The sequence below is a fragment of the Amblyomma mixtum genome, chromosome 7 (genome assembly GCF_055824585.1).
Source record: "Amblyomma mixtum isolate Tamu chromosome 7, ASM5582458v1, whole genome shotgun sequence".
In the NCBI taxonomy this organism is placed as follows: domain Eukaryota; kingdom Metazoa; phylum Arthropoda; class Arachnida; order Ixodida; family Ixodidae; genus Amblyomma; species Amblyomma mixtum.
Window position 1 is genome coordinate 64,326,736 of NC_143018.1, and position 111,662 is coordinate 64,438,397.

General features: G+C 47.4%; 1 pseudogene across 1 annotated transcript; it reads left to right on the forward strand.

Annotated features, from left to right (window-relative positions):
* Positions 1–3,533: 3,533 nt before the first annotated feature.
* Positions 3,534–110,733, forward strand: LOC149336304 (complement C3-like; annotated as a pseudogene). The gene is made up of 33 exons (XR_016284511.1): positions 3,534–3,723; positions 4,819–5,019; positions 10,811–10,887; positions 12,782–12,925; positions 15,353–15,395; positions 24,962–25,046; positions 25,960–26,062; positions 27,489–27,725; positions 31,240–31,419; positions 40,784–40,909; positions 42,980–43,174; positions 43,700–43,849; positions 46,631–46,760; positions 47,722–47,775; positions 51,365–51,512; positions 53,466–53,691; positions 56,287–56,496; positions 59,513–59,612; positions 62,427–62,528; positions 64,390–64,491; positions 71,005–71,193; positions 72,579–72,654; positions 81,751–81,907; positions 87,638–87,724; positions 89,892–90,060; positions 90,783–90,949; positions 94,852–94,858; positions 99,337–99,474; positions 99,590–99,679; positions 100,798–100,924; positions 102,538–102,621; positions 103,313–103,457; positions 110,604–110,733. The product of XR_016284511.1 is annotated as a complement C3-like (transcript).
* The last annotated feature ends 929 nt before the right edge of the window (positions 110,734–111,662 follow it).

Below are 111,662 nucleotides of genomic sequence, written 5' to 3' on the forward strand. Positions count from 1 at the left end.
AGGTTACACCCCCCCCCCCCCCCCTCAATCTCTATATAAAATAAAAGTGCATTGTTAGGTCAAATTGGGTCACTCAAGCTCCGCATTAAGGGTATGACATTAGAGCGTTAGTGGTTTAATGCCCACATATGCGGAATTGGCCACTCTCTACGTTACATCGAAAGATCCTTGGCAGCCCTCATACCACTCCTGGCACTGCAATGACACTGCGGTGACAGGTGCTGCCACCGGTGGGCAGGCCTTGCGAGGCACAGCTAGGTTGCTCTTCCGGAGCAACCTCTTGTGAGCAATCATTAATTTAACTGACACTTGACACGGTGGGCAGGTTGTGATAACGTCACGAGGTCACGTGACCTAGATGGCCCACCTAGTTTTTTTCTGTGGAAATTTTTTGTGCATATATTTTTATCCTTGCCAACGATGCCGACGCTGGCTTTTCTGCGACACGAGACTCTTTACGGTATAGCGTTAATATGTTTAGAAAAACGGAATCAATATTTATGTGCTGTATACTTTGAATATACAAGGACAAGTTGACCGAGGATGAAGATGACGATTTACACTCTATGTAGTGTTGTACACCAATTAGAGCGCAGAGAGCGTGAAGATGCAGCGACGGCCGCGTGGTCTGATGCAATGAATCTGCTCTATTTGCGCCGGCGTTGGGTGGTGCACAGTTCGGCGGTATGGCATGGAAAAGTTGGAAAGTTTTTTTTCCACTTGGGGGTAATTTGGGCAGAGAACTTAGATATGTTCCAGAAAGATGGCGGCAGTTGGCTGAGTGCAGGGGACGGGAGAGTATTCTAGTACATATAGACGGGAGGAATGGGACAGGCTTTTTCCCCTTCAGTGAACGTAGTAAAGCTGACGATGACTATGAATGCATAACTTTATGCATAAGCAAAAACTAAGTTGGATTTCGCAAGCGACCATATTTGAAGCATTCAATTCTTACTGCTAACGTGTGGTACATGATGCTTATTGTTTGCCTCCAAACTTACTAGCGCAACGCGCGACAGAACTTTCGTTCGCCGTTAGAATGAGCAACTGCGACAGCGAACGAAATTGTAAACTCGGACGGGAAAAGGTAAGGCAGCACATTTCGCGCAGACCACCTGTCTTGTACCCAGATGGCACTTCACCAGCTGTCGCGGACGCGCTGTCAAAAACGCCGTTCGAGCGCTCTTGGCAAGCAAGCGCGCGTATCTATCTACTCCGTTACTGAAAATGACGCCTTGCTACCTCTTATAATTAAGTCTCATATGCTCCTCAGCATTGCGTTCTACCATTTTCTCGCTGTCGCCATCGATCGTCTTGTTGTCTTTATTCCTCACGACATTCACAGCAGCACAATAAATAAGGTCCTTGCTCCGCTGAATTCATGCTGATGTAGAAAAGCACTGCTGGACCTACAGCATGTAAACATTTTGCTTAAGTATTTTTACATTTCATTCTACTGACCAGCCTCTTTATGTTTCTATTTGTCTAAAGCTGCTCTCATAAGAAACATAATATTCGCTCCTTGTTTTTGTATCGAGTTCTATTTGCTCTGTATATTTGTATTCATTCTTCTCCCTTCCAAAGTGTCCGAGAAAAAATGCTTCAGTTGTTCTTCGGGTACTGTAGATAAAAGTTGATAAACTCATTGCATAATTAATTGTTTTCATTGTACAAGATGGCCACCCATTTACGCAGTTTCCCTTCGAGTACGCGCCGTATTCTTGAAGTCTAAAGTGCACTCGGAGCTCTCACTCATTGACTAATCTGCAACGTCGCGGCAATGACCAGAACCATTTGGTTCAGAAAAGATGCTGCAAGAGAGTTTCGGTTTACGCTCGGATTCGGCGGCGAGATAAACTCCCCTCGGGTGATGAACTCAAGCGCGAGCTACAAGAGATAAACCGAGAGTGTGCGACAGCGATCACTCGGTTCGCAAGGGGGCTTTCAGAGACGCGGCGGAAGGCTGCACGAACGCCGTTGATGCAATTGCCGCTCTGGAACGAAAGCGGCGAATTTCGTTCTTGGGGACGATGAAGCCCAGTGCAATTCGCAGGCGGGGTGTGTTTCAAGATTTGTCAAACCTCGTCTGCGTGTTCTGCCTGCTCGCAAGCCTAGCGTGAGTATGGTTCGCATGCGCTATACAATCGTGTACACGCGCAGCGCAAGCGACGGCGCAGCTTGCGCCCGGTACTCAAGGGCCGGCGTCAGAAGGGCTCTCGCACGTCTGATTGGTTGCTGAATTTTGGTCATTCCGGATGCAATGTGATCTGACTTCGGCGTTCGTAATCGATTACAAGCCGGTCCTTTGGGAAAACATATGTTTTTGAAGCCCGTCGTTAAAAGGCACCATTTTTTTTTAGAATTTAGTGGTATTCGAGCATTCAAATCTAGATAAGCTGTAGGTAGAAAGCATGCCAAGTTTTTTTTTTTTTTCACTATCATTTAAAATAGTGACGTAATCAACGATTGAATTTTGCGCTTCTCTTCAAAGCACCGCAGGAGTGCGGGGAAGTTCAGTGTGTCGTCACGGAAGGTATGATTTTGAATTACCGCTGCCTTCAGTCACACCGTGCCGTGCCTCGTTGAATGCTGCAAAACAACGTTCGGCGGGCTTTGCCTTCGGTGGCGTTCGTTTTTTTTTTCCTTCAAAGCAGGCGTGTATACGTTGGAAATGTACCGATACCTTCGATGACGTCATCATGCGCCCCCCCACTCAGTGCGCGCTGCGGGGAAGCTTGAAGGCCGTCGCGATTTTAATCGCTGATTACGTCACCATTTCAGATGCTAGTCCAAAAGGACTTCTCATTCTTTACCTCAAAGTTTCACGTATTCGACCCTTTTAAGCCTGTCGATTCCTAGAACCTATGCAGTTGCCCCTCGTAAAGTTCTGGCTCAGGCCATCTGCATAGCGCCTACAAGGCGGCATCTTCTTGTGAGAATATAGAGTGTGCAGACAAAGGACGATGAGGAGTTCTTGTATGTTCAGAGCGAATATATTTAACAGTGCAGATATTTGTAGAACCATTGATACCAGCTGGACTGTCTTCTCCATGATAATGAAGGTTGAACAGATTTGCTTGAGTGCATCATCCATTGTAGTGAAACAAAAATAGAGTGAAGAGACATTCGACTACGCAAGGCATGTCCTAGACTGGCATAGAACCTAAAATGAGAAGACAATCGGTGCATTTGACCAGTGTTTTTGTTTAGCGAATGAGGCACATATCCTTTAGAAGAGCTTCATGCAGATTACGACAACTGTTCACGTGCCTAGCTGCATCTTAACAGCGTTCAGGCACTGAACTTTTTAGAATATTTCTTTTGAACAAAAAATGTCACCACGAAGGGCAGCGTATTTCGGATCAAGATAGAATTTTGTACTTTTGCTGGGAATTACTGAAGCTTTGTCAAAACGTTCTTATCACGAGGCTTAGCGTCACAGTGGTTTTAGAGTATGTTGAACACCAAACCAATCCAGCAAATATTTCATAACCTTCAGTATACGACAAAGTGAAGTATTGCTATATTCCCTAATGAACCGGTGTCTATTCCATTGCAGTGATGGATGCATCGTAACCGCGCCGAGCCTTGTCCGACTCGGCACCCAAGAAACTATCCTCGTCATAAACAGAGGAGGGGAACCGAAGAATGTTACTCTGCAGGCGACGGATCATCCTGCTGAGGCTCGCCTGCTCTTCAAAGAGTTATTCGTCCTGGCGGCCGGTAAGCGTGTGTCGATTTGTGCACCACAGTTTCACCGGATCTATACGACCTTTAATATATATACACAGGGAAAGAGAGAGACTCAACTGGGCAGGTGAGAAGGCTTCTCACCTGCCCAGTTGAGTCTCTCTCCGTCCCTACATATATATATACAGACAGACAGACAGACAGAGACAGACAGACAGACAGAGACAGACAGAGACAGACAGAGACAGACAGACAGAGACAGACAGACAGACAGAGACAGACAGACAGACAGACAGACAGACAGACAGACAGACAGACAGACAGACAGACAGACAGACAGACAGACAGACAGACAGACAGACAGAGACAGACAGACAGACAGAGACAGACAGACAGACAGACAGAGACAGACAGACAGACAGACACAGACAGACAGACAGACAGAGACAGACAGAGACAGACAGAGACAGACAGAGACAGACAGACAGACAGACAGACAGACAGACAGACAGACAGACAGACAGACAGACAGACAGACAGACAGACAGACAGACAGACAGACAGACAGACAGACAGACAGACAGACAGACAGACATCAGCTAAATGCAGGGAACGGCCACTATAAGTGCTGGCGTAATAAAAAACAGACTAAATCAGCACAAGAGCCCTGACATCACGGCAGACGACTACCCCAAGAAGTAAAGCTTGAAAATCCCCATGTGCTCCTACAGGCCGTTGAAGCTGGCCAAAGCACCAGTGACAATCACAGTAGACGATGATATATGAGCAGCGATGACAGTAATCCTATGCTTTTAGCACCGACCTGCCAGGACTTGTAACCCATACCTCAAGCGATAAGATTTTTCAGACACCGGTGTGCACTAGTAGGTAGCGTTTATAATCGGTAGAGTCAAGTTTTAGTAATTGAATGAGCGCATGCTTGACTTAAAGCGCCGCTCGGTGCAATGGATTAACCCCATGATCACTTCTTCTATTTCATTTTTCTTCGTTTCTGCTACTACTCGTAGACCTGCCCAGCGTAGAGAGTGTTTTACACCTTTTACTACGTCAAACTTCTCCATTCTTATTCCATTCAAGAGTATCTTACCCTTGCCACTGCACCAACAGGTGGGGATAAGCTCGTGCACATGAGACTTGACGAAAGCAAGTTCTCCGCTGTAGACTTCCAGGCAAACCGTTCCAAGTACGTTTCCCTGAGAGTTCAATGCGATGGAGGGTTTGATAAGAAGGCGGTTCTTCTCCTGAGCCCACGATCCGGCTACTTGTTTCTCCAGACGGACAAGCCCATATACAGGCCAAAGGAAACAGGTACGTAAGTGTCTTCTTAAAGCACCGCATGGTTCTCTGAATAATTTTATCCATTTTTTACTGCATTAGCAGTATAGCCTTCTTTTGCCGAAAAGCCGTGGTCTGTGTGCCTGTGTGTCTGTGTGAAGCCTCCACCATCCAAAAGCATCCTCCTAAAAAACTGACCTCTCATACACGAATCTCCGTCCCACCACCCGTTTTACAGTAGTTGCACCCTACACAAAAAATTCCCCCTTCCTCTAAGAGCCTCCTCCTGTGTATGTGTGTGTGTGTGTGTGTACGTGTGCGTGCGTGCGAGGCCTTTAATCTCTGGAAACACCCTTAGGTTGGTGCATATCCGTGCAACCACCGGCGTATCTACCCAAAGCCCACACCTACATCTTAACCACCTACCATTCGAGCGACCTCAGAACTGCAGTACATAAAGCTTGTAATGGCCGTCAGATCTAAACATGGTGAGTTCTAAAACGCATAGCACCGATATTTCGACGCACGTTAACGAGGCCTTGATGTTCAGAATTCTCACCGAGTGGCGGACCTCTGGGTGGACAGCGTTTCTTTGACACGTATTACTTGATTCTGCATTAATCTTTTAATTAAATATGGTAGCATAAAAGTAGGTGACAGTGAGCAACGAATTAAAGAAACAGATAAATTTAAATCAGTTACTAAAAGTAGAAAGGAGGTCATATAGAAAACTTTTATACTTCCAGTCTGTATTTTACATATCTGTGATTATTACAATGAGAAACAATACCACTGCAGCTATTGAAGTTAGTGCTGGGAGCAAAAGGAATTAGCCGCGTATAGAGTTACAAAGTCGAAGCTACAGTACACACCGAGGTTGAGTTAAGCTAACTTGTCCGCCGTTGTTTTAAACAGTCGTTGTCTCCTTTTACCTCGACACAGTCGCCTTTGAGAAGCGCATTTTTCTGCGTTTGACCCGGCTGCTGAGTTGGGTCCTGTAAGGGATCGGTAGCGTTCGCGGGGGTCATTGGAACGCGGCTGGGGGCACTCAAAGCGGAGCGTCTCCTTTCTTGGAACGCGGCCGCTCGCGAACGCGCCGGGAAGTACGGGTGTCCACACGACCCGCGGTACCGATTCGCGCACGTACTGGCACGAATGTATATTTGTGTTTATTTTTATTTGACACGACCGTGCGTTTGGGTTTGTGGAAAGGGCGTTTTGCCCTACGGAAGCTGGAGGGCTGGCCAGGCTCTCGATAAACCAATCATGTGAACATCGTAACATGATTGGAAGCCACCAAATGTGGGCCGGGCCTTTAGGTCTTTAAAACCGGGCCCCGGAGCTGGAAGCGGGGTTGGCGGCAAGGATGCAAGGACGTGCAAGGATGCACGGCAGTAGTCCAGCGACGCGGGACTGCATACGGTCCAGAAAAGCAGCGCGTCAATAACTTGACGGTCACCGGAGGCGGACCAGCGGCGTGGGACAGCTCATCGCAGCGTCCGGGGAAAGTGGCGGTGGACTCCGACGCCAAGGAGCTGGCAATGCGGATCGACGCATCGAAACCGTGAGTTTCCTTGGTCGCATTGTTCACGTCCCTGTGTTCGAGCCGGTAGGACAGCTGAGGGGTACGGAAGGCGGTATGGAAAGCTATCCATGCCGGCCCTCACTCGATGTGAGGTACCAAGTGGAATTAGCGAAGGCGTGCTTAGCGTACTTTCAGGCTGAAGTTGCGAAAGTGAATGGAGGAAAGGCGCCGCTGTGCGAGGAAAAACCTCAGTACGTTAAGTGCGTCTTGGAGGTATTAGAAGCAAGGCGCCAGCAGTGGGGAGACCTGTGATATCTTCCACATGGTGTGGGCATGTCCTCAAAATCCCCACCTCCCCCCTTCCCCTACCCCTTCCAGAGAGGCATGGGAGACTGCCCTTCTCAACTGCTCCTCGCTTGAGTCCCAAAGGGCTCTGGTGAAACGGGCTAGAGACGGGGCATTGTCATGCGGTGTCCCGGACTAGGGACGCCGACCATGTAGCGTGGCCACTGTGGCTCCCAAACTCTATCTCACTAATTAAAAGTTTTCACCACCACCACCAGCAGCAGCTAGAGCTCGAGCTGGCTAAGCTGAAAGAGACTAGGAGAGCTAGTGAACTAGCGAGGGACAACTGCTCCGAGTCGCGAAAGGAGAGGCCACCTGTGCTGGAAGGTAAAGCCTTATGCTTGTCATGCACAGGTCACGAAAACAGCAGTGATGACGCTGAAAGCAATCAGCCGGTATGCGGGAACGCATCTTCGTTAGGAAAGGCCGCAAATGTTTCAGGAAGTGAGAACGAGATTCCTGAAGGGCGCGGAAATATCACAGCTTTTCCGCCACCGCGGGCGGCTAGCAAGGAAAGGGAGCAGCCCGAGTCAGATCATCTGGGGGCGATCGAGACCAAACTGTGCGACAACAAACAGGGCAACGATCAATCTGCAGAGATTAGCTCTACCCCAGATAAGACCAGGGACGAGGGCGCGAGTTCAGGAATAAAAACTCCGTCTCAGGCAAACTGCGAAAAAGAGCAGTTGGTTCAGCGTGAAACGACCAGCGACGATGGACGTCAGATCGGCGAGCTAGCGACAGCAGGAAACCTAGCGTTGCCGCAACCGCACACTCAGTCGGCCATAGGGCATGAAGTGCCCCGTAGCGTTTCTGGTGGCAAGAACCCTTCATCCAAGGCAAAGAGCGGAGGTGGGCCTGCTGGGCCGACCGGGCAGAGCGCCGCAGAGTTGTGGAACACACCCGATGTGTGTCCGGCCAGGTCATTTGAGTACCCGGAAATGAGTGGCGACTTGCCGCAAGGCAAGCTCGGGTCAAGCGACGGCGAGTCAGCTCGTGCAGCAGACGATGCCACGAAGCCGGCCAGCGTCTATCAAGCAGGGAGCGGCGATTTAAATGTTTGCCAGTGCAGGAACGGTGCAAATAGCTCCAAACGCTCCAAAGTACCAGGGGACAGGCGCATAGCCTTCACAGTGAATGTCGGCGCGTGGAACAGTACGTTCCGTGCTGCAGTACGCCAAATTATGCTCAGCAAGACCGGCCGCACTGTTACAGCTGAACTAGGCAAGAGATATGTTCCTTACGCAGCACGCGGTCCGTACGGGCGCGCCGACGAGAGCGTGCCCTTAGGGGCGTCGCATGGTCAAAGATTTGGACCTATAGAGGATAATGACGTGTTTGATCCTGGAGGGCACCAGCTGTTGAGTTCTTGCCCCGCTGTGGCACCAGCCTAATGAGCCGAGTGGCAGTAAGGCGTTAATTGTGTTGAGACGCGTAGTGGCTCGAACGCACACAAGGACGCTCGGTGCGACTAAGGAGGCTCACGTGGCCACTTACGGACGTCGTGCGAGTGCTACTGAACGCTCAAGTTGCGAGTGTCTGTGTGTGTGTGTGTGTGCTCGTTCGCGAGCAGGACGAGGGTGTCTACTCGGAGGTGGTGAACTGGGTGCAACCCACCAATTTGGACGCCGTGTTCCGTGCCACCGTGTGTATTTGTGGAATTTGCTTATGTTGTGTGTGCATTTTGCATTTTGCTTTTGGTTGTTGGTGCCAGCGCTGGTGTAGCTGCGGTATGTCACCCACAGGGTGGGTTTGTGACCCGTACCGATCCCTTTGTTATAATTCTAAAAGTGGCATTTGAGCCCTTTGTAGAATCTTGGGAAGGGCGTGTAAGGGATCGGTAGCGTTCGCGGGGGTCATTGGAACGCGGCTGGGGGCACTCAAAGCGGAGCGTCTCCTTTCTTGGAACGCGGCCGCTCGCGAACGCGCCGGGAAGTATGGGTGTCCACCCGACCCGCGGTACCGATTCGCGCACGTACTGGCACGAATGTATATTTGTGTTTGTTTTTATTTGACACCACCGTGCGTTTGGGTTTGTGGAAAGGGCGTTTTGCCCTACGGAAGCTGGAGGGCTGGCCAGGCTCTCGATAAACCAATCATGTGAACATCGTAACATGATTGGAAGCCACCAAATGTGGGCCGGGCCTTTAGGTCTTTAAAACCGGGCCCCGGAGCTGGAAGCGGGGTTCTGCGCTAAGGTGAGATGCTACGCATCTTCGGCCACGCTGAGTAGGGGCCTCCCCTAGTGTTAGCCAGTTCCACCTCTTTGTTGTTTGGTTTGTCCGTTTTGCTGCTTAATGTCTAGTGCCTCAACTTGATGTAATGTAAATACGTGTACATAAATCTTCAAGTATTCGCCTCACCCCTGCATCGTCACTCATCTTGAGACCGTCACTGACGGAGCACCCCTGGTGCAGAGATCGAGCTTCAGTCTTCCAGTTGGAATAAACCGTCTCTGGCGGGGCACCTCTGGTTTAAAGAAGAAGAAGAACCTGTGATCTTTACTGGTCCCGTGGAGAGCAACAAATCCGTTGTGACGGCGATGACCATCAGTACACTAACTTGACATTTGTTCTCAAAGGCCACTGCTAAAATGTAGTGGAATGAAGAAGATGATACTGCACCGACGCCAACGACGACGAAGCGCTAGCGCCGTAGAAGGCTCATGCTGGAGAACTGCCGCTTGTGTGCCGGTCCCTCGCCTCGCTGCTTCCTAGTCTTCTTGCGCCAGGGTCTTCGTCGCCGGTGCTTCAACGTGCCAATAAACCGCTCTACATTTGGTGGAGGTTGCTGCGTTCACATTTCCCCATCACCGTGGACCTTCGCAGTCGCACCATCCCGATGTCCAAGGCCGGTCAGCCGCCGGTCCGGCCGGCCGGATAGTAGTAAGGCTTTGCAAAAGGCCATGCCCGCGAAGGCACTTCTACAGTGAAAGCTGTTATAGCTTCGGCTTAGCTATGTCGCCACGCACTCTACAGTGAAATCTACATCGTAGGCGAACCTGAGACCTTAATTGCTCAGTGAATTAATTTAGTTTACCTTAATTTTTGGAGTCAACTTAATTTACTTCAATTCAGTTTCACCTGCCACAGTGGGCAGAAGGCAATGTGGAGACCGGGAAATTCCTCTTTTCCTATTTAGAGGGGAAGAAGACAGGGAAACTGCGAGAGAGAAGAGAGTGAGGCGGTAGGAGGCAAAGGGTGGCCTAGCGGCTTGGGAGGCTATGGCGAGAACGGAGGAAAGCGCAAAAGGTAAGTGGTTGCCACGGGAAGACCCCAAAGGGTGGCTACCGGGGAAGGTGGAATGAGCGACTTGAGAGTGGCTCCACGGCATAATGCAGCCACTAAGCCTAGCTCTACAAATCTGTTTGCCTCCGAGTTTCATCCCGGGTTATCTGTGACAGATCTGTTACTGCGCCTATCTGCGTGCAGTATAGGTTATGGGAAATATCGACCTTTCTCAACATTGTCTCACCGTGAGAGTTACGAGAGGGGCTTAGTGAAACCATAACACTAAGTATAAAAGCACATGCGACAGGAAATTTTGAGAGGGCCCTGCCCTTTCTGCATATAATACGGGTCTAATGTGGAGCTTGAAAAGCAGTTTCTTTTTATTGCTTTCGTGCAAGTGCTAATCAGGGCCATGTAATTTTTATTGACTAGAAAGCAATGCATAATTGTGCGCGGCTCATTCCACACGAATACAATGTGTTTTGAATTTGTTTTTGGCGTAAAACAAGCATAACTCTTTGTATGCGATTGCTCTCGTCTTGTGCCATTGTGGTTTTACATAACTTCAGTGCTGTGAGGTGGGCCAGAGAAGAAAAACCCTGTAGTCTATTAGACAAGAAAATTTTTCTGTTTAAAATATTGTTAATTTTACTCTATTTTATTAGATGTTAATAAATTACTAGCAAATACTTCCAGCCTCAAGATTCCCTGCCTGTCTTTTCAGTACATATCCGTGTTCTGGCCGTTGATGAAGCGCTGCTCCCTTCAAATGCCAGCATTCTTCTCGAGATTAAGCTACCAGTAAGCATTTTGTATTTGTTTCACCGCTTCTGAAGGAGTTCGTCAAAACGTTTCTTTTTAGCAGCCTGAACTGTCGTCGCTATGACACCCTGCTGTAAAGTAAAATAAGGTCGGTGTTAAAATATCCAGCTGCGGCATTGCCTCCACACAAAATATTTGGGTGGAGGCAATGTTCATAAAAAAAAGAAAGAGAGAAAAGGAAAGAGGAAAAATATCCAGAAAAAGAGAAAAATTGTTTCGAACACTTTAAATTCATTGCTCTTGATACGCGGTATTTTCGTTTCCAAAGAAACACGGGTGAGGTTGGTGGTACTAGCCTCAGAGCGCTTCCGGTATCAATGGCGGTGCGTATGAAAAGGTTTGGGCTCGTGCAGACGACGCGTCAGCTTTCGATGCTTTTTTTCTTTTTCTCTGGGGTGGCTGCTTGCTCGAAAAACACGCCCTCTTCAAACAGGGAGTGTTCGGGGGCTAAATCACACTATTGCCAGAACAAAAAGCATTAGACAAAGCCGTGTATGTCATTAGTGTAGGTCTTGTACAATAGCAATGGTAACAAAAAAAAAATGTATGCCGTTGCCCACTTATATGTTGGAAGTAAAAGATACTTCACGTAAAGAGAACTGAGAGGTGAAAAAAAAGGTTAAGGTGGTCCTTTGGTACCTGTAATCTGAACAAAAACTTTCCATGATACTTTGCACTACTGCATGTATGCACACAGGGTTTTATTTAGAAAATAAGAAAGCGTCGACAGGAGATAAGATGGGCATCACTGTCGTAGTGATATTTTTGTCCGGAAAGGGCTTTACCCCTCTGGGAAACTGGTTGGAATTTCGGAACTTGCGAACTTGGAGCGGGCTTTCTGAACTGCCTGCGCATGGGAACTCTATTCTGTTTTAGCGAATGGCATGGCACAAGCGCCAGTCTTCACACAGCTCCAGGGGCAGCCAGAGTTTCGGGTGACTGCAGCGTTTGATGCAGCAAATCTTCACGGAATTCCGTTAAACAGAGAAAAAGGCTTCAGAGCAAACGCCTTTTATAGCATCCTTTTGAAGCCGTTAAAGAGTCTGATTGAGAATTTTCTGATCTTAAACGGTGTAAACATTGGAATATTGATTTTATTTAAAGAACAATTTAGTGTTCAAGAAAAAAAAAGAACTTCTGTTTTTTCCGTCCACCACGATCTATGGACACCGCGGTATTACTATTCCGGCAATGTAGGCAGGCAGACATCTTGATTACGTTACGGGGCCTTTTTTTCTGGTTTTCTTCACTTTTTCATCCCAGCGAAATTTTTATAAATCTGAGCGAGTATGCTTTGTGTGCAGAAAGCCGCTTTTTGTACGAAGCAATTTGCTTTATGCAAAGGGCTGAAAATACCAGGTAGCTACTCAATACAGTCAGAATGATATTTGAGTAAATTGCAGTAATTTAAACTTATTTAGTAGATTGTGATTCAGGGCTTTTGTAAAGTTTAAGATATATTGAACTGTGGCCTCTTAGCGCGTAATGCGGCTGATTACTTTATCTTTCGAAAATCAGTGATAATAACCTTTCGAGTAATGAAAAGCTATCTATAAAAGCTTAATTTCCCCTTAATTCAACCAAGTGTAAGAAATGCTAATCTTTGACTACGAAAGCACAAAACTGAAAAGGTGGATTTTTTTATCCGGTCGTATGACGTAAGCGTCTCATCTTAAATGCGCAGATCGTAGTGCAGACCACAATAAAGAAGCACCACTTTCTGTAGTATTATTTGACATCCTACCTTTAGTAAAAAAAAAAAAAAACGAAGGAAATAACGCCTGATCCCTGTAAATCTTGATTTCCGACACAGTTAAGCTATAAGATGTCATGTGTTTACTGTTGTAATAATCTTTCTTCCAAAATTGCTCAGAATCCGCAAGGCATCGTATCTCAAGCACAGAACCTATGGTCATCATCGGAACATCGCAGCTCTGGCATATTCAGCCACAACTATGACCTATCAAAATATGCAATGTTTGGTGAATGGACAATCACGGTCACTTACGGACAACACGTGAGTGTTTTATTCAAGTAAACACTGCGCTTCGACTAATTAGCAGTTAGAACTGCAATAACTTGGAGTGGTTATTTACTTATTCAATTCTGCAGGCCTTTATGGCCCAAGCAGGAGGGGCATACAAATGACATCAGTGTACAGAACGAAGGTAGCAAATAATAATTTCAAAACACTTGTTATTTGGGCAATAGAATATGGGCAAAACAAGCACTAAACGAAATGCAAACCGAGCTCTTCAATTGGGAAAGTCAAACATAAACCAACAGAAGTAAGCCAGTTACTGAAATATCCAAAATTGAAATGTCAAACATGCAGCAAGGCAAAAACACAATCAGTTTGGGCAACCAAAAAGCAGACAAGAAAAACATTTAAGAGCAGTTCAAGGTTTCAGTTGAATCAATGCTGGTTAGAAGAGGCAGAGGTAAGTTGTTACAATCTGTTATCGTGCGAGGAAAAAAAGAATATTTAAAAACATTAGTTTTGGTGCTGTATGGCGTTAGAGAGTCATCGTGTCGATGTCGTGTTCGGCGTGCCGTAAGTAGTGTTATGTACGGATCAGGAGCAGGAGCAAGAAGGTTATTTTTAAGAAGAAACAAATTTTAAGCGCTGAATTTTTCTTCTCAGTTCCACTGTCGTTATTCCATGTTTCATTAGTGCTGTCGGGGAATCAGTTGTACGGTACTTAGAAAAAATAAACCTGACTGCCTTACGCTGGATTCTTTCGAGTGCGTCAATGTTAGTTTTGGTATAAGGGTCCCATACTACGCATGCATATTCAAGTTTTGGTCTTATTAATGATGTATATGCTAAAAGTTCACTTTCGGCGTGGGCGTGCTTCAATTTATGACGGAGAAGGCAGTTTCCGAAAGGCTGTGTCACATACGTTAGTAATGTGAGTGTTCCAGTTTAGGCTATTTGTTAGTGTGACGCCAAGATATTTATACTCGCTCACTTAGGTTAATGGTTCTGTCCCGAGGGCGTAGGGAAAAGAAAGGTTAAGTTTCTTGGTTATTTTCATATACACTGTTTTGTCAGCGTTCAATTGCATATCCCAAAAGTGACACCAGGAAAGAATATTTTGAAGATTATCATTAAGAGTTATCTGGTCATCCTCGCTTGACACTTCTGAACAGCATACAGTCGTCTGCAAACAATCGTATTTGGATGGGTTCGGTAATAACGCTCACAATGTCATTACTATATATTAAAAACCACAACGGTGCTAGCACACTGCCCTGAGGGACGCCGGAAGTAACTGAAAGTTCATGGGAGTAGTAAGTACCAATATTAACAAACTGTCTACGATCAGTGGCCTATGCAGCAACCCAGTTAATAATGAAAGGAGGAAGGTTAATCATTTTAAGCTTTTCAATAAGCTTAGAGTGTGAAACAAGGTCAAAGGCTTTCCTGAAGTCTAAAAAAATAACATCCACCTGGCCAGATTTGTCTATAATTCTAGCAAGGGAATGGATTACAGCTGTTAATTGTATCATTGTAGAAAAAATGCCGCCGCGGTGGCTCAGTGGCTATGGTGCTCGGCTGCTGGCCCGAAAGACGCGGGTTCGAACCCGGCCGCGGCGGTTGAATTTCTTTGGAGGAGAAATTGGAGGCCCGTGTACTGTGCGATGTCAGTACACGTTAAAGAACCCCAGGTGGTCGAAATTTCCGGAGCCCTCCACTACGGCGTCTCTCATAGCCTCAGTCGCTTTGGGACGTTAAACCCCATAAACCAACCAACCATTGTAGAAAATCTTTTACGAAAACCATGCTGCGCAGGTGAAAGCATATTGTTATCCTCCAGAAAATCTCTGATGAAGTTGGCTATGACGTGTTCAAGAGTCTTACAACAAGATGATGTTATTGAAATTGGTCGGTAGTTAGTAATCATTGTGGGGTCTCCCTTCTTCTGCACTGGCACTACACGTGCCGTTCGCCAGTCAGGAGGAAAGGCTGCAGTGGACAGTGACGCACAGAAAATTATTACCAGAAAGCGTGACAGCATTTCTGCGTATCGGCGCAGAAAAACATTCGGTATGTTATCCGGTCCTGGGGTAGATTTTGTTTTTAGATTAAGGAGCACGGAAAGCACACCTTGGGCGGATAAAAATTCAGGAGATACATTTGATAAAGGTGAAAGGGGAAGTGCAAGCTGTTCTGAGTTAATAAACACATTGTGGAACAATGCAATAAAGTGTTCGGCGATACTTCACTTTTCGACAACGGGAATGCCATCTTTTATTATTTGATCCACTGCTTTTATAAGTGTACTGTGCGAAGTTGTTGCATGCTGTCGTTAAGATTTATTTCTCCTTTTAGTGACGAATGTGTTTTCGTTACCAGCTATTATTACTCATGCCTCTAACTTTTACTAAACTGGACCTAATTTTTACTGTTTCTTAGATGTATTGTTATTTCTCGTTGCAGAAAAGCCATAAAACCGAGGTTTCATTTGACGTCAAAGATTACGGTGAGTAAAGTTTTCTGCAATCAATTTATTCATAATAGACATCGTATACCGTGCAGTTTCATAAGTTGAAATAATATAACTTGAACCTACCTCAGGAGAAATTCCTGCGTCACTGCTGCATCACAATGTCAGGAGAAAATTACATTCAGTTCAGTCCAGTCTACAACCAGGAACAAAGTTCATTCATAGGTGCTCGTCAAAGCCGTTAAGTGACAGTAGATATCACCAATAATCTACATCACCAATAATTTGACCGGGTTGATGAACTAAGGCCTAAATGTGTTATAGAGAGAGAAAAAACATAACCCAAAATCAAATTTTTAAGGGTACTTCTGAAGACTGAAGTTATCAAAGCACAAGTGTTAGTATCAACGTAGGAATAATTAAAACTTTTGCTTTTAAAATTATGCCCCATCCTACTACTTCAAAGAGGGTCGAACTTTAATTTGTTTTCTAGCACAGCAACATAGAACAAGCAAATATTTTAAGCCTAATTTCAAAAGTGCGACAAGACTACAAAGCTTCTTAGATTTAGGGTAGCATAGCGCTAATAAAAACTATTTTCGGTAATTATTTAGTTTTCAGATCGCAAAAGCGCCTCATGGCCTACCAATAGCCTAGTTTTGATATGTAGGGAAGGGAGGAAGGTGGGAGTTAAAGAGAAAAGAGTTATATAGGTGCTTTAGTGGAGGGCTCCAGAATAAATTCTACCACCTGGGCATCTTCACATGCACAACACACAGGCACCTCTTGCGTTTCACCTCCATTGAAACACGGCCGCCGCGACGGGTTCGAACTCGGGTACTCCGGCTCACTAGTCGAGCCCGCTAACCAAGCGGGCATAATCAAGGCCGCTAGGGCGCTTTACGAATCAGAATCAGAATCAGTTTATTGGAATAAAAAAGAACATACGAGGTGGACAAATATATACAGCAGGAGGTCCCGTAGTCAATGACTGTACTGGGACCTTCTTGAGACCTCCTTGAAACCTCCCGGTTCTCCTGGGACCTCCTGTTTGTGGGGTTTCCTGAAGGAGGTTGAGGATGAATTTCGTTCCCTTACATTCCGTTTTGCATTACAATATTTTCTCGCTCTCTCTATAAGGCAGATTACGAATGAAATGATAGTCTATGCCCTCTGTTGATAGTCTATGTCCTCTGTGCCCGTGTATCGGCTCCTTACCTTGGGCTTATGGACTCTAGTTTGTTGAACTTGGTTCAGCGGATGTATGTTCCCTCTTCTGCAAAGCCGCCTTTTTTTTAATACTACAAATCGACTCTGCCCACCAAGGCCTGGCTTTGCGCCAACGGAACTTTTGTGCCATGGTTGGTGAACTGCCACCTCTGTGACCAACCGGGGGCGATCGACCATTGCTTTATGTGGTGACGTGATGCAGTGTTTTTCCCTGGACATGCCTAACGGACACTTGCAAAGGACATTGAGGTCTCACGTTACCCTATAAGGTTCCTGCCTGTATTGAAAGACTCTGGGATTCCTTGCTCCTGTTAGGAATGATTGGATATTTTAACTTGTGGAAGGGATGCATGATGGGCCTCCATGCAGCATGGCTTTTTTCAGCTAAAAAAATGGCTGAGGCTTAGCTAAGGTTAAGCCTAGTCATATGCGAAGCATATTGATGGCTAGGCTTTGTAATACATGGCTTTCCTTGGTTCACGTTCATCCCGCTCTTCATCGGTCTCTGTGGCACGCTGAAGCTTTCGCTTCTCGTTCAAATCAGCCCTGCTTCTAGGCGGCATCCCAACACCTGGCCGCCTCGTAAGTGCCCGGAGATGTTGTTGTTGTTGTTGTGACTGAGAGAAGGATGAAAAGGAAATTGCACGGGCCTGCTACTGGCTCGAGCCAAGCCACCACCGCTGCCAACGTGCAGATAGAGGAGAGGTAAGAGATCAGAGGAAAGAGAAAAAGGCAAGAAAAGACGCGCGTCGCAGCAACAACTGCGTCCGGCGGAGCGGACGCTGCTGAAAAAATCAGATAAGCGGCCGAAGCCGCGCTCGCCGAAGCGAGATCAGATACTCCTTTTCTGCCCGCAGAGCGAGGCAAGCTCAGCTTTATACCGCTGCTGTAGCGTCACGTGGTCAGCTGCAGCGCCTCTGATGTGGAGCCTCCACCGCCGCGGCCGACCGCGCGAGCCGGCAGCCCATCTCTCCTCTGCTTTGACGTCATGTTGTCACGTGGTCAGCCGCCGCGCCTCTGATGTGGAGCCTCCACCGCCGCGGCCGACCGCGCGAGCCGGCAGCCCATCTCTCCTCTGCTGTGACGTCATGTTGTCACGTGGTGTCACGTGGTCACGCTAAAGGTCAATGGTAGCTCCACCGCCGCGCTCGACGGGCTGTAGTGTAGCTCTAGTAATATGCTTCGCATAATATCTGCTCAGAGAACAGTGTGCCTTGGTGCGGGAAGTCTATGCCGCGCAGGGTCACCCTACTCAATGGTCGCCGTTTCTTGATGCATGCATATCACTCTCGGAATTTCGATGTGCGGGCGGAGTACGGTATACTAAGGCAGGAGAAAGTGTGTCGGCATCACGGAATTCTACTCGTGTATGCAAGGCATATGACAGGTCAGCGAGATTGATTTCCATGTGATGTAGAAAATATCCTCGCGGTTTAGCATTGCTGAGCCCAGAATTTTGAGCGAAAGCAGGTATTTGCAGGTGGAGACCAACGCCACGTACACTCGCCGTGAAAAGTAAATGCAAGGCGACTTTGTCAAAAAAATTTAATTACTTTAAATGTTTAGCATAATTATCCATGTTTGTTGGTTCGCAGTGCAATTCGCAACAATCACAATTAGGCTACACGTGTGTACTCAAGGATGTATGAATTAAGGGGGGAAATGATTAAAGTTTTTCGTTAATATTGCCTACCATTTACTCCTGACGTCACCGCTACATGAAAGCGAGATTGTGGTGTTCACTGACCCAAGGATCCAGTTGTGCGTCTTTCCTTTAGTCAAAAGCCGCCGCGGTGGCTCAGTGGTTATGGTGCTCGCCTGCTGACCCGAAAGACGCGGGTTCGATCCCGGCTGAGGCGGTTGAATTTCTTTGGAGGAGAAATTCCAGAGGCCCGTGTTCTGTGCGATGTCAGTGCACGTTAAAGAACCCCAGGTGGTCGAAATTTCCGGAGTTCCCCACAACGGCGTCTCTCATAGCCTTAGTCGCTTTGGGACGTTAAACCTCATAAAACCAAAACCAAACCAAAATGAATGGAATCTACAAGTTGTCGTGATGCGGTCCACTTGTTTTGAGTGGTTTTGTTTTTGAGGAAAGGAAATGACGCAGTAACTGTCCCATCTTGGTGGACACCCGAACTGTTCCGTATGGCAATTATAAAGGAGGCAGTTAAAGAGGAAAGGAAAAAAGAGTTAATTCAAAATTGAAAATTGGCTCTTGAGTAAAGGAAATTGGCGCAGTATGTGTCACATCTTGGTGGGTGCCTGAACCATGTCTTAAAGGCAATGGAAAAGGAACGAATGAGAGAAGTTATCTCGCATGGCTGCCCCACCTCAATCACTCCTCTACTTGAAGGTGAAATTGCGGCACCGGTGACCTTGACTTGACTAGGGCACTGAAGCTTTCGCTTGAAACAAAAAAAAAGAGTTTCTTGAAGCCACAGAAGCAGTGTGTCCGCCTCACGATAGAGGAAGAGATGTTCGTTTCCACGACTTCATCAAGAGAGAGAGAGAAAACTTTATTTACAAAGGAATTCGGGGCACGCCCCAGGGTCAACGCACGACCCCACTGCACTCAAGTGTTTATGTTCCTGCGGTCCATAACACTGGCAGCACGGCCGGTGGCGATGGTCTGCACGGCCGGGTCCTCCGAACGCAGCAGGGTCTCCCAGTCCTCCCAGGTCTTGAGGTTCTCTAGGTCCCGCGGGGGAGGGTCCGCCGAGCAGAGGGAAAGGATGTGGAGGGAAGAAGCGAAGGGTACTGGGCATAGGGCGCAAGCAGGAGTGGGGAAGGAGGGATGATAGTGGGTTAGGGTAAGGGGCGAGGGGAGAGTATGTGTTTGTAATCTGCGCCAGAGTGTTGCGTGTCTGTTATCTAGGGAGGGGTGGGACGGGGTGTAGAGCTGGCGAGAGGCTCTGTATGCCTGGGTCAGCTCACTGAATGAGTGCATGCGATCCTTCTTGAATCCCCGATCCCAGGCCACCTGAGCCCGGTTTAAAGAACCTCGGGCTAAAAGGTTGGCAGCCTCGTTTCCGGGATTCCCGGAGTGCGCAGGCACCCATATCAGCTCCACTTGGCGGGGCGGGGGTGCACCGGGCGAGTCCAGTATGCCAAAAGCAAGGACATGAACTCGGCCTCGAGCAAAATTTAGAATCGCAGTTTTAGAGTCAGTTAAAATATAACGGGCTTCCGTGCGGGTTATAGCAAGTGAAATGGCGGCTTCCCCTGCAACCTCTGGCGACGTGTCTGGAGGGAGAGGTAGTGTGAGGAGCGTGGATGAAGAGGAGTCCACCGCAGCTGCTGTCGCTTCATCACCCGTGCAGGCAGCGTCCACCCATACGGCGTCCGGCTGGGGGCCGTACGCTCGATGGAGTGCCTTCGCACGGGCTCTGCGGCGCTGCTCATGGTGGGACGGGTGCATATTCCTCGGGAGCGGCCTGATGAGGAGCTCCTGGTGAAGGGGTCGTGGGATGGCGAGGAGGGTTGGGTCGTTGGCCGGTATTATTATTCCGAGGCAGTCCAGGATATACCGACCTGTGGAAGTTTTTGTGAGCCTGATGTATTGGGCCTGTCGGTGGGCCTCCACCAGTTCCCCGATCGTGTTGTGGAGGCCCAGGCCTAGTAATCTGTCTGTGGGTGTGTTGAGGGGAAGATGAAGTGCTACCTTGAATGCCTTGCGAATCAAAGCATCCAAAGCGTTTATGTCATGTTTGGATAGTTGTAAGTATGGGGTAGTGTACAGTACAGGGCTGAGGTCAAAGGCATGAATGAGGCGACATAGGTCGCGCTCCTTCATGCCTCTATGATGTCCCGAAACCCTGCGGATGAGGTGCGATATCGCGCCTGCAACCTGCTTGAGTTTCTTGAGGGTAGTGGTGTTTTTGCCATCGTTCTGGATGTGCAGGCCCAATACACGGAGGTTGCCAACCTCAGGTGCCGGGTAACCATTCAATTCAATGGCAATGAGGGAGCGGGGACAGCGGCGGTTCTTAGGCCGGATGAGGAGCAGTTCGGTCTTCTCTGGGGAGCAAGACAGTCCGATGGTCCGTGCGTAATTTTGGGTGAGGGTGGCTGCTTCCTGTAAGGTGTTCTCTATGTCACCGTCACTGCCGTGGGTGGTCCACAGGGTGATATCGTCGGCATAAAGAGTGTGCTTGAGGTGGGGAATAGTTGCCAATTTCCGGGCGAGGGGTACGAGGGTTATGTTAAAGAGAAAGGGGGAAAGGACGGACCCTTGTGGGGTGCCGATACTCTGAAGTGTGTAGGAGGGGGAAGACAGAGGGACGAAGTGTATCTCAGCCGTGCGGTCAGTCAGGAATGCTTGAATGTAGGCATACGTGCGCACACCTACATTCAATGGGGATAGAGCAGTCATGATCACCTGATGTTCAATGCGATCAAAAGCTTTGGAGAGATCCAAAGCTAAGACTGCCTTGGTGTGACCTGGAAGAAGCGGGTCAAAAAGGTCGTGTGTGAGTTGCAGCATGGCATGCTGTGCGGATAGATGAGGGCGGAATCCCACCATGCTATGCGGGTAGAGATTGTTGTCCGCCATGTGACTTGTGAGTCTCGCTAAACAACATGCTCGAGGAGCTTCCCGAGGCATGAGGTTAGCGAAATCGGGCGAAGGTTTTGAATGGTGAGTGGTTTGTTGGGTTTTGGTATAAATATTACCTTCGCGTGGCGCCAGGACTGCGGGAGGTTACCCTCCCTCCAGCACTGGTTGAAGTATTTCGTAATGTGGGTGATCGATCGGTCATCCAGATTACGGAGCATGGAGTTTGTGATTTGGTCTGCACCAGGTGCGGAGTTGGCGCGGAGAATTAGGAGGGCCGCTCTGACTTCCGTCTCCGTGATGTCGGTGTCGAGTGTGGGATTTGGTTGTCCTGTGCAGTGGGGTAGAGGTGTGGGGCCGCCTGGAGATGTGTACATGGTTTGAAGTGTGTCTAAAAGGGTGTCGGGATCGTCAATATGTTCATGTGTGAGGCGTTTCACGTGGTGCTGTGCTGCTGATTTGGTGCGTGTGGGGTCAATGAGGTGTCGGAGGAGTTGCCATGCACGTTTGCTGGACAGGTTTCCGGCGATGCCGTCACATAACTGTCCCCAGTTGGATCGACAGAGCTCCTCAGAGTGCTGTTGGATTTGTGTCTGCAGCGCGGCCAGCCGCTTTTTAAGCGTTCTGTTGTGTTTGTTGCCTTTCCAGCGTTCCAGGATGCTGTGATAAGCCTCCCAGAGGTGGGCTAGGCGTGTGTCAAGGGTCGGTGTTTCGGTTGTAGTTTCAATGTGTCGCGTGTTGTGGTGAACGTCATGCTTGAGTGATTGCACCCATGCATCGATGTCTGCGATGGGAGTGTCTGGGAGGGCGGTGCGTGCAGCGCGAAAGGCATCCCAGTTAAAGAGTTCGTGTGTCATATTTGCGTGACGGGGTGGTTTGTATGGGACAGTGATTTGTATAATGTAATGATCACTGCCCAGTGTATGTTGTGTTCTGTTCCAGGTAACGCCGCGGATACAGCGGCTCAGCGTCAGGTCCGGACTGGTGTCCATGCTGACACTGTTGCCGATCCGCGTAGGCGTCTGAAACGTGTTGTGCACAGTGAGTTGGAGGTTCTGCAGGAGCAGCCAGAGCCTGCGACCTCGATGTGTCGTGGTTGTGTATCCCCAGTCAGCATGCTGACTGTTGAAGTCCCCACCGATGAGTAGGGGATGTTTCCCTGCTAGATGGTGTAGCTTTCGCAGAAGTAATTCTAGCGGGGCCATCGGCAGGGACGGGGGGTGGTATATGTTTGCTATAAATATAGAAGGAAGTGAATGTGTGTGATGTATAATTTCCGTGATCACGCAGGGCGTCTCAGACGTAATGTGATGAGTTTTGTAGGTGAGGCTGCGGTGGATGAGTGTGGACGCCCTGGGTGTGTTAGTGGTATCCGAGTGTGTAGATGTGTAGCTGGGGAGGGTTGCTCGGTGTGCAGTCTCCTGGAGAAGAAGTATGTGGGGCGTGGGTGTGATGGTGGGAAGGAGAAGTTGCAGAGGTGCGCGCTTTGCCCGGAAGCCGCGGCAGTTCCAAGTTATAATGGGGAGATAATTAGTGTTCCCCCCCGCCATATTGGATGGTGGGGGGATTGAGGAGGGTAGTAAGACGGGTGTCAATTGGTATGTGTGGCTCAGGAAAGGTGTTTTGTGCTTGCGGAGGTAGGATGGGGGGAGTGGAGGAGGTTTGAAGTTGGGTGAAGCGATGCGTAAGATTATGTTCCAAGAGCTCCATCATCTTGGTAAGCATAGCGTCCATGCGCTGCTCAAGTTTTTCGGTGAGGGTGGGGGCAAGGTGATTGAATCTGGCCTCGAGGCGGGCGTCTAGCTCTTTTAGTTTATGGTCAAATTTTGCTTCGAGTGCTGCTAATTTAGCGTCTATTTCTGGGGGCACGGGAGGGGGTGTGGCGTCTGTGGTGCGCTGTTTCCTTCCAGTAGGGGTGCTGGAAGTGTCTGTGGATGATGGGGTCGAATTAATGACAGGGGGTGCGGGTTGAGGGGGCATGGAGGGGGCGGGGGTGCTTAGGAGAGAGGAAAGGCGGCTTACCTCGTCACGCAAGGCCTTGAGTTCCTGGTCTCTCGGGTCTGCCTGGGAGGACTGGGGTGGTGGGGGTTGACGGGTGGTTTTGCCGGAAACACGGTCTGCCCAGGTGAGACGCGTGGCGTTCTTGCTGCCATTCTGCCGACTTGTAGAAGGCGACCGGGAAGCCGTCGAGCTGCGTCTGCTGGCTGTACCTGGTTGATCGCAGCGGGAAAGCCGCGATGTATCCGGAGGAGAGAGAGCGTTCTTCGGGGACGCTAGTTTGCGGCCCCGTCCCTTGCAGTTCCCGGTGCCGGTCATATGACGGCCTCCGCAGAGAATGCAGCTGGGGGTGCATAAGGGCACATCTTCCTTTGGGTGGGACTGCCCACAGCGGGGGCACTTATGGGATCTCGGGTGGACACACACGTCTGCCCGGTGACCAGGGACGCGGCAGTTAGTGCAGGCGTCTATATGCCCTCGATAGGGTGTGCACCTGTGGAGGGCTCCTCCATAAAGAACGGCGCGTGGGACAGGTCCAGCTCGCAAAGTGATTAGGATGGAACGCGTGGAGTCCATTCGGCGGGCGTCGGGCGTCCACGATGAGGGCGTCTGGGTTGCCGGTGATCAGGTCTTGGAGGAGCTCTGTCGGGGTCTCATTCCAATAAGCATTGGAGATGACTCCGCGTACCGCTCCATCCGGCGGGGCTATGTAAGCTGCGACGGCGAAGTCCTTGCCTTGGTTTTTGATGCTGGTTACGCTAACCAGGGCAAGTGCGTCAGCTTTTATGGGCGTGCTTACGGTGCACGTATTGTTTGCGGGGTGTACCCTGATATGGGTACGCGTTGGTTCGTGTAGCTGGGACGCCGCTTGAAGGATGGCTTCCCGTAGTTGTCGGGGTGGAAGCAGGTCCAGCTGCAGCCCGCCTCGTGATCTGAACACGACCTTGTAGTCTGCAGCAGGAAGCGGCGGCTGCTGCCGCGAACGCTGCGCAGCTGTGCGCGTTGCTTGTAGGTGCGCTGACTTGTCAAGGCGCGCAGACTTGGGGGCACCGGTAGCAGAGGCTGCGGCCTCCTGGCTTCGGGATGGTGAAAGGACGTCCTTGGGGCGGGCAGGCACACTAAGAATGTGCGTCCAGTCCCTTGGGTCGTAGTCGTGGGGGTTAAGAACCTCTCCCTGCACCTGCACCTCCATGATGGTGTTGGTGGCGGAAGCGTCTGACGCAGTAGGCCTAGCTCCCAGCGGAGCGAGGCCTAGCTCAGGCGAAGAGGTCACAAAGAAAGGGCCGTGGGTGCCCGAAAAATGGCTTAGTCGGGCCAAAAATTGATGGCGTGCGGCACTCACATTCGTAGATCAGTGGATGGTGAAATTTGGGCCGATGATGCTGGCGATTGGCGAATTCCGCTGTCTTTGTGCGGAGCCGATGTGGGGTGCGTCTGTACTGCTCGGACCCCTAGCGGCCAATCCTCATCAACCACTTTTTCTTTTAAGCGAAATAGCGGGGCTATGGCGTTACGACCCTATCTACCAATCAGGACTTTTCTGTACCAACGGCGGCAACACACGGATTTTCCTACGAACGGCACTGTTAAATTTGTCGCGTTAAAATAGAGTGCATATAATTTCAGTACTATAATAACATTGAATGTTTCGGTCAGTTCTCGGTGTTTAAAATGGCCATTGTCCTCTAAAGTTCAATAACTACTTCTCCTGAAGGTCATAAAACTGCAGGAGCCCACTACAGACAACAGTTGTCTTCTTGCATACATGAGTGTGTGCTCCTAACGCATGTTTTTTTTTTTGTTCCAATTCATCCGTGCGCAGTGTTGCCAACGTTCGACGTTCGCATCGGTGTACCCAAAGTACTCCTACCCACTGACAAAAGCTCTCTGCTGGTGGTGGACGCCAGGTAACGCTTCGAGTCAGTCGTCTAGTTGAGTTTTGAACTTATATGCGCAAGCTTTGAAGCTTTCTGTTGTTTTGGGGAAACCTTGGCTTTCTCTTTGCAGTTGTATGCGACTGCACTTGAATCGATATTATTTGTAACTGTTCTTACCTTTTGACAATGATGTCTGATGTTCCACCCGAGAGCGAATTCACATAAAACAGTTATCATACGCTGAGAGCCGGTATAATAATCAAGACAGAGCATCAGCTTGCCCAGCTTAGAAACCTTAGCCCTTATATAGGGTCAAAACTTGAGCAGCTTTGCTAATCTGAGCTTCCGCGAACACCCGTTTTGATATGAGGAAACATAATCAAGGCTTTGATGGTCCGCGCTCAAAGATTCTGAGATGCTTAGACGCTCTTCAGGCTTTCGCGTTTGGGTGATACACAGTAAGTGGACGACTGTGCAGGCCATTCAACGCGGAGATTACTAGACTTTTTGCGTTAAAATCACGGCAGAATAAATAAAAAATAGATTTACATGCGTTGCGCTTTCACCAGGGGCAACATAACGTCTGATAAATTCCAAACACAACGCTTCAGTAATTGTTTACATGCGGTTAACAGCTGCTTAGCACGCCGCCGTTTTCCAACTGGCTACGTTGCCCGTTTAAAATTTTGTTCTATCGCCGCCTTAGCTAGCGGGCTGCAGCTAGCAACCACGGTAAGTTCGATTATGGCCGCTATTACTCGTTGCCCATTTGAATTCAGTGGGTTAATGCGCAGCCTTTCCTTGGAGTTTTCTTATTAACTCTGTGGTCGACGGAGCCGCCGTCTGCCAAACGTGTGCTAACGTATATATGCTTTTTGCTCAACTCTTCCTGTTGAGCAAGTAGCTTAACATTTGTAAAGTTATTTCTTTGTTATCATTACAGATATGTGTACGGCAAGCCGGTGAAAGGTACAGCAATCGTAAGGGTGTACGTGCGCAACGAAGCGAACCACGACGTTCAATTTGGCCCCAAGCACACTCACACGGTACGTGCAGTGACCAGCAGTTTCCACACAAACAAAACATTCAAAGTTCTCTCTGGCCTGAAGTGCTAACTTACAGCTCGAATAATGCACTTCAGCAAAAGATGTTGCCGGGCTAGTTGTCTAGATACTTGTAATGTCATGAAAGGTTATGCGCAAAAAAAGACGACACGAAGACACTGGAGTGCATATTGCTACCGCGCAAAACGACGCGGAACGTAGAGAGGAAAGCACAGGATTCTGCGTCGTTTTGCGCGGTTGCAATATGCACTCCATTGTCAACCACCAACTAGCCCGCCTTCACTTGTTACTTGTGACACGAATACAGAGGACACGACAGGACGAGCGCAAGTCCTGTCGTGTCTTCTTTCTTCGTGTCTTCTTTTTTTGCGCATAACCTTTCAGCATTACAGGTCTCAAAAGATGCCTACGTAACTTCGAGGAGACATAGAAAACGCATATAAGCGGCCGCTTTACCAGTCCTAAGGCGGATTATAAACTCACTCCTGCATCCTGGACAACGCAAGAGAAACAATTAGGAAACTAAATAGCCAGGAAAAAAGACACAACAAGGCGTTAACATAGTTGTTGATACATTAAAAAACAAAAAAAAAGCAACAAACAAGACAATTCTGTCTTCGTTCTCTCATTCCTGTGTGAGAAAAAATATTGCAACGAACAGGAATTTCCATCGAAGCCACCACATATACTCCTTGTGCATGCGTCCCTATCGGTTCGCGTTTCTTGCCTGATGTTCACTTGATTCCTTGCTACTACACTGAATGCCCTATAAGGGGCAATTGAAGAATGAGACGTGGAAGCCATGTGTTAACGCAAAAAAGGATGTCTGATAACGTTCCTTCTAAAGTGGATGAACAAACAGACATAGCCATGCTGCACAGCAAGTCGTTCTAGTTTTCAGCTGCATGGAGAAAATGAAATGAACCTGAAAATTCACTATATAAAAAAGTCCAGAAAAACATAAAAACGTTGGGCGTCCTTCCTATGGAGAACCATGATCATAGATATCATAGCGGCAGTATGCGTGCTGTCGACAAGTTTGCTGTCGCAAATATATATATGGCGGCGTGATGTGCTGAAGACGTGAGCGGAGTTCGAAATTTGTTCGCATGAAATAACGTCATCATCTCGTGACCATCATTAGCCACATCATCGTCAGATTTGAGGCTGACAAGTTTCACAACCATTTGCCATCCACTGGTCCCATTGTAGAGTCACTTATTAAATGTTATGCTACACAGTACACACTTTACACATCTCCGCGTGTCCTTAGACATACATTTACCTCTTTACAGAATGTGGTGCCAGCACACGTAATAGTATAACTCGAGTTAATTCATGTGAATGGCTCTTACATTTTTCTCAGTGCTCAGGGCTAGCTGTAACCCCTAAATGCCTTTGCATGCAGCTAAGAGACGGAAAGGTGTACTGGAACCTCCCCGTGTCGGAGCTGAAAAACGGGAGCCGCTGGCAGGACTGGGTCATCGGCAACAGACTTTCAGTGCGAGCTTCGGTTGTCGAGGAAGCAACGGCCAAGCAAGAAGCCGCAGTCGACAACTCGGCGGTATTCAGCGACTCCTTCTACAGCGTCAGTTTGGAGCACACTCGCCGAGACTACAAACCTGGCACCCGAGTCGTGGTCGTGGTAAGAACTTATGGATCCAGAGGGGTTTATTTCGTCAACTTATCGCGTGGCGTCGAAGGAGGTGTAAAAGGAAAAAGTCCCGGCCAGCAGTCACAGTATGCATGGACACTACATTATTAGCCTGCAATAATTTCTGTGTTTCCAAGTAGTGCTCATAAGTGCGTTTTTTATTTTTGTGGTCATCATTACTTAGAACCGAATATGTGCTTCAGTGACGTTAGAGCGCCCAGTTATACGGCTTTGCAGCAGACGCCTTGGTGGTGGTGGTAAAACTTTATTTCCCACAGTAGGGGTCCTGAAGGACACTGTGCCTATTCATGATCCCCTGTACCTATTCATGATGCGCCGAAACATCCGGATCGCGTTTGCAATCTTGATCGCCTTGAGGTGCATACTTTCAAGGCGAAAGCCTTTAATGCCTCATACTGTCCTTAGCAGCCGTGTCGGCAGCCGTGTCGGCAGCCGTGTCGACAGCCATGTCAGCAGCCGTGTCCGCAGATGTGTCCGCGTTTTGACGGGTGTCCACCGAGATAGACAGTTACCGTGTAATTTCCTTTCCTCAAATACAATTTTCAGTTCCTTAATTATGGCCCCTCTTTCGCTTTCTTCTTTCACTCCCACTTCCTCCCTTCCTGTACGAGTGTCCACCGAGATGACAAAGAATTACTGCTCCATTTGCTTTCCTCAAAAAGCGTTGGGTTCAAAGGGCAAGGCGTCGCGCCGAACGGGTGGTGGCGTTCGGTGGACTGCCTGGCAGCGCTACAACACGCTGTCGCGTTCCACTCCTAAAGGCGAAGCTTAAGCGTCATTAATTAGCAGATAATTAGTATTTAGTCATTAATAAGTAATAACCCACTAATTAGTAATTTGTCATTACTTCGTCCTCAATTATGTGTAACGTCATCCAGTGGGGACGTCACCAAAGTGGTGCGGAAAACGCTTTCGCCTCTACGCACTTTAGACAGTCGAAGTGCCCACTGAATTTTTTATCAAAGTTGTATAGTTGGCATCGGCAATAGTTCTTTTGTACTCAGTTAAATGCAGTTTATCCACACGTAATGTCAGGCACCACAGGTACCTTTAAGACATGAACGGCGATCCCAAGTTCTTAGGGCGATATGTGCGTAGTATGAGTGCGTCGCATGTAGCAACCAATTAAGAATACGTTTCTTATCGTGACAGTAGTAGTAGTAGTAGTACAAAACTTTACTCCGCAAAATGGGACGGGGTTTACGGGTGGGGGTCTTCAGCAGCAGGTGGTGTTCCTAGCTACAGGATCCCATTGGTTCCTGCTGCCTCCTCAGCCCGCTCCACCAGCGCAAGCTGATCTTGCGGGTCGGAGCTGGAGGTGGTGGTGGTGAAAAACATTTATAATGCAATAAATATTTACAGAGAGGTGATTGGGGTAGGCCCTATTGGCCCTTTTTCCTAACAATACTAGGTGGAGCCCCTATTCCGGGGCCCCATTGGCAAGCAACGCCGCCCGCGTCCGGTGAACCAAGGCCTTTTGGGTCTTTAGGTCCTGACAGCCGAGCAGGGCCGCCTCCCAGTCCTCTCTGGTGGGGTTGGGGTTGGGGGGGATAGATGGGTTTGACTGACACGCCCAAACCATGTGGAAGGTGTCAGCCACTTCCCCACAGAACTGGCACGCGCCATCAAAGGATGTATTGAAATGTTTAAGCACCGCCGGGCACAGTACAGTGTTAGTAAGAATTTTGATGAGGAGGCGCTCGTCAGCGCGATCCAGACCCTTACAAGGGGCCGGGTAGCGCCGGTGCTCCTCCTTGTAGTAATCGGTGATTTGTTTGAATGTAATGGCCAGATTGTCTGATTGGGAGTACCCTTCCAAGGACAGGGAGATAGCCCGGGAGAGAGTGCGCGGGCGGCCTGATCGGCCTGTTCGTTTCCCTGGAGTCCCTGGTGACCGGGGGCCCAAATCAGTTTGCGTGGAGTTGGATCTTCAGATCGACAGCTATATTCCAGTATGCGCCAGGCAAGCGGGGGAGCCCAGCCCAACTCGTAGTTCCGACAGGCCCCTCGCGAGTCGGTGATGATGTGTTTCGACTTGGGAGTAGTGAGAGCAAGAGCAATGGCAATCTCCTCCGCGTGTGTTGCGCTGTAGGCTTTGCTGGACAGAAGCTCCTCCCACTGCTCGACTGACGGGTTTGTAACTTTGCGCTCTCTCGGGCTCGCCCGACAGCCCCATGTGGAGTGATAGAGGGTGGCTATCTCTCCGCGCCACACACAACAGTGTCTGGTGCGATCTGTATTATGCAGGCGTTCATCGTGTATATGTGGTGGTTTCCTGAACTTGGCTATTATAATAGTAATTCTGCTTCTTCTACAGGTTGTTGTACTGGAAGGGACTACACGTGGAATCAGTCATCCCCACCATTTTATAAGACTGGTTTATCCTCTTGTGGACACTAAGCTTGAATTCACATCGGTTATTTCGAGTTCTATTGGCACTGTGCTGAAAGGTGGAATGTTCCTCAGTCACCGCTTTGAATATGGGTATGCAAAAATGCTGAGTAAATGCAACTTCGAGGATTAGGCACCTGAGCGCGAAAAACTGAGTCTTCTTCTATGTCCGGGCAGTCTTACCGACAGCTTTGATTTCGAGAATTAGCATATTGCAAAAAGAAACAATTCGGGCACCAGAAACTTTATTTTTGTGAGTAAACTCTTTGTCATACCAATCTTGTAATAATCGAGCAGCTGTTACTTTAACGAGTACTTAAATTCATTGATGGTTATACTATTTGAATTATAGTGTTGTTTCTGGATGCTCTCAATATTTAGTTGCAAATGCGCTTTTGGGTGTGTCTTCCATAAATTAGACTGCTGCTGTTCATGAACGCAACAACAACAAAAGAAAACCGATCATCATCGACTTCTCTACAGAGTTCCCCAAACTGTTCTGAATTGCTCCTGTCGGGAATATTCAAAAGAAATTCACGCAATGAATAATGGCTATGCCAGAGCCCAGGCGAGTACCTAATGGGGCGTCGACATTTCGATGACTCTAATATTGTACAAATGGGTCAAGGTCACCTGTGTCAGTAAATCTGGTATCCATCCCATAGATCGGTAATTATGCTGTCCGGCAGCCATCCCATCTCAGACACTGCAACATTGCGTCACCCATATACCCAGACGCCTGCAGCTCATGTGGTAACAGTTATTCCTGTCATAGTACGTAAGTTGAGTGTTACCTAGTGGCAAAAGACAGCGGCTTGCTCTTAGGCCATCTTAACTGTTTTCTGACGTCTGCAACTTTCGGCGTTGCTATTCGACAAACAACATTCTTTTAGCACAAAAAATTCTTTGAAATATTGCGAACATTGTTTTCAGAAGCACTATGTGGGTCTGAAGTAAATAAATTCTCTTTCTTCACAATCAATTCAGAGGCGAGTTGAACCAGCAGTTTTCCCAGAAATTAGCTAGAAATAATGCGGACAGGAAACGAGGAAGAAGTTTGCGCCTGAATTTAATTACTATGCTGCTCATGCAGGCCGACATCCGCCAAGCAGACGGACACCCAGCGAGCCACGTGGAGACCCGTATCACGGCGACCACTGACGACGGCAGCAATGTTACGTTCCCACTTTCAGAAAGGGCGAAATCAAATCAAGATGGGAAAGCCTTCTTTGCACTCAGGGCCCAAAAATCTGCACAAAGAATAAATGTCAAGGTAAGTAACATTCTATTACGAAATATTTTTAATTAATAACTATGGTTATATTAAGTTATCTTCATCAACCCGTTGTACATTGCAGCAGGGTTGTCGCCCAGCCTAATGTTCCCCTCCCCTCTAAAAAAAATTCATAACTTACTGATAGAAAAAAGAAGTGTTTGGCGGCGATGTGAATAGTAACTGGTGGCAAATTCTTCCGACCCCGAGAACTTGGAGCAAAATAAGAAGTACAAAAAACGTAGCTTCTGGTAGAAATTTTCTTGGTACTCGAATTAGGGTCCTGCAGATTCGGTATCTTGACCAGCGGCGGAGTATATATTTCGCTGTTTATGCCGGTTCGAGTGTAGTAAGCGTTGTGGAAAATCATGAATTTAAGATTTTATGCCATGGTCACCCAGCTCTCTGCATTTTACTTTTGCTTGCTCTGTGTCATGCCAAGTTTTCAGCTAAATTTTTTCGAACGAAGTTGACTGCCCTTACTTTAACTTTTCATTTGCTAATGAGATGTATATGTGCATCCTAATATAATCAATTAATAAATTGTTTACCGTAATAGCGGGGAGAAAGGTAACTGCCCCACCGCCCTATACGTTCCGATCCGTACGGCACTTGATGCGGGCACCATCTGACGATGCACACCTGGTGACGATGCACACCTCTGCACTGATAGAAGGACCAGGTACTTTTGTCCGCTATGGTACGTCTCATTAATGCACCTGTTAAATTCTGCCATAAGGATCGCAAACCTGATTGTATTTTCTGTCTATGTAATTAACATGCCATTCTATTTACGTTAGCGATATGATTATTTACGCCTCTAAAACTTATTACCGGGCTTTTTTGCAAAACCGATGTGAACAGAGTTATCTATACTACTGACATTTCCCAACATGCACACAGGTCTGAGATGACGTCAAGCCCGCATACAAGGATTGGCAATCACACATGATACTGATAACTTTACAAACAACAGAATCATCGACAAACATACTCAATAAAGGTTGCCTGACAGCCGATATATTGTCACGAATATTACGCGCCGCACAGTTGGGGACAGAAAACACTTCCAGACTGCCGAGCGGTCACAAGCAAGATGGCAAAGCACTTCGTTTCCCACTTCTGAGCTGTATCACTGCTCCCTCCTCTGCAGCGTCGCCGCGATGCGGTCCACTTTCACAGAGGAAAAACGGTTAGACGCGCAAGGTTGAACACAGGTATCACTACACAGAACCGGCGGCACTCAGCCTCAAGTACAATCAGCACGACGGTCGTGGTACGGCTTCAAACAAACGACGTGCACAACATCCGGATGCAGTGGTCTGCGCGATGGGCGGGCTTCATACGTCATGTCGCTAATGCGGCGGAGAACACGGTAAGGTCCGAAGTATCGGCGTAGTAATTTTTTAGACAACCCACGGCGATGAACCGGTTTCCAAACCCACACACGGTCGCCTGGCTCTTACGTAACAAATCGCCGTCCGAGATTGTAGCGGTCAGCGTCGACGTGCTGTTGACGGTGTATTCGCTGCCTGGCCAGTTGACGTGCTTCTTCAGCCCGCTGAACGAAATCGGCGACTTCAAGATCAGGTTCTCGGTCGCACTGAGGGTCCACGAGCAACATGGCATCCAAAGAAGTAATAACTGGACGACCGAAGACAAGCTGGAAGGGCGTTAGCCGCGTTGTCTCCTGCAAGGCGGTATTGTAAGTGAATGTTCCGTATGGGAGAACTTGGTCCCACTTTTTATGCTCCACATCGACATATATGGAGAGCATGTCGGCTAGGGTTCTGTTAAGGCGTTCCACCAAGCCATTCGTCTGGAGGTGATACGCTGTAGCACGCCTATGGTTGGTGTGGGAGGACTGCCTGAGTCAAGCGGGACGTGAAATCAGTTCCACGGTCAGTAATAATAACCGCAGGGGTGCCATGACGCAGCACGATGTTGTGTACAAAGAACGTGGCTACTTCGACAGCAGTTCCGTTTGCAAGTGCCGTTTTCGCAGCGTACCGCGTCAAATAATGCGTCGCGACAGCAATCCAACGATTTCCAGTGGATGACTTCGGGAAAGGGCCGAGTAGGCCCATTCCTACTTGTTGGAAAGGCGTCTTCAGAGGCGCTATGGGGGTGAAGAAATCCGGCGGGTTTGAAGGGAGGAGGCTTACGGCGTTGACAGTCGCGACAGGTTTGGACGTATGTCCGCACTGATGGAAGTAATCTGGGCCAGTAGTACCTCTGCCGAATCCTTGCTAATGTACGACTGACTCCCAGGTGGCCGGCAGATGGTTCGTCGTGGCAAGCGCTCAACATATCAGGTCGCAGCTGTGACGGGACTACGAGCAGAAATGTTACAGTGTTGCTTTTAAAGCTGCGCTTGTAGAGGACGCCGTTTTTCAGAATGAAATATTGGAGCCCACGAAGGAAAACACGAGCGACACGGGCACCATCGCAGCCTTCCAGGTACGCCTTGAGCGGCGCGAACTCTGAGTCCTCCCTTTAAAGCTTCCCCATATCGGTTATGCTAACAGCACCAAGGAAAGAGAAGTCTTCAGTGATTTCCGGGGAAGATAGGTCCACTGGCGCGCGTGATAAACAATCCGCATCTTGGTGCTTCCGCCCCGACTTGTACACGACCGTTACGTCGTACTCCTGTAAACGGAGGCTCCACCTCACCAGCCACCCAGATGGATCTTTTAGGCTGGCCAGCCAGCATAACGAGTGGTGATCACTGACAACGCGAAAGGGTCTTCCGTAGAGGTATGGGCGGAACTTACTGATGGCCCAGACTACTGCAAAGCATTCTTTCTCAGTAGTTGAATAGTTGCATTCCGAGCTCGAAAGTGTACGGCTTGCGTAAGCGATGACTCGTTCGGCGCCGTCCTGCCACTGTACCAGGACCGCCCCAAGGCCGGCGTTGCTAGAGTCGGTGTGTGTGTCGGTTGCTGCGGCGTCATCGAAATGGGCGAGTATCGGTGGACGTTTTAGGCGGCGGCGGAGCTCCACGAAAGCATCTTCTTAGTCGCGTCCCCACAAGAAGGGTGTGTCGTCTCTGGTCAACGCTATTAAGGGTTCAGTTATTGGAAAAATCTTGGACGAATTGCCGATAGTAAGAGCATAGCCCCAAAAAACGTCGAAGAGTCTTTTTGTCGGTGGGGCGTGGGAAACTGGAGACAGCAGCGGTCTTGTGGGCACCTGGGAGCATACCGCGTGCACTGATGACATGCCCGAGAAAGCGAAGCTCTTCAAACCCGTAATAGCATTTCTCAGGCTTGATCGTAAGTTGCGCACATTGGAGCGCCCACGGCACTGTGCGCAGCCGCTCCAAGTGTTGTTCGAAGGTGGGTGAGAAAATGGCGACATCGTCCAGGTATACAAGGCATGTCTGCCACTTGAGCCCAGATAAGACAGTGTCCATGATGCGTTGGAACGTGGCCGGCGCTGAGCAAAGTCCCAACGGGAGCACCTTAAATCCGTATAGACCATCACGCGACACAAAAGCAGTTTTCTCGCGGTCTCGCTCGTCCACCTCTATCTGCCAGTAGCCGCTTTTGGGATCTAAGGAAGAAAAGAACCTGGCATCACGTAGTCTGTCGAGTGCATCATCAATCCCGCGGAGCGGGTGAATGTCCTTGTTGATCACGTTGTTCAGTTTACGGTAATCGATACAAAATCTCAAGGTGTTGTCTTTCTGTTTGACGAGGACCACCGATGACGCCCATGGGCTTGTCGACTTGCCTTTTAATGGCTTCGCGTTCCGTCGAGGAAACGCGGTATGGGCGCTGGCATAGAAGTGGTGTGGTCTCGTCGGTGATGATGCAGTGCTTTGGGACAGGCGTACGACCGACTCTAGAGCTTGTGGCAAAACAATCCGCGAATTCGGTTAGAAGCGCCGAGAGAAGTCTTCTGCTCAGGCGCCAAGTCCAGACTGATTCTGACGGACGGAAGGGCAGGGCATGGCGAGGCCAGGTCTTGAGGGCTTGTCTCCAGGGCACACACTTGAGGCAACACGGCGAGGTCATGCAGGAAGGCGACAGCCGTGCTCTTGGCGAAGTGCTGCAAATCGTTGACAAAATTTGTAAGGAGCACACTAGCACAACCGCCTTGTAGTTGGACGAGCCCGCGAGCGACGGCTACTGCCTTCTAGAAAAGCAGGGGTACGTGGAGCGATACCCTCGTAGACGTGGAACAAATCATTCCTCACGAGAACTAGCATAGTGGACCAGGGTGGCAGCATAACGTCGTCGTCAACAAGTCGCAGAGCATTGAAGGTGAATTGTCTGTGTCAGTGCGCGTCACGGCCCGTTTCGTCGAGAACGTGACCCGTGCTTCGTGCAGGTCAATGACAGTAATGTTTGTCTGCAGAAAGTCGAGACCGAGGATCAAGTCCCTCGAACACTCACCGAGGACTACAAATTCGACGACGTACACAAAACCACGGATATTGACTGGAGCTGTGCACCTGCGGGCGGGGTAATCACGTGGCTCCCAGCAGTGCAAATGCTAGGCCCCGACCACCCCGTCAAAACTTTCTTCAGTTCTAGGGCAAGAGCAAGGCACATGACAGAATAATTGGCACCAGTATCCAGCAAAGCGGTCCCTCAACTCCATTCATGCGGTCGTTCTTCGTTCTGTGGGAACGGGTCTTCCGGCGCGAAACCACGCAGGCCCACGCGGTGATATGGGCAAGCCCTATAGAGGTAAACCGCCTTGCCACAGTGATAGCAGAGTGGCCAACGAACCGGGGCACGACACACTTCACTCTTTCGCGGTCGCTGGTAGGCTGGCGGAGCGTGGCCACGATGGGAGCTCGGTGAGAGCACTGCTGGAGTCGCGGCAGTGACGTCGTACCCAGAGGCCTGGCGTAGCACGGACGCATACGTGGGCCTTGCATCATGCTGGCGAGGAACCTCGGAAATTTAGTGCTGCTGTGCTGCCAGGCGCACCTCGTCCCGGACGACTTCCCTCAGTGGTGTGAAAGATGGCGTCTCGCACGGCATCCGGATGGCCTGCAGTTCCTCTCTGACGACAGATCGGACCAGCTCGCGTACAATTGTCACGTCGATACCGGGAGGCGTAGAGGTGGGATTAGGCCCAAAGGTGTTGACGTGTCGCGATTGTACTCGCGGGCTCGTTTTTCCTGCATCTTCTCCACAGTGGCCGCCTCGGTGAGGAACTCTGCCACAGTGCGCGGTGCGCTGCACACGAGTCGTGCGAAGAGCTCTTGCTTGACTCCCCGCATGAGGTGGCGAAGCTTCTTGTCTTCCGTCTTGTTGGGATCCGCGCGTTTAAAAAGGCGGGTCATGTCCTCGTAGTACATGAGTACACTCTCGTCGTGGCGCTGGTTGCGCAAGTGCAACGCAGCTTCTGCTCGCTGTCGACGGTCTGCATTCGGGAAAGTGGCTATGAGGTTGCGGCAGAAGGCTTCCCAGGATGTAAACGAAGCTTCATGGTTTTCGAACCATGTCCGAGCCTACTCTTCAAGTGCGAAATAGACATTGTGGAGCTTATGGTCGTCGCTCTAGCCGTGTAAACGGGCAACACGCTCGAAGATCTCGAGCCAATCCTTGGCGTCCTCGAATACGTCGCCATGAAACGGCGGGGGTGTCCGTGGCTGGTGACAGAGGATGTGCGCCGGGAGCCTGGTCTCAGTTGCCATGGCCACTGGTGCCTCCGAAGACCGAGGTTGCGTCGCCCTGGTTGCATCCGGAAGGAGTCCGAATTGACGCTCCACGGAGGCGGCGGCCGCGGCGCTGGTGAACTGTGGTGAGATCCGTATTGGCCGGTACCCTACGCGGGTCTGGAAGCGTGCCCGGCTTCTCCTCCAGATTTGTCACGAATATTCTGCGCTGCGCAGTTGGGGACAGAGAACTGTTCCAGACTGCCGAGTGGTCGTTGTTGTTGTTGTTAGCCTTCGAAAAGATGGTGTATAGCCACACTTTGGGATCGGCCACAAGCAGGATGGCGAAGCACTTCTTTCTTTTTGCTTTCTCCACTTCTGAGCTGTATCAATATCATTTATGTATAACAGAAACAGAAGACCAGACAGTTAGCCTTCACGTAGCTGGAGCGTATTGCTAAGTATAACCGTACAGAGCTACAGCCTGTCTCCGCAAACATGAATGAAAGGTGGGGTGGCGAGAGCTGCAGTGAGAAAGACGCCAACCGAGCCTTTAGTTTGTCAGAAGAGGCCGATAACAACAACAACACTAGCGCGTCCTACCGTGAAGTAGGCGTAGTGGACAACTCCGTGCACTGAAGTTTATGGGGACTAGAGGGAGCCACCAGAGCTGAGCAACAGTTCTGAGTCTGTTCCCCATGACCACTCTTTCTCAGTGGAAAAATGTGCACGTTTGGGGTTAAGCTTTGATGAGCGCGAGAGCCGAAAGCGGACAGCGTAGTTTGGTGTGTGCAAAAAAGAGCACTTGGGACGCCACTAAAGCGTCTAATGAGTGAACTGGACGAATGGCTGCTGAAAATGACGTGGTAAGAAGCGCGGCGAGTACGGCGAGGCGCGCGAAGAGAAGAGCACAGGGAAATGGAGTATGCATAGTGTTCCCGGCAGGCGGTACGAATGGAAGAAGACTGTCTGTCGGAAGGACAGTCAAAAAGACGGTTCGGTGGACCACGCAGTAGAAAAAACAGCGACAGCAGCAAATAAAGCTGTCTCTGGGATGATCTGTCGTAAGAAAGCGATGGTAGTTGCTACTTTTCTACGTTTTTTTCGCGTTGTTTAAAAATTGCAGTTTTTTTCTTATGGTTAGCTGTTCTTGCAGCAGTAAGTTGATGATGGACACTTGGCGGGTTTTCAGACGTTCTCCCTGGTCCATAGTGTATTCAACGATGCCACTGAAAACAGGAGGCGGTTATAAAGAGTAAGAGAGCACGGAAAATACCAAACGCTCTACGGGTGTCCAGCTTTCAGCGCTCGGTGCCCTCTCAGAACAGATGAAGCCAGTCGCAATTAGCTCTGAGTCTTCCACCACAACGTGCGTGATCCCTCATTACAAATATTACCTGTGGTTCAACGCGGCTGAACTAAGTAAGACGAGCGAAAGCTCTTTTAAGGTAACCACACCGAGGTTATCACACGCCACATTGTCTTATGCAGCGAACAGCGCTCCACGTGATTTCCGAAAGTTGCGAGAGTGCCGCCGGCTCCGCATACGCTGCTGTGGCGAGGCGCAGCGAGTCACGTGATAAGATAGTTGCGAGGCGAGCGGGTTCCGTCGGCTCAATGCGCGCAGCTGTGGCGAGGCGCGGCGAGTCACGTGGCATGACGTCATAGCCAAGGCCCGCTCATCCTGGCTTGAAGGTCAAATTTCATAGCCACATGACCTTCAGCTTTGTACGGGAGTAGAAGAGCTTTCGCTCTAATAATGACTGTCAGCATCAGTCCGCCTACGCTCACTGCAGAAGAAGGGACTGTACTATCGATGCTCTAAGCCGCTGCGATGGCGGAGTGGTTATGGAGCTGGGCTAATGGCCCGAAAGACGCAGGTTCGATCCCGGCCGCGGCGGTCGAATTTCGATGGAGGCGAAATTCTAGAGGCCCGTGTACTGTGCGATGTCAGTGCACGTTAAAGAAAAGAACCCCAGGTGGTCGAAATTTCCGGAGCTCTTCACTACGGCGTCCCTCATAGTCTGAGTCGCTTTGGACGTTAAACCCCCCTAAATCCATAATCCCAAACACGATGCTCTATGAACCCAGTCTGACGTCACCTGCGGGCACACTACCGTTGCAGACAACCTAAGCTCGTGTATACAGATACTGTCGGCGGGTCCTCATACCCAAAGCTATAACTAAGGACTTGGAATTTAGCCATCTATTGTCAATGCATACAAACTTGAACCAAAACTGCTTTAGATTGCGAACAATCAGGGCATCAAAGCACCACATCGTCCGAAACTATCGCACCCCGCCCCGCTCCAAGAAAAGCAGGTAGTCGCTGTCTCTGGGGTGGAACTTTTGACGTCACCAAAATTGAAAACTCCTGCCATATATTCACTTCAGGTGCAACGCACGAATTTCTACGTGTGACCGGAATACTGTTCAATCTTTGTGCACAGGCCGCACGGTGCAAAAATGCATGGGCACTATAAAAATTGGCAGAGGCTTAGCTTAAGCCCGGTAAGTTGCGAAAGCAATAACCCTGGCTGCGCCTGGTTTTTCTGGCGGTGTGTCTTGGTAGTGCTCTTAGTAAAGCTTATGTTTATCAAAGTTTTGCCCATTTGTTTTACATGGCATTATACTCACCACACGAGGGCCCCCACGTGCTGGGAGATTTATGCGTACCTCGGTCGCCAAAACTAGCGGCTGACGCTAACGGATAATTGTCTAGATGCTCCGATCTACGCGGCCAAAGCGGGCGGCCGAGGTTGCGGATAACCGCTGGATGGATGGATGAATAGGAGCGCCCCCTTTGAAACGGGGTAGTGGCAATTGCCACCAGGCTCAGCTTTTCTTTCGTTATTTTTTGTTTTTTTTTGTATTTGTTCAGGATTTTTTGTTTTATTTATGTTTTTGTTTTGTTTTTATTTTTATTTTTATTTGTTTGTGTTTTTATTTATTTTTTTATTCGCGGCACCGGTGCGGCGTGGTTACGCTGGGACGACCGCGACGTGACGAGTTGGGGCTCTGTCTCTCTCCGTCTGGCGTGACGTCACAGCGGAGGTCATGCTAAAGGTCAAACGTGGTGACACCGCCGGGACGACGCTGAAGGGCTCAAACTGCGAGCAGTATTGCTTTCGCAGTAAAAATGAGAGAAAATGGGGAAAACCTTGCTTGGAAACACTTCGAGCCGTGTGTGCAAATATGAACTCAAGGAATATTTTTGAAGATGGACGCTTCCGCCAGTAGCTCTGGTACTTCTCCGGTCAGTTCGCGTTTCATGTCCCTTTTTTTTTTAGGGGAAGGGGAGGTTTAGTGCATTGAAATTCGGAGATATGCTCATTTGTTTAATAGCGCGTCCTTATAGCATAAGTTAGTCAAAAAAACATTAACCAGCACCCTGAAAACAATGTTGAGTCATTGTATGAGGAGAGGAGGTCTCCAGAAATCTTGAATAATTAAGCGCCTATAAAATGTGATTTTTTCTTTGTACAACCCTGACATTCTTCGCAGTTAAACACGAAAATTCAAAGATTGCTTCGGACATCAATTTGCGCTTGAAGGGGAGAGGCTCAAAAGCCGCACTGAGCATAGGACCATCTACTTTGACGTCATCAACTCGCACTGGCTAAATGTGGCATGATATTGGAAATAAGGCAACATATTAACGCAAAAATGTACCCCAATTTACGAGCCCTCGAGGGCTCGTCAAGCGTGTTGCACTTGTGATCATCAGGCGTGTCTTTCTTCCTCCAGGTCTCTACCATCAAGCGGGACCAGCACGAGTCGGAGGTTCATGCCTCGACGGTTCTGGAGAGATATGAGTCGCCGGTTGACGCCTTCGTCGTCATTGACCAGGACATCTCGCAAAAAGCTTACCACGTGAGTGGAAGCTGCTTTCCTCAAAGAGGCACTGAAGACAACTTATAAAATTCTTGTTCTGCATAAAACTTGGTTGCTTGACATTTTGTAGCAACGTTGGTGTATTTTCTGCGGCAAAACACGCATTTATTACTGAGAAAATATGATTTAAAAAGATTTTTCCCGGCCCGGCGAGGGCTCCGTGATCAAGTTTCCCGCTATTAACAGTCACGAAATCAAGACCGCTGAGGACTTCATGATAACTGTTTTGAAGTGATCAGCTGTGTACCCTAGCCTTGCGATTTAGCGAGAGAATCGCTCTTCACGTCATCGCAGTTGGCACATGAAAACGGTCGCCAACGATACAGCGAATTATTTAAACCCGATTTCCCATGAAAAATGTGCGTTAAACGGTGCTGTTTCTCAGCTGGAAGATTAAATGTATTCGTTGCATAAGCAAATTTAATCTCACCTCTCGTTTCCCTACGCCTTCGGCAAACTACCGAGGTAATATGGCTTTGCACCTATCCGATTCTGTCGTGAATACTTTTTTCAAGAAAACTGAGCCTCAAAACGGCACGGATGTTACACTTGCATGCAAAACCGAAACCACGCGACCAACAGGACCCGGTGTGCTGTAGCTTTAAGTTTGCAGTTGAGCCTTCGTTTGACGATGGCAGTTGGTATTTTATTAAATCGTTGCTCTTATCAACACGTTCACTATGCTTTCAACTGTTTTTGACGTGACCTGACTGATGATAAAGGTTGTGGTGGTGGTGGTGGTGGTGACGGGTACAGGACAATTTCTAGAGCACAAAAGAAATGCCTACAGCTAAATGCGGCGCTCCCGCGTTCATCATCGTTATCATCACCCGTCTGACTACCCGCAGTGCAGGGGAAAAGCCTCTCCCATATCCCTCAAATGAGCTAGTACCGCGCCAGCCGAGGTCCCCCTAACCCCGCATTAATCTCCGGTGTTCATCTCCCGTCATTTGAGATTTGATACAGAGGGCCTGGAAAGCCGGCTTTCTCGAGAATGCCTCAATTTGCTTGCCTGGTCAGTTTCTCGGTGTAGGCTAATGTTTTGCTCGCCGCGGCGTGCAATAAACATCGCTGTCATTTGTTTTATCTTGTGAATGGCGAAAAGAGGCAAACTTCTGTTGTGGAGACACTGAGAATTCCAAGTTCAGCTCAGGAACATTGCATGATAAGTTAACCAATGCTTAAGCCAACTTAAGCTAACTTGGACTACCTTGGCGCCATGTGTACTTTACTGAAGACCAACTTGCGTCTTTTCTTTTTTATGGGAATACACGCAGGAAGACGACCAGTTCGACAAGAACATTGTGGTGTCCCCCAACGACATCGACACGGTTTATTACCAGGTAGGTTGTTAAGGGCTGTAACTAAATGTGAATTATCTACTCTTTATATTAGTCGTCGCATAGCCACACTGTCGCTGTACCACAAGTTCTATTACTCATCACTTAATCGTGCCCCTTACATCATGCCAGCACCGTACATTTCTCACCGCACCAGCTACAAGCTCAAAGTTTTTCGTCCGCATGCCCGAACTGTTACTTTTCAGCCTCCTTCTTCCCACGTGCAGCTAACGATTGTAACGGCCTTCTTCAACCTATTGTCCACGTGTCGACTGCAATTTGCTGAAAGTATAAAATAAAACCGTTATTAATATGAATACAAGTCGCATTGTCATTTTCCTTTTCTGCTGATTCCACCCCTTAAGTAATACTCCCCCCCAAACTTACATCCCCCTCCTCCCACGAGAAGTATTTAAGGAAATAAAGTGAAAATGAAATTAAAATCGCCATTTTCAAAAATTTGAGATAAGGGTCGTAGGGAAACCTGGGAGACATTGCTGTGCAGCTCGGGTCCTGAGCTCCAGCTCCTGCTCATCACACTGGCTGAACAGCGAAGAAACGCACAATGAAACGGAATGTCACATTACACTAGCCAAGGAGTTTACGAAAGCTTCAATGTGATTTCTGTGCCATCGATTACATTTCCAGTGGGAATTGTAACACGGTCACCATGTCGGGGCCACTCTGGTAACAATGACCTTCTGCACAGGTTATGAGCCGTGGCAAGATTCTAGCCTACGGCACAGCGCAGAGGACAACGAGCTCAATCCGTCATATATCCTTCCTGGTGACGGAGGAGATGGCACCAAAGTTCCGGCTGCTTGTCTTCGCCTTCCACCAGGGTCACGTGGTGGCCGACTCTCAAGACTACAGTATGGAAGAGCAGTGCTCTTCCGAATCAAACGTGCGTGATTTTTTGTCGTCCAGGTGCCATGAGTTTGCCTTGCGGTGCTTTTGGTTGTCTTATCGAAATTAAGCCTTAGGGAGTAAAACCCAGCTTCTTGTGGAGTTTTGCTCCATGAAGTGATTTCTGTAATCACCAGGATATTGAAACGTTGGCCTAGAGGTTAAGAAATGCGCCTCGCAATCTTAAGGTGCCGAGTGCAAGCCGTAGCACCACAGGATACCTACTTGTTTCGCGATAGGTACAAGATTTTCCTCGGCCTAGTTTCTCGGCTCTGCTTAACTGAAATGCTTGTGGAAAAGCTTTTTAGCCATTCCCCCCTTTAACGAAGCGTCTGTCCTCGAGTGATCGAAATGCGTCTTGAGCGGTAAAGCCCACTGTGGCCTTTCTCATTCGGGTAATAAAAATTCCGGTATTCGGGTAATAAAAATATTTGAAATAGTTTCTATTTTCACAATTGTTTTCATGGGCTCTAAACTGTGCTTTGAATGAGTATTTGTTTACGGCGACGTGTCGTTACTCCAGATAACGGTGGACACCGACCTGAACGGAAAGGAACCCGGCGTTCAGGGGAAGATTGTTATCAAGGGAAAGCCCAAAACAGCGGTGGGCCTTCTTGCCGTGGACAAAGCCGTCTATCTCCTCAGCGACGCTGGTCTGCTCACGAGGGACAAGGCAAGTGTGAAAATATTACCGAAGAAAAGAGTATTGAATCGATTCTAAACCCTCACCTCCTCCAGCACCGGACTGAAGAACTAAACTGTATAGCTATTCATTCCCCTCCCTACAGAGTAGCACTTTTTCATCGCCATTAGCAGCAACATCAGACAAACTACATCCTGTGCAGGTTAAGGGCGCCTCTCCCATAATTTTTCCCTGTGCAAGCTGTGGGCACCTTACCCCCGCAAACTTCCCAATCTCATCTTCCCACCTGACCTCTTTCCACTCCCTGCTATGCTTTCTCTTGGAATCCACTCCACTACCATAAATTACCGCTGGTTATATTGCCATCGCATTACATGCCCTGCCCATGCCCATTTCTTCTTGACTTCAAGAAGGAAAAAATTGTCTTGCGTTCACTCCATGACCCATTTTGCTCTCTTCCGGTCTCTTAACGTTACGCCTGTAGAGTCCGGGCAAAGAGGCGATAAGACGCTGTACCAAGTGATATATTCCAGGCTTTTCCCAGACCAGCGTTCTTTAACCTTTTTCGGCCAGCCAAAGATTGGATGGTGGATGCGAAGCTTTAACTAAGCTCACCTGCGTGTCGTTTATTTATTTATTCAAGTACTTCACAGGGTCCACACTTGCAACATTATGTCAGGAGAGGGGTTACAGTATTTTGCAGACAAAAGATGGCACCGATTGGGGAAGTACAAAAGTAAACATCATTAAACACATTGGACTGCTAGCATTTATTAAAAGGTACATGAAAGAGAAACGTATTATACTGACACACACAGACAAAAAACAGTAAACAAATAACGGCACTGCATGGATCAAACTTACACATTGTGAACACATTTTACGTACTATATCATGGATGCATGAAGGTGGCTAATTATTTTTTTTTAATATTATTGGGTCACTTATCGTAGCAATACACTGCAGAAGACTATTCCAGCACTTGATACCACGTGGCAACATAGAAGAATTAAATGCAAGTGTTCGGTCGAATAGACGTTGGAAGCTTAGATTATTATGTAGGCAAAGTGAAGTGCGTATTGGGCATGTATGTGGCAGTGTTGACAGTTCTATATTACTTTCTGCATTAAGAAACGAAGTGCGATATCCCTATATGTCTGTAAACGTGTCGGCTTTACTGCTACACAGTGCCCCTCTTTTGTAAAGGAGCAGGCTGGTGCCGGCAAGATCGACAGGACCGTCTCGGTTCCTCGCCAAAAACTTGCTTTAGGCAGGCGGTGGAAATGGTGTCGGAAAGGCCATCTATCTCATCAGCAAAAACTTGTACCGTGTGGGAGCACATGGAAAGGGGTGTAGTTGGTCCGCTAGAGAGGTTTTCGGACCGAATAAAGACGAATAAACAAGTGGGTGCAAAATGTCAGACCGGGCGGAACGCGGGAAGGTGGCGGTACTACTGCTGAGGGTGAGTGCGCTAGAGGGCAGCTAACTCCCTTTTTACTCCTATATAGGTATATCCGTGTTTAGAGTGTATTCATTTTGCGTTTCGTTAAGTTTGCACTGTTTTCCGCCATTAGACAGTTTTAGTTTTACTTACGTAGAACCTTCACGTACGTAAATGCGAGCATTCTATGTAGCGTACTCTCGTGTCGCTTCGTATAGTTTTAGCTACACCTGCGGGATGCAAACTGTGTAGATCTGCCATAGAACCTAAAAAAATGGCTGAGGCTTAACTTGGTTAAGCCTGGAGAATGCGAAGCATCATCGTGTCGCGTAATTTGGAGGCGCGCAACCACAGCGACGGCGCGAGGTGGGCCCCCGTTTCTCCACTGTCGTGACGTCATCAAGTCACGTGGTGTGACGTCGGTGTCGTGACGTCATCGTGTCACGTGGTGTGACGTCGTGTCACGTGATTTGGAGGCGCACAACCACAGCGACGGCGTGAGGTGGGCCCCCGTTTCTCCACTGTCGTGACGTCATCGTGTCACGTGGAGTGACGTCATGTATCACGTGATTTGGAGGCGCATAACCACGGTGAAGGGCTGAAGTGGTAGCTAAATTAGTATGCTTCGCATAAAATGCGCTAGCATGTTATGCCGTGCCATCTAGTACAGATTAACAAAACTATTTTTGTTTAGTCGAGCTACATGGAGCCGAGCCACGCCGAGCCACAGTGTGGCTGTAGAAGCAAAGGCGCGCTGGTGTCCAATTCATGTTGACGTGTGTGTATGGAGTCATAACGTGCTCCATTTTGCTTTTCCTGCTGCCTTTGCCAAGGGTGTTGCGATATCTCGCGAGGTTTCGAGCCCCACGTGGCCTCGCGAGACCCTCGGCGCACTTGGTCTTCGTTGCCATGACGACCACAAACGCTTCCTCGTCAGGCTTAGGAGCTATCTGGAAAACAAAAGCTAGTTCTCACCTAAACATTCATGCGAGAGCAATAATGGGCCAACTGAAGGCAAATACAACAGTTTACAGCACGATACCACGTCGAGGGATTAGCGGTGAAACTGTATTCACTCTGAAGCGAGCGGGCAGGGCGCCGCCATCTTGCCAACGCCACGTACGTACGCAAGCAATGTGAAGACCACAGCGCAAAGATCCGAATCTCACGTATGTCCGTGAGACCAACGCAGACGCTTCACGTTCTGTGCATGCACACTGGTGACTTGTAAGCGCTCTACTTACGTGAAGCTTCTATGTACGTGAAACTAAAACTGTCTATTATGATTCGGCACCGACAAGCCCAAACTTCTCCATTTTTAAAGAGTGAAATATAAGAAGTTGGGGGGCTCACACAATTGTGTCCCGCAGCTTTTCAGGAAACTTCGCTCACATGACCTCAGCTGCGGTCCTGGTGGAGGCATCACTTCGGACGAGGTCTTCGCCGACACAGGTGTCGTGCTCATCTCTGCCGAAAATGGGAACGATGTCACCATGACAGGTAAGTCGGGAAAAGAAACCTTCGTATCAAACGAGCGATTCCCACTCTCACTTCACGGTATGCTGTTGCTTTTCGACGTGGTGTTGCCATAGGTTGCCGCCAGGCCCATCGTCACAGTATTTCATGTGGTTCTGTTACCGTGTGTTTGGCACATGACAGCGTCAGTTCCTTATGCGCCAATAGAACCGAATGTAATGGCTGACTTAGCCTACATTTCATGCTGTTCTATGCTGTTGCTTACTGTCCTAGCTTAGGCTGTGACTTCAGAGTCTCTGCTTTCTGCCGGCACAAGAGTAAAATAGACGGCAAGCTCTCCTTTTCCAGGAAAGGCAGGGTTCGCAGAATATTTATCTTAGGAACTTATGCTGCGTTCATTAACGTCTTCGTTTCCTGGTCTTAAAAATGGTATTTGGTGCCTTCGAAAGTGGAGTACAGTTCCGTGGACCCGTGAAAAACAAATCGGTGCGTAGTAAATGTGACAGGCGAGCCTTGTTGCTTTCATCTTTGTAGGTTTCTCTGGCACAATGCTGCTGTGTCTAAGAGGTCAGAAATTAGTGGGACTTTGGGTCGAAGAAATGTGCTTACTAGCTAAGCTAAGCTCTTTCACCGGTACTAGTATAAAATAAATGTTTTGCTCAGTGTGCTGAAAATTCACAGCGAAAGTTTTAGGGCCGATGATGTTCTTAACTATAAGTTATAAACACCCATGCCAACTGAAAGTAGAGAATATTTCAGAAAACTCGTCAGCGTCCAGCTAGCTTGAGTGCTGCTGTTGAAAAAAATACAAGAACAGTCCTCTACTTTTTAACTTTCTCACAAATGTTTCCACACACGCAGTTCGTTCGTAGTATTTTAAGCGCGGTATTGTAAACCCCGTTGAACATAATTATGGCACCGCGGAGCTCTAAGTAATGAGCAGTTGGCATGAGCTACAGTGCTGCTTTCACCCTGTCCTTTGCAGAGAACAGCTGTGCAGCCCGGGTAAACCGTCGCAAGAGGGACCTTGGAGACGCAAGTAAGTATAGAAACCACGATTCTTCTGGTTTGGTTTATGGGGTTTAACTTCCCAAAGCGACTCAGGCTATGAGAGACGCCGTAGTGAAGGGCTACGGAAATTTCGACCACCTGGGGTTCTTTAACGTGCACTGACATCGCACAGTACACGGGCCTCTAGAATTTCTCCTCCAAAGAAATTCCAGCCGCCGCGGCCGGGATCGAACCCGCGTCTTTCGGGTCAGCAGCCGAGCACCATAACCACTGAGCCACCGCGGCGGCTACGATTCTTCTAAAATAAAGAAAAATTGCTCATTTGAACTAGTCCAAAATTTTTTACATGAATGTATTTTTGTCCATAAGAATCACAGGCGCGCCTAACTAGCCAATGTTTTTGGAAATGCAGTAGTATTAAAAGCCCAAAGCCCTTGACACCTCTAACAGAAGCCCGCGGCGGCCGAATTTCTGTAGAGGCGAAATTCTGGAGGCCCGTGTAATGTTCGATGTCAGCGCACGCTGAAGAACCCAGGTGGTCGAAATTTCCGGAGCCCTCCGCTACGGCATCCCTCGTATCCTCAGTCGCTTTGGGACGTTAAACCCTAATAAACCAAACCAAACCTCTAACAGAGGTGATGCCACTCACGGTCAGGTGACGTAATTTTCCTCCAGCGAATGGCAGTTGTCTGCTCTAGTGACATCAATTTCCTCCAGCCAATGGGCGAATGTTGTGACTGACACTTTTTCCTGATGAGGCTTTTAATGTTATCACATTAATAATTTTTCTTCTTGCTTCACGAGCGCGCTGCATTGGTCGGAGTGCAGGGAAAAGAACATAAATGTCTGCAAAGTGAGAGGAGCACGAAGGAGGCCTCTGAACGCTCGAAATTGGCCCTTTGGTTGCACTAGTTGGCCCAGTCATGTGACCGTCTAAAGGCTGTAGGCAAATGGCTGGATGTCCGGCTTTTTAGTGGTTTACAAGAGAGTTATTAAAAAACATTTATTCTTCGCAATTTTTTTTTAACCACAAAGAGTAATTCGGCTTTTGACGGCACTGGTTCAAAGCTTGCCGATAGTTTTCGTGTGGGGCGTGGTCTCTGACGGGTGCAAACACGCGAACTAAGCTCGCGTTCTGCCAATCAGCGTACGTTCGCAGGCGTTCACCTACAATTCATATTCCAATGCTCTCCCTTACTCCAATTTGCCTTCTTGCAGCCGAACCTTCACTCGACAACTCCAAGGCCGGAGACTTTTTACGATAATGATCTTTGTAATGCTAACGCATTAAAAAAAATGAGGATGCATCTTTTCAGATTCTTTTAAAAACACTGTACCTGCTTATCAAAGACAGCGTCTCCTGAATTGGCACCTATAAGGAAGGCTGTTGGCTGCATATTAATGGACAGAAAAGAGCCATTTTGCATCTACTCAGCTTTGCAGCCCACTATATACAATTATTCGGCTACGTGTCCTTAAGTACCGTCACAGGCGGCAACAGTGTTCGTAACGTTTCATGTCAATGCTCGCTTTTTTTTCTTCTGCGTCCTCTTTTTTTCCACATCAAAGAGAGCGCAAAAGCTATCGATGCTGTACAAGGCTGCACACATCACTGAGCATATCGCTGAAAGTCACCCCCATACAGGTGACAAGCATTTAAGGCTACAGAAAAAAAGTATTTTCAGAAGTATGAACACGCACGTCAATATGTTTACATCTTTCTTTTTAGCGTCCCAGTTCAAGGACTCGTTTCTGAAACTCTTCGTATACTCCTCGCAGCGAGCGACAGAATTAAAAACCAGGAAGAACAAAACGACAAGATCCCACACAAAATTGTGTGGGTACCGGGGCACACGGGGGTGGCAGGGAACAAAGAGGCCGACAGGATAGCTCGAGGATACATTACTTTCCGAGCATCCGACGAGACCGCCGAACTCGCGCCAGCACCCAGGGAATATTCGGCCATACTACAAAACTATAGAGGCAGAAGAATGCGATATCCCCGCCGCACAAATCGCTCAGCAGAGAGGAAGCTGTCACTTGGAGACAGTTACAAACAGGCTCTTTCCCAAACCTACATATACTAAACAAAATGCACCCTACGATATACACGGACAAATGTCCCTGGTGCGACGAAAAACCTACTCTATACCACATCACATGGGCCTGCCAAAACATACACGTGGTCCCCAAAATACAAAACCCGAATGCGGAGCAGTGGGAGACTCTGCTGTCCAGCGACCGCTGTGAAGACCAACAAGGTCTGGTGCAGCGAGCTCAACGGGCGGCAGTGGCCAGCGGAGCCCTGGACTGAGGGCAACCGACCACTGATTAGAGGCGGACGACTTCGACAGAGAAGGCTCCTGGGGGTAGAACCTAGACGTCTCTGAAGATGTCCCCAAACCGCAGGAAAAACCATTAGTGTAAATAAAGTTTTCCCTTCCTTCCTTCTACAAGGCTGCACACATCACTGAGCATATCGCTGAAAGTCACCCCCATACAGGTGACAAGCATTTAAGGCTACAGAAAAAAAGTATTTTCAGAAGTATGAACACGCACGTCAATATGTTTACATCTTTCTTTTAGCGTCCCAGTTCAAGGACTCGTTTCTGAAACTCTGCTGTTTTGTGGGCACTCTGACAGACTACGGCGGCACTGCTCCACGAGGGAGGAGATCGTCCACCGTCACTTCAACAGCCCGAAAGGCGACAGCTGTGCTGATGCTATGCCCGTGCAATCGCAGACAAGACGGGCGATTTTGACCAATATAGCTTAGTCGTATCATTTCATTAGGGAGTACTTGCGGGTGCTGAGTAGTTACGACAGACACCGGTCAAAAAGAAAGAAAAAGAAGACGGGAAATATTAAGCAACTAGCCAGAATGGAAAATATACTTAGTGTTGTTTCATTTGGATGTTTACATTACTTCATCTTTGGTTTAAGCAACGCCGCACAATCCTAATCGGCGTGACAACACCTCCTTGTCATCAATTCCAGCTGGATGAGCAGGTGTCCACAAGCTTGGGAAATATTAGCGCATAGGAGATTGCATAGAGAGGCTCGAGGCTATGTTCACAGACACCCATGAATACCTTTGAGAACAGCTTAACGTCTTTTACAACTTCTTAGAGCTATACTCGCGGACAGCTTTTTCTTTTGGCAATGCTGTACAGCATAGGCAGGAAAGGGAAAGAGACGGTCTTTTGTACCCACCCTGTGTTAGTGGATTGTTCATTGTTTGTGCTAAAAAGCAGAGGGCCGAAAGGAAGGAATATGTGGAACCACAACACACCAGGGGTACAAAACCCTTCTCCTTCCCGTTCCTTCCTAGCCTGTACAGCATTGCCAAAGAAAAGTTTTCTGCGAGTGTAGTTCATATCTTTAAAATGGCACACAAGGTTAACCAGAGCATTTTTACACCTTTTGAAATTCAAAAATTTTCTCCTCCTACTAGCTTAAAATCAGAGATGGTACGTCACTGAATTAATTTTGGTTTTCTACAAATTAAGGTCACTAGGGAACAGACGGAAGGTGTTTTCAATTTCTGGGAATTTTGATAGTGCGCTAGAGCTTCGTAGCAGCGAAAACATGTTTTATACCTTTCTTGTCCTTTCTAGACCCCGCAATGAGGGACCTACCGAGGGCGCGTGGTATGGATCCCTTCACGCAGCTTCCCGACGACACTCTCGATGGCGATGACTCTACGAATATTCAGCTGAGGAAGGACTTCATGGAGACTTGGCTGTTCGCTGAAGGTACCATCGGGTAAGGGCAAGGCACTACATCTCGCAATCGATCTCGGGAGTATGTTTCTGAGTATTTTGAAGAGACTATGACGGTTATCATTATACATGGGACTTATAGGAATCAGCTCATCACTGGAAGAGCACTTGTATTGAGAACAGAAGGAATGCATTGCGAAAGATACAAGGGCTGCCTGCTGGTAACGGTGAGGTGGGGGCAAACCATAGGGCTGTCTTGGGGTCCTCAGAAAAGGCACTTGTTATAGGCACACATGTAAAGAGTAGTCAAGAAAAGCCATAAGACAGTAGGCATTTAATCCCGTATCAACTTACTCCCAATGAGAATATAATAAGGTTTTTGCCCTCCCATGTGGTGTAGTCACTTGATTCTGTACTACACTCCATGGTACCATGTAGGCTGTACTCGTGGAAAACAGCCCACGGATGTCCGTGGGTGCACACCGCAAGTGGTGTAAATAGGGCCTGCCCATTTCATAGAATGCACACCCACGTGATGTTGGATATAAATGTATTAGGATACATAAGGGGCAGCACACCCGGTGGCCCTTAGGAGGTGTCCCCCGCATGTGGTATAAATGGGGCATACACTAATAAATGGTAGAGGTGGAGCATAGATGCCCTTCAAAATGCACATGGGGTAGAGCAACACGGATCATTTGACCAGACACAGCACTCTCGATAGCGCCTACTCGACTGTGTACCTGAACACTTTTGTCCGCAAACAGGTGAACCGAGAGCTGGGAGTGAGAGCTGGTATTGACATAATATAACGTGTCGAGAGACCATAAAGGTTACGCAGCCTATTTCTATGAGGGTATGTTTGGCGACTATGGTACTTAAGATGCTGCGACGTTCACAGTTAATAGATCACGCCGTGTTTTTTGAGCGTCTGACAAAGGTAAAAAAAATACATAAATTGGGATAAAAGTACAGTCAGTGAATTCTCCCAACCTTTACTCCTGATACAAACTATTTTACAGGTATCAGCTCGTCTGGTCGCATTCTTCTCTTATGTTCTGCCGTGACGAGAATTTAAAATATGCCAAAACTCGTCCAACCACTCGTTAAAGGGACTATGCAATAAATTGAGATTACGCAAAGCAGACGAGAGATAGGCATTCCATCACTCGTCACCCCAGCGCAAGAATTTTTGAGCTAGCATCAATAACAAGGAAGTTATAGACGAATAAAAATTACTCTCCTACTCTCCCCCTCAACTCGTACGCGCGGGGCACGATAAAAAAATAAAGGAAATAGCTCTGGGACTGGGCCCTGCACATGAATACGTCATTCGCTGACGTTCGATTTGCGACTTCCGGTTGTCACACCCAGCACCCCAGTAGCAGTGTCTGCAGCATATCTCTCCGGTCTCTCTTCGCCTCGGGCGGACGAAAAAGACACTGCGAGTGGCTGCGGAACTCTCGACTCAGAGAGTCGTCATATACGCGAAGGCGATGCTCTGGCTCGCGCTTGCCCGAGGGGGTCGCGCGGCAGCGCGAGCAGACGATATTCACGGCTACCGAAAGTCTGCTAGGGAGGTCGCGGCTGCCGTGGCTGCAGCGAATGACAGCATTGGGTGGCCTGCTGGCGTCACGGAACTAGTGACGTCTATTTTCAAGATTTTAGTTTAAAAATCGCTCACTACGAAAACACCAACCGGCCCGCGAGTTTTAAAAAAACACGGATTTAAAAAATTCATAATAAATTTCCGGCTCAGTTTCGAAGACTCATACTTGGTGTGAATGCTTCTTAGCATAATTTCTAAGCATTGAAAGCATTTGCAAGCGACATTTAATTGGTTGCATAGTCCCTTTAAGCTCCTCTGTGCTTCCCAGTACGAATTTTTACAACCCTAATTTAGAATTTACAATTCAATACTGACACTGAAACAAAAGCTGTGCATAAATTTCTCGCTGTGCCAAATGAACTGAGATGTCGCCCTCATTCCTTGCAGTGCCAACGGCCAGTACATTTATGAGACAAGTACGCCACACAGTGTGACAACATGGTTGATCCAGGCGGTGTCTGTTTCTTCCGAAGGAGGAATTTGTGTGACGAAGCCAGTAGAAGCAGTGGCTTTCCACGCGATGTTTCTACAAGTCAGCTTGCCTCCGTCGGTTGTCAGGAATGAGCAGGTGGAAGTCGTGGCAACGCTTTTCAACTACGGCGCCAAAGGACAAGTATGTTTACAGCATCTTCATCATGATCACCATCTGCGTTGAATGCAGTATCGCTGAGTGGTCACTTTCGTTGATCTCTATCTCTCGCTGTTGTTCGTCTTATGCAGCCGTTTTGTTTGGGCAAGGTTTCTTAACTCAACACACCATTTAACTAATTGCCGCACCTGATAACTGTATGTACCCATTGCTATCAGCAGAGTGAAATAATTTTTCACCCGGTCCTGTGCTACAAGGGTGTGATCTTAAAGTGCTCTCATTTCTGCACCCTTTCACAGCCGAAATTAGCCTAATGCATGCGTGATTATTTCCTGCAAAGATAGCCTTTGTCACCTAACCGAGTGAATTTTCCCGTATGTTATGTGCGGTGCAATGGAACAAAGCGAGTAAATATATTTTTTAAGAACATTTCCTTCCTACATCCGCTGTTACTTCTTTCAGTGAAGTCTATCGATATGGAAATAACTTTTAAAATGATTATTAAAAAATTTAAAAGCAGTTAACGTCCCTGTCTGACACAAAAAACTAAAACAATAAATGTAATGAAAAATTCAAAAATTAACTAGGCCCTTGCACCTTATCGAAAACCTATTACACTAAAGAAAATCGCTCAACATCTCGCAAGCATCAATCATTCTGCTTGAACGCCATAAGGGTGTGCAGTGTGTGTAAATAAATCGGTTAGAGTTATATATTCAGTTATATTCAAAATATTATTGGAGTCATATTAGAAAGAGATATTCACAAGCGCATCGTTCTCTTTTTCTTAACTCATCATTCATTCAATGGCAGCACAGTGCTGTGACTTGTTCGTTGCTCTATTTTAAGCATGAAATGCTTTTAGCGCCCGTTGTCGGCAGTGTGGTGACGTCACGCCAAGACCGAGAGCCATCATCCGGGCACTGAATTCCACTCATCCGGGCTCTGAAACGAGAACATCCGGGCACCGTACGAGACTTAACGAGATCAACGAGACTCTCTAAGCCCTCCTACGGGACCGGCATACAAGCGCCGGTTGCTCTCCAAACGAGTCACAAAAAATAACTGCTGCCAGTGTCTTCTCAATGTTTATCAAGATATCAGTCGAGCTGTGGATTTGATAATGCACGGAATTATAATTTCCGATTTCTAATAACGCATGCAAAAAGCACATACATGCCACAATACACTTCGTTGTCATACGTGATCTGTTAGGGGCTTGGAGAGAAGGCCGCTTAGAGAAAGAGGGGAGCTCCAGGGCGAGAAAGGCTTTCGGCTGAAAAACTGCTTTCGCGTGCTGCACAAGGATGGCACTGCGGTCCTACTGCGGTGTAATAAAGTTGTTTCCATCCATCCATCCTACACTCACGCATGTAAAAGACCGGTCGCAGGGCCTTCATGCCCTTTCCCCCCCTGGCAGGCAGATGTATACACGCTCGCGGAGTATTCGAACGCGCTGCATATACATTCTTGCTAGGCCCGCGTCTCGTCGTGTCCCCGTACGCTTCTGCATCGTCCTGGATTTCAATGCCGCCACCGTCACAGCTGCTTATCACGCCGAACGGGTGGTGGCATTCCTCCCTTCCTGTACGGTGCGGTTCGGGTGTCCACCGAGATGACAGAGAATTACTGCGTAATTTCCTTTCCTCAAAAAGCGTCGCATTCAAAGGGCAAGGCATCGCGCCGAACGGGTGGTAGCGTTCCGTGGACTGCCTGGTAGCGCTACAACACACAGTCGCGTTCCTCTCCTAAAGGCGAAGCTTAAGCGTCATTAATTAGCAGGTAATTTGTATTTAGTCATTAATCAGTAATTAGTCACTAATTACTAATTTGTCATTACTTTGTCATCAATTATGTATGACGTAATCCAGTGGTGACGTCACCAGTGTCACATAGGCAAAGTGGTACAAATAACCGAGGAACCAAAACAACGATTACAAAGATGAAAGGCAAACAGAAACCGGATACAGCTGACGAGGCAGAGCGGAAGAGATTCCCCAGACACACACAGGAAACGATTGCGTCCATATGGACCAGTGCACAGTATGTGTGGTGTGGTGTGTTGAACAGTAGACCCATTTCAAGATTTTCATTAGTACCATCTACAACCAATGTGTTATGCCCGTAAACATTTCATGCTTACTCTACTCTCGGTTACGGGAGAGGCAGAGATTTTTTTTTTGTGTGCCTGCCACTTCCGCTGCTGCAGTTTGACCTCCTTCCTTGTACTCATATTCTATCTTTCTTTCTGATCTTGCACTCTCACTTTCTTTCCACATGTACATAGGTTGTCATTCACAGCATGCCTGTCATTATGCTACTGTCTTGCCTGTCTGCATTTTGGGCCATCCGAGCCACCATCACTCTGCCCTGTCAGCTTTTTCTGCTAGTCTGGTTATCTGCGTCTACATCCGTCCTTTCGTTCGTCCGTCCATCCGTCCGTCCACCCGTATGGCCGTCCAGCTCTTAGGGTGTTAATTCTGAACAGGTTCAGGTATGTTTACAGCTAAGGTGATAAGCGCTCCAGGAGTTGGTGCAGTGGTCCAGCTTCCCGCAAACAGTGAACTCACAAAATGTCACTACAGAATCACCGTAATCCCTTCGTATCTGCGTCCACAGGCCACGGTTTCACTGTACGGAGCACCGGGCCTGTGCATCGGATCGAAGCACCCGCAGCTGCCGGACAGGAAGGAGCTCGAGGTGGAAGGCAACTCCACCACAAGTGTCAGCTTTCCCGTGGTGCCTTTGCAGCAGGGGCAATTTTCCATAAAGATCCACATGCAGAGCTCGGGAGGATCGGACCTTGTGCAGAAGACCCTCGTAGTTGTGGTGAGCTCAGTGAAATGCAAAGCGTTGACAATGGGAGCAGACACGTTCTTTTCCTTTTCCTGTTTTAAGGCATAGGCCTTACTTGCCTCATTCAGGGAAAATCTGTGTGTGTGTGTGTGTTAGTGTCACAAAAGATGGCACCCACATGCAACCTGGCAGGTTGCTTTTAAAGTAATGATTAGTTGCACAAGGTTGCTCGGGAAGAGCAGCCTGGATCGCACAAATTCAATTCAAATTCAACAAATTCTCACCGCTTAACTGCTGCACCACTGCACCAGGAGTGGTATGAAGACTCTCAGGGATCTATGAGTGTTAAGTAGAGAAAGACCATGGGGATTAACCCATTAGCTATCACGTCATACTCTTAAGGCGTAGCATGGGTCACTGTAAGGCAGCGACCAGCTGCCTTCACGAAGTTAGAGTGCAGTTCATAAGAGCTGCAGTGGCGTAGCGGTGGCAGAGATGTAGAGTCATGCAGACGTATAGAATCGCCAGCTGCGTGGCGTCGGGTAACTTCACACTGCAGCGCGTGGCGACTGCATTCACGAAGTGAGCCGGCAGGCTTCCGCCTTCTCACACATGAGCAGTATTAAGTGTCTCTGCTGACTTGTTTTCCTTTGATGTTTACGTAACTTCAAAGTGAGCGACGCAGCCCATGGCTCACTCTCAGTAGTAATGATGAGAAAACTCAATTTTACATACGAACTTGCCACAGCAGTACAAAGAAGACATGCGCACAAAAGGAACTTACAATCAAAACTCAGATATCATAGCTCACTGAACTGCCACTGACGACGCACTTGAACGCAGTCAGAGCACGCCTACATCACTGCATGAAGCCTGTCAGAATCCGAACAAAAACACAGGACACACGGTTGCATCTGCTCTTCACCCTTGAATTATCCTGAACCGGTTGGGAGGATAGGTTTACTCTAATGCCTACGCAAAGGCGTGAACTCAATGCTGGGATCTTCCCCACCCTAGCAACTCTGCCCTGGCCCATGGTAGAGTGTGCCGCTGCCGCAGACTGCGTAAAGCTCTAACTCCTTCCTGGGATGCTTGAGTTTTTACTAGGATATTAATTTTCTTTGTTGAACTCGATGTCAAGGTCGGCCGTAGAGGATAATGCGGGTCGTGTTAAGCAGAGTGTACAATGCTGTTGCCCTTTCCTGGCGTGTTTTAGATTTCTCAGTAATTTTTTGTTTGCTCGTTCTATCGAGACCGCCGCAACAGCTCTGCGTCAGCTCAAGCAAGCCAACACTGAGCTAGGAAAAAAAACGCATCAGTTATTCGAAATTATTTCAGCGCGTGATAATATACAGCTTTGATTCTTAACCCCTCCAAGGTTTCTTCTATGGTGCCTTGTTCCGACCTCGTCCCTCAACATGAAGGCAAGTAATGACACCCGAGGTGGAAGGTGTGAGATTACAGCTCAGCTCAGCGTTAAAGCAAAACTGAAGTGGTTATAGAATTCGATGAGCTTAAAAGGGATGAATGAGAGAGAGACAAATTTAATGAATAAAGGAGAGGTCTGCCTGGTTATCAGCCTAGCGTGCTGCCCAAGCGCAGAATGTGTGAAACATGCTGGTAAAGCCTTCGAAATAATTTTGCACTACCTTTTGAAATGGTGGCGTAATCACCGAATAAAGTGGCGTCAGCACTAAGGCTTCTCTGCAGTGTACACTGACGGGCAGAGGCCCCGATAGTGACGTCACGTATGACGGCGTTGCATTTCCCTTGAAGAAACAGTTGTTTCATGGAAGAAAACCAATGCTATCGAAGGTGAAGTTCATGAAGCATTGTTTTGTGGCATCGAATGACGGACAGCAGCATGGAGGCAAAAGCAGCAAACATCTGAAATCTCGGCGATAATGACTTCACTACGAGTTTCTCCGCATTCTCTAATACTGTGAGAAGAAGCTTGAACATAATCGTGATTTTAATCTACAATTATTTCACCATTTTTAATGTTAGTGCAAAAATTACTTATGTGCTTTACCTAGAAGCTTCATAGATTCAAATTCTTTAATGACCTCACATTCTCAAAAAAACCATTTCAGCTTCCTTTCAAGGAAGTAAAGACAGTCGCTCCGAGTTAACCCTAAGGCTTGGTCGATACCCTCATTCTTGAGGACAGTTTTCTGCCTCCGTGATTGACATTAGCGATGTCACATCCCGACGCTGCCTTTTACTGACAGCCGGTGCTACAGGTGGTCAGCACAGAACAAAATTAATGAAACGTAACCATCACATTAAGTCGGCTCTACTGAGATGCCATTTGTGTATAGGTAGTGGGATGTTTCGTTCCGTCATTTGCTTCTGCTATGGACTCCGGCAACATGCAAAGAAATGAAAAAAAATGTGCCTCTTATCCAAATCAAAGCAGACCAAGCAGCACGGCTGTTCTCTGTTGGGAAAATATAACTCCACTGTGACTCGATTAGCTGATACGACACCAGACCCCCACGATCGCTGTGCTTGCAACAGCCACAAAGACTCACGAGGGGAATGGCTTCGCTCCAGGCAATCGCATAGATGGAACGAGAAGGCCAAAGAAATCGAATCATAACTGAATCTCATATTATATGGGTCTTCGCTGCGTCTGTGCGCGGAAGTATCAGATATAAAGATGCGTGGAGGAATACTTGGTGAGCGACTGAGTGACGCTGGTTTGCATATACAGAGCGATGTTTTGAAATTGAATCACAGTGGCGCGTCACTGCATCTGGACTGCTGCAGTACGCTTCGTCTGATTTACCTCTGAATAAGAAATAACATCATACACCTGAGCTCAGCTATACGATTACAAATGAAACCTATGCAGCTTTATGATAAATTTCCTAGTGTAAATAAATTTTTTTCTCTTCTGATGACGCAAAGCTTCCTTTATAGCTGTATGGCGGCACATCGATTTTCATCATGGTTGCGGAAACAAAATTAGCGGATAGTTGTGTTAAGCCGTGCGAAGGAGGCAATGTGCGCTTCGGTTCTGACTGTACGGTTGATCCCTGTGCAGCCCGAAGGAATGCCAGTTGAAGAGACCTTCTCCATTCAGCTGGACCCCAGCAATGAACAACGCCGAAAGACAAGAGCTGTCCTAAAGAGAGGCTGCAGGGGTTGGTTCTCGTTTGACTTTCCTCTGCGCCCATCTTTGTCCTTTTTTTTTCTGCCTGTGGGCATGTGGTATATGTGAGCTGCCGCGATTAACTGAAAATCGTACGTTTGAATCTTACTTGTTTTATTAAAAAGTTACCCATGAGCGCAGATATAGACGTGCAAAAACAGAGTTCACAGAGTCCATGCCGAATAATACATGTACGGTAATCTGTGCGAATTGTTTGTGTTTGCCATATGGTTTCCATATCTCTTCTGTATGGTCGTTAAGTGACTTGCACAGGTAGTATATTGCCTACCGGTTTTCCACTTGGTTCATGCTTTCCACTGGTCTGATCCTCAGTTTTGCTGGAGCAAATTGCTAGAAATAATTGGGGCTTTGTATTTTACTCGTGCAGACCAGGCACATTAGGGATTGTGCTCTTTGGTCAAGCTACCTTCACGCCAGTAAAATAAAATAATTATCATCCTTATTAGGAATGACATCTCATCATCGCAGTCAGTCCTCAATACAGTAAGGGATGAATTCATGACATGCTGTTCACAAAAAGGGCCGGGGTTGCTACCATCTGTGGTAGGGTATTTTGTGCACAGAAAAGTAATAGAATAAAGGCTGGACATGTATTTAAGGCCCGTCGTCAATGTCTCTTCTTATGATTCAAATTCACTTCACTGGCTGCCTCATTCAAATTTTCAAGTAGGTAAACCTACCAAGATTTTTTTTTTTTTGCTAGTGTACCACAAGGCTGAGAAAAAGGAATGGCGGTATACATAGCGCCCATTATCCACTTTTTGGTGTCACCTTCGTGGCATCACCGCAACCCTCTCTTTCTGTGGAAACATTTGCACACAGAAGTTCTTGCCTGGCTTCCCACAACAAGCAACGCGCATCACACACACACCCATTAAATCGTTACAGTGGGGGCACTTCCCAGCCGTTGCTAGTTGATTGTTACCAGTGGCGTCACTAGAGGGGAGATTAGGGTTGCAATCGTGCGCCTGTCACTGAGATATTTTTTGTTGAATATGTTACACATCCGGACGAAAACGGTCTTTCCTTTCGTTTTGGCTCAGTCTGTACCAAGAGAATTTGTATATATATATATATATATATATATATATATATATACAAAAACAATTTTTTACGGCGAGACAAAGCACTCTTTGATGCCAATTTATTGGCTGTGTCAGTTTTCACACTGTCAGTCCAGGTGTTTATCCATGTTGGAAAGTTAGCTTTTTTGCAAATTGTTCGCAGAGTTTGTTTCTTCGCAAGTTCTTCAAAAAAAATGCGACGGGCGCCAAACATTTTGCGCCTTTTTTGTTGCATGAATAGACCATTAAATACTGTCAACACGATAGGTGCAACTTCACCATTTAATCTCAGCTCCAACTTAGACAGATTTCTCCGGATAACATGGATCTCAAAAGGGCCAAATTCATCAGACCTTATGTCCTAAGTGTTCGAAATTATGCCGTTAAGCTCTGTTATGGTACTATTTTTGTCGGGTCATGGACTGTCTGCCTCAGAGCTTCAAGCAGACCGATCATCTTTTCTATATCGATGACGGTGTGGTCATTTCGTCTACCTTTTCTACGCACCTCGAATGGATTTCTGCTATTGTTGCTCGTTTCATTCTGGGCTTCAGCTCAGTTACGTGCACATTTCTCCCCAGAGAGCTTGCCAATTTTGTTTGTTGTCCGGTCGATGCCATTGGAGTACAAGATCCGTCAATTTCACGCTGTGAACGACATTCCTATCTGGCCATAAACGAAGGATGTCCAAAGCATTGCCAGCCTTTGGTTTTACTTCCACTGTTTCATTGAACATTTCATCTGCCTAGTCCATTAACTAACAGAACTGCTCATGAATGACGTTTCATTCATCTGGTGGTGTCCCCTGGTGGGAAGCTTGTGTCATCGCTCATCATTGGCCGCGCAACCTATTTTAACCAACTTTGACTCACCAATCTGAACTATATTTTGCCCCAACACTAGCAGACATGTAACTGATGCTGTGCTAGCTATGCCAGCCGCCTTCTCTCCACCGCCGAGCGAAATAACACGATCACTGAATGCGAGTGTTTGTCGCTTGAGTAGGCTTGAGCCATACTTTTGGCTGACTTAAATATCTTCACTCAAAGACCTCACAGGCTGACTAGGTGGCTGGGCATTCTGCCTGAAAGAGCATTCATTCATTCTGGCGTAAAAGTCCATGTGTCAACTCCATGATGCATACTCTTTTTCTTGTCACCTTGTGGAGACACCCGACTTCCAACGTTGTGCCACACTTCTTTACCATACATGACTTTCTCAAAATCGCTGGTGGACAAATCAATGACCCCTCATGAGGCCACTCATTGAAAGCCTCGACTCTGCAAACTCAAGCTTGTCCCTACGACTACTTGTTCTCACAGGTGAAACTCTGTAGCACTGCAGTGTCCTCTCTGGTGGTCTTGAGTTAATGCTTGCGGCCCCCAACGACTCTGTTTGCCCGTCCTGAAGGAACTGTACGACTTATACCCGCTGCCGGCCATCAAGGCGTGCCACTTGTTGCTTCCTGTCACCTGTGCAGTGTAGGAAAAAGGGGTGATGCGCATGGAAACCACACCGGGTGCAGTTCAGCCTAGTGATGCCACTGGTTGTAACGCCACTGGTCAGGAACAGATGGATGCTCAGCCACCTCTACCCAAAACTAGCGCACGGATCCCTACTCCTTAAAAGTGAGGCTACATACACAGTACATAGGGCTGGTACATACACAGTACATAACCTGCTTGTAATCTCTCATATTTATTGTGTGTTTTTGTCTTCAGATATACTGGACGAAGACAGCCGGCACCGAGTGATCACTTTAATTCCATGGTATCCTCACGACCCGGTTCCGCACACTCAATCTTGCAGTGTGTCGATCACTGGTGAGTAAAGATGTTGCACTTATTTCAGTTCGAAAGCGAAGTGAAAATCAAAGAAATTTTTACTTCTCCGGGTGGATAAAACCAAGACCTACTGAACTACAGAGCTGCACATTTGGCACTGATCCAGCGCACATGTTCTAGTTCATGCCTTTTGCCGCTAGGAAAAGGCACCTACGGGAAGCGTGGCGCTACATTATACCTGTTGAACAAGATGGCCTCCTCCATCATTTTATTTCAAACAAGGCAGTTTCGTCGTTTGTCCACGTAATCATTACATCCATTTATCTATGCTAGGCACGGTGGTGCTGACGAAAAGAAAGCGGATAAAAAGAAAGACGTTTTTTATACTCATCCAGAGCAAAAAAAGGCGTTATTGTGGATATTTTTATCATTGATGGTAAGATAGCAGAAGAAGACGAAACAAATGTATTAAATATCTTGCTCAAATTGGCAAACGATGATGATGATGACAGCAGACGAACAGGACAACCGAGCGCCCTCAACGGCCAATAAGCTAACGAAAGTTGGCGCACGCTGCTCCATAGGACCCCGCCTTATGTGCAGGTCTGTAGTTCAGTAGGTCTTGGATAAAACAATATTAACAGATGTACCACCCCGATCTCTTCCCCGCAGAGCAGATAAGGGTGTTCTATAGAACGATCACATGGAGAACATACTTGTTTGCGGAGAGATGATAGCAGGAGATTTTGCTTCCTACGTATACACCTACACCCTGTAATGAGAATGGTAATGTTCGTTGCCAAAGTTGACGAGTTCTTTAGTCTTGGAACTCAAGCGAGAATTCTGCAGTTCTATAGACAGCCAAGAGTGCAGAGACATCCTCAAAACTGACTAACTCTCAAATGTGTTTCAATGCTCTCACCACAAAGTGCATCTATGCTTAAAGCCTTGGGTATTTAGCTTCAACCGCCTTAATATTACTAGCATTTTAGATATTGCCTTTTTATTGTTTATTATTTTGCACTCTATACTAACCACCACCACCTCCCCTATCCCGTGAGATACCTTCAAACAAGGGCCCTTAGAAGGTACATCGATGAATATTAAAATAAAAAATAAGCTGGGTTAAACTCCACCTAACTTAGGGTTGTGAAAGCTTTCACTAGTAGTACATCTGTGATACAGTTAGGTTCTTTGGTCCTGGTACACTTAAATATCTTCACTCAAAGACCTCATGACTTCACTAAGTGGTTGGCATTCTGCCTGAAAGAGTATTTATTCATTCTGGCGTACAAGTGCACGGGTCAGCGCCACGATGCGGACACTTTTTCTCGTCACCTTGTGGAGACGCCCAACTTCCAACATCGTGCCACACCTCTTTGTCATACATGACTTTCTCAACATAGCCGCTGGACAAATCAACGACCTCTCATAAGGCCACTCGTTGAAAGCCTCGACTCTTCAAACTCAAACATGTCCCTACGACTTCTTGTTCACAGAGGTGGAACTCTGTAGCGCTGCAGTGTCCTCTCTGACGGTCTTGAGTTGCTGTTTGTGGCCCCCAATGACTCTCTTTGGCCGTCCTGAAGGAACTGCACAACTTATACCCACTGCAGGCCATCAAGGCGTGCCGCATACTGCTTCCTGTGACCTGTGCAGTCTAAGAAAAAGGGGTGATGTGTGTGGCCTCCGCACCGGGTGCAGTTCAGCCTAGTGATGTCACTGGTTGTAGCGCCACTGGTCAGGAACAGGTGGAGGCTGAGGCACCTTTGCCCAAGCCTAGCGCACGGATTCCTACTCCTCCCAAGTGAGGCGACATACACAGTACATAGACCTGGTACATACACAGTACATAACCTGTTTGTAATCTCTCATAATTATTGTGTTTTTTTGTCTTCAGATATACTGGATGAAGACAACCGACACCAAGTAATCGCTATAATTCCATGGTATCCTCCCGACACGGTTCCGCACACTGAATCTTGCAGTGTGTCGATCACTGGTGAGTAAAGATGTTGCACTTATTTCAGTGCGAAAGTGGAATGAAAATTCCTGATATTTTTAACTTCTCTGGGCGGATAAAACAGCATTGACAGATGTACCACCCCGATCCCTTCCCCCACAGACCCGATCAGTGGGTTATATACAATGCACATATGAAGAACATTCTTGTTGGCGGAGATATGATAGGAGGAGATTTTGCTTGCTACGTACATGTCAACACACTGTAATCAGGACGGTGATGTTCATTGCTCCTAAGTTCCTCAATCTTGAAACTCAAGAGAGAGCTTTGCAGTTCTATAAACAGCCAACAGCGCAGAGACATCCTCGAAGCTTACAATAGCTCGATGATGTATTTAAACGCTCTCACCGCAAAGTGCTTCTATACTTAAAGCCTTATGTATTTAATTCTAACTGCCTTGATATTACTAGAGTTTCAGATTTTGCACTCCGTACTGACCCCCAGCACCTCCCCTGTCTTATGTGATACCCTCAAATTAAGGCCTATAGAAAATATGTCGAATAAATATTAAAATAGCAAATAAGCTTGGTTAAGCTCCACCTAACTTAGGATAGCGAGAGCTTTCACTAGTAGTGCAACTGTGCTACAGCTAGCTTGTTTCGCTGTGATACAGCCAGGTTGTTTGACCCTGGTACTGCTAGGTTGTCTGGCCGACCAGACTGACAATCAGACTGGTGATGCACTCGGCACAATAGCCGAGATGTGACTGACTGCGCGCTTGACGAGTGAGCCTTATATTCCTCCTGGAGTTCACACGCATGCGATCCAGGTTGCTCTTCTAGAGTAACGTCTCGCAACCAATCATTAATTTAATTGCTACCTCTCAAGGTGCACCATTTGATCACAATCCGGTGAGAAAGTTGTGATGATGCTAAAAGGTTACGTGACACAGGTGGCCCATCTGCCTCCTAGGTAGCTTCTCTGAGTATTTTTCTTGGATTTTTTGCTCATGGTCAACGATGCCGACGGTGCCTACAATGACGCTAGATTTTCTGCAACACGATTTTCTTAATAGTGTCGCGTTAAAAAGGACGGGGTCTGTGCTTGTGATCTTCGCGTCCTTGTTTGTGCTGTGCACTCCCTTGCTTAATGGCGCTGCAGTCTCAAGGGGGCTCATTGTTGTGAAGAAGCCAGGAAGCGGAGTGGCGGGCAGGTCTTGAGCGATACTCCTCGAGCCTTGTAGGCGCTTCTCTACCTCCTTTGAATTATAAGTGTGGTTCGCCTTTTGAACTCAGTAGTTCTGATAAAATGCACATACGGTGAATTCCGCTAAGTACGATGACACTATGTATTATACACGTTTTTGGTGTAAAGGAGAAAGAGTGTCTGGAATTGATTCTACGCTGGGCATTTCACTTTGGGAAAATTGTTAATAGCAATTCTGACATTGTCTGTGCTAAGCATATTTGTGCTCGTCTGTTGACACATCTATCGTTCATTACATTGTGTCAGCTGTACTTACTTCTCCTAATTCCTGACATTGCACAACAGTATTTTACCAAGTGAACATCAGGAATCGGTTCAAACCCAACGCAGCTGCTTCAGTTACAGGCAGTGACTCAAGTAGAAAAATACCACTTAGCTGAAGACCGCATGTGCCAGTCAGCCCCAGATGTGCTTGCAATTGTTCCCACGTGCTTTACTGTATCCATTTTCTGTCATTGCTCCAGCGTGACCGGTCTCACTGTTACTCGGTACAGCATATTGTCACGGGTCGTTCAAACGACGCGGGTCGTGGGGACACTGGAGACCACAGAAGAGCAGGCGCCAGGTACAGTCCAAGCGGTCGCGGCCGGGCTCACGAGCGATTTCCCACCGAGCCTCTTCCTCTTTGCCGGCGATCGGCTCCTCGCTCGTTGAAGATGACGTTAGGTGGAAAATAACACACATGACATTGCTCTCCTCCCGAAAAGCGCATCGTCCCGATGCGCAGAGAAGCAAAATTAGCGCTGAAAAACGCGTACGGCGCGAAGAGTTAGGCCACGTGCTCCGAGCGGTCACAGTACGGTTTGAGGCGAGCGACGTGAACAACCTCGGAGGCAGGCGGGCGGCGGGACGCACGCGTTACTATCGGCAACACTTCGTAATTTAACTCGCCTATACGGCGAATCACTTCGTACGGGCCAAAGTATCTTTTGAGCAGCTTTTCGCTAAGGCCACGGCGTCGAATTGGAGTCCACACCCACACGCGATCACCAGGATTGAATTGAAGATCCCGATGGCCTTGGTTGTATTGCCGAGCATCGACTTGCTGGCGGGCTTGGATGCGGAGGCGGGCCAGCTGTCGGGCTTCTTCCGCATGTTGGGCGACGAGTTGAGCATCGGCGTGAGTATAGACGTCAGGCTGGTGGGGCAGCATAGCGTCGAGCATGGTAGTGACTTCCCTGCCGTGCACCAGGCGAAATGGTGAAAATCCGGTAGTTTCTTGAACTGCGGTGTTATACGCAAAAGTGACGTAAGGTAACACTTCGTCCCAGGTTCGGTGCTCGATGTCTACATACATTGAGAGCATGTCAGCCAAGGTCTTGTTAAGGCGCTCGGTCAGCCCGTTTGTTTGCGGGTGGTATGCGGTAGTTTTGCGGTGAGCGGTATGGCTTAAGCTCAGTATTTGGGAAAGAAGTTCGGACACAAACGCGGCACCACGATCAGTGATAAGGACCTCTGGGGCACCGTGCCGAAGAACAACGGACTCGACGAAAAACTTTGCCACATCCGAAGCCGTTGATGACGGCAGAGCACGTGATTCGGCATACCTCGTAAGGTAGTCCGTCGCAACTGCGATCCAGCGGTTCCCCGATCGCGACTGAGGAAAAGGTCCGAGGAGGTCCATACCAATTTGCTGGAACGGACTGAGCGGTGGCGTGATGGGGTGAAGGAGTCCCGCAGGCTTCATGGGTGGGGTCTTGCGCCGTTGACACACGCGGCAGGGTCTTGTGTAATGGCGAACTGTCTTGTCAAGTTGTGGCCAATAATACTTCGACCGTATTCGCGCGAGCGTTCGACTGAACCCCAAATGTCCTGAGGAGGGGTCATCATGAGACGCTTCCATAATTTCGTCGCGTAGATCAGTGGGCACAACCAAAAGCCATGACCTCGGGCTCTCGGCAAAGTTCTTCTTATAAAGAATGTTGCCTCGGAGGCATAAATGAGGCAGTACGCGCACAAAAGGACGTGGAACTACGCCTCCTTGACCCTCCAAATGTGAGATCACGGCGCGAAGGTCGGGGTCGAGTCGCTGCCGCGCAGCCATATCTACAGGACCTAGAGTACCTAGGAAGATGTCAAAGTCGTCCGTATCAGTAGGCGCAGATTCGACGGGAGCGCGGGACAGGCAGTCAGCATCAGTGTGTCGGCGACCAGATTTGTAGACGATCGTAACGTCGAATTCTTGCAGTCTGAGAGCCCACCGCGCAAGTCGGCCTGCAGGGTCCCTTAGATTGGTCAACCAACACAGGGAGTGATGGTCTGTGACCACCTGGAATGGGCGTCCGTACAGATAGGGTCGGAACTTTGTGATCGCCCAAATTACTGCGAGGCATTCTTTTTCGGTTGTCGAGTAATTGATTTCTGCCTTCGATAAAACACGACTGGCGTATGCGATGACACGCTCGGCGCCATTCTGATGCTGGATCAAGACGGCCCCGAGACCCGTGTTACTAGCGTCAGTGTGGACCTCAGTCGCGGCGTCCTGATCAAAATGGCCTAGTACAGGGGAAGCCTGCAGGCGCCGTTTCAGATGGTCAAATGCAATCTGCCCTTCATCAGACCACTGGAAGTGGACGGACTCTTTCGTGAGGCGAGTAAGCGGCGCGGCGATATCTGAAAAGTTGGGAACAAAGCGTCTGTAGTAAGCGCAGAGGCCCAGGAATCTCCGCACGGCGTTCTTGTCTGACGGCGTCGGGAAGGAAGCGACGGCCACTGTTTTATCTGGATCAGGACGGACGCCCTCGTGACTGACGACGTTACCGAGAAACTTCAGTTCGTCATAGCCAAACTGGCACTTCGTAGGCTTCAGGGTGAGGCCGGCGTTTCTGATAGCTTGAAGGACGGCTTTTAGGCGAACCAGATGTTCATGAAACGTGCTTGAAAAAATTACGACGTCATCAAGGTAGACAAGGCATGTTTGCCATTTGAGGCCGGTGAGCACGGTGTCCATAACGCGCTGGAAGGTCGCTGGAGCTGTACAGAGTCCGAAGGGCATCACCTTGAACTCATAAAGTCCATCTGGAGTGACGAAAGCAGTTTTCTCTCTGTCGCGCTCATCCACTTCTATTTGCCAATACCCGCTTTTAAGGTCGATGGACGAAAAGTAACGGGCATGGCGCAGGCGATCAAGAGCGTCATCGATGCGTGGAAGTGGATATACGTCCTTCTTCGTGACTCTGTTGAGGCGCCGGTAGTCAACACAGAAGCGAAGGGTGCCGTCTTTTTTCTTCACTAGCACCACGGGAGCAGCCCACGGGCTGTGAGATGGTTGGATAATGTCATCAGCCAACATTTCGCGCACTTGATGTTGTATGGTTTCACGTTCTTTCAACGAAACTCGGTAAGGTGACTGACGAACAGGATGGACAGCGTCGTCGGTAATTATTCTGTGCTTGGCTATTGGCGTCTGGCGAACCCCAGGTGACGTAGAAAAGCAGTCGTGGAACTCACCCAGCAGAGCGACGAGCTCGTCTCTCTCCTGAGCAGAGAGCTGCGGTGCAATGCTGACACCTAAAGGCGGCACCGAGTGTTGGGGAGAGGGCGGACAGGAAGGAGCCGCAGACAGGGTCGCAGCGTCGACAGGGGCGCTGAGGCGCTCGATAAGGCCGATTACTGTGCCCTTGGTGAGGTGCTGTGGAGCGCTGCGAAAGTTCGTGACGAGGACTTGGGTGCAACCAGAGTGAAGGCGCGTGACACCTCTAGCAACACCAACACCCCTGTCAAGAAGCAGCTGCACACTACCCTCAAGAAGAACTTCGCCAGAGGCAACCGGTGCGGACTCGACCAGCAGAAACACGCTCGAGTCAGGCGGCAAAGTCACGTGGTCCGCTAAGATGCGCGCCTCGGAGAACGTCGGCTCGGAGCTCGGCGGGTCAAGGCAAGGTCGTTGAAGGGTGAGGCGGCAGTCAGCGAGGTCGATAACGGCGCCGAACTCGGTCAGAAAATCCATACCGAGAATAATATCTCTCGAGCAGCGCTGCAAGACGACGAAGGTAACGGGGCACGTGAGACCGTTAATCTCAACGCGAGAAGTGCAGCGGCCTACCGGGGTGACGAGGTGGCCTCCGGCGGTTCGGATTTGTGGGCCATCCCACTGCGTTAGTACCGTGCGAAGGCGGCGGGTCAGCTCCCCACTCACAACGGAGTAGTCGGCGCCGGTGTCGACGAGGGCGGTCGTGGCGTGGCCGTCGATAAGGACGTCAAGATTATTGTACACTGGGCGATCAGAGGCGGCTATAGGATCGGCGGAAAGGTCGTCGGTCGGTGAGGGGGAGCGGGACGTCGTACGTGGAGGCTCTTTTACAGATTCTCGGTCGGCAACGCCACCTCCAGGCGTCGCCGGGCTTAGTTTTCCCGACGAGGAGAAAGGCTTCCGCGACGGTCGCGCAGAGGGGAATCGAAGCGGCGCGGCGGCGGCGAGCGAAACGCACGACGAGAAGGCCGCTCAGGTGGCGGGGAATGGCGCAGAAATTCCTCAATTTCCCGAGGCTGTTCGCCGTACCGGGGGCGGGGCGCATCTCGTCGGAATCCGCGAAGACCGAGCTCACGATAAGGGCAGCGGCGATAGACGTGACCGGCTTCCCCGCAGTGGAAGCATAGCGGACGGTCATTGGGGGTCCTCCACGCGTCGGCCTTGCTTGGTCCACGCTGTGGGAGACGAGTGGATGACACAGGCGCAGGAGGTGACAACGGCTGCAGAGGGGGGGACGGGTGGTCGAGCGGTGGCGGCGACGAGCGACGGACGACGGAGGCGTACGTCACGGCGGGCTGTGCCGGAGGAGGGGTGACGGTGCAGCGAGGAGAAAGTGCACGTTGCACTTCTTCTCGGACGACCTCCGTGAAGGGGGACGAAGAGGAGGACGCGGTGGGTGGTACAATATTAGAGTTCACCAACCGAGGGTAGAAGAAACTAGCAAGAAATTGTCACTCTTCAATTCTGGCAATCGAGTTATTAGCATAAAAAAGTGTGAAATTCAGCAAAACTTGATGATTTCGGAGTAACTATGTGAGCTGAGACAGGGACAGGTTTAGCAAATAACAGAAAGAAAAAAGATATCTATTACATCTATTAAAATGAAGACTCAACCTCAGATTGGCGAGTTTAGCTTTAGAAAAACCAGAGGTCCTAGCGTTCCTAAAGAAAAGCGAAATTATGATTACATTGCGCTTCTGAACTATGTACACTGTGAGCGCCCAAATTACTATTCAAATCCTAGAATACACTCTCATTGCACGAGCAACCCAAATTTGAGGCAAAAACTGTTTTCTGCCTCTTTCATGTTTCAGGTAGCGAACCCTCCGCATGGACGGAAGCTGTTATTTCAAATGTCAGCTCGCTGATATCGATGCCGATGGGATCTGGAGAGCAGAACATGATGATAATGGCTCGAGTCCTGTATGCATACAACTATCTCAAGATGAAAAACATGCTCGACGAGACGTTGCTCAACACGGCTTTAATCTATGTGCGGAAAGGTAAGTCAGACGAAATTGCTCAGGTTTTGAACAGATCTGCTGACCCTCGGATTCTTGCACACATCTGTTTCCCTTTGAGCGTGAAAAAAAAGTGCTGAAACCTAGGAAAAAGGGCTTCGAAGGCAAAATGTAATTTTTCATCATCATCACCAGCAGCAGCGGCAGCCTGACTAAGCCCACTGTGGGCAAAGGCCTCTCCCATATCTCTTCAATTAACACTGTCATATGCCACCTGCGGTCACTCTATCCCCGCGAACTTCTTAATCTCCTCTGCCCACCTAACTTACTGCCACCCCCTGCTACGCTTCCCTTAATTTTGAATCCAGTCTGTTCCCTCTGTTACCCTTAACGGCCATCGGCAATATTGTCTTCGCACTGCATGCCCTGCCCATGACCATTTGTTCCTCTTGATTTCGACGAGAATGTCACTAACCCGTGTTTGATCCGTGACCCACTCTGCCCTCTTACGCCTATCATTTTTTCTTTCTATAGCTCGCTGCACCGCCCTTAACTTCCCTTTTCATTAGCCTCCACAATTGTGCCCCATAGAGCCGAACATTTTTAGAGACTAGTAAGTCGATACAAAGTTAATAGCAAGTGTTTTAACACAGCTAGTATTAGGACGGTTAATTGTGAAAGGTGTCCTTGTTGTGTGGTTCCTGCCGACAACATAACATAGCTTGTGCCGTCAGAGACTAAGGCTAATTTTTAAGCTAGGGCAACGTGACGTACTGCACACTGTATATGAGGCAACGCATGTGTACGGAGAGAGCGCAGGTATACTGACAACAAGCATACAACAAGACCCACCAGTGCTGTGGGAAGCAATAGTTCGAAATGTATCAACCTCGCCTCGAGTCAAGGCAAAAAAAGACGAATGTATTGAGATTTCAGGGTATCAGTCAACGAATTATGTAGTGACATCCTCACAATTAACACACCTCGCTCCTCTGCCTGATATAGTTTTTACTACACAGCAGGGGGAACCTCGAGCAAGAATGGATGAAGTTGTTAGCAATGTTTAGCAGGACTGGAGTTTTTTTTTTTTATTTCGGGGAATTGCTCTATGACATAAGGTGTAGCTGTCAATATGTTATAAAAGGATATGGAGGCTATTTTCACCCAGAAACTTGAGAAGGCTCCGTCCGGCTATTACTTGTGCACTAAGGTAGGACTTGACGCACTGTTCGGACCAGCTTTGATGCAAACATTTAATGCAGTTTAAAGTACCTTATCTCAGATTGTAAGTGATCTGAATGGGAGTATTACATATAATCAAGAGCTTTAGCTCATCTGCTCTAACAAGCGTGTCTGGAAATTGCAAGCATTTTTTCCTTCCTAAGGTTCTGCAGTCCTCTTGACCCATTTATACCTTATGTCTGCAGGATACGAGCAACAACTGGCGTTTAAGAATGACAACGGATCATTTTCTACTTTCCAGAATGGGCCAGGAAATGTGTGGTTAGTAACCCTCTTTTATCCCTATCCATGAATGCCCCTTATTTTTGTGCAACTGGCTATGGGATTTACAGATTACTGAGAAACTGGTTCTGATAATGTGTAAAATGTTTTCACGGAATGAAAGTTTTATTTCTATTTATGTTTTCATGCCTTTTGCACAGTTACATAGAATAACACTCAATGCGCAGGTCTCGGCCAAGAATGCGTAGCCAGTTCCAGCTTTACGATGTCAGATGAAGAATGAATATGAGTGCATTTTCCCAGAACTGCGAAGCTATTGACAGCGGCTTTCTGAGAGCGTGTGAAAGGAAAGCCGTTAGTCGTGCACGCGGTACTATAAGCAACAAATGAAACGCGAACAAGAAAAGTGAGATGGCAGCACAAAAACACTAACTGATTAGCTCCTGGAGAGGAAGTAGAAACGAGGTTGATTAAGACTTCTGAAGAAGAGTCTTCGTGCTTTCGAAGTTAAATTAACGTGAGCTAGAATTGAGTTTCCCTTTGCTGAGAGCTTCTTATTTTGCTGCCTGTGGCTCAGTCGTCTTGTTCGCGTTTCATTGCTTGCCGATAGTACTTTCTTGCAAGTACTCACGCCTGCAACTGAAGCATCAGTTTTTTTTTCTCGTAAGTTTTTCTCATGAAAAGTCAATCACTAGTGTTCTGTTCTAAGCAGCAGACAGACGCTTCAGTGGCAGCAACGCAAAAAGCTCTTTATTCAAGGCAGCAGCGTCCTTTTATAGGTAACGCTGCATGCCAGTCAGGCACACGTCATTTCCGTTACAATGTTATCAGACCGACTGGCTGATACACAACATTCCTTCCTCCTTAATCAAAGCTACACGCGTTTATTTCCGCGTTCATAACTGGAGGCTTGATAGCGATCAGGAGGACGTCTTGTGCGATTACTTCTTCACAAATGGGCTTCTTCGGGTGTAGCCATGGTTGATGCGGTGGAACTTGAAGGCTGCGCTGCCATCTGTCTTTCCTCAGGCTGCGATGCTGGTTCCTCATTTGAAGTGGCGTCATCTAAGCGAATATCCTCAAGCTTGTCCGCAGTGGGACCACTAATCACGGAGCCAGCAGGGGAATCTTTTTTCGCGGGAGCTGATGGGAAGTCTCGCTGAACAGCGGCACTTGGAGTGGACTCAGGATGCGCTTCTTTTGCGACGTCGGGATGGAGTGATGACTTTGCACCCGATATCCAGCTGGGTCTTAAGTGGTCGATATGCACAAAACGAAACTGGTCACCGACTTTGACTACAAACGTAGAGTCTCTTACACGTTGCATTATGACCGCTTCCTCCCATGACAGGGTTTCCCCTCTCGTAGTCTTGACGAGAACTGCATCACCGGCTTCCATCTGCGGGTCCCTTCCTCGGCCCTCGTTGCGATGAGTGGCGTCTCTGGCTTGGCGGCTGCGCATGTCCTGCACAAAACTTGGCTTCAGGAGCGAAAGCTTCACTCGGGGTTGTTTCAGGAACAGCTCAGCCGGCGTTCTTCCTGTTACGGAGTTCGGGGTGTTCCTGTAAGCAAGCAAGAAGTCGTTAAGTCGTTGGTGCAGAGTTCTGTTCTGCCCTGTTAAGTTATCGTGCAGCACTTGCTTGAGTAGAGTGGCCTTTGTCGTCTGAACTAGCCTTTCTGCTGCCCCGTTCGATGAAGCGTGGTAGGGTGGCGTACGCGTGTGGCGAATCCCGTGAGAAGAGGTGAAATTGGAGAACTCCTGCGCAGTAAACTGAGGTCCATTATCACTGACCAGTTCCTGCGGGTAGCCATACGCTGCAAATATCTCCATGAGACAGTCGATTGTTTTCGACGTCGTCATAATGCGGAGGCATTTTACTTCTATCCATTTTGAGTAAGAGTCTACTAGAAGGAACATGTTCGAGCCATCCTTCATGGTGAAATCGACATGGACTCTCTGCCAAACACGAGTTGGATAAGTCCATGGATGCAATGGCCCTGGTGCCTTCGCAGGCATGGTCGTTTGGCACACTGTACATTGACGGACAGTGTCTTCAATGTTCTTGTCAATCAACGGCCACCAAACAAACGACCTAGCAAGCATTTTCATTCCAGAGTGTTCTTCATGTAGCAATGTTAATACTGCTTCTCGAAGTTTGTCCGGAATGATCACTCGCTGGCCCCACGTGATGCAGCCTTGCTCATACGATAGTTCGTTTCGACGAACGTAAAAGGGCTGAAATTTATAATCGTGGTGCGCGGGCCAGCCAGATAAGGTGAACTGCACGACTTTGGAAAGAAGGCGATCCCTTTTAGTCGCAGCAGCAACCTGGCTCGCAGTGAGAGGCGTTGACTCAAACACTGCAAGACATTCTTCAGTGTCCTCTTTATGCTTGACCAGAAGTGGAAGCCTTGAAAGAGCGTCGGCAACTTCCATGTTTTTGCCGTTCCTGTAGCGCAGTGTGTACTGATAAGCTGCTAAGGTGATAGCCCAGCGCTGAATCCTAGCAGCAGTCAAAGAAGGAATTGGTTTATCTTATGCCAAAATCCCCAACAGTGGTTGGTGGTCTGTACGCAGCATGAATTTGCGCCCGTACAGGTATCTATGAAACCTGCTCAGACCAAAAATTAATGCTAGGGCTTCCTTCTCGCCTTGCGCATAGTTGCGCTCCGCTACACTCAATGTTCTGGAGGCAAATGAAATGGGTCTTTCCGAACCATCAGGCATGACGTGAAAAATTACTGCCCCAAGCCCGTAGGCCGACGCGTCGCAGCTTAAACCGATTGGCTTTTTCACGTCGTAAAAAGTCAGAACTTGACTGTCTACAAGACGCTGCTTGGCTTCCACGAATGATCTTGAACATTCGTCCGTCCACGCCCAACTCGTGTCTTTTTTAGCAGATCGTACATTGGTGCAGCTACTGTGCCTAAATCTTTGATGAATTTGGCGTAGAAATTCAGCAGACCCAAGAAGGCTCGTAGCTCAGTTACGTTGCTTGGCTGAGGTGCTTCCGTGATGGCTTTTATGTTTGTTGATGTTGGAAAAATACCATCAGCTGTCACTTTGTGTCCAAGATAAACGACGGACTGCTTGAAAAATTCACATTTCTGTTCTTTTACAGTGATATTGTGCTTTGCCAGTAATTGAAGTACCTTATCCACAGTTTCTTGACAGTCGTCCATATTGTCGCCTACGACGATGACGTCGTCGATATAGCAACCCACTTTTGGAATCCCTTTTAAGACTTCATCCATTAACGACTGAAAGATAGCGGGTGCGCTAGAGATGCCGAATGATATGCGCTGAAACTGGAATAATCCGAGATGAGTGTTTACGGTTAACAGCACTTTGCTTTCCTCAGCAAGCGGCACTTGCTGATAGGCTTGTGATAGATCCAGAACGCAAAAGATTTTACCTCCTGCGAGCATGGAATACAAATCTTCCGGCAATGGCAAAGGGTAATGGTCAGTTTTTAGAACAGGATTAACCGTGACTTTGTAGTCGCCGCATAACCTTAATCCTGTGCCGCCTTTCTTCGCGACCACCACCAGAGGCGTTGCCCAGTCACTTTTCGTGACCCTCTTTAGTATTCCGGCTTGCTCGAGCTTTTCCAGCTCCTTTGCTACTTCCTCTTTGATGGCAAATGGCATCACTGGTTGAGCCCCTTCCTTTACAAAGATGCGAGCTTCGAAGTTTTTGACGACTCCCGGGGTGCTCTTGAAAACCTCGGGATACCTTTTCCGTAAGGCTTCTATCTACCCTCTGCTCCAATGACTTATCCGTGGACAGGCTGCATACTGCTTTCCAGTTTATCTGCAGTTTTTCCAGCCAGTCTCTTCCATGAGAGCGGGCATCGGCGCTCCCTTTCCCTTCACTACCACTACAGGCAAAGAGATTTCACTTGCGTCCTGCTTGACTAAGACGTTTGCTTTTCCAATTACCTTCAGCCTTTCTCCGGTGTAAGTGCGCAACGACACATTGGATTCCACACATTTAACATGCGGGAAACACTGCTTATAGAACTGCTCTGGTACGATCGTGACCGCTGCACCTGTGTCAATTATCATCGAAACAGTCTTCCCTTCAATGTTCAGGTCGACGCTGTAGCCCCTTGAACTTTTGCCCGAGCAGAACACAGTCTGACAACTCAAGTCTTCGGATTCGTCGTCCGTGGTGTCGACGTATCTGACAGCTTTTGCTTTGGCTCCGCTTTTGCAGACGGCTTGCAAATGCCCTATTTTGTTACAATTTCTGCAGGTGTGGTTGTGATACCAAACATTTTTCTCTCGCATGACGCTTTCCGCAATGCTTGCAAGCACTTCGCCGCTCTTCCTCGCGTTTATCTTTTGGCCATGCAACCGTCCTCGATTTCTTTTCCTGATCACGGCGACGTTCGCCCTGAATGACGTTGACGCTGCACGGTTTTGTGTCAAACTCATGCATTTGCTTTGCCTGTTGTGCCGCTAGCTCTTTATCTAGCGCCGTTTGGCACGCCAGCTCGAACGTCAAGTCAGGCTGTGCAAAAAGAGCCCGTTGCGTTTCCTCGTCACGCAAACCAGCGACAAGCCTGTCCCTTAAGGCATCATTTAAAAACGTGCCGAAATTGCAATCTCTTGCAAGATGCTTCAGTTCAGTGATGAAATCTCTGACGCTTTCATTTCCTTGCTGCATTCGGCGATTAAATTTACAACGCTCTGCGATAATTTAATGAGCTGGGCTGAAGTGAGCTTCCAGAAGCTGTTTAATTTCTTCGAAAGTCTTCTGAGAAGGCAAATAGCTCTTCGTATGCTTGCGCACCGAGTACGTTCAGAAACAACTTCAGTTTCTTGTCTGCAGAGACATCATTTATGTCTACGAAGTTCTCGAAGCGTTCAAAATACGAGCGTATGTTGTCGATTTTCGGGTTGAATTCGGGCATTCTGCCGAGCTTAGGACCATGTCCAGGTTCTGCGATAATGAACAAATTTCACTTATCTGCGTTCCTGCGCTCCTCCGGCGTTCCTGCGCTCCCCCGGCGTTCCTGCGCTCCCCCGGCGTTCCTGCGCTCCCCCGGCGTTCCTGCGCTCCTCTGGTGTTCCTGCCCTCCTCTGGTGTTCCTGCCCTCCTCTGGCGTTCCTGCGCTCCTCCGGCGTTCTTGCGTTACTCCTGGTCTCCGATGAAATCGTGGCTGCAAGGGCTCCGTGTCGCCTTGCACCGTAGGCGGTTAAGCCTCGTGACTGCTGCTGGCCGGCGGCGGCTTACTGCGCGCCGGATCCCATCCTCGTCGCCAGATGTTCTGTTCTAAGCAGCAGACAGACGTTTCAGTGGCAGCAACGCAAAAAGCTCTTTGTTGTTGTTGTTGTTGTTGTTGTGACTGAGAGAAGGATGAAAAGGAAATTGCACGGGCCTGCCTACTGGCTCGAGCCAAGCCACCACCGCTGCCACGTGCAGATAGAGGAGAGTTCAGAGATCAGAGGAAAGAGAAAAAGGAAAATAAAAGAAAAGACGCGCGTCGCAGCAACAGACGTCCGGCGGAGCGGACGCTACTGAAAAAATCAGATAAATCAGAGAATCAGCAGCGTCCTTTTATAGGTAACGCTGCATGCCGGTCAGGCACACGTCATTTCCGTTACAATGTTATCAGAGCGACTGGCTGATACAGAACAACTAGGCATTGGGAAAGTTTCTACCCGTCACAAATTGACTGGTAGTCGGTGGCACTGGAGACTGAACCTAGCACCATGCGTATTCGAGGCAGATGCTCTAACCACCAGGCCGCCGCTGTGGTAGTTTCAGTAAATATTCTTTTCCGTAGCATTCCTGTCCAGGAAAACGCAAGCACTAGGCCGTGGGAAAGCTTGACCTCTGGAAAACCAGTGCATGGGCAGCGGCACTGTGTAGGGAACCTACACTTAGCGACAGCATTTCTTGGCAACGAAGGGAAGGAAACAGGGGTGAGCGTTCACATACCTGTGTCATTCCGCCAGATAGTTCCAGCGTACAGGGGTGCGCCATGACGCCTGGTGCATTGCTCTTTCCGCGGTAACCTCATTTGATCGCTGGAGCATCTGGCGCCATTTATTGAGGTTCCTTGTAACTAAATGTGCCTAGTGAATTTGTTGTAATCAAGAAAACTGTTTTTCGTCGACTTTCTACTTTGGAAAGGGGCAGATGTGTAAGAAATATGACTTAAATAACAAATATTGACAATGTATTACCGTATTTACTCGCGTAATCCTCGAACTTTTTTTCCCTGAAAATCAACGCGAAGTTTGGGGGTGCGATAATTATGCGGGGAAAATTTTCAAGCAAATGTTTCGGAGTGTTAAATGAAAAGATGAATGGGTGCGAGATCGGGATTGTCAGGTCCGCTATTGTAAATATAACTAAAACATTACTTTCAAGCGGAACTTACCTTCGTTATGAAAGTACAAGGTGAACGTACGCTCAAGCTGCTAAAGCACTTTATTTGCCGCGCGCAACCTCCCGTCACTCTGCTGGCGGCGCGGTTGCCATGTTCCAACGCATACTCAATAGCTTTTAGCTTAAAAGCAGCTGTGTAGCTTCCGTAGCGTCCCATGGCGAAGCGGCACAAAGAGCACGGTGCCACACGCAAACAAGGCAAACGAGGCCTACGAGACACAGGAGAGCTGGAGACACCTTCGCAAAACGGTGGTGAGTGCGGTAGCGGCGGTGGCAGCGGATGATAGCACAGTACCACCGCCTAGTAGCAAGCGCACCCAACCATGGTGTTTTCGTATTTTCGCGATTCTAAGCGCCCCCCCCCCCCCCGAATCTAAGCACCCCCCCTATTTTCGGGAATAAATTCTGAAAAAAAAACTGCATGCGAATCTAAGCACCCGCTTTTTTGCGCGGAAGAGAGCGTTGCCAAGGCCGCCAAGTGCACTTGCTCTCTTTTTCGTCGAGCCTGTGCAGTCGGAGTCCCGGGGCGCAGCCTGCACGTTGTTGTGACTGAGAGAAGGATGAAAAGGAAATTGCACGGGCCTGCCTACTGGCTCGAGCCGAGCCACCGCTGCCAAGTGCAGATAGAGGAGAGTTAAGAGATCAGAGGAAAGATAAAGAGAAAAGATAAGACGCGCGTAGCAGCACTGCTACAAAAAATGCGGTCAATAGATGGCGACCGCTACGAGAAGCAGACGGCTCGCGGCAGTAATTTTGGGGGTGCGATGATTATGCGGGGAAAAAATTTTTCCCAATTTTTGATAGTCAATGTGGGGGTGCGAGCATTACGCGAGTGCGAGCATTATGCGAGTAAATACGGTATATTTAAAAAGAAAACTAATACTGCAAGCGGAGACTATATCATGCTGCTAAAAATAAATTGCGCGTTTTGACGCGGTAAGTTTCAGCTTTGTTGCCAGTATAAGTCGCGGAGAAAAGTAACTAAAGTAAAGCTGCAAAGGGGCCTAGTTGAGTTTTCATGTTTCACTGCGTTAGTGCTCTACTCATGGGTACGAACAACACCGGATGCTAAAAACCTATACATGCAGGGTGAAAACTATCGACTGATTTTATGGCGCCAGGAAATCCAATTTATATGAACTGTTAAAATGGTAAAAAAATTGAAACAATACATAGAAAATGGTGCCGTAAATGTGGGGTAAAGCACACGACAAAGTTCGTGCCTTTCTTTACCGAAGTGGCATATGAAATACCGCTTTCATGTGGCCGAGCATATGTCGGTTTTATAGGAGGAAGCCTGAGTGAAAGCGTCCGGAAGGATCGCAGGTTAAGCGGCTTGTTGACCGTGCCAGGCAACCTTACGGCTCATTGCTATAGATTGGACAAGTTGAAACCATTCTTAGGTTAGGTTAGGTTGGTTTGGGTTGGGTTGGGTTGGGTTGGGTTCGGTTGGGTTCGGTTGGGTTCGGTTGGGTTCGGTTGGGTTCGGTTGGGTTGGGATGGGTTAGGTTAGGTTAGGTTAGGTTAGGTTAGACTGTTTCCTTGTCATGATCTTTTTAACAGTTCACATAAAATGAATTTGATCACAGGATAAGATGCAGGTTTGAAGCCTTTTGCAAAGTATCAGAAAATAAATGCACGTGTGCAACAGACCCGTCAGTTACGTTGATAAAGTTGGAAGTAAAAATCCTGGACTCTCGGCACGTGCCCACCTACCATAGATGAAAAGAAGCTAACTCAAGCACCCTGACGCCACCATTTTTGATGTGCACTTGCATTGTCATGATCTTTTTAACAGTTCATATAAAATGAATTTCCCACACAGCAAAATTAGTTGATAGGCCCTGTCTGTAAGTCTGGTCTTTGTGCCTGGTGTTGTTCGTACCCATCAGTAACAATCTAATGAATGTCTAAACTAATGTATTCGCTGGGCACAACGTGGCTGCTGAAACCACTCTGCTACCTCTTCCATTCAAAATGAGATAACCATTACATATTGATGATGAATTTTTATTTTGTATAATATATGTACCTAACTTGTTCCCCTGTATTGTCTCCTTTGTAACCACTCCTGCATGGGCCCGAGAAGGGCCTGCAGTATTTGTAAATAAATAAATAAATAAAAAAAATATGGAGTGATGAAGAGAAAATAATTATACCCTTACTGACACAACCAGAGCTGCGTTGGTGTACTAATAAGCATGTATTGATCATATCCTTGCCAAAATAAAAAGAAAAGGTTGGGACCATGCAGCTGGGACATGGGGTGGAACGTGGTTTCGAATGACCCTTAGAATGGCAGGGGAGATCACTGGGAAAGGGAAACATGGTGGAATGGCACAGACTCTTGTGATGAGAGGGTGGTGTAATGTTTGCTGCCATTGTGCAGTTGGGACTGGCACAGGGCAGGGCTATTTAGGTATCAGTTGGAGGCGGCATTTTGTTTCAGAGGATCTTGTAATGGTAACAACGATTTGCGGGCATGCGCTGTGGTAGGCAACCCGTTGATGTGGGGCCTGTTGAGGCGGATACATGCATTTAATCGCACCGTGAGACGTGCGTATGTCCCTGTATAAGCACAAGCACCCTATTGCTCACCCAACCCCCGGGACTAGTTGCTGACCGGACCGGTTATAATGCATACATACTAAAGTATTAGTAGCCTACGCACAAATGCACTAAGACAACCGTTAGAAATTGGCGACATCTTGCGCATGTGTGCTTCATTACAGGTTGACAGCATTCGTGCTGCGCGTCTTTTGCGAGGCAAGAAACGTTATCGACATCAGCCCTGAAGTCATAGAGAGAGGCCTGCTGTGGCTTGCAACAAAACAACAGGCTAACGGCAACTTCGAGGAACATGGCCCATTTCTTCACCGGGAACTGTTGGTAAGGCCGGCTATCTATGTACACTTACTAGCTAACATTAGAGTCTGTGTTCTTTTAATACTTTTTACAGCAAAAGCTTTTATAGCTTTGGTTGAGCCATGTAGCCAAACATTCTACTGTGGAATCTCCAGCATCCGCCGTAGGAGCTTAATTGTTTAGTAAACAAATTTTTGTTAACTCAATTAAATTGAATTGCCCCTGCCAACCATGACAGGTGGCTGCACAGGTAAGTAAAGAGAGAGAAATCCTCTTCCTCACATTTAGGAGAGAGGAGACAGAGCAAGAGCGAGAGAGGGAAGAGAGAGCGATGGTTTGAGGTGACAGCTGGCCTACTGACTTCGGAGGTTATGGCGAGAGGGGGAAATGAGGAACAAGAAGGTGGCTGCAACAGAAAGAACCCAGAGAGCGGCTACCGAGAAAGGAGGAGATTATGGCCAAGGTGGAGGAATGCCCAACCTGAGAGTGGTTACACGGCAGAATGCAGTGCTATGTGGGTAAACGAGAGCTGTGCTGCATCTCCTCATAGTGTAGATTTTTTTTGCGATATCTCCTGATTTTGTCTCTGAATGTGTGGGCACAGATTTACGGACGTATCTAGGGCAGTGTGATTGCCAGAAGCGTCCCTGCATGTGAAAGCGTCCCTGCAGCTGCATGTGAAAAACCCACTGCATAGTTGGAGGATCTTACCTACGCGCCACGTGCTGCATCCGAGAGGCGTTTTGAGGTGTTTTGTGACGTCTTAAACCTTGCGCTCCCACCAAATATAAACAAAGTCTGCACAAAGCGCAAGACTCAGGATGCGCTCAGGGATCGTCACGTGATGGCGGGTGAGAAGCGCCCCTCATGAAGACAACGAACGACGCTTCCAGCTTCCATCCTCACTCTCATCCGCTTTCCCTCACCTACGTACAAACTTTTCTGTTACTTTTGGGGAATGTTGCACTGCAATTATCGCCGCAAAAGCATTCCCCGATTCTTTGGATTCCGTAACTGCTGTCCTGCTTAACAGGTAAATTACAACGAGCCCTTTATTTCAAAACCCTTCTTTGTTGAACACAGAAGAACCTTGGAGAAGAACCTTGATTCTCACAGTTTTTATAGAAGCTTGGGCAGCCGTAGGTCGCCGGCCAGTCAGTAGAATACCATACACCACATCTGGAGGTCATGGGTTTTGATAAAACTGGTGACCTGTGGTTGCCTTTTTTTTCTACTTTTGTTAACTCTGTAATCCACACAGTATCGACTCTGATACAGAGTGTAAAAGGGCGATTAATTCGTACTGCTGGTAATGCTAGGTGTCCCCGTGAATCTAAAAGGATTAATTCGACTTCTAGCACGATTGTATCTTCCTTTCTGCGTGTAGAAGTTTATTATTTGCCTCAGATGTTCATGATAACACAGTCTAGCGACTGAGTGAGTTTATATAGTGGGCTCCATAGGTGTTTCAGGGCCTCTGCAATTGACTGTCCTCATTTCGCCAGCTTTTTGAAAGTGAGAGCAGCTATCTCTTCTAGGTGTTATTATGCTTAAAGCGCCTTGTCTTACACAAGATGATGACTGAAAAAAATTGGCGTATTATGGGAAAAAAAAATTCGCAGGGACACCTAATTACATTATACAGGGTGTTTCACCTAAGACTTTCTGCAATTTTTAAAAATAAGCTATTTGAATTAGATGCGCGCTTTTCCTGGCATAGCATTGTCAGTGGTGTAGTACATCATAACGCAGCTAAGCCGTGCTAACTAGCAGGCTTGTTAACCAATATTTAATAGTTAACTTTTAACCTATTACCGTTGGGCTCCTTAATTATTGAGACGCATGTAGCCCACCGTAAGCAATGTCCATATCTGTTTTTTAGAATTTCGAGAACGCGATTATCTTCGGCGCTGTGGCCCAACAAATTTTGGCTTTTTCGACGAGTTAGGTTCACTGGAGAGGTTGCTTTGCCTGCAAGCTTCTCAAACTGCATGCATTTTGGCGCGATGTAGGCGAAATTTGTTGGGCCACAGCGCCGAGGATAATCGCGTTCTCGAAATTCTAAAAACGGATATGGACATTACTTACAGTGGGCTGCATGCCTGTCAATAATTAAGGAGCCCAACTATAATAGTTTAAAAGTTAACTATTAAATATTGGTTAACAAGCCTGCTAGTTAGCACGTCTTAGTTGAATTATGATCTACTACACCACTGACAATGCTATGCCAGAAAAAGCGCGCATCTAATTCAAATAGCTTATTTTTAAAAATTGCAGAAAGTCTTAGATGAAACACCCTGTATGTTGGCAATGTGATAGTATTAGCAGCTGCTGATACCTTTACCCGGAGTGAAGCCACTTCCATTCAGGTAGCTTCACTTTTCTAAAGCCAGTGGATATACTGCCGTCTCATGACGTCACTTTCCTCCAAGAAACAGATATACTCTGGTCTGATGACGCCGTATCTCTCCTGCCAATGAGCGGAATTTATAAACAAATACGAATTATGGACTCATGCGGCTTCTAATCCTATCGAACTAATTAACGATGCTTCTCCTCCGGGCTCTCTTTCCTTCTTGGTTCATGTACTCACCTCGCCGGCTTTTTCTTACTTCGAAGGGAAGGAACTTGTCGACTGATGCCTCCCTGTCTCTTGTTGTGTCCACTGGAATCAGATATCGAACTGGCGGTGTGTTCGATCAGGCGAGGTGGTAGCCTTCGTCGAAGCGCGCTTGCCCACCAGGATTGCAGTGCACTCGCAATACTCTATGAATGGGCTCTTGGCGTCGAGTACTGACACATAAAAGTGCCATAAAATATTAACGCACAGCATTAGTACAGCATTATCACACACTGCTACCACCAGTCTGCAATAAAGGTTTAAGCAGTGAACATAAGTGCTCTGCACAGGTCAGTCTAGAAGTGACACTGTTCCACATGACTCTAAGCGAGTCGGAACCTTTTATAGACCTTTTGACGCCAACATTATTAGACAGAAATTTTGAATATTGAAAAGTTGTAAGGTACTGTTTTGGGAATATTGTAGGTAATGGTGCATTCTTCTGATGTGCGGCAAAATATTCCTTTTAAAGTGTTCCATCGCTCGCATGGAGCAGTTAAGACTGTCATAAAAAAAATTATTGGGAGGGCTTTAGACGATCATAAAATGTTAATACCAAAAAACATGAGCCTACATACGGGAGATGTGCGTACGTATTGATTGCTGTATGCAATCTTACAATGCATGAAAACATTTGCTTTACAAACTATTTTCAGTTCAGAATTACTTTTGTACACAATTTATTTTATTTATTATATTATTTATTTATTCAAAATACCCTTAAAGGCACTTCATAGGGGAGGTGGGCAATAGAAAGGAAACTTGTAATGTGACATAAAAAAAGCCCACAGTAAAACACAAATTATTATACACAGTCATGCAAATAAATATCAAATATGAACAAGAAATATAGAGTGCAAAACAACAACAGGTGAATTACTAAATCTAAATGCATTGAGTGACATGGGCATTATAACAAATGGGATGGCAAAGGAGGGCACTACTAGAACTGTCGATGTCGTTAGATGGTATCCAAAGCAGCGATCAGTTCTTGAAATTTAGATGTGTTAAATTCGGTAGCGGTATTGGATGGTAAGAGGTTCCATTCGATGATTGTGCGTGGTATGAATGATGTTGCAAAAAGGAATGTGCGGCATGGCGTGCGCTTCACTTTAAAAGGATGATCACGGCGTGGAAAATTGGCGGCAGGTTCCTGAAAGAAATCTTCATGCAGAGATGGGTGATGATAAAGTTTATGAAAAAGTGAAAGATGGGCAAGTTTACGGCGAAAAGCGAGTTCTTTTAATTGAGCGCGTGCTTTTAAAGCTGTGACACTGGTATTCCGTAAATAGTAGGAATAAATCAAACATACCGCACGGTTTAGCAAGGCTTCTATGTTATTTATGACGTAGGTTTGGTCGGGGTACCAAATGGCTGATGCGTATTCTATTTTAGGGCGGATTAAGGTGGTGAAGGCAAGTTTGCGCAAGTGGGCAGGAGCGTGTTGAAGGTTGCGTTTAAGAAGGTCCAATGAGCGGTTAGCAGAGGCAAGGGTGAGATTGATGTGGTGATGCCAAGATAAGTCTGACTGTAACTGGAGTCCAAGATATTTATATGTGTTTGTAAGTTCGATTGCTTCATTGCTAATCTTATAGGAACTTTGAAATCGGGTTACATGATTGGTGAAGGACATGGTTTTGGTTTTAGAGAGATTTAAAGGCATCAACCAAGAAGAGCACCATTCACTTATTGCATTTAGATCGGATTGTAAAGCAAAGCTGTCAGTGTCATTGGAGATGTTACGATAAAGCACACAGACATCAGCAAATAATCTAATAGAGGAAGAAACACATGCGGGTAAATCATTAATAAAAATAAGAAATAACAGGGGACCAATCACACTGCCTCGAGGGACACCGGACGTTACAGAGCCAAAAGAAGAGTTGCTATTATTAACGGAGGTAAGTTGTATCCAAGATTAAAGAAAGTCTTTTATCCAATTGAGTACGTTACTATGAAGATTAAGACTTGCTAATTTTTGAAAAGCCGGTAATGCGGGCCCGGCCAAATGCTTTGGAGAAGTCAAGAAAGACAGCATCAACCTGAAAGCCAGCGTGTATAGATGAAAGGATGTCATGAATATACCCCGCGAGCTCTGTTTCACATGAATAGTCCTCCCGAAAACTGTGCTGATACTCATGTATGATGTTATGTTCTTCTAAATAGTTAATGATCTGGGTGTGTAACACATGCTCTAGAAGCTTGCATATGGCGCTTGTTGGGCGGTAATTCAGTAGTGAAGACCACTCGCCAGACTTGAAGATTGGTGTGACCTTGGCAATGCGCCAGTCATCTGGAATAGTAGCTGTGGATAGAGATTGCGAGAAGAGAGCTGATAATATTGGGCTTATAGTAGGTGCCATGTTTTTAAGCATTTTGTTATTAAACCCGATGAGGTCAGAAGATGACGAAAGTTTGAGTTTACTTAGTAATGAAAAGATACCAGATTCACTGACGATTACTTCTGGCATAGAGCTACCAATACTGTATTTTATGTCAGGGCATGAGATGATACTTTCCCTAGTGAAAACAGATATGAAATAGTTGTTCAGGAGTTCAGCGCATTCTAGCTTATTCAAGGACCACTTCACTATCGTTATTTGTGAGAACATGTCAGGGAAGGAACGAGGATTGATTACACGCCAGAATCTCTGAGGGTTAGCTCGAAGCATATAGCTGAAAAGTCGGGATTGAAAAACTGATGACGCGCAGATGTTGGCAGGGACTGATACTCTTTTTCACATTGCTTATATTTTAACCATGATTCGGAAGCACGGTTTTTATCTGCTTTTCTGTACAGCCTTTTCTTTTTATTGTTGAGATGACACAGTTTTAAACTGAACCAGGGCGCATTGTTGCGGTAGTTTAAAGTTACAACTGGGATGAATTTATCAATTAGGGAAATAAGTGCATTCTTGAATATGACACAATTTGCTTCAATTGTTCTTAACTGTTGATAAAGTTGTTAGTAAAAACAGATAATTCCATATTCATGGCATCATAGTTGGCTTTACCATAACATCTAATCTTCTTAGTGATCTTTCGTTCGCACAATTGTTGGGTATGGCTATGTTATGTTCGTAGCGCCCAATTCATTGATCCCTCTTTCTTGGATTTCCACTGACAACTTGCAGGGCAGCGCGCACGGCACAGCAGCCATGACAGCATTCGTTCTGCTTACATTCCACGAATGCGCGTCTACATCGGCACCCATACCACAGGTAAGCTTGACAGGCTGCTTTCTTTGTGCGAGTGTTAGTGTACATGTGGAGAGATTGGCATTAGTGCAGTCTTGAACTTCTATAGAGACACTAACATGCAGTTTCTGCCAGCGAAGGGTCCGCTTTCTCTGATTACTCTTCGTTTGGCATTAGTTCAGTTAAAAGTGCACTATTTTCTTCAATTAAAGATATAGCTGGAGTAAATATGCACTCGAGCCCTGTGTCCAATATATACGTAGTATATACATTAGTATGTACTATGTAAGCCTTGAATGGTCGCTTTTAAATCTGTGTTAACACGCAGTTCACATTACTTAGTGTGGAATACAATTATTGCGCTGTAAAGCTCTGTTGATCGCTCGTGCTTTCAAAAGTTGGAAACTAAATTATGTTTGCATCTCCGAAATCGAAGTAGTATCACCTGACTTGTTATAAATTTCAAAATTGTAGTAATCTAACTGGTGATAGATCCGCATAAAGAATTATAAACTTCGCAACCATTCACTGACACATCAATTACCGCTGTGAATGGTTTTCTAGTGAAGACAAGGGTCTTCAAATACTGCACGAAGCAATCGCAAAGCCAACGTGAGTGCCGAAATCTTTTCATGGGTTTTTACACATTGCGTACTGGAAGGCAAAGGCCTGCTGGAAGCGATGGAAGAGGTTCGACTTTTTCAGACGACTGATTAATTTACACCAAAGTAGCCACCTCACAACGACCAGTTCGCCTTAAAGACCAGGTTACAAATTATTAGTGACGGGTGTGTCAAGTGGAAAATGAAAATAAGTGAAAAATATCTAGTCTCTCGATTATGAGATAGACAGTAAGCTCATAAGCAATGTAAATCGCTTCAAGTACTTAGGGGTAACCATATCTGATGACAGCTGGAAAGCGCACATAAATAACATATGCTATTCATCTGAAAAAAAAAAAGCTTTGGTACTTGAGACAGAAGTTGAAACTCGCTCCTGAAAAAATAAATTGGCTGCATACCTGACTTTTGTCCGTCCCACATTAGAGTATCTGAGTATCATGTAGGACCTTTTCAAAAAGAACCAGATAGAGAGAATTGACAAGGTCAGTGAGGCTCATCTTATCCAAATATCATCCAACGGACTAAGTAACTGAAATGCTCGAGAAATTTAACCTTTCTTCGCTTTCACAATGCAGAAGGATAGCTAGAATAAAATTTCTCTATCTGATTAACCATAAGTCATTTAACTTGAACTCTCAACAGAATATGAAGCAGCGTATGTCTCGAACAGTCAGATATAGCCACCAAGACCACATCCAACCCTTGTCAGCACGAATAGATAGATATAAGTACTCGTTTTTTCCCAGAATAGACGAGTGGAATGCATTACTCTATGAAATACTAACAGCAACCACTGTAAATGTATTTCAATCAAGACTAACTGGTATTTTTTTCTGTTGCTCAAAATACATAATACTTTACTGATGGTGTGGTTATTTTGAAAATGTACATTTGTTCCTGGCTATAATGTATTTGTTTTGCGGCTGTGGAAAGATGGCGACACCCTGATGAATTTCTCTTATCTCTTGCTTTGTGATTGTGCCATTGATTGCACTCTTGAATTGCATGAGCTGTTTTGAGCATAGCAGTACTACTATTTTGTACTTATTGTCTTGTAATCACCCTGTAATGGCCTCAGGCCAACAGTATTATTAAATAAACAAATATAAAAAAATAAATAAACTAGTTGAAAAGCAGGAATTTGGCTGGCTTGGGAAATAAATGTACAATTTTGTCACGAGCCTAATGCAAGGTTCTCATAGAGCAGCCAATGTTTGTCCACATTGGCCAAGGATAAGGCTAACATCGCTTTAGCTGAGAAGTTTGGGACAAATGCTCTGTATATGCAAGCCAGCAAACTATGTAGAGATCTAAGAATATCATTCAAAGGAAGAAAATGAAGGCAATGGCATTCCACAGGAGCAGTTACCGAGCTGATGGTTATCCTGCATTAGACGTGATAGACCTATGGCAGAAAAAAATGTAGTTCGAAGACAAAGCACTTACAGTTCAGGTCTCACTGACCGTAGTTACCTTTAGATCCGCGCCTGATCAGCAACAATGACACCTGCCATGGAAAGAGGGCAGTGTGTTCACTGTTGTTTTATTGCCATCCCGTTCTGTTGCAGGAAGCAAATGTGACCATAGCACGAGCCAGATTTTACCTCAGCGAGCGTCTTGACGTCATCAAGCACCCTTACGTGGCTGCTCTTGTAGCTTATGCCTTGAGCTTCATCCCAGGAGCCGACCGGCTGAAGTCGATGGTTGTCTTGAAAAGCCACGTGCTGGAAAACTCTGGTACCATATATTGTAGACTAGGTTCCCTTGCATTCATTGATGTACACTTGGTTATTAAGACGGGCTGTTAGACATGAACTCTTGGCTGTGTTGACGGGGCTTTTCGCACAATATGGCAGCGTTGGACCCTCTACTATAGCATATTCTCGAATCCTGTTGCTGCTACGAGATAATGCTCGATGGCCTGGTCCGCCATGAGACGATCCACCTGATGATCAACCTACTCATTTCAACTCCAGGGAAATGCAAAAGTCGCCAATAGCACCCACGTGCTCTAGTTTGTTCGCATCTGTCAAGAAATATCACAGACGCATAACCTGAATTTTTACGTGGTTTGCTTCACCAGTGGCAGAGAACATTTTATAATTTTTATGAGGGTTAGGGCATTAATGCAAAGTGAAGATAACCGATGGTCTCTGAGGGTAACATAATGGATTTAAGGACAAACATAGCAGGGAGCGGTAAAAGTTGCAACTGACAGACAAGGTTAGGAACTTTGTGAGATAAAATGGCTGCAGATGGCAGCAGGACAAGAATTATTGGAAGTCAGTGCAAGAGGTGTTTACCCTACAGTGAACGTAGTTGTGCTGTTGATGACGATAATGGTGAGGGAGCGAGTGATGAGAGAGAGAGGTTGAGAGGGGGGTAGACAAAGAGTGTGAAATTTTTTCTATGGTACAGAGTGTTTTAAAACAGAAGCACATACTGGCATGCATTTTCAGAGATGAACACATTGAGCATAGGAGATGACGCCACTGGTGTGGACGTCGAGGGCACAAGCTACGCATTGCTCGCGCATCTCAGACACCGCGACATTGACTCGAGCAGGAAGTTCGTGAACTGGCTTCAGCGGCACCGATCAGCGTCTGGGTCGTTTGCGTCCACCCAGGTTTGTGCAATAGTAATATAGTTAACGGTTGTGTTTGGCAGAGTGCATTTGACAGGTAATATCATGAAGGACAGATTAACACTGTCTCTCACAAGAGAAGTAAATAAAATTTGCATCTTGTCTGCACTCACGTCTGGATGAAAAGCCTGTAGGCTAGAGAAAAAGCTTGCAATTAAACTAAGAGCAGTGCAGCGACCAGTAGAAAGGTAAATTATTGTTGTGGCATTAAGAGACAGAACTGGTCAAATGTTTAGGGGAATCCCCCCAGGTGGAGTCGATTTGGGATGAGTAGATAACCATTGGCATCCATTGCAGCACAGCCATGCGGCTACAAAGGAAAGGACAGCTATATAGAGGGGGGGTCCTGGGTTCAAAACCAGAACCAGGGTGAATGAAGATACTGTGGAAGCTGTATAGCTTTCCTTTGTAGCCGTATGGCTGCGCTCGGGTGGATGCCACTGAGTAGTTACTAACTTGTCACAAATCTGCTCCACCTTGGATAATTCCCGTAAACATTTGACCTACACTGTTCCCACTTCTAGTTATTGATCGGTTCACTCTCGCCCTATCATATTGATACATGCATTCGAAGAAGAGACAGAAGTAGCGCATGCGCTAGAAGAGGAAGAAGTTAGTTGGCTCTCTCGCGCGCGCTCGAACCACTAGGGGTCCGCCGCAGGTTTTTTCGTCTCTGCGCGGGTGTTCTTTTTGGCGTTGCACGCTACAGTTTGGTGGAGCAGTGCTGGGTACGCTTCCCGACCTGCAAACTCCGTACAGCGTCACTACGGACCTCACACCGGTTCACCAGCGACCCAGCCGCCGTCTCCGCGGAGAGTCGCCTGAATTTGGGCCCCTTCCCCCGCCAACAAGGACGACGCAGCCTCGACCGCCGAGTCACACTGACATGGCCACTGACACCAGGACCCAGCCGCCGATCCAGCCTCTACCGTCGAGTCCAACTGCCATGGCCGCTGACACCAGGCCTCTGGCGCCGATCCTTTGCCACCCACCGCGAACACCGCCATCTTTTCACGGTGACGTGTTCGAAGACGCTGAGGACTGGCTGGAGACGTTCGAGCGGGTCGCACGCTACAACGGCTGGTGCGACGAGCGCAAGCTGAATAACGTCTACTTTGCCCTGGAAGAGTCTGCTCGGACGTGGTTTGAAAACCACGAGGCTACACTCCCCACCTGGGAGACGTCTTGCCGGAGTCTCCTGGCTACGTTCCCCAACGCTGACCGCCGGGAGAAGGCCGAAGCTGCGCTGCACTCCCGAAATCAGCGCACGAACGAAAGCGTGCGCATGTACACCGAAGACATGACCCGTCTTTTCAAGCGCGCCGACCCCAACATGACAGAGGAGAAGAGGCTGCGCCATCTCATGCGTGGGGTTAAGCAGGAGCTGTTCGCGGGCCTCGTGCGCAGCCCACCCCGCACGGTGGCGGAATTTCTAACCGAGGCGACCACGATGGAGACGACGCTGCAACAACGGGCCCGCCAGTACAACCGGGACATGAACTGCATGGTGCCCGAAGGCTTTTCGTCGTGTCTCGGCGGCAGTGCAGACACCTTGCGTGAACTAATTCGCTCCGTTGTCCGGGAGGAACTGCAACGGATCCATCTGCCTCAGGTTGCACCTGCGCCGCTGGCAGCGCTGTCCGAAGTTGTCAGGGACGAGGTGCGACAGGCTGCGCAGGCACCTCCTGTCCCCGAAGCGCCATCCCGGTTCGATGACCGACCCACGTACGCATCTGTTGTACGTCGCACGACAGGCTACGGTCCCATTACCCCAACGCCTGGCGTGAGCAACATCGGCACATGTCACGCAAGCGTGCCTGGCTACGGTGTGACCCCGTCGACCTCCGTGAGTAACATCGCCACGTATTCTGCAACCGCATCTGCTACAGCTGGGCCACGCCCTCGCAAGTCGGATTTGTGGCGTACACCGGACCGCAGGCCTCTCTGCTACCACTGTGGGGAGCCTGGTCACCTCTACCGCGCCTGTCCGTACCGCCAAGTGGGCCTTCGCGGTTTCCATCCCGACGCACCCTGCCCTCAGAACGGCGAACGACCGCATGAGATTGCGCAGCATCTCTGGGCACGCCAGAACCCTGCCTACTCTGGAAGGCGCGAGTCCCGTTCCCCTTCGCCTCTCCGTTATCGCTCTTCCAGCCCTGGCCGCCAGAGTAGCTCTGCTGGCCGTCGCTCGCCGAGTCCGCGTCGGGAAAACTAACACCAGCGACCTCTGGAGGCAAGGCCGCTGACGTCGGGACGTGTCAAGATCCTCCATCGCGGAACCCTCGAGCCGACGATACCCGGACAGAGAGAGGCAGCGACAGTATCAGATACGCTGCATCCGATTTGCGTGTGACAATTGATGGCACTGACATTACCGCGCTGCTCGATACCGGTGCTGATTACTCTCTTATGAGCCGTGCCTTCGCTGGAGAACTTAAGAAGGTTCTGACACCGTGGACGGGGACCCCCATTCGCACCGCTGGTGGCCACCTAATTTCCCCTGTGGGCAAGTGCACGGCTAGAGTTGGGATTAGCGGTTTTACGTACGTTGGTGAATTTGTCGTACTCCCCGAGTGTTCCAGAGACTTGATTCTGGGGATCGACTTCCTGCAGTCGAACGGCGCTGTGATTGACTTTCAGGAGGCACGTGTCACGTTCTCGACCAAACAGGCCGTGGCGCGCTTTGACTCCCGCGATCCCTGCAGCAACGCTCTGCGCATTGTCGAGAACGACGTCACGGTGCCGCCGCGGTGCAGGGTTCTGGTGCTCGTGCGGAACGACCTCTTTCATGACTACGAGGGCCTAGCGGACAGCCATAGTCCACTGCTGCTTAAGCGGGGACTTGCCGTTGCAAGAGGTCTCGTCCAACTACGTGACGGCCGCACCCACGTCCTCCTGACTAACTTTGCCAACGAATATCAGCACCTGGCCAAAGGCATGGCTATTGCCTTCCTCCACGACGTTGCTGAGGTTCCATGTTTGTGCACCGTGGGAGGACCCTCTCCGGAGTATGCTGGCCCACATCACGTTCTTCAGTCAGTCAGAATAAATCCTGCCTTGCCGTCGGTTCAGAGGGATCTTCTGTCGGCCCTCTTGGCAGAATTTGCGGACTGTTTCGCTACGTGCTCGAAGGTCGGCCGAACTCCACTCGCCACGGTATGTCGACACGGTATGTCTTCAGTGTCGGGGATGTTTGGGTTCAGAACTGGTCTCTATGATCACTTTTTCAGTTAATCGGGACATAGAGAAGCTGTTTCTTTAAACTGATATTTCTAGAAGATGCTTCAATGGCTGTGTGCATCACAGATTGCCTATAGGAAATATTGACGCCAGCGCTCGTCAAGAAGCGCCTTTCAAGAAGAGGAAGTGTGTGTGTGTGTGTGTGAAAGTGCTCCTGGAAGCGCACGAGCGCTGGCGTCAATATTTCCTATAGGCAATCTGTGATTCTTATAGGCAATCTGAGACACCACCAACTGCCGACCTGGAGATTTCGGTTGACGGCGCCGATGTAACCACGCTGGTGGATACTAGTGCCGATTACTCAGTACTTAGTGGACAATTCGCCGCGGCACTAAAAAAGGTCACAACCACTTGGGACGGCCCACAGATGCGTACTGCAGGGGGACATTTAATTACATCTACGGGAACATGCACGTCGAGGGTAACCGTGCAAGGCCAAACATCTTGGCAACGTTCGTAGTGTTAGCCGAGTGCTCCCGGGACGTCATACTCGGTATTGACTTTCCGACCGAAAACGGTGCAGTTATTAATGTGCAATCGCAGTCCGTCAAGTTCTCGACCGAGAAGGACATATCCGTGGATAGTGTTCTCCCAGCGGCGCTGCACATTCTGGACGAACACGTGACCGTGCCTCCACGTTCCAGTGTGATGGTAACCGTCGGCACAAAGCACATACGACAAATTGAGGGTGTCGTCGAAAGCAAGCAGCTGTTGCTACTGGACAGAGCAATTTCCGTCGCCAGGGCGGTTGTCTTCCTTGAAGATAGCAAGGTCAATGTTCTTCTCACCAACTTCAGCAACGAACACCAACACCTTAACAAGGGGACGACTGTGGCTTATATTGACGCTCTTAGTGACAATATCAGGTGTATAGGCAACGGGCAGTCGTCAGGAGCCGCCACGATCGCTGAACAACCAGCGCCATCTAGCGGGCAGGCGGGGAACATATCGCAGGATTGCTCCGCTGTAGCAGACGGCATGGCAGCCTTGCGCGAGGCTGGTAGAATGGCGGTGGAAAGCGTGCCGATAGTTATATCGGCGGCATTTCGCGATTCGGACGATTTGAATTCCTTCTTCCGAGGAGCGAACTTGAAAAAGGGCAAGCTTTTGCTTGAAGCCGGTCACGTGCACAACGTGAAAGAGCTCGTGCTTTCAAGCGGCTCCGAAATAAGGGGGAAATGCATGGCGCAGACCCTGCTACACGGGCGTTTCGAATGCCTTCCAACCGAATGTCATTCGACTCGACTGCCGAAATAACGCTGCTACACGAAGTTTTTCAACGGCATTCGGTTCAGATGACCTTCGAGTCGACGGAGCTCCGCGGAGACATTCCAGATTTTGGAATGCCGTCGCTGCAGCCGTCGCTTCGCCCCGCCCACAGCCGCGCGACTGCTTTCGGCTCTGTTCATTTCGATACCCGCTACTCGCTTTTTTCTGCTGTTTGTATAGCAAATAGTTCATGTTCCGTCTAAGTGAGTGCTTGCAGATAATAGTACACCAACGAACATTTACCGCGTGTGCATGAAATTTCCCCAAGAGTGCGCCGATGAGGACGACTATACTCATGCTGCTGTTTACATCGCTGCGTATGAACAGCTTGTACTGGTTTGCAAGGCATAAAACGAAATATGCGCTTTAGTTCTATTAAATAATCTCTTCTCTTCTGCACCGGTTGTACCCGTGCCTGCTTCCGCAGTGCGACAATCTGTGGGAAGCGCCGACACGATCGCTCGCCTGAGAAACACTTGACAGCCGGGTTGTTGACATCGCGTAGGACCGGCGCTTCTCGCTAATTTTCCCGGCTTCATCCGACATGCCCCGTACTTTATTTTAAACTACTTTATCCAGAAGTATGTTTGGTGACCGTTCGCGTTAACTGAAATGGCTTAACTTGTTACCCACAAGCTAGCGACGGCGACGACTGCTGCTGGCCGTAAAGCACTGCTCGGCAGCCCGAGTCACACCGCCGCTTCCCGTTCACCGTATCCGCGTCCTGCGATGTAAGCAATAGTTGATTTCATGTCACTTTTGTCGAAACTACACTCGTTGACCATTTGCATTCGCTAAAACCTGTGAATTCGTTCTTCACAACCACCACAATCACCGATCCAACCCTGCGGGCTCGCTAGGCCTAGTCGTCGCTGAAGGGAACGGAGTCGTCGTCTACTGAAATTAATTTGGCAAGTGGTTATCGCTAGTGAGTGTCCATGTGTGCACATGTGAAATATAGGCGCTCGTTTCGCTTATTTCCAATCCGCATAATGTATAAGCGCGCATGTATTCGCACCGTCACCTCATCAGCGCGTTTTCGCTCAGCCGCCGAACTCCCGAGGGCATGAAAGCTGACCGTCCGCTGATCGGACTCGTCGGTGTCGTTTAGCCAAGAAACTTGGGCCACTCCAATAATATTATAAGAAACTAGATAGTTCACTATAATCACATGCTGCTGTTCACCGTGATAGTGCCGTTGTCGGACAAGCGTGACCGTATAGTCGTCGTTGTACACTGAAAACGAGCTGAGAATTTCGAATGCGTTTGGAAAGTGCCGTGTAGCACCGCGGGAGTCTGTCGAGTTCGAATGCAATTCAAAGTCTCGACTGCCATTCGAATCAGATGTCCTTCGAAAGTACCCGTGTAGCACAGGTATAAAATCAACGCGCCGCCGAAGAGCGTGGAGATCGAGGTAAGCTACGTCTGTTCATCGCTTGTATTTTTCTGGCTCGCATCTCTCATTGTTATTTCAGATTGACAACAGCAGGAGAATCATTCGTATTTGACCCCGGCATTCTTCGCAAAAAGAGCACACAGCCCAGCCGCAGCGATCAGATTGCATGCGGAGCTGACTGCCAATGTGTGCGACGGCGAGCGTATCCTGTCTCCGCTGCGCTGCTCGCCGCGAGAGGCGCCTCCGTCGGCGCCGGAGTTACGTTCGCCCGTTGCCTATATGCGAGCTCTGACTACACTGGTCTGGTGCATTCTAGTTTTTAGTCACACCAGTCACTGTAGGACGACTTCTTATCATCCCCAAACTAACTGACTGACGGAACGTCTAAACAAGACGCTTGCAGACATGCTTTCCATGTACGTGGACGTGGAACATAAGACCTGGGACGACGTCCTGCCCTATGTCACGTTCGCGTATAATACAGCCGTACAAGAAACCACCAGAATGACGCCCTTTAGCCTCGTTTATGGCCGTCAGATGACGACAACACTCGATGCCATGCTGCCCCATGACGACGACCACCCAAATGACGACGTCGCATCCTTCTTACAACGTGCAAAAGCTGCCCGCCAACTCGCACGGCTTCGCATTCAAGACCAACAGGGCCAGGACGCGCAACGCTACTACCTACGGAGGCGGCTTGTTGAATACCTCCCCGGGTGACCTTGTGTGGGTTTGGTCCCCAATCCGATGACGCGGCCTAAGTGAAAAGCTCTTGCGCCGCTATTTCGGTCCTTACTGAATTGTGCAACGCCTTGGAGCCCTGAACTATGAAGTCGTCCCCCACGAGCCTCAACAATCTCACCGCCACCCCCGCCCCGAGGTGGTCCACGTCGCTCGCCTGAAGCCCTACTACGAAAAGGCGCACTAACTTTTCTCGAGACCACTCCTATGTTCGTGGCGGCATCGGGTCGATGCCTTCGGAGGAGGGGGATAATGACGCCAGCACTCGTGCAGACGGAAGCGCCTTTCAAGAAGAAGAGGAAGTGTGTGTGTATGAAAGTGCTCCTGGAAGCGCACGTCTGGGCTATGCCGCTGTTGACCCTCAGCCGCTGATTACCACCGTGACAATATAATCTCTTTATCGCAACCTTGACTAAATAACTTGAACTAAGCATGACCTCTGCTCCAACAAAAGCATGCGGTCTATTTACCACAGGCTGACCCCAAAGAAACTTAGCAGTGGCCTGAAGAAAATAATGGTATTTATAACTGCAGTCTTCCTGCACATTACCTACTTTTCAGTGCTTTTTGCAGAAAATTCCTGTTACTAAGACAGGAGTATTACTGCCAAAAGCTTCGCTTTTGGTGTCGAGGATAAAGTGGAATAAGAACAACTGAATTGTCTTCTTTCTTTGTTGCCATTCATGATTCTTACCTCTCTTTAGCAATATACAATGTCAGCACTAAAATCAAGAGCGCCGTCTAGACAGCTGTATGATGCAGAGACTGGGCAGTTTTGTGTGCTGCTTACAAGAGCTCATAATCGGTCATCTGAACGAAAAATGAGCAGTTAGCTACAACTGAACTCATGCGGTGGTAGTCAACGTGCACCATAAATGTGGAATAGTATAGCTGAGAAATGTTAACCAGTGATAAATACCTTCATTGAGTTTCACGGCGCAGAGACACCTGTAGTTTTTGAGCCATACACTCTAAACACGAATACTTTTATATGGAAGTAAAAAGAAAGTAAGCTGCCCTCGAGCGCCCCCTATCTTTTTAAAGGGTGTGCGCTAGAGGACAACTTTACTTCCTTTTTATTCCTTTCTGTTTAGAGCTTAAGGCGGAAAGTGCAGAATATTTTGATTCTTGTTCTCTTCTCGTTTAACAAAGTTTTGGCATAACTCCCTTCCCCCTGGCAGCGAAGGTCATACTGAAGAAGCCTGAGTGATGTCATAAACCAACAGCGTCGTCGTCTGCTGCAAAACTTCCGCGTGCACGGTCGGTTCAGAGCAGAGCGCGCACCTACTTGAGTGCGGCCGTGGCACATTGTGAAGTCGCCGAGAAGACAGAAAAGGGAGGGAAGGACACAGGGCTTTGTTTCCTTTGTCGGTGCTCCAACTTCCTTCCTTCACCCCACCGCACCCCAAGCCTGAACAACGAACAAGTCACTCCCCTATGTTCACTACACGCAGTTCACTCAGTATAGTTAAGTCGTTCAGTCATGAGCAAGCACGTGACTGTTGGTTTATGCCGTCACAAACCATGAACCTAACACTGTTGCCCAAATGCCGCACAGTTCAGAAGAACTTCTAAAAATTCAATTACAGATTACTCGCTGCACAAAATGAGATCATATTTTGCCCAGTTTTTACGAGATGTATAGCGAACAACAGGCAGTAAACAGCTTGAGTCCAAAAAATGTTGTCATGACCCCTTTAAATTCTTGTTCAAATGGCAGAATTTAAACGACGCAACTCATTGAATCCGCAGATAAAGTCAGCTATTGAGACCTGTGTAGCCTTTCAAATCAAAGAAGACTACGCAGTAACAAACCTCCAAACTGCAAAAGTGAGAGTTTACGACTACTACAAACCAGGTGAGTGCTATTTCATTACCTCCTGTGTGCATTGATGTTTGTTTCCTTGCGCTTAAAACTGATAATGAAAATACGGCATAAACAAGACTTACGTGGACTTTGCACTGATTTTCAGAGCACTCTTGCAGTCAGTTCTACAGACCCGAATCTACTAGCCCTTTAGTGGGCCTCTTTTGCGAAGGCAACCAATGCAAATGTGCTGCAGGTATGGAACATTAGGTGTAGCATCCATTTTATTCATTGTCTACCTGTATATTTCACGCTCGTTGTCTTGACAAGAGGCTTTAGCTTTTATTCCGCCATGCCGCGTGTGACTCTGAAGAGTCTACATCCCTGGGATGATAAGGTTAGGGTAAGGTGGGGATTTTGACCCGACCTTCAGTAATTGAAAAAACCTTGTGCCATGGTACTCTTTGGCCGCAGATGCCCCCGCGCCCAAAAATTTTGCTATCATCAAGATTAGAAATAGCTCGTTCTGCTTCTTAACACGAAATCAGCTCCAGGTTCAGGCCAAAAAAGAAAAAGGTACGCAATAAATGAAACATGATTCATGCATTGCAAACAGAAAAGTAACATTTTGGAACTTATGTAACCACAGAAGGGACACATAAAGCTGGCACCAAAAAATACATGCGCAGAATTAGTGGGCCTTAATGTCAGAGAGGATTTGTTAGCGAATTCAATGCGGGTTGGTAAAACTATTGCTCCATTAGGTTTTTGCGTAGAAATGTAAGTATTTTGACAAAGACAGGTTCCCATTGACTTACACGAAGCCAAGGCTAAGAGGCTGCAAGGGGCAGTAGCGAAGAGATAACCCAAATTGGCCAGATGTGCGTCGCGATTCTTCATCTACATGTTCTAAGCCTTCACCTGAACCCCTTTTTAACCAGCATACTTTTTGAGCTCTAACTGTTCTGATGAATTACAGTGGTCGGCACTTTGATACTTTATCTCAAAGTCCCGGGTGCCAGACACTTCACAAAGTGAAGGGTACAACAACGTGTTCAAGATTCAGGTTCCTGATAGCCGCATCCACAAAGGGCAACGCTGTAATTTGTAACTAACCTTCGATGTTGTTTTTTGCCACGATTTTCAAAAGCAGGATTGACAGAACAGTTTATACGCACATACTAGAGGCGAGCAGTACATTATCCGAATGCACTTGCAAACTGATCCAGCTGCAAATTCTGTCAAAGCGGTCACGTATTTTACTAAAGCTTCATTTTATAAAAAATTGTCAGTCTTCAAAGTACTTAGCTTATAATTTTTTTGATCGGTATGAAAAATTATAACTTTACATGTTTAAATTTTTTACATCTCCAGCGGAGTGCCCGGTTGCAGAAACTTTCGAATACCTTATATCGAAAGACAAAGAGAAGAAGAGGAACAACAGAAAGAGAGAAGCAGAGGGCCATCATAGAAGAAATAGCATGTAACAAGCATGACTTCGGTATGTACTGCTTCAGAGATTTTCTTGCAAGCACAGCCATCAATGGATTGTTGGCATTTCTGGTAACACATATCACTGACAGTTCACGAGGTACAAGACAAGAGGTCACTGAGAGAATAAGTACCGAACGGCGAGAGAGGGTGATAGGCTCCAACCTTGCACCATAAATACGTTCAGAAATACAGTTACAAGTACAAAACCGCAATGGCCAAAAGAAGTAAAGCCAGTCGGGTGTATTAATTTCACTCCAAATGGAATAAAAAATTAATACTTTTCATGTATCCCAAAAGATACATGGTTAAAACTTGAATGCTTGGTTTTGCTTGCACGATAAACTGCCATCTTAGCTTGTGCCACGACTAATGCTCGTTCTCACTATTTTTGCATTAAAGTGACAATACTAGTTGATTTTGCTGTTTGTGGGAATGAAGTGAAAGGGCGATAGCGGCTCTGTTTACATCTTTACGTCAAAAGTTGCTTGAGAGGTGATGATGAAAGAGAGTACCCTAGGTATAGAAAACTGGATTCATACTCTGTGCCAATTACTGGCTAAACTAGGGGTCCTGTAAACATGAACACGCGCGATTGCGACGAGTTGACGATGAATTGCAAGTACGGACAGGCTGCAGTTCTCGACTGAAAATTGTATGTGAAACCAACTGAGCCCTCGTTAAGCAGAACTGAGTATACTAGCACCAGTCAACCGCCTTACAGACGCCGAATCAATACCGTACCCACAACAGCGGAGGCGAACAGAAGCTTTTTGGAATATGTGTAAGCGACTACGAATTTCTAGGCACTTTTCGCGCATGAAAGCAATGTAAGAGCTGTAGCCAAGTGCGAGCTCTCCCCGTTTCCTTCGGCACCTCTTTTTTCTCACCCTACTACGTCTTGCTGCCTTCTCCGCCTCTCTCCTCTCCGCTTTCCCCTCCATCACAATGCTTTTATGCTGCCTTAGTCCTATGAAAATGCGCCCCATAAGTCCTCCTTTTAATATATCGCTGCGAAGAAGCTCTTGCACTGCCTTCTTACCCATTACAAAATTTCTTTAGACAGTCTGTAGACTTTCCTAGACTTTCCTATAAAGTCTATAGACTGTGTATAGACAAATCCTAGAGAATAGTCTGTAGGCAGTACGAATCCTACTGACAGTCTATAGACAATCTATAATTTATGGCCATGCACTTTATTATAATTTATTATACTTTTATAAATAGAATGACAGTAGACTATGAATAAAAGGAAATATCTATAGAAAGGCAATAGGGTCAATAAGAAGTCTATGGACAGTCTATAGTCCATTTTTATAAGAGGTATGTCTTCGTCCCTTTGATATTGTATGCCACGCCAAGTTTATGGTTGAGTCAACAGCTTCAGCAAGTAATTATGTCACTGAGCTGGTGCAGAGTGTCAGGTCCCCTGGAAAAAAAAGAATTGCAATTTGCTTCCCAGTAAGTTAATTCACTCAACACTTGGTTTAAGCTCACGATATGAGAAGTTGCATCCCATCTGTAATTTTAAGAATATGTCTCACGTCCCATGCACTATCAACACCGACGTTTCTTGATCATGCACCTCAGACTTTTTAACCTTTTTTCTGCTTTATTACACAGTGTGGAAGGGAAAAGTTGTTGCCAAGTATGTGGGCATGGGCTACAGGTACATAGTGTTTAACATCAGCCTCGTCATAAAAGAAGGTGAGTATTCTAATACGTGGAATCTGAATGAATGGGTCCACACCACGATGTAGCGCATCGCATGCTGCTCTACACGTAAAATGCAATGTGTTTGCATTTACCGGCATGATGTGTGTAACTGTTTCAAAGTACTATCGCACTCAATATTATTTGCAACGCGTCTGGAGATGAAGATTCCACTTTGTAGTAAAATAGTGAGCCTTGATACGCAGCTCTGAAATTGCGCATACATGGAATGCACGTTCCAGAGCCCTTCACTACGGCATCCCTCATAGCTTAAGTGGTTTTGGGATGTTGAACTCCTATAAACCTAAAACCTATGTATACAAATTTCAGCAGCGTGGGACTGGCACTGCTTCAAGGAGTGACCCCCTGCTACTGATCCTGTGTTTCAGCTCGTGCTGAGTGCGATAGTGCATTGCATATTGCAATTTTCAATACCAGACCTAGATGAATGTGTCGGTATCCAAGTCAGGGTAAGAAAAACACGATGGCTTTCGTCATAAATCTAATTATACTGCATTTAAATTCGAGTGTGTCCTTATGACTTAACACTAGGTGTTTTATGTCTAGGTTTATCTCATACTTTTGAAAGTATGTTACGTTTTATTTGGTCCTTTGACGCACAGTGTAATCCCATACCTTTCTGCTGACTGCGCATCAAAAATGTCCCGCACAATCTTACTTCCAGGAAAAGAGAACGCAACGACCCTGACCGATAACGTGAGAGTATTCCAAGGTCGGGAACTTTGCAATGCTACAGACCTGGATGTGGACAGGGTGTACATTATATTTGGCAAAGACAACGACCAACGAGTCCCGGAGGACACCGACAGGTAGGTTTTTTGAAGAGTGCTGTGTCAGTGTGCCTTTGGTAGGAAGTGATGTGACAGCAGAGGGGGCTTCACTGCAGCACCAGATCAACCCGGGTAGACAAACCAGCTAGCCTATACCCCTTGCGAAGCTATCCATGTGAAGATTCTGTCAGAAATTCAAGATAACAATCAGCAGAGATATTTTTGGTGCTTTAATGTCGCGCAGGGTTACCTCTGCCTCTTGTATGAATTGTGGAGGGCTCTAGGAAGTTTCACTCTGTCGCAGACAGCTGAGGCTCAAGGTCAGAGATAGGGGACTTTGTTCGGTCACTGTTGACTCTTTATATTTGAGCAGAACTTCTCCAAATAATATTCCACCCAAACAGATGCAACCGCACAGCAGATGAGTAAAATATCAGTGAAATATATAGTATACGATTTTAGTTAAATAATTTTTTTTGTGCAGCATTCGCTCCTGGAACACAGTTCCAGTTATATTTTGAAGATTATTATGGCAGCATTCCAGGTTGAGCCTTCTTGAATGAATTCAGCGTGCAAGCACGCCGTTCATATAAACAGCTTTGTACTGCTGCTCTGCGATCGCGCCCAAACTTTCTTGCAGAAAACTTTTCGCACATTGTGTCTGCGATGTTCTCGGCACTAATGACTCAGCAGTGTCGGCCAACCTCAACTATGTTAAAACTATCCGTCAAGCGATGCTTTCCCCTGGTAGCTAATACCTGGGTCAAGTTAGTGTTGGCAAACACAGTGCTCTATTCCATTGGATTTTCTCGCCTAGAAAAGCACTGCCTACATGGTAATTTATATAGTCAGCATTCTATACGCCGAAGGCATTATACATGTGAATAACACTGCCAGGCCAGACAACATACTTGCGCTGCCCTTAACCCAGTGCTAAGAGCCACACAGCAGAGAGCCATGAATCAGAATAAAACTGTGACAATGATGGGCATTGTTTTTTAGTGTATCTATGAGAAATATAAATTCGAAAACAAAATGGTAACCTCAGCATTCAAACCTCCTTTCGAAGGTTTGTCAAGCATTTTTTAAGCTGGCAACACTTTTTTAAATCTGGGGTATCAGACGTGGCTATACCTCCAAACTCGGATACTGGTAGTGTTTACATGGCTACACATTTCAACAAAGGGGTAGGAAAAGGGCTCCTGAAAACGAATGACTATCGATCTGTTTTCTAGGCCAAAAAATTAAATGGTGGTGTTTTTTTTTTGTTGCTTTTAAGGATAACGTAAGAGGGGCATTTATTGCAAACACTTGGCAGCGTTCCAAGGGATCTGCTTGACGTTGACTGAATCCCGAACACAGCACATCACATAGAGTCCAATGCTCTAGCAGAATTTTGTGGAAAAGAACACCAACAGAGAGGCTTTAAGACTTCTTCTGACATCACGACTGACATTGCAACACGGTTTTCGGAAGCTTTCGTAGGTTTGGATATTACAAAACAGACAGGTTGCTCAGGCCACCAAGGGCTAAAATTTGCGATCTTTGACCTGTGTCCAAAAAAAGGAAAAGCATTCGACTGAATTCCCTTCTCCCATGGATATCAACAACATTTCCATTAGGAGCCTGATGCAGTTTGAAAGATCCAAAATCATCTTTAAAACTTCAGGCCATCTTCTTGCCCCTCTAATATATGCTCAGCCACAATTGTGCATGAAAAAAATGGAAGAAAATGGCCTGTAATTGTAGTGCGTCGTGTGTGTATGGGCAAAGTGAAAGATTTCGAGTCATCAGCGTCCAGAATACCACAATAACAATGCATGATATGCATGATATGGAACCACTCTCACAGTCCACCATGCCTGCTAAATAGGCTCACTTGGCAACGAAACATTGAACCAACTAAAAAATCCCCCATCTGAGCAGTGCCCAAGCCCATTCAGCAAAAAAATAAATATATATACAACTCTCATCGCCCTTGCCAGCTGTGAATTTCCAATTGTGAGCCATGGTTTATCAGCATTGAGCAGTGTAAAATTTCCCGCAGTGTCTGGAGCGATACGGCATGCATGTAATGAATCTTTTCTAATTTAAAAGTTATGAGCGGACAAAATTTTTGCTCACTTCTGAATGTGACATATTCCTCACAAAAAAAATTGCAGGGGACCCTTAAGCTTTGTCTTAAGGGTATGACGTGATAGCTTTAATGGGTTAATGTCCATATATGTAGATATGGTCATTCTCTACTTAACTTTTATAGATCCCTGGGAGTCCGCATACGTCTCCTGGTGCAGTGGTGCAGCAGTTGAGCGATGCCTCATCGCCTTGCGATGGCAGGTGCTGCCACCGCTATTGCTTGTGCGACCAAGGTTGCTCTTCCCGAGCAACTTACTCGCGACTATAGTAGGATAGAACTTAAAGGGGCCCAGAAACACAATCTTAGTTGACTGTTTTGCCTGTTGGTCGCATACAGTGAGTAATAATAGTGCTATTAGCGTCGGTAATACCGCGTATATTCCGTTTTTTAATATTTTAATGTCCTCTCATAAACAAATTCATGGCTGTGATGGTGCCGCCCCACAGTGGCGGGTTTGAGCAGCGGATATGACATCACCTGGCGCAAGCTTGATGATCGGACAAACAGTAAATATATGCAAATTGTGTGAATAAATAGAGACACATTTTATCACCTGTCTGCGGTTTATATTATATCAACAAAAACAACTTGTTTGTCTTAGATAAAAGCCCTGCAAAGCAAGTAAAATAAAAATGCACCACCCGGGCGCTCTGGCATGAAAATGACGCCGCCAGTCTCAGCAAGAACGAGTTACAGAGAGCAGACAACCATGGAGTGCAAACTTCCGCGACGTGCTCTGGCAGGCTGTTTTGATTGGTTGCGCCAGGCGCCGTCATAGGGAGAGCGAAATAGGAGTGGGAAGCCCCGCCAAAATCGAGTTGAGGGCAGCGTTTTGTTTGCTTGTATTTTGAAATTTCTTCATTGAATAACTTTCGTTCCTGTGCATCGATTCCTGTAATTCTTTTTAGGTCAGCATCTGTGTGACATAAAGAAACCACCTGAAGTATAGCCAGTATCCCCCCAAGCAGTGTTTCGCAGCCCCTTTAAAAAACAGCAGTTGCTAACACAGAGTCATGGTCCGTGGCGTTCTGTATGACTCCGCTGGCCAATCGCAACTGTAAACGAAATCAGCTTTTTAATGTTTGACTATATCAAACAAACCACGTATCAAAATTCTAAGGCTCGCAATTTTTTTCTTGTGATAAGCTTCTTGTTTACGTAACAAGAAACGTTTAAGCAGCGGACTACTTTTTTGTCGTGGAGGAATTCTATGCGCGGAGGCTGAATGTGGGCGGAGCTTCACTGCAGACTTAAGCTGTATCCGACTTTAGTCATTTATTTATTTATTTATTCAAGTTACCCCTAAAGGCCCTCCAGAAGAGGGTATTACATAGGGGGGGGGGGGGGTACAATCATAAGTAATCGCGATACATTTTAACAAGTAAGTGTAACAAAACAGCGTTAATTAAAACATAAGGCATCACACAAAGAAAAATTGAACACTAACAAAAACAGCAAACATTTACACATTTCTGTCACAGCGAAGAAGCTCATGGAATTTTTTATTGTCAGTTTCTGTGGCAATGACTGATGGCAAACTATTCCATTCAGTGATAGTACGGGGAATAAATGAATTGGCATGAGACGATGAATGACAGTTTACGCGTTTAACTTTGAAAGAATGATCACGGCGTGGAGAGAGAGCATCAGGTGACTGAAACAAATGACTACACATCAGGTGTTGTAGTGCACAAAATATGTGCACAACAACACCTGCCATGGTGCGCAAATTGCTCACAATCCGGTGGCCAGGTTATGATGACACCATAAGCTTACATGACTTAGGTGGTCCATCTGCCTTCCATGTTGCTTCTGCGTGGAATTTTTGTTGATTTTTGATCATAGTCAACCACGCCCGATTTTTTGTGACACGAGGTCCTTAACGCTACCGTGTTAAAAGGCAATTAGCAACCTCTCATTCTAGTTAAAAGCTACAGGATTGCTTCATCTCTTTATTTAGACACCACAATGTAAGATTTATAAGGAGAATATTAATTAAACTGGAATGGCCAGCAAAATGAAATTCATAAAGAACATATCAATTCCATTTTTTTATTGCCCCATTTGCACTGCAGGCAGAAATTTCCAGTGCTCATTGAACACTTTAGATATATGTAATGTACAGTATAACAGCGAGACCAAATGTCTTTCTTTAACCGGCATGCCCTTCTTCTAAAACAAAAGGGACGGAAAAAGAATGTCACGAATCGCAGTCGCGGTATGCACGGTGAATATTGGTTGTAATAGCTCATGCATAATTCGAGCGCTCCGTTAAGAGAAGCAAGGGTTAATCAAGCTTTGTTTTCATTTAAAAACAAAATGCAGTTTGTAAACAGCTAAAAGGGGTAAAGCTGCCTCGACAATGACAGGGATCAGAAATAATTATACTTGTAAATAATCTCAAATATTGCACCTCAAAACTGCTTTACTTTCAAAGCTTGAGAAACACTTGCTTACAGAAATCAAACTACCACGAGGAGTTGCAAGTAACGAACACCTACAAGTTGGAAACAAGGCCCTGGAACAGCTTTCCTGTTGTCGGTTAGCAACTGCCATTCTTTATAAAAGGGCGCTGTTGAACTTCCCCCTGTGTAGCGTGAAGAGCTGCCCATGCATTGGAGACATTTTTATTGAAGTCGGTCATCGAAGAAAATTTTTAACCCAGAAGCACATCACTCATTTAAGAAACCCGTTGACATGGACAGTTTTAATCCTTTCTGTGCTCAGATTAAACCCTACCTATTATACTCGACTAATCGTATCAACCCGAAAGAAGCATTAAACAGCATTTCCATCCCAAAGCATGTCATTGCTAGCGAATTTAGATAATTTTGAGGTGAAGTGCCCCCCATCTGCCCTTACGCTTCCTTACAGTGCAGGAGAATAGCTTTGTCGGTTTTCATAACAGAGAATTAATAGCAGCCTTCAGCGTAAACTGAAAAGAAAAAAAATTTGTCATCTTTCACATAAAAATTGCTTTAAGCATGGGTACTTATCCGAACCATCGATTCGTTGAAGAAAGAGAAAAATGCACCGCAAGACTAATGAAAGTGTGCCGTGCACAACCAAGTTTCTGCTTCCACGCAACGGCGCTCCATACGCTCACATTGTTGATCGAATTTCGGAAAAAGAAGATGCGCGAAACAGACAACACAGGTTTCGTCTGTCTGTGTTGTCTGTTTCGCGCATCTTCTTTTTCAAAACTGTGCACAAACTCGCCCCCCAGAGAGTATTACTAGTTGATCGAAGACTAAAAATATAAAGCAGTGATGCTTGAGAGAACAAGATGTAGTCACATATCACTTATAAGGAACCACTAATGCACTCTTTTCAATCCAGTCTGCCCGTGTTCAGTTAGGCACAGCGATCAGGGCTAATGTTGCCGTTGTTTCTCAGAAGCTTATCCCCGGTAAGCATCATCATAGAATACGGACAGACAAACGCAGCCGTCCCTTAGCGGCTCACCACACAGGAATAAAGCGATAATTACACACCATGCAAGCGCTGTTCTTGCACTGACACCACTGAGGAGAGGTATGCAATTTAACTGACCTTCAGACCATTTGCTCCCGGATGTCACGTGGTCACATGTCCATTGACAGAAGAAAGAACATTTACTCTCAAGGCACTTGACTCCTTTTCCTCTCAAGAGAAGTGACCTAGTTCTGGAAGTAACTGGAACCGGGTTCCATATATGTGTATCGCGAAAAACATGTACAACGAGCTGGCTCTGTAATATCGACGTGTTCCTTAAAGTTGCATTTAAGAAGGTGAGAAAGAGGTTGAAAATGTTTGTGTTTTAGAAAAAAGTTAAATAAGCCTCGTTCCAGATAAATATATGGAACAGAAGTGTTAACTGGAAACTGTGTGGAACCAAAAAAATTGCCAACGATTGCGTTGCTTCCTAATGCGAAATTTGAGTGCAGCACATCAGCTGTTTCAGCTTTTCGATAGATTGAGGATAAGAATTGGAGCAAGACGTGGGTACAATTACAGGCAACTTGTTATTTTTCACACATATTCCTTCCCCAAGAAACACTTCGCCAAAAGTTCTTCGTTGTCATGAAGGAAGCTTTGTGGTCGGAGAAAGAGATAAATATTTGCTAGACTTGCTGCACGAATGCCTGGTTCTCAAAGAAGAGATCTATGCAAGTATTTCGCGAGGTTGTTACAACCATGGGAGGCATTGCGAGCCATGTTTGTGTGTCTTTATATCTACATTAAAGTCCCCACCCACCCTGCCATCCTGGCAGGTGGCAGTTAATGGTTGGGATAGTTCCAACCACTAGCCCACATCTCTCTCTCATCACCGCATACCTATAAGTGTGATTCAGGCATCCACTGTCCCAGGGAGCCAGTTATGTGCATTTCCTTTCCTTAAAATGATCACAGTGTAAAATGTTGCAGTGCCAATGAACACAAAAACTGCACAATGTTGTCAATGCCATATATGCAGTGCACATCTGTCATGCCACATAGCTTAAAGCAGGATTGAGGTGTCCACTGTTCCAAGAGGGCAGCTATGGCCTTCCCTCTGGTGCAGGTGTCCACCGAGATGTGTGATACAGATAGAGGTGTCCACCCAGATGTGTGACACAGATAGTGCGCCATTTCCTTTCATCAAAAACCAAATTACCCATTTTGTCCTCTGCTTTCCAAGCTTCTGCTCCATTGGTTTCGCAGCTTAAAGAGGGAATAAGGTGTCCACTGCTGGTTATGACAAACAACAGATGGACACTGGAGATGGACACTGGACAGGGACTCTGACTCTGTCCGCTCTAAAATTAAGTAAAAATGAGAATAAGAGTGTAGTATTGCACCATGTTTCTAACGCCTCAAAATAGCCCGAAAAGCAATAACAATAGTATTTTATTTTTTTTATCCGAATGTAATGTCTTTTAGTGCTCTATGAGTAAATATATTCTGATTCTGACCAAGCCCTTTTCTTCTACATGAAAATTTTTGTAACAATTTCTTCGGAAAATCACTGTGTTCGAATGATGGACCTAGATGTTTCATTGCTGCTTTTCTTTTCCCTTTTTTTTCAGCATTAGGTACCCGCTCAACCAGCATGTTCGTATCTACGACAGCAGAACAGGTGAAAAAAAACGGCCTATCGGAATGGCCCTGTGGTGGCTAGCTACACAATTTGTAAGGAGAGGGGGCTGCAATCAATAAACGTTGAGAAATGAAAAGCAGTGAACACTCACTGATGCTCAGTTTTGTCTCACATAAGTGGCCAAAATTCGCGATAAACATCAGGCGGAAATAAAAGTATAGATACATAGGGGCGTTAGACTGCCGGTCTGCCCAATTCTGTAAGGGTGCAAACATAAATAATGTCACATTTGTTGTGGAGAAACTTTATTACCAGCGGATACAGAGGAGCGACCCGAAGACGCCCCTGCTTAAACGGCGGCCACTATCCTTTGGGCAACAGGGGCGTCTTCAGCCAGCGAGAGGAGCTTGATATGTGTCTCCAGGTCGGGGCTCAGAGACTGTGGGCACTTCAGATCACATGATGTAGACTGGCTTTGCTGTCAAAATTTTTGCATTTGAGAGTATGAATGCATATTCTTGTCATATAATGCTTAATGTGCCTCATTTCTTATTACACTATAAACGCAAATCAAATATATGTGGCAGATTTTCTGAGCCCTGTATTTCGTATTGCATGGATCCATGTTTCAATTATTTGACAGCTGCTCTTGAAATGTCACTATTTATATGTCCCAGGTAAAGAAACAAATTCAAGGGCCCCCCAAAAATGCAGATGGGCAAGAATGGTTTAGCGTGGGTGTGGCACTAATTCACGGACTCAAAGCTGCACTGACATTGCACACCAGCCCTGTATTTTCGGCGGCACATCAACCTTCCTAATTAGGTTGGAAACTCGTTAAAAAAAAAAGAAACACATTCTCACTGAATAACGAAGGAAGCCCCTCATTCACATCCTACCTTTCCAGTCATCACTTTGCACTCTTAAGCGTCTGTTTTACTAAAATCAGTATTCACAGACAGGTGCCATACTTTTAGTTAGGCATAAATGGTGAATACTACATGTTTTAAGAATCGCATGAGCCTCCACGACGCAGTTAATCCTTCTC